At 37.6% G+C, this 125272-nt stretch overlaps 1 protein-coding gene across 1 annotated transcript; it reads right to left on the reverse strand.

Annotated features, from left to right (window-relative positions):
* Nucleotides 1-3465: 3465 nt before the first annotated feature.
* Nucleotides 3466-64746, reverse strand: CLOCK (clock circadian regulator). Its single transcript, XM_052642012.1, has 21 exons — nt 64672-64746; nt 61124-61213; nt 58577-58636; nt 54936-55084; nt 51842-51933; nt 44927-45016; nt 35619-35739; nt 31701-31814; nt 31446-31564; nt 29605-29687; nt 29287-29393; nt 26359-26506; nt 25663-25738; nt 18639-18780; nt 16798-16898; nt 16168-16257; nt 12295-12447; nt 11244-11453; nt 10318-10523; nt 6299-6548; nt 3466-3669 (listed from the first exon to the last, which is right to left on the reverse strand). The coding sequence occupies exons 2-21, from the start codon at nt 61168-61170 to the stop codon at nt 3490-3492; spliced, it is 2538 nt and encodes an 845-aa protein (XP_052497972.1). The 5' UTR covers nt 61171-61213; nt 64672-64746; the 3' UTR covers nt 3466-3489.
* Between the last annotated feature and the right edge of the window lie 60526 nt (nt 64747-125272).

Raw genomic sequence — 125272 nt, forward strand, 5'->3', positions numbered from 1 at the left:
ATCTCCCTTCAACACACAGTGCCCTTAACTAACTGCAAGCAGAATGCTTTAAGGCAATGACCATCAACCCAAGCACTTTTGAAAAATTCCAGTAACATTTTCACTAATCTGCATTGAGTACTCTGTAACAAACTATTCAATGTTACTGGCATCCCTTTATTACTAGTACATTCTTACACCAGATTTAAGTGATAGAGCACAGGACTCAAATTCCCCCTTCAACTTGGGACAGAGTTGGGAGACGGAACTATAGTTATTTACTTAACATGTTATCCCCGTCCCCCGCATATGCTTTTCCACCAATATTTTCACTCAAATAATAAAGTACTTTTAAGTGTCTTGATTCTGCTTTGACACCACTCTCAGTAGCAACTTTATTAATCCTTATAATCCTCACTGGTAGTTTAAAAACAATAGTGACTCACCCAGGGCCACAGCAGTTCAAAGCAGCTAACACCTGACAATTTCCACCCAGAAAAAAAGTGTTTTTTTAAGAAAAATGGAATATCAATGAGAGTAAAGAAGAGGGAAGATAAGATTTTTAAGTAGCAGAAAAGTGTTCCTATTTGGTATTTTTTCATGACTGAGATTTGGATTTCAATTAACAGCTTTGGCTACAGAAATGAAAGAATTACAGGCAACTGCTGAATCTTCCATCAGGATGCTCAAGTCTCGATTCATGGAGGAGGGGGTGGGAACCACTTTGCGGTCCAAGTTCCAGGGAAGCAGGAGGAAAACAAAGTTAAAGAAGGAGCTGAGAGGCAGTTACTAGCTCTTCGGACACAACACTTCGTTCTGACAGCAAATGAAAAGCAGCCAGCTGCTGCTTTAAATGTAGCAACCATTTCTAAGCAGGAAAAAAGTGAGCTGTGAGAACAATAGGATTTATAAAGCAAAATCTTGTCTAATTTGCTTTCCTAAATATTTGAGGATGGAAAAACACTTGAAGGGATAGGGAGAGGAGAATGTGAATGAACTGTCTACAAATTTACCTTGTGGCTTGTCTCACACTTTGCTTGTGTTAAACTAAGTACACAGTACTCATGGTTCACCATCTTTCTTTTCACATATGGGACTTGGAGGATAAACTATAACAGTTCTTCATACCTTTTGTTTGCTAAATTTGTATCACTATATATTGCCAATAAATAGATGAGGCACAACTCAGAATATATGGAATGGCATGATAAGGTTAGGAAAGGCAAGTTTGTAGGGGAAAAAAAATACTGTTGCCATACTCTACAACATCAACGTTGTCCATTGTGGGCATATGCTTAAGTACACACATATTATGACATCTATTCTTGACATTCATGACAAAGTCAGAAATCTCTTCTGGATGGTCATTTAGCTAGAAGATGAGCTCCTTGATATGTTAATTACTGATTGGCATCTAGTAACACTTCTTTTGTAGAAGGGTAGGTACCAACTTTCTTTGGTTGTTTTCTTTCAACATGAATTTTCTAGTTTAAGTGTGGCCAGGTATGATTTTCTACAGAAAGATAAAGTATATCCCTTAAGGATGATAGCAAAGCTAAGAACAGAAAAGTCTTAAGAACCAACTGAGAGTTCCCCTGACACCTTTATCTAGCAATTCTGTATTATTTTCATTGCCAAAATCTTTTGTTTAACCACCTCAATTCTGTTATACATTTTAAGGTTAATTTTGATTTCTTACAGCTTGCTATCTTCCCTTTCCTCAGTAATAATTTTTGATAGCCAATAAGATATTTTCCCATTAATTTTCCTTTGTTCTCTAGTTATAAATTTAATTATTAGTACCATAGAATCTATAAAATGCTTTTTTTAATGTATGCAATTCTGGTTGGAACTTACTACCTTTAGAATATGGTATCACCAAACGAAATCTTAGTTCATGTTTATATAGCACGTGAGTTACAAGATTCTAGCACTATAGTGAAGGTAAAGCCAATCCCTAACCCTTGTTTTGTCTTTGCAGGATTTTAAGATCACACTGAGAAAATATTTACTGGTAATTCCTAAATGAATACATAAATTTAAGGAAAATGCTGATTTAGAAAAACAACTTTGTGATCACAATAGTAACTCTGATAGTGTCACTAGGATGTTATCTTTTCTTTTGAAATTATTTGTACCTCTAATCCAAGAGAGTCTTCATTAGGAACTTAATGGTGCTGACACCCACATGCTATTAAAAATGTACCAAGATTTCAAAACTGCTACTGAAACTAGACAATGAGTTTAAGATGGTGAGTAATCACCTGAATGAAAATCAAGGCACTATGGGTTGGTTTTTTTTTTTTTCCCCTTAAATAACCCTGAATCATTTCTGACTAAAATAAGCACTGAAACTGTGGAGGATAATAAAAAGATTCCAACAAATCCTAAAAGTTAAAATTCCCACCAGTGAGAACATTAAAAAGTGCCTAAAATATTTTGTGTGCAAATTCACTCCTATAACTGAAACATACTTGAAATAACTGTCAAGCTTGTTAAAAACCGTTTACACAACTATTTCCAACTAGGAACTAGATCAAAATATGTGCTCAAAACTCCCAACCATCTTAAAATAAAGCAGTGCAAATCCTATTCTTAAACATAATTGAAGAATAATGAAATGAAGGATATTTCTGAGTAACTTGAAAATCCTGTTTCAAATAATTTAACCTGGAAAAAAAAAAAAAAAAAAAAAAACTCCATTCCCAGCAGCACATCATACCTCACTGAACAAACTGTGACATCACAGTCAAAGTATGAACCAAAAAAAAAGACTTGTGCCCCGGAAGAGTGAATAGAACACTACCATACTGTAAACAAAAGGGAAAAGAGGATGTATTAGTCTGCACATGGCGTCAGAATCTAAGGAAATGTACTCATACCTAAAGGAAGAGATAATGCTTTCATGCAGCATACAAAATGTTTTGCTTTCTCTCCTTTTATCCAGACATATACATAGTATTATTTTTACAGCATCTGTACATAGAGAATTTGAACCCACACAACATTCTGAAATTAATTACTATTCCATCATTATCTGAAAAGGGAAGGGGGTCTACTGAGTCTACTGGACTGTCTTCATGGCATCATCGTAAGCAAACCCCTGACATGGATGGCAGTGGTGTGTCCTCTGTAACACTTGAAAACAGGCACAGAACCACTCAAAGTTACTAATGTTATTAGTGCCTTTCTGATTCACTGGAGGTCCTTTTTCATAGCTGAGCTTCTTAACATTTGGCAATATACTCTTTTTCCATTAAAAAATATCTGGGCAAGTAAAACACTGTCAGAATTGGCTGTGGCCCTATGATCACCTCCTGCTGGCTGGTATTTAATGTACATCTGCAGTGCTAGGCAGCATTTTCCCTGCTAACTAATTCCAGGAACTAGAACACTCAGTATTGCATCCCATGAAACCGTTGGAACTTTTCATCATATCCTTAGATCATCTGAGCAACTCTTTATGGACCACCCCCATCCTCCCTTGAGGGCAGAGAGGATGCATGTGCGCTACTGTGGTTGAACCTTGGAAGGATCCGTCAAGCTTTCAGTCCTGTGCCGACTCAGTTGCTGCTGTTGCTGCGACTGGTGTTGCTGGTGATGTGACTGAGGGAAAGTGCTCTGCTGTAGAGGAAATGCAGCAGAGAGGATAAGCTGAGTTGAAGGGTTCCCATGGAGCAACCTGGAAGTCTAAAAAGACAAGCGGATTATGCAACACTGCTTCACCCCCATTATACTGTGTACATTAAGACTACTCAAGTTTTCCACTTATCCACAGGGTCAAAACCTGTACATAAGTCTTGTTTTTGTTTTTGTTTTTCTACTTAAAAATAGTATTCTGGAAAATGCTTATGAGCATTTCCCTCTTTTTGAAGTATATCAGAATTTCACTTTTTAGAAGGAAATTGAGCTAGAGATAATATGATACAGAAAGCTATTTATGTCCTGAGACAAACCACACATACTCTTTTACTTTATGTCCTAAAGACCACATTTTTAAACAGATGACACAATTTAAGCATTGCTAAGAGCACACGACATATGAACAATCTGTGGGCAAACAGAAAACACCTTCTGCACCAGCTTTTTGGCTGGTTAGAGCAGCAGTGGCCAGGAGCATGGGCCCCAAGGTACACCGCCTGGGTTCAAACTCTGGCTGCCCAGTTCACCAGATGTGCAACTTGGTCAAGATATTCACATCTCTGGACCTCATTTTCTTCATTTACAAAATAAGGATAGTCAGAGTACCTCCCACACTGGGTTTTTACGAAGATAAAATATTAACATTATTATTTAAAAGTACCATAAAACTGAGGACACAATTACAGACTTATGTCCTTTATGTAACAGTGTGATAAACAAAAAAACAAAACAGAACAAGAGCACAGGATCTGAAAGCAGAAGCAGCCCTGGCTTTGAGCTTTGCTCTCTATTTATTAGGCCTTGGGCAAGTGTCAGCTCCATGAACCTCAGTTTCTTTTGCCTAATTTTCTCCTTCTAGAGATACAAAGGAAACTAGTCAAAAGAAAGTGGAATTTTAAAATTAATATCTTTCTTCACTAAGGACAATATGTCTTAATGCAGGGTTCATAATTTTTAAAAGGAACTGTAGTCAGTGATTTCTGCAAATGTGTATGAAAGACACCTATACAAACACACAGAAGGATAGATCTCTGAAACTTAAAGGCCACTGAGCTTTGCTAAGCACTTGGAGACATTTTCTTTTTCTCACTGTTATTAGGAAAAGCTTTTGTAAGATAAAAGAATTCAGGGTATTTATGAGCCTTATAGGGTTACAACAAAAGTATATTGTGCAACTAGGTGTTACATAATCAGAAAAGACAAATTGTGTATTTCTATCTACATATTAGTGTATTTCTAAAGGATACTGCCTATCTTGCTTCTTAGAAATGTTTTTTTTCCCAGAAGTGGAAGAGAATGTTCATTCTTTTAAGAGCCTTTGTTCTCTGAGAGACTCAGAAAACTGAGTTCCTAGGGCAAGTCTTCTTCCTTTCTAAGCTTCTGCCTAATTCTCACTACATACATTTCCCCTAGAGAATAGTTTCTAACTTATCATAAATTCTTGTCATTAATTCATTTATAACAATTGCTAACCCAGTCATTAATGGCTTAATGTCTAAAGGGCTGTATGACTCTCAAGAGATAATTAAGTAACTAACCTCTTTTTGTTCAAGTTAAGAAATATATCTGCACCAGAACACCAATGATGATGAACTAACAGTGTATTTTTGCGTGAGTATATAATACAATACTGAAATCTTCTAATTATACCATATGTTGTATAACTTTAAAAACTGATGATATTTGCCTGGAATAAGTGGAATGGTATCCAGCACAAATTGTGGCTTAGCCTATATTCAACATTGCTGGCCTCTTGGACCAGTAAGGAAAAAGCTGGGTTTTCAGATATCACAATCTGCTATTGTGATGCCCCAAAGAGGGCACTGAGGCCCAGAAACCTGCCTGCTGCTTTGCTGAGGACCCCAATCTAGGTGGCTCTGTCCTGCATCCTGCAGATAAGCAGGTCTTGTCTGGTGTGCCCATAAGACATCTGTGTCTGCATTTTGGTTAATCTGAGTATCTATTACATTATTCAAGATAGTGGTCATTTATGAAGGCAAGTTATACTTAAAAGGTGTTTAAGTATATACCTTATACCAGCCTCAGTGATTCATTTGCATCTTACTCATGAGATATGAATGACTAGCACCTCCATATCATAGATGAGGAGACTGGATCTGAGCAAGTTAAGTAAACTGCCAAAGTTCACACAGCATGTGGTGCAGCAGTAACTCAATCTCAGAACAGCCTGTGCCTTCACACTATTTTTCTTCCAATATTAATTTATAACAAAAAAGTTATAAAATTTAATTCAATAATTTAACATAATGCCTAAAGTAATTAAAAAAAAAACAAACCCTTTCAATACTTATGATCTGTAGAGAGCACAGCTTGATGGGCCCTAGGGTAACAAGAGAAGAGAGAAAGGTGCCTTTGCTTGAGTTCCAGAAACTCTAGCCAGACAGAGCTTTCTGTAAATTGCCTTGATATGGGTAGGAAGCAGCCACGTATTGTATCCACCAATTTAGATAACTGGGTATCTCCACAGCAGTACTAAAAGTTTCCTAAGAGAAGAAAAAGTAGCCAACTGGGATAAGCTTTCTGTATTTATAGAAATTTAAGTTGTACAATAAGTTTTTGCAGATTTTTCAGCTCATTTACAGAACTTATCATTTAATCCCTAATTTCACTATAAAAAGGTAAACACGTTTGGGACATTCTTCCCAGGGAGAATTACCTGTAAAAACTGCTGCGGTGGTTGAGTCAGCTGAGCCTGAGATGGTTGCTGAACTGAAGGGAGAGGCTGTTCCTGGGAACTCTGCTGCTGCTGCGTGACTGACAGTGTCTGTGACTGCGGTTGTTGTGGAGCAAAGGTAGGGTAGGCAGTCACTACCTGACCCATAAGCATAGCGCTAGGTACCATGACCGCCCCACAGGCTACAGGAGCAGTTACTAATTTGGTCACAAGTTGCTGACCTTGAGAAAATCTGTTAAGAGGAAAGAAAGGGAAGGGGAGTCAAAAGTACAAGTATACACTATGAAAGGCAGTGGGCTGAATATTTCTCTAAGATAATACCCATGATATTACCAATTTAGCTTTTTAAAAGCCATATGTTCCAATTTTGTTTCCCTTCAGGATACCAGTGAAACAAATGTACAGGAGCAAAATGAAGCGATCGCAAACAAAAATACAAACTCTTTTTTTGATATCCCCATGCAAAAGAATGAAATTTGACCTTTACATCAGATAAAAATTATATAAAAATTAAGTCAAAATGGATTAAAGACTTAATAAACATAAATGTCGAAAACTGAAACTCTTAGCATAAAACACAGGGAGAAAGTTTCATGACACTGGACTGGGCAATAATTTCTTAGGTTATGACATTAAAAGCATACACAACAAAAGAAAAAACAGGTAAACTGAAAAACAAATTTAAAATTTTTTATGTAGCAAGGGACACTACCAACATAGTAAAAGGGCACTCTAGAGTGGGAGAAAATATTTACAAATCATGGATCTGGTAAGGGATTAATAACTAGAAAATATAAAACAATACTACAACATAGCAACAAACAATCTGATTAAAAAACCGCCAAGGGTCCTAAATGATATTTCTTCACACTATATACAACTGGTTAAGAAGCACTGAAAAGATGCTCAATATGACTAATCATTAGGGAAATGCAAATCAAAACCACTATGAGATACATCACATTCATTAGGATGGCTACTATCAAACAAAGTAATTGTGTTGACAAGGATGTGGAGAAACTGGAACTTCTGTGCACTGTTGGTGGGAATATAAAGTGTTTATCCATTATGGAAAACAGTATGGTGGTCTTTCATCAAAATTAAAAATGTAACAACCATATGATCCAGCAATTCCATTTCTGTACATATACTCAAAAGAATGGAAAATAGGGACTCAAACAGTTGCACACCAATGTTCACAGCAGCTATTCACAATTTTCAAAAGATGGATATAACCCAAGTGTCCGTCAGTAGACAAATGGGTCAACAAAATGTGGTATATACATTACAACTGAATAACACTTAGCCTTAAAGAGGAAGGAAATTCTGATGCATGCTATAACATGGCTGAACCTTGAAGACATTATGGCAAGTGAAATAAGCCAGGTAGAAAAGACATACATTATATGATTCCATTTACATACAGTATCTAGAGTAGCCAAACTCACAGACTTATGTGCTTAGAAAGTAGAATGGTGGTTTCTAAGAGTTAGGTGGAAGAGGAATGGATATTGTCTGATTAACATAGATTTTTAGTTTGGGAAGAAGAAAAAAATTTCTGGAGATTGATGGTAGTGACTGTCACAATGGTGCCAACCTGCTCGAATGTCAATGAACTGCACATGTGAAAATGGTTAACATAGTGAGTATTTTGTTATGTGTATTTCACCACAATAAAAAAAATGTAATGCACGCATGCAAAAAATTTTTAATCTGTTAAAAATATCAACATTTTTCTTTTTATAAAACTACTAGGTACTTGGGAGTTAGATATATGTGACACATGGTTCATTTTGCTAATCAAACTTAAACCTGTCCTAAAGGAATTATTTTAAAAAAACCTCTAAGTTTATAGATGTTTACATTGTAAGTTGTGTCTTATAAACATAACTGACATTTATGTTTCAAAACTAAATGACATTCTAACAGCACATAAAAATACCCTCAATTTACAAATTTATCAAGAGGCATAGTACCCACTGTACTATGTACTATTACAATTCACTAATATTCCGTCTCACCCACTACCTTCATGCTTCCACAGTTTTTAATAAAAGAACAACAGAAAACAATGCCTTTTCAGGGAAAAATATCATTTCTATCTGCCTTTTCTGTGAGATAAAGTTAGTTTCTAACATTGGTCACTAAGGTGAGGAAATCAAGATAAGACTCTACTGTAGATTTAACATGACCTAACTGCAATTACAACCTGTTTTAAGGTAGATAATTATAACTACACTTAGCATATCTATGCTAACAGTTTAAGTGTTCCACAAGACAAAACAATTCTATTTTGAATCCATGCAAAATCTTAAAAATAAAGCATTGTATATTATGTACTTTAGGATTAAAGTTTTTATTTAATACAAAAACACATATAATGAAAAATTTACAAACAAATAACATTACAGAGTGGCTTAATCACAGAAGTGCTAAGCACTAATTTCTCTGTAATCTTAAAAGAATTTAGTATCTGAATTGCCCAACTGCCCACTGCTAAGTATGAGAATATCTCATTCCTCTCTGGCACCAAAAGACATTCTGCAATTTACTTTGGCTTTAACTTCTTTCTTTGTATACCCTGCTCCCTCTGCCTAGAATACCCTCCTGTGACTCCCTGCTACACACATATCTAAAGCAATGTGCTTAAGACACAGGCCAAGTATCTCCTCCCTGAAATTTTCCCTGACCACATTCCTCTCTTCACCTGCTTGCCTCAACCCATAAAACTGCTCATTTCCTCCTTTTCAAAGATCTACTATGTATTTATCACATCAAATAATATTGATTTATTCACCTTTCTACAGCTTTGACTATTCTGATCTTTTCTAGGATAAAGAATGTGCCATACTCATAAAGCAGGCACTCAAATATTTGCTGAAGTTGTTTTTCCCCCTTCAAATACAGCTGTCTACAAATAATTGCTAAACCGTGTCCTCTAAAATGCATGTCAACATTCTATGTTAATAGATTTTCCCTTGGGCTTTAAATCTAGCCCTTTATAATATTTTTATGGAGTATATTCATAACACTTCCTTTGAAAGCTGGACTTTTTAACTTGAAGGAACTGAGTCCCAAAAAAGCAGCAGTGACTTTCTCTCTGATCTTATTGCTTCTGCAGTCTAGCAGCTTCCTCACACTCTGGAAAGTATTAATAGAGTTTCAATAAAATCTACTACAAAGTCTAATACAACAGCAAGATTTTATTATAAAAGCAGCAGTTTACTTATATTGCACTAAAATTAAAAAAATGCATTTAAAATGTAATTTTTAAGACTATAGAAATCCTATAGTTTTGAAAGATATCTTTCTTCCTAATATTTGAAAAGGTTATCTTTAAAAAAGTATCTATTTCTAGGTCAGCTACTTGGAAGACTGAAATTAGCCACAGATAGTGATTTTTTTCTAGAACTGCCCATAAAACTTTAGTGTAGTGTATGTTTCAGTACTTGAGCTCTGAAATCAGACACCCAGTTTTGAATTCAGATCCTCTTCTTCACTCCCTTCACAGCTTCAGACCTTTGACCGAATTTTTTATTCTTTCCTGGGAAATAAAGACCCTCACACATTTTTTTAAAGTAAGAATTAAATGAGATAATATACTTTGAGCATTTAGTACAGTACTTAACAAAACTCAAGAAAGGTGAGCTAAACTTACTCCATAACATATAAACTGTGGTAGCATACACCTTAACCATTGCTACTACATTGACAACACAACAGCAGCTGTATTGAAAAGATAAAAGTTTTACAGTGATACAGACAAAACCTATCATAAAACTTGTGTAGAATTTGGATTCTACCATATGTTAGCACATTTTTGAACATGAAATAAAATGAAATAAAATTTGCTATTACTCTTTTATTATAAAGTACTTCAACAAGGATACATTGTTTTTATTTCAAATTCTAGAGTAAGCAATAAATTAAAATCTCATTAAAAAAACCCAAATATTGTTTTATAATCAAACAACTGACATCTTTGGAAACATGACAACTACCTGATCTGTCTGTCCTGAGTGAATGTAGTTACTGCAGCACTCTGGGAACTGTTTTGTGGCATACTAGATGGAATCTGGACCATGCTTCCGGCCGTCGGCTGAGAAATCACCATAGTGTTATACAGTGGGGCTGCAAGAGTGCTCTGTGTCTGACTGGGAAGAGATGTTTGTTGACTGTGCCCACTCAGTACATTCTGTTGACTCTGCTAGAAAACAGAAGATTTTACAGATAGAAAAAAATTTATTCACGAAGTATGCTTCTACTACTAATCATTCTAACAATAGTTGACATGACAGAAAAAGAAGTGGCAGAACATACTACTCTGGGAGAAACTCAACCATCAAGGAATAACTTGCAATATCTGAGAATGAATTAATCTTCAATATCTTGCTGGAAGGTAAGCTATGATTTTTGAAAAGGAGCATGGTCTTAACAAGGATGACATAAAATATACATGAAGAACTACTAAACACCCAAAGTAACTGACATTTGACATTTTTATGTATTTCATTCGAAGTCTTGAGATTTACAATCACAGATGCATGTCAATTACCAAAATTTCCTAGAATGTTAAGCCATCACTGCCCTAACAAAATACATTCTTCACATATGGTAACATATATCCTGGTCAGAATCCTGCAACTTTCTTTTTTTTTTTCCACACACAGAAGTAGTTTGTATATTCATTTCAAGCGAACTGCAAAAAATTTCTGAATGTTGAAATACAGGAAGCATTCAACATTCAACAATTTAAGAACAATTTTGCACAAAATACTTCATCACTCTCAATACTATAGTTTCTAATTATTACTATTAAAGTTTTACATATGATATTGTTCAAAATGAAGCTTTTGTTTTTGTTTTAGCGACACCACACATTTCAATCACTGAACATTCCCTAGCCCACTGTACTCAATAACGTTACCTGACTTGATGTACTTTGTAAAGTCTGCTGTTGTATCATATGCTGAGTTGTGCCAATGTGTCCAGTATTCATTCCACTTTGAATCTGGTTAGTTTGAACAACCTGGCTTTGCATATTTATAGGTGCAAGCTGCTGGATATTAGATGAATTTCCAGAAGAAAGTTGAACAGAACCAAAATTCAATCCAGGGGTTGACTGTTGTAAAAACATCTTTAAAAATAAAGATTACGTTTAAATGATCTTTTTAAATTAAAAAGAATGAGAGCATTTTTAGCAAAAATGGCTAAAAATTAAGTTTTAAAAGCAAGTAACAAGAAGACTAAGCATTCTGAATGAATAATGAGCAACAAATAATTACTGAATAAAATGTGATACTCATTTTCATTCTTTCAATCATCCTAACCCCTAATCATGTTTCTAATTGTCAGAAAAAGTGTTATAAATTTCAAAACCTCTACTTGCTTGACACTTTACATGTTGAGGATTATTATACACGCTAATGTTACCCAAACTCAGCTACTCAAAGGTCTGTGGACTGGAAGCTCTGCATCACTCATCATTTATAATTCATGGCATTAGAGAGAAGTGGTTTTCACTTGAAGTTTTTACCAAAGTCCTAGTTGCATCGGATAGATATAACTTTGGCCCTGTTGGTTGACCAAATAAGACTATAATTTGAATCATACATACCAGTAAGCTATCCAAAAAATTACTGATGATTAATTTTAAATTCTGTACCTACATATACCTAAAAGTCTATGTAAAGTATTATTTTGATATTATGGGAATTTAAGCTTACTAATAATCAGACTGCTAGAACAGATGACTCTAATCTGGAGAAACAAAAATGCTGATGGAAACACTCTTAGGAATCAATTATCTTTAGCGACTGTAAATGCAATCATAATGAGTAGATAACCAATGAGTATTTACTGAACTAAATGGATGAAACATATCTTTTGCATCTCACTTTTTATTAAGAAGAGTCAATTTCCTAAGAAGCCAAAATACAAACGGCATGCTTTGTTTGTAATCAAATGTAGTAACTTACCTGCAGTCCTTGACCATGGACCATTTGAAGCTGTTCTTGAATTTTTCTTAGTTCTTCTTGTTGCCGATGAATATTTGCCTCTATCATTCGAGTCCGTTGCTCCAATTGGTCTTTGAGATGCTGCATGGCTCCTAACTGAGCTGAGAACTGAAACTTAAGTATTGTGGATGGAAAAAGTGTAACATATTTTACAATCACTTCTCATAATTGTAAAATGTGAAATGCAAGCAGTATATCATGAATTAAGACTGTCATGCCAGTTACTAATTTATTGCTTCTCAATGCCTAATTCACCTATCCTTGCTCAGCTTTGTGGTGCTAGAGCTGGACCCCATAAATGTTTCTCCTTAATCAGCAGGCACCAGCAGTCATGTCAGTGATGATGTGGAGGGATACTGTAAAGGGAGAATGGGTTACCCCTCTGGTTCTAGTGCTTTTCCTTCGTGCTCTTATGCCAGTGGGTAGCATCCTAGTGAGTGTCATCAGCATCCAGCAGCTGGCTTTCCAGCAAGTCTCACTGGCTTGCTAGTGGGCAGCTTCCCAGCAAATTTTACTGGTATCCCAGCAACTGGCTGCTTGCTCCCCAGCCCAAGTCTGTGGCACTTCAGTGAATGTGTGTACCATTCAGTGGCTATAGCCACAGCATCTCCAATGGGACCTGAGTCTCAGCTTGGCCTGGAGGAGCAGTTCAGGAGGGTCGAAGGAGTCTTCTGAGCTGTTCCCCCTTGGCAACTCTCCCTTTCATTTACCTTTAGTGGCTGCTCTCTACACCGGTTTTCCCTGTATCCTTCTGAATTCTCTTAACTGCTCTCAGTAGTTAATCTCTGTTACCATTTAATAATTTTTTATATAATCTCTGTTCAAATTTCTCATCCAGCTCCTGACTAGAGCTTGACTGATTACAAATGACTTCATAACACTGGCTTTTAAAGACCTAAGTTCCTACTATGGTGCTACTACTTGATAGAACAAGTTACTGAGCTTCATTCCTGATCTTTTAACAAATGAAAAAGTGGTCTGCACCTAGAGTTATTCACATAAAATTCTGTCATCCCGAGAATGTCCTCTTTGTGTAGGTCATTACAAATCTGACAGACTAACCAACCATAAAATTTTCAACAAATTGTTCTCAAACACAAAAACCTAGGCTTTTAAAGACTAAGCAATTATAAGTGAATGCACCATAGGCGAACAAAAGCACAGTTATTCCACTTACAGAGTAAGGTTTTCAATCTCACTTATATCTGCTTCACCTGAGTTATAGACAGCTTCTATTTACTACTGCTTGAAACTAAGCACATTTAGTGATTCACCACGTAAGTTTAAATAGGCTCATTTACTTATTTCCAGGAATATTCAGCACAGGATGCAGTATAAAAGCAGAAAGAATCTCACTTCATTGGAAATCTGTCTTACCTTAAGAGTCTCCTACAATGCATGTAAAAGCAAATGACACCCCAAAAGCTTTTTTACCCTATCTTCAAAAGTTTGTTTTGAGAATATTGAACATTACTTTTCAAAGTATACAACTATGACTTCTGAAGTTGACAATAACCAGATCAAACATCAGATTACACTAGGTATGAAAAAATATTACAAATTTAATATCGTCATGCCTTAATTTTTTATTTGAAATTTTATATTTATATTTATATCATATAAATATATTGTATCCTAAAGTTATTTATACATTTAGGTAAACATTATACTGTCACCACTTGAAGAATTTCTATTAAATACAAATAAGAAAATAAAACAGCAAAATAATGGGAAATAATATCAAAGAACTAAGAGGAAAAGTGTTTGGCTTTATCACTGAATGAAATGAGATTTGAATACTTATTTGAGGATTCAGTGCTGATAAAAACTACTCCAGATACTATTTAATAATATAGTGCTGCTATAAATACCTTCCACAATTATGTGTTGCTAAAAGTCAAGATTATGACAATTAGATTATTTAGATTATGACAGTTTACAGCAATGTCAATATATTTGTACAAGTATCATAATATATAATAGCTATAATTATATATGTCTGGTGGCTCAGATGGTAAAGAATCTGCCTGCAATGCAGGAGACCTGGGTTCAGTCCCTGGGTTGGGAAGATCCCCTGAAGGAGGGCATGGCAACCCACTCCAGTATTCTTGCCTGAACAACCACATGGACAGAGGAGTCTGGTGGGCTACAGTCCTCGGGGTCACAAAGAGTCGGACATGATTGAGCAACTAAGCACAACTGAAGTAACACCATATAAGATAAAGGTATTTTTAGATACCTAGTGCTAATATTAGAGAAGGCAATGGTAACCCACTCCAGTACTCTTGCCTGGCAAATCCCATGGACAGAAGAGCCTGGTAGGCTGCAGTTGATGGGGTCGCTAGGAGTCAGACAAGACTGAGCAACTTGACTTTCACTTTTCACTTTCATGCATTGGAGAAGGAAATGGCAACCCACTCCAGTGTTCTTGCCTGGAGAATCCCAGGGACGGGGGAGCCTGGTGGGCTGCCGTCTATGGGGTCGCACAGAGTCAGACACGACTGAAGCGACTTAGCAGCAGCAGCAGCAGCAGTGTTAATATTATTTGAAATTAAGACAATGTGGAGATAGCTTCAGCATCAAACAAAACAGAAAATTTTGGATTATTTCTAGCACAACTTAGTACTTTTCATTTGTCTGAGGCACTGAGTGAGTGCAGTGATAAATTAAAAGTTGCGAAGTTATCATCAAAAGTGTCACTTTTATAATACCTCTCCTTTGTCTTGCTAGCTTTTATATTTAAGCCTCCTTTGGGACTCAGCCTAAGTAACAATTCTTCCAGAAAATTCTTTCACTTCCTCAGCAATTAAGAGTCCATCTAATGCGCTCACGTGTCAAGCTTTAGACCTTGAGCATAGATATTTGTAGTTATCTATCATTCCCTCTAGATGTAATAAAGTTTCTTAGTATAGATATATTTGCACTGCCGCACCTACAATATCTGATAAGGAGCTTAATAAATGGCTTATATATAAACAAATGAATATATGAATAAAATTACTCAATTCTTCCAATATCCATGGGAAGAACAAAATGGACAACTACATTTCATCTTTAATATTTTTCTATGAAAAGTGAAAGTGTTAGTCACTCAGTCACGTCCAACTCTGTGACCTCATGGACTATAGACCTCTAGGCCTCTCTGTCCACGGAATTCTCCAGGCAAGAATACTGGAGTGGGTAGCCACTCCTTTCACCAGGGAATCTTCCTGACCTAGGGATCGAACCCAGGTCTTCTGTACTGCAGGCAGATTCTTTACCATCTGAGCCACCACAGTATTTCTCAACAGGGATTAATCGGGATAGCGTTTTGTTGTGCCAAAACTGTCATGAATCCTAAAAGACAACTAAAGTACCAGAGGCACCCCAATATCACTGACAATCAAAAAATCCCCAGGTATTCTAAACGTCCACAATTGAGATTTACTCCATCTATATTTTTAAAAATCACTAGTAGCTTGAAAGTGAAAGTCACTCAGTTGTGTCTGACTCTTTGCAACCCCATGGACTATACAGTCCATGAAATTCTCCAGGCCAGAATACTGGAGTGGGTAGCCTTTCCCTTCTCCAGGGGATCTTCCCAACCCACGGATCGAACTCAGGTCTCCCACATTGCAGGCGGATTCTTTACCAGCTGAGTCACAAGGGAAGCCCAAGAATACTGGAGTGGGTAGCCTATGCCTTCTCCAACAGATCTTCCCGACCCAGGAATCGAACTGGGGTCTCCTGCATTGCAGGCAGATTCTTTACTGACTGAGCTATGAGGGAAGCCCCACTAGTAGCTTAAAGACTATTTATAATTAAAAAATATTTAACAGAAACAAATACAAATACCTGGGACATGCCTTGCGGAACTGGTAAATTTGCAGATTGAGACATCACAGGCTGTGTTAATGACTGACCAACAGTCTGGGAATTTATAGACTAGAAGCAAAATAAAAAATAAAACTGGGTGACAATCATTTCTATACATGAATACTCCCACCAGAAATACCACCATGGCATCTTTATAACTGAATTACAGCTTTCAGATGAGCCTCCTACATTTTCAGATGAGCACAGGCCTGTCTCTCCCTCTAAGCTGGAAATGCTTGGTCCCTATCTATCTTTCTATCTTTCAAGGCATCTGGCACATTATCTCACATGGGCTCTCAATAAGAGTTGCCTGGACTTTACTGAAAGTGACTGGTATTTGAAATTAGATATAAAAAGGCTCTAAATTATCAGCTTTCCATAATTAAAAAAAAATCTAACATTTTATCTGAAAAATAATCAAAAGGACTTGTATGTTTGACTACTACTTCATAAAAAAATGAAGACCTTGAGTAACTGTTGTCTATCAACAACTATTTTGAATTTCATAGCAAGGGATAATGAATAAATGAATTTATGAATATTTAGATGATTCCCCCCCACCCCTTTTAATAAATCTTTATTCAGAAACATACTACATGAAGAGTTTACCTGACTACTAAATGATGACCTCCTTTGTGCCATCTTTTCATGAGCTGGTAAATGTTGTCTAGGAGGAGTGCTAGTATCTGTTGGGATCTTTGTTGGTGTAGCTAAGGTTGGTCAACAGAAACAGAATAGCATTAGTACTTGAAAAATACAATTTTCAAAGATCAATCTCAAAATGCTTTCCAGTGAATAAAAGTGGTCTGTAAAAGAGTTGTTTTTCTAAATGATACAATAAAAGTGAAGTCTGTGACAACAAGATGATTTATTTTAATTACCTCTTTTTTAAGGATAAAGAAAACATCTGAAATAGGAAAATTTCAAATATAAAATGGTTACTACCCCTACAATTCTGTAATAGAAAAAACCAATAACTTAATTTAAAAATGGCCTAAGGACTTGAATAGACATTTACTCAAACAAGACACAGAGATGGCCAGTGTATGTGAAATAATACTCAATATTCCAGTAAATATCAGGGAAATGCAAATCAAAACCACAATGAGACATCACCTCTACCTCTAAAGAATGGTTACTATCAAAAAATCACATTGTAAATCAACAACAACAAAAAAACCTTATCAACTGTTCAAAAAAAAAATCTAAAGACAAGTGTTGGTGAGAACGTTTGTGAAGGTCTGGAAACTTTGCACACTGTTGATGGGGATGAGAAATGATACAGATACTGTGGAAACAGTATGGCCATTTTTCAAAAGAATTAAGATTAGGACTACCATATATGAACTAGAAATCCCACTTCTGAGTATTTATGAAGAAAAATTGAAGTCAGCATCTTAAAGAGATAATAGCATTCCAATGTGCACTGCAGTACCATTCACAATAGCCAAGGTATGGAGACAATCTAAATGTCTGTTGACAGGTGAAAGGACTAATAAAATGTGATATATACATACAATGAAATACTACTATTCATCCTGAAAAAGGAAGGACATTCTACAATATGTTACATGAATGAAACTTTAGGCCATTATGCTAAATGAAATAGGCAATGACAGAAAAAACAAGTATCTCATAATGATATGAGGTTACTTAAAACAGTCAAACTCATTGAAACAAAGCACAATGGTAACTGCCAAGGGTGGGGGGCGGGGAATAGGGAGTTATTAATTAGTGGGCATAAAGTTTCAGATAAGCACAATGAATAAACTCTGGTGATCTGCAGTAAAATATTATACCTATAGTCAACAATAATGTATCATACACTTAAAGGATTTCATTTTAAGTCTTCTTACAACAGTAAAATAAATTTTTTTTCTTTAAAAAGAAATAGCTATAATAAGGACATTTTTTCCCCTAAAATCTCAGATATTCTATGTTTAACCACTTTGATGTTCCACCCATCATGTAGATGTCAAGTAGTTCAAACAAGTCCCTTTTTCATTATATTCAGTTTTAGTATCTGAGAAATAAAAGTGCTAAATTCTTTTTAAAAAATTTGAAAGTGTATTAATTTAATGACAGTTATGCATGTTTTCATAAAGACAAAATACACATTAAACACTTTCAAAAAAGCAAACCAAGAACACTTACAGGTGCTATCAATAAAAAAGGAATTACTGTAATAGTTTTGCTTTCTTTCTGAGGGATGATTAAAAATACCAATACCAACATTACTACCTACATGTTTTATAGGTTACTTTATAAATTAATTCTTTGCCAAATGTGAACAATGTGCCTCTTGCTCACTGAAAAAGTTACTGTATTTCAGAAATGTGAACACTTATCATTTGAAAGTGGCAGCTGATGAAAAACGCTGGTAACAATAATGCAAACAATTTAGAAGGGCATCTTTAAAGGGAAGTCTGCTTTCAAGCTAGGGTACTCACAGGAAGGGTCCGAGACCGCTGTGTGAGATGATTTTCTTGAACTCCGGGAGGAAGCAGAAGGAGTTGGGCTGTGATCAAACCTTTCCAACGCTTCCTTGAGACTGACTGTATTTATACGATTATCAGACCCAGAATCTTGGCTCTAAGGAGACAAGAGTAAAGTAAATGTCTTCTGTGGTTCAGTTCAGAGGTCCCAAATTAGTATATCGCTTGCTAATTTCCCCTCCCCAAAATCAGTTTTCAACCATAACAAGGCAAGTCTACCTGTGTAATAACTAGGTAAAGCAGTGAAAATTTATTTTTTATAGCCAGAAAGTTTTGGTTCCTTCTCTACTGAAAGAAACAACAGATGCAAAGGAATAAAGTTGGACTACTACCTTATACCATATATAAACGTTAACTCAAAATGGATCAAAGATCTAAACATTAGAACTAAAACTATAAAACTTTCAGGGAAAAAAGGAGGGAGGCTTTATAACACTGCACTGGGCAATGATTTCTTGGATATGACACTAAAGCACAGGCAACAGTAATGCACTATAAACAAAGTGGAAATGTACCAAGGAATGGGAGAAAACGTTTGTAAGTCATTTAGTTGATAAAGAATTAACACTCAGAATATATAAAGAGCTCCTACCACTCAACAGCAAAAAAAAAAACCAACCCAAAAAATTCAATTAAAAAATAGGCAAAAGTCTTGCATAGAGATTTCTTCCAAGAAGATATATAAATGGCCAATAAACACATGAAAAGATACCTAGTATCATTAATCATTAGGGAAATGCAAATCAAAACCAAGAAATACACTTTACATCTATCAAGATGGCTATTACCAAAAAAACTAGAAAATAACGAGTGTTGGTGAGGATATGAAGAAACTAGCACCCTTGTGCCGTGCCAGTGGGGGTGGGGGTGTTCAGCTGCTTAGTCACGTCCAACTCTTTGCGACCCTACGAACTGCAGCCCACCAGGCTCCTCTGTCCATGGGATTCTCCAGGCAAGAATACTGGAGTGGGTTGCCATTTCCTCCTCCAGGGGATCTTCCCGAGCCAAGGACTGAACTCACATCTCCTGTGTCTTCTGCAATGGCAGGTGGATTCTCTACCACTGAGCCACCTGGGAAGCGTGATAAGAATGCATAAAACATTTCCATAGCGATTGAAGTGACTTAGCAGCAGCAGCAGCAGAGCTACTATGGAAAAGTGTAACAGCTCCTCAAAAAATTAAATATAGAATTACTATATGATCCAACAATTTCATTTCTGGGTATATGCCCAAGAATTAAAAGCAGGGAGTCAAATGTGTATTTGTAAGCCATGTTCCTAGCAGCATTAACCACAACAGTCAAAAAGATGGATGCAACTCATGTCCATCGATGGATGAATGAATAAACAAAACATGGTATATATACACACAATGGAATACTGTTAATCTTTCAAAAGGAAACTCTGACACATTACAATATAGATGAACCTTGAGAACATTATGCTGAGTGAAATAAGTCAATCATATACAGACAAATACTGTATGATTCCACTTACATGAGGTACCTATAGGAATCAAAGTCATAGTCAGAAGGTGGCTGCCCAGGGTTGGAGAGGAGGGAATGGGGAGTTGCTGTTGAGTGGGTATGGAATTTCAGTTTGGAAAGATGAAAAAGTTTTGGTGATGGATGGTGGTAATGCTTACACAACACTGTGAATGTACTTAACACCACTGAACTTAAAACTGGTTGAGACGGTAAATTTTGTTACATATATTTCAAATCAGATTAAAAAAAAAAAAAACCAACCAATAGACACTTTAGTTTATAAAGGCACTGTAAGTATCTTTGGAACTCAGCATTTGACTGCTCAAAATCATCTTCTTCACACCAACTCTGACCTTCTCCAGAATTCAATATCTATATGGATGATTCATGCAATATCCTGTCCTGGCCTCTCAGCTTTCTAGGAACTCCTCATTGCTAATAACTTCTTCCTCTATTCTACCTGATTCAGTCTCTACTCTTCATTACCAGATTACTCTAAATCTGGTAATCTGTGTGCCTCTAAAAACACAAATTAAAATCCAACTTTAAACCACACTTCCCTGTCTGAGCTTTCCAGTTCACTTGTTCCTTTGGAGACAATTACAGTCAACTTAAAATGATACATAACACTAAGCAGAAACATTACGTTTTCCAGCGGGCTCACTTTCCTACTCTCCACAGTTATTCCATACTTTCCAGAAGTTCTTAAACCTCTTTCTCCCTCTCTCTCCACAGAGAGCTCTGTTTTATATAGATGAAAATACTTGGCCACCACCATATATGTAACTCTACGTATTAACATGCTGTGCTATGCTTAGTCACTCAGTCACGTCCAACTCTGTGACCCCATGGACTGTAGCCTGCCAGTCTCCTCTGTCCACAGGATTTCCCAGGCAACAATACTGGAGTAGGTAGCCATTTCCTTCTCCAGGGGATCCTCCCAACTCAGGAATCAAACTGGGGTCTCCTGCATTGCAGGCGGAGTCTTTACCAGCTGAGCCCACCTATTAACATACCAGGTATATAAATAGACCCATCTTCTGTTTGCTCATTATAGTGGAGCAAAGTGTCAGAGAGGGTCCGTCAAAGAACCTCCATATGCAACAGTGAATTAAGCAACAATAAATACTGTTCCCTATTGCAGGGAAGCTACATAGAAGGCAATGTGTGTGTATACACAGATATAAATAAATATGATTTCAAAATTACTACTATCACAAAAGGAAAAAATGAGTTATGTGACACAATGCCCACTGTCCTGCACTCTAATTGCTCTTCACATCCTGTTTTGTCTCCATCTCCCACCCTCTCCCAGCTCCTGAAACCCTTCTGCCTGCCTTCAGTTTCCCTAAGCAGCAAAAGCTGTATTCTCAACCTCACTGATGAAAATTCCTTCATTGGCGTCCTCTGACTAAAACCCAGAACCCCCCACCCACTACCCGCAAAGGATACCACTTTCCTTGTAGGTCTCTTAGGCAGCTGGAGTTTCCTTTCCCTCAATCTTCAGACCTCTGCTCCAGAGGTAGAACAGAAGTCTTCCTACTGCTCTGGCCTGAACATTCTCCCTTCCACCTTTCCCAAAACTCACAGCTGTGAACGCCACATTATCACACCAAGTAACTCACTATCCTTGCTGTAGTCATTTACTCACCTTGTGCTTACTCCTCACTAAGTAGCTGAATTAAAGTTTCTCTACTCCTGGCTCAGTACTGTCCTTACTGATTTTTTTTTTAAATTAGAGTATAGATGATTTACAACATTGCATTACTTTCTGATGTAGAGCAAGGTGATTTTTGTATATATATCTATCCTTTTTCGAATTCTTTTCCCATAGGTTATCACAGAGTATTGGGTAGAGTTTTCTGTGCTATACAGTAGGTCCTTGTTGATTGTCTGTTTTATATATAATACTGTGCATATATGTTAATCCCAACATCCAAATTTATCCCTTCCACCTACCTTTCCCCTTCAGTAACCATAAGTCTATTCTCTAAGTCTGTGAGACTATTTCTGTTTTGTAAATAAGTTGATCTGTATCATTTTTTAGATTTCACATATAAGCAACATGATTCTTTCTCTGACTGACTTCACTTGGTATGATAATCTCTAGGTCCATCCATGTTGCTGCCTTCTTTTTTATGGCTAAGTAATATCCCACTGTATACATGTGCCACAACTTCTTTATCCATTCATCTACTGATGGACACTTAGGGTGCTACCATATCCTGAATATTGTAAATAGTGTTGCAACTGAACGCTGGGGTGCATGTATCCTTTCAAATTATGGATTCTGCAGATATATGCCCAGGAGGGGGACTGCTGGATCATCTGGGAGCTCTCTTTCTGTTTGTTGAGGAACCTCCCATACTGTTCTCCATAGTGGTTGTGCCTATTTACATTCCCACTAAAAGTGTAGGACGGCTCCCTCTTCTCCACATCCTCTTCAGCTGTTATTGATGGTCACTTTTTGATAATGGTCACTTTTTGATAATGGTCATTCTGCCCAGTGTGAGGTGATACCCTCATTGTAGTTTTTATCTGTAATTCTCTAATGATGAGCGATGCTGAACAATCTTCTCATGTGCCTACTGGCCATCTGTATGTCTTCTTTAGAGAAATGTCTATTCAGATCTTCTGCCCATCTTTTGGTTGAGTCATTTGTTTTTTGATAATGAGCTTCATGAGCTATCTGCATATTTTGGAGATTAATCCCTTGTCAGTTACTTTGTTTGCCAGTGTTTTCTCCCATTCTTCCCATGTCTTTCCATTATGTTTATGGTTTCCTTTGCTGTACAAAAGCTTTTAAGTTTAATTACGTCCCATTTATTTTTGTTTCAATTCCAAAAGACTGTAACAACTTTGTATGGGGACTAGACACACATTCATTTTGTAATATATTTAAATGCTGAATCACTATGTTGTATACCTAAAACTAATAAATTTTGCATCTTCTATATTTCAATTTAAAAATTGCCTTCCATGGCTCAAGATGCTGAGAATATAGCAGCAAATAACACAGACAAGTTCTCTGCTCTCATGGGTCCCACATGAAAGAATTTTTCCAAAAAGACTATGACGGCTTAGAGGAAAAAGATCCATTATGTTTTAATAAAAGATATTTTCTGAGGAAAGCACTTATAATTTTTCTTATGCTGTGGCATATTTTACAACTGAAAGTTTACACCTCTTAACCCCCTTCACCTATTTTGCCCCATCTCACACCCCAATGCCTCACTCTGGCAATCAGCAGTTTGTTCTCTATGAGTCTGGTTTGCTTGCTTGTTTGTTTTTTAAATTCTACATATAAGTGAGATAATTTGTCTTTCTTTGACTTATTTCCCTTAGTATCGCGGCCCCAAGATCGATTCATACTGTCACAAAAAGCAATATTTCATTTTTTATGATTGAGTCTACTATATGTATGTACCACATCTTTACTTGTTTCTGTATCTTCAGTTCAGTTCAGTTGCTCAGTCGTGTCTGACTCTTTGCGACCCCATGAATCCCAGCACGCCAGGCCTCCCTGTCCATCACCAACTCCCAGAGTTCACTCAGACTCACATCCATTGAGTCCGTGATGCCAGCCAGCCATCTCATCCTCGGTCGTCCCCTTCTCCTCCTGCCCCCAATCCCTCCCAGCATCAGAGTCTTTTCCAATGAGTCAACTCTTCGCATGAGGTGGCCAAAGTACTGGAGTTTCACCTTTAGCATCATTCCTTCCAAAGAAATCCCAGGGCTGATCTCCTTCAGAATGGACTGGTTGGATCTCCTTGCAGTCCAAGGGACTCTCAAGAGTTTTCTCCAACACCACAGTTCAAAAGCATCTACTCTTCGGCACTCAGCCTTCTTCACAGTCCAACTCTCACATCCATACATGACCACAGGAAAAACCATAGCCTTGACTAGACGGACCTTAGTCGGCAAAGTAATGTCTCTGCTTTTGAATATACTATCTAGGTTGGTCATAACTTTCCTTCCAAGGAGTAAGCGTCTTTTAATTTCATGGCTGCAGTCACCATCTGTAGTGATTTTGGAGCCCAGAAAAATAAAGTCTGACACTGTTTCCACTGTTTCCCCATCTATTTCCCATGAAGTGATGGGACCAGATGCCATGATCTTTGTTTTCTGAATGTTGAGCTTTAGGCCAACTTTTTCACTCTCATCAAAAGGCTTTTTAGTTCCTTTTCACTTTCTGCCATAAGGGTGGTATCATCTGCATATCTGATATTATTGATATTTCTCCCGGCAATCTTGATTCCAGCTTGTGTTTCTTCCAGCCCAGCATTTCTCATGATGTCCTCTGCATATAAGTTAAATAAGCAGAGTGACAATATACAGCCTTGACATACTCCTTTTCCTATTTGGAACCAGTCTGTTGTTCCATGTCCAGTTCTAACTGTTGTTTCCTGACCTATATACAGATTTCTCAAAAGGCAGGTCAGGTGGTTTGGTATTCTGTATCTTAGTTATTGTAAATAATCCTGCAATGAACATAGGGATATATAAATCTTTACAATTGTTTTTTCTTCAGGTAAATACTAAGAAGTGAAACTGCTCTATCATACTATTTTTATATTTTTTATTTTTTTATCATACTATTTTTAATTTCTTGAGGAACTTCCATACTATTTTCTGTAATGACTGCACCAACTTACAATCCCACCAACAGTTCATGAGGGTTCCCTTTTCTCCATATCCTTGCCAATACTTGCTATTTATTGCCTTTCTGATAACAGCCATTCTTACAGGTATGAAGTGATATCCTGTTGTGGTGTTCATATGCATTTCAACCACTAAGTGAGCCTGGAAAGAGAACCTGGAGATGACTGTGGCTCCACTGACACCTTGATTACAGGCTTGTGAGGGACCCTGGACTGAAACCTTGAGTACAGAGCCATGACCAATTCTGAAGCAGAGTGTCCAACTAAACTGTGTCTGGATTCTTGACTCACAGAAACTACTGAGATAATATATGTATGTTATTTTATATCATTAAGGTTTGTTACATAGCAATAGGTAGCTAGCACACTATATTTCTACCTGATATAATAAAAAAAGAAACCAGTGTTCAAAATCTGACTATAACTTTCCAGTCATGAGTCTTTAAGCTCAGTTTTAATATTTTCAAAGTGGGGATATATTCACTTTGAGTCTTTAAGCTCAGTTTTAATATTTTCAAAGTGGGGATACAAGGATGTCTGAATAAACGACATTTCATGTTTCATATAAAAACCAGAGCCTAGCAGATTGTAATAAATGTTAGTTTAATTCTGAGATCATACATGTTTCATATAATGATCTCTAAATAGCAGGCCCATCAAATCTTTTTTAAAAACACATGAGGTTTTAAAATATTAAATTTAATATAAAAATAAATACTATAGTTATAATTACAAGTAAATGAAATATTTGAAAAACAATTTTTCTATAAATTATTGAGTCTTGTTATTCATTGAGAAGAAATAATTTTTTAAAAACATGTAAGATACATACTTTGTCAGCAGCTGTCTCTGGAAGAGACTCTTCAATGCCAAGTTCTCGTCGTCTTTCAGCCCTAACTTCTGCATAACTACAAGTGGAAAAAAATGGAATTTCAGTGTTTGATCATTCATTTAAAACACTGCAGAGGTGCAACAATTCAATGTTCATTATGTATCTTATTTGTTCATCACAAATTCCAGACTATTTTCTATGTACCAAAAAACCCCTAAAACATATACATATATAGCACTATATATATATACACAGAGTGTATCTTAATTCAAATTTCTTTTTTTTACATATCTAAAAAGCTTAATGTACTACTATAAATGGTCTGTAACCACACAGGACCTAAATCAAGAGGAATTAAATAAAGGAACAGTATGCTTCATCTACTCCAGCTCTCCTTTTGCATGACTGACTGTGGTATACAAAAGACAGTTACAGCATCTGCTCTAAACCATGAAACTTATGTCAGAAATTATGTTATCTGTATTTCTATCTAATGCCTATAAGTAAATTTAATAATAAATTGAAAATATGAATATTTTCAATAATATAGAAAATAATACTGAATATTGAAAAAAATACTGAGAAATAAAAGAGAAAAAAATCACTCTGTACTCCGTAATAAGTCATACATAAAACTACATTCCAGAATCATTATGAATGTTTCCATATTCAGAAATTCTATAAAAGAAGTATTACCTTACTACGGTATGAGTACAAACAATAAACTCTGGCCTTGAATTCCACTGATGGTAAGTGATATAATAATGAGTTTGAAGCCAAATCCACTGCTGTCCTTTGGTCAGGAACCTATAGTAACAAGATTTGCCTTTTCCGTATTGCATTACTAAGAAGAAAAAAATATTTTTTGATTTGTATTACTAGATTTTTACTCAAAGGTATCATTCATATTCATATCTATCTATCTATCTATCTATCTATCTATCTATCTATCATTCTTCTGGCTTTTCAATAACATATAGTAAATCTTCCACAGCACCCAACTTTTAGCCTGTTATTGCTGATCGTAGGTATTTTTCATACACAATAAATGTCCAAATACTTGAGAATAAATTATTCACATACTGGCTCTCTCCTGCTAAGATATTAAGGATAACAGCAATAAGTAATCACACCTGAGCTGTACTCCCCATACCCTACCCCTCACCCTCTGCAAACAGCATCTTTTATTTTTTGGCTGCACTGGGTCTTCGTTGCTACATCCAAGCTTTCTCTAGTTTCGGGCGAGCTGAGGCTCTGCTCCAGCTGCGGTGTGCGGGCTTCTCACTAAAATGGTCTCTCTTATTGCAGAGCACAGGCTCCAGGGCGTGGGCTTCAACAGTTGTGGTACACAGGCTTAGTTTCCCTGCAGCCTGTGGGACCTTCCCAGACCAGGAACTTGAACCCATGTCCTCTGCAGTGGCAGGTGGATTTTTAACCACTGGACCACCAGGAAGTCCAAGTATAGCATTTTAGAGGCATTTACTTCTAAACCTTAACTTACCAAAATCAGAAAAACTTAATTATTTCAAGTAGCTGATTTCCCAAAACAGTATTTCAAGCAGTATTTCCCAAAACATTCTTTGCAGATTATAAGTTCAAAAGTCTTTTAGCAGATATTAAGCATAAAATGGGTTCTGTGTTAAATTAACTTGGGAAAATTTGTTCTTCTCAAAGCCTTGAGTATGCTAATCTGTCAAGATTCTGGTGTTGGGGAGATTATGAACTCTTACCTAATTTTCTTTGACCATAAAATTCATTTTTAATAGACTGGTATTCAGTGGACAAAACCTTAACACAGGCTGGACCGGAATCGTGTTCGCTCTCTCTCCTCCAACCCGTCACTATTCATGAGGAAATCAAAGTCTACATACTTAAAATTGCTTGTCGAAAATTATCCAGCTAGTTAATAGAGGTGTCAGGTTTTTTTTAATACATCACGGAGCCTAGTGCCCATATCACTCGAAGTGAAAAATATTTCTTTCGTGATATTTTATAACATGCTTTATTTTCATAGAGAGAGGTTTATAAACCAGCCTAAGACATGAAGCTACATTAAATATCTAATTAAGCTTTAGAGGACACTCAAGACGAAAGATTTGGGAAGGAGGATCAGAGAGGCAAATGAAACCTATTTATTAAACAAACTTCTGAAACAAAGAATGAACAAACAGCATGTGGTAAAGGAGGAGGTCCAGACTCTAATCCTATCTCTGCCACCAAGGTTGTTTGTTTTTTTAATTGGAGGCTAATTACTTTACAATATTGTGGTGGTTTCTGCCACACATCGGAATGAATCAGCCACGTCTACCTGTATCCCCCCATCCTGAACCCCCTCCCACCTCGCTCCCCATCCCATCCCTCTGGGTTGTACCAGTGCACCAGTTTTGAGTGCCCTATTTCATGCATTGAACTTGGACTGGTCATCTATTTCACATATGGTAATATACATGTTTCAATGCTATTCTCTCAAATCATCCCACCCTCACCTTCTCCCACAGAAAAGTCTGTTCTTTACATCTGTGTCTCTTTTGCTGTCTTACATATAGGATCATCGTTACCATTTTTCTAAATTCCATATATATGTGTTAATATACTGTATTGGTGTTTTTCTTTCTGACTTACTTCACTCTGTATAATAGGTTAGAGTTTCATCTACCTCATTAGAACTGACTCAAATGCATTCTTTTCAATAGCTGAGTAGTATTCCATTGTGTGTAAGTACAACTTTCTTATCCATTCATCTGCTGATGGACATCTAGGTTGCTTCCATGTCCTGGCTATTATAAACAGTGCTGCAATGAACACTGGGGTACACGTGTCTCTTTCAGTTCTGGTTTCCTCAGTGTGTATGTACGACTGCTGGGTCGTACAGCAGTTCTATTTCCAGTTTTTTAAGGAATCTCCATGCTGTTCTCCATAGCGACTATACTAGTTTGCATTCCCTCCAACAGTGTAACAGGGTTCCCTTTTCTCCACACCCTCTCCAGCATTTATTGTTTGTAGACTTTTTGACGTCTGCCACCAATGTTATGGGACTGTAAATAAATTAGTTAGCCTTTCTGTGTCTCAGTTTACTCGTGGAGATAATAACAGTACCTACTTTCTATTATACAACTGTGACTATGAATAATGAAAATAATACATGTAAGTTGTTCAGAACAGGGCAAAATGAGATAAGAATGTTCCTTCCGTTAATATAACAATGGATGGTAACGTTAATGAAGCGCTCACTGAGTTTTCTGTAAGAGATTCTTTAAATGTGGCATTACCTCCCTGTGCAGACTCACATGCCTAGAAATAAAAATTCATGAAATAGTGTTCTAATATAATTTTCAAAGGAATCGACTTCTCTTACTCTAAATATAGAACTTCTATACTTCAAAACAAGGTTTATTAGATGCCATATTATAAAACTGTATTACTACTATAGATTGAAATATATAAAATGGAGGAAGTTTAATTCAGACTCTATCTAGGATTCCTATTAGAAGTAGTTATGCATACAAAATAAATTTTTCCAATACATTTCAAAAATACAAAAATGGTCTGTTTTACCACTATTAATAAGATAGTTATTTACAGATTAAAAAAGTATTACCACCCGAAGTATTAAAATCTACTTACAGTGCTCATGACATTTTGCCAAATTTTCTAGGTCATCCACATGATAGTAATCATAGCCTGATGTTCCCAGAACTTCAAATGGCAAATATCCTATTATGGGTGGTGCCCTAAATTACATATAAAACAATCAATATTATGACTTTTTCCATTAATAAGAAGTACTCAACTACAAACCAATTTTGGGAGGAAACTTTATTTCTTAAAAATAATGGATAATGAGTTTGAGCATCCTGACTAGAAAAAGTTTGTCTTTGAAATCCAATAATTTCAAGAATTATAATGATTAATCTTTTTATAGAATTTAAAAATGGGAGTTACCTGTGATCTAGAAATAGAAACTTCCACTCTAAACTATGTCTAGATGTAAACTCTTCATTGGGTTCTTCAACAGTGCACATTTCCTACAAATAAATAATAAAAATTGAGAAATACTTTTCTGTATACTCAGCAAATTCCTAAATATTGCTATCTGTATAAGTCATTTTTAGCTAATTTTTCCTTAAACATTTTTTTAAAAAAACATTTTTATTTTCTAGTACTAAGGAATGTGGCAATAAACACATGCAGGCTTCTGGGGGAGTACTTCTCACTCCACACATTTCTCTATTCACTCACATGCCTATAAAGTCTCATTCTAATCTCTCTCCTGAATTATAGTTCTATATTTCTGTCTGGATGTTTCCACGTACCACAAGCTCAACATGTCCTAAAATGAACCAACTATTTTAATCCTCATATCCAGTTACATAATGTTCCATCCCATTAATGGAGGGATACCTGTACTGTGCCATTAAGTCTAAAATCTAATAATCACAATACACTCATTTTCACCTTTCACCATCTAAATGGCCACTACTAAATCCTTTTGGTTTCACCTTCTAAGTTTTTTTTTTTTTAATCTATTCAATCCCATCCATCTTCAGGGTCTTAGTTTAGACTCTAGTTGCCACCATTGACTCACATTATTGCAAAATATTCCAAACAAGTTTCCCTGTCCTTCAACTCATCTTCTATTCTGGCCACAATGACCTTATAAATACTCAAACACGATTGTATAATTTCCCTGACAGAAAAATCTTAATAGCTGATCATTCCATTAGGACAAAATCTAAACAAGCAGAAACAAACAACAAAGAAAGAAACATATATCACTGCCAGCATCTGCTTACTTTTCTAACCTCATCTCTCAACATCCCTACCCTCCCTCCATTCACAGTAACCCTAGACTCTAGTCATACTCAACAATGTATTCCAACCTGCCCGTCTTCTTGAATGACCTTCTGAAGCACAATGTAGTGATTAAGAGTTTGGGTTTAGAAAGAAAAGGAATTAGAATCAATCTCAGTTCTACTACTTAATAGCTATGACTCTGGGTAAGTACCTTAACTCCCCTAAGCCACAGTTTCCTTATATATAAAATGGTGATCATACCACCATTTATAAGTATTAAATGAGATAATGCACGTAAACAGCATGTGGTAAGCATGCAAAAAGCATGCTACCACTGCCATTATTTTCTACGATCAAAACAAGTAGAGTCAGAGTGGTTTAAGATCCTCTAACTGCTAATTCAGTACTGTGTCCTGTGTATTTCCCTAAATTTAAAATCTTAGCCTGGCTTATTTTCAGCTACTTTGCAGTGACTGAAGTCTTTCATTTTCTGACTTTCCTACTAATCGCCTACTTCCTGGACCCAGGATATGAAAATAAAATTATTTAATTGACTTTTTAAATTGAAAAGGTAAATTAAATGTAATAAGAAGGTCACCTGTGTATTTCAAAAGAAAATTTCAAAAGCAATCTTTGGCCTTTCCCCTTTAATGTATTTGTGAACTATACAACAAAAGCACCTTAAAATTTTGCACAAAAGCAGGACAATGGTGATATATAACCACTGGTTAACAGCCAAAAATTTCACAAACCCAAATGAAATTTTTGGCCAACCCAACACAAGGTATATTATCAAAAAATTAGTTCTATAACTTGATGAGTGCCTTGATAACTCACGATTTGCTTCAAAAATATTATGATCATACATGTTTAATGACTCATGGCCATTACTACTTTAATGTTTACAGGAAGTATCTGGAAACAATAAAAAAAACAACAGATAGGACCCATAATATGAAGTGAAACCCCTCTGGGAAACAGAAACATACCTTGATGAACTGAGGTGTAGCTAATCTGACAGTAGCTACAAAACAAACTCTATCTTCATAAGAAGGCCTATGTGTGCGTTGTATTGTTCCTTCAAAACCATTGTGTGCTGAAGTGGATACTAAAGCAATAAGGAAATAAATATCATCAGTTACTCCAGTAAAAATCTAGTTTTTACTAATACTTGAACATTTGTCTTTATGAGCTTAAAAGAATAACAAGTGAAAATACATTGTAAGAGAAGCATTTTAACTTACCACTGTTTAAAGATTTGAAATTTCCTATAAATTTCACATATTCATAAGTAGATGGTTCCTTTGGGTCTATTGTTCCTCGAAGCATATGACAACAAAATTCTAACTGATTTTTTGCTGAAATAAGAGAAAAAATATAACATATTTTGTGATTTATCATAAATAAGCCACACAAAGTGAGATTCTAACAGTTGTGTAAGTTTACAATTACTATTTTCTCATACAGAGGTCCCCAATGACATTGTGTTTAGTCCATAAAAGCAGAGTCTCTTCAGGAGATGATCTCACGTTGTCCTTAATAAAGACAGATCTTCTGATACAAGTAACTCCATGTTCCTCCATGTTTATTTGTCCTGCCGTGTCATTCATCACTCTAATCTCAAAGAAAGGTCTTGCTTCCTATTCCAATTCGTCTATCTCTACTTTAAACAGTCTTTCCCATTTTCCTTCTCTAGGACACCAGAACCATTCATTTCTTTAGCATTCACACATGATCTTCTTTGGGTCCTTACTGTCTACTTCTAATTTACTCAGGACTTTTTTCATGCTATTCTTTTTAGTAACACAGATCTCCTTCCTTCTCATTATGTGCTCTAGTTCCCATATGTTCACCCTCCTTAACTTCATGTATTGTGGCTTTTGCCCTCACACTTCTACAGAAATGGCTCTTCATTGTTTCTGCCTCTTCTTAAAACTCACATGTTTTCATTCCCATAGCATGAAACTTACCTTCCTACCTTATTGACTATTTCTCTCCCTTCTATTAATCAGTCAACAAACTATAGACATTCACGAAAGTTCTTTTGATTGTAATCTATTATGCTTTACAAACTTACCAGCACTGACAAACTTATTTACTCCTAAATCTCTCTCATCAATTTTAACATTTTATCTAAGACCAAGTCTCATATCTGGAGAAGGCAATGGCACCCCACTCCAGTACTCTTGCCTGGAAAATCCCATGGAGGGAGGAGCCTGGTAGGCTACAGTCCATGGGGTCGCAAAGAGTCGGACACAACTGAGCGACTTCACTTTCACTTCACTAAGTCTCATATCACTATTTTTCAGAACATTTGTACCTGACTGTTCCATCAGTAACTTAAATTCAAAATACTTGAAAGTGAATTTTTCCTTCTATCTTCCTAAGGCAGCTGTCATTCCCCTCTGTCCTATCTCCTTAGTTAGAAATCATATCAATTTGTTTTTTCTTTGTATCACCAGGTCAAAAACTAAATCTGTAACCAGGATCTGCTGTTTATTATACCAAGAATGCTCTGGTGAGTCATTTTTTCCCATGAGCAGCCAGAACCACCATTTTGGTACTGATGTAAATGACCTTGCATCTAGGTAACTGCAAAAATGTATTCTCTATGCCTCCACACTCCTGCCACTCAGACTCACCCTTGCCTACTACTCTTAGATTAGTATTACTTTCATCATTATTATTACAGTACTCAAGGACTAATAACACCTCTCTTCACTTACAGTATCCAACTCATACTCTTCTGTTATCATCATCAATGGCTTTATCATTAAACTCAGCCAGTTCAAACTCTTACCTTCTTCCTAAAACCTTCCCTACTGACGATCTCTAGCTGTTTGACACCAGTGCCTAACACCAAGTCCTACTGCTGCTGCTAAGTCACTTCAGTCGTGTCTGACTCTGTGTGACCCCATAGACAGCAGCCCACCAGGCTCCCCCGTCCCTGAGATTCTCCAGGCAAGAACACTGGAGTGGGTTGCCATTTCCTTCTCCAATGCATGAAAGTGAAAAGTGAAAGTGAAGTCGCTCAGTCGTGTCCGACCCTCAGTGACCCTGTGGACTGCAGCCTACAAGGCTCCTCCGTCCATGGGATTTTCCAGGCAGGAGTACTGGAGCGGGGTGCCACTGCCTTCTCCACAAGTCCTACTGAGTTCACCTCAACACTCACAGGCATGCTTTCCTCCCCATCCTTACTTCTACTGCTGTCCTTTTCATCTCAAGTCTAGTCATTTTTCCAAAATTTTCCACCTGAGAGATTTTCTTTTTGAACCACAAAACCACCCAAATCCCCTTTCTGCTGGCTTCTCATGAAGTAAAAAATAAAAACCAAACTGTTAAGGATGAAATATCAGGCTTTATTTCCTTCTCTAGACACAAACACATCACTTGTACTACCTTACCTTCATTATGATACAAATGACCTATTTGTAGAACCCTGAATTTTCCTAGCAATTTCCCCTCTGTTTTAAATCACGTTCATTCCTTTGTCATGAAACATCCTTTTCATCTGTGGAAATAACTTTATTTTGTATATCAGTCTATTGGGTCGCAAAGAGTGGGATGCGACTAAACTGAACTGACTTCAAATACTGTTGTTTACAGGTGTATAACTGGCCTCTGCATCATTATATCCAACCCAAATCTTTCTCCTAAATGAAAGACTAGAGTAGCCGCTTAGTCGTGTCATAAGAATTTGGTTTTTTAACAAGTATAAATAAGCTTCAAATGTATTCTCCTGGTCTCTTAACTCCTCTCAACTTCTGAAAGGCTATTCTTATAAAAAACATACATTCACACATACTTACATGTGTGTGTATGTGTATCTCAACTGTTGAACAGTTAGTGTTTTACATAATCGAAGGTTCAAAATATGAAAACCTTTAAAATGATTAATGTCAGCTTCCCTTGTAGCTCAGTTGGTAAAGGATCTGCCTGCAATGCAGGGGACCTGGGTTAATCCCTGGGTCAGGAAGATCCCCTGGAGAAGGGAATGACAACCCACTCCAGTATTCTTGCCTGGAGAATCCCATGGACAGAGGAGCCTGGTGGGCTATGGTCCATGGGGTTGCAAGAGTCGGACACGACTTAGCAACTAAACCATCACCATTATAAGAAAAGCCAAAATTTAAAAGCCATGAAAAAAGCAGTTAAAGAAGACATCTAATAGCTAATGGCCAAATGTAGAGCTGTCATGATTTCAGACTTTACACAGGATAATTTATTCAAGAAAACGAGGGTGGGAGGGAAGATCCAGAGGGAGGGGCCATATACATATTTATGGCTGATTCACACTGCTGTGTGGCAGAAACACAACATCATAAAACAATTATCTTCCAGTTTAAAAAGAAAAAAAAAACAACTAACAGAAAAGGTATTCTGGTCAATGAATCCAGGAGAAAAGTCAGATTATACGATAATATTTTATACTTATTAAAGGCAGGACTATACTTCCCTATTCTCGGCATTTCTATTATATAGCACAAGTGTCTGCTACACTGCTGCTTTGTTGTTTACTCGCCAAGTCACATCCGACTCTTTTGCGACCGCATGGACTGTACCACGCCAGGCTCCTATGTCCATGGGATTTCCCAGGCAAGAACACTGGAGTGGGTTGGAGTGGGTTGTCATTTCCTTCTCCACGGGGTCTTCCCAACCTAGAAATCACACCTGCATCTCTGCATTGGCAGGGGGATTCCCATCTGGCACATTAGACATATCCAATAAATTATTGTTTAATTCTGCTTAATAGAGCACAAAATTTCTTTGATTAAGTAATTTTATAAAAAACATGTTTTGTCTCATAGTTTCAGTGTTCAATTGGTTAGTGATGGTGAAAATAAAAGCCCTTAATTTTCTCTTACTACAGTAAGATTTTTGTATAAAAATTAGTAAGAATATATTGCTGAGTTCCATTTTCATATAAAATAGTTTTATGGCATATTATAACAGATGAGATTTCACTGTATTCTGGAACAGAGTTCAGACTTTTCACATGGTCATAATTCCATTATATTTTAATATTTAAAAAGGATCTAATAGGGGATTTGGGATGATGCTATGTGTTAATTTGGTTAAACATATCTCTGTCAGGAAATTACAAAAGTAAAGGATAATGCAACCAAATCTGTGTAACTTTTCGCTTAAGAGGTACTACTTACATTTTAAATATTCAGGGGTTAATGAATCACTTTCCAGCAGATGGGTAGAGAGTATTTTATAAACTTCTGAATGTTCCCCCTCTGGGATAAAATTAAATATACTTTGATCCACAAGATCTGACTGGAAAAAAAAATTTTTTTTATTAAATAATTACAGTGATTCAAGAGAAATTTATTTTAAAAATATATAATCACTCTTAAACATCAGACAAGCATATGGTTGACGTTTCATTGTCTGTAAACAGTGACAAATATCAAGTTTCAAGTACAACTCAAAAGACAAGATTGAGAAGGTGAAAAAAGTTTCCATAATCTCACTGTCTCTGATACTAGCATCATCAGATTCGTGATCAATACGACCTTTGAAAGTTTTGTAAATTGTAAGTTTCACCGCATGTGAACATGTAAAATATAACAGGACTAAGAAAGCTTATTAGAAGAATCTCTGGCTACCAGATGTAGCCTTACATATCAATTTCTGGTGAGTGGGATATACACTACAAATAAAGGACCACAGGACGAGCCATAGGCTACATGAAGAGAAGACCTGACTTTGCTGTCAGTTCAGTTGCCCAATGTGTCCTTTCTTTATTTCATCTTTTCCAGTCATCTAACCTGTATCCCACTGTCAAAAAGTCATGCTTTAAGATAAATACCTCTTCCCAAAAAAGATGACTTACATGCTGAGCATTATTATCTATGCTAAGATATGGCTTTAATCAACAGTAATCTGACCAGCAAGAGGTTGCCTACAATGTGACATGGCTGTGGAATCCAAAGCGAATAGGACAGCATCGGTCCATAAGAACCATGGACAATAAAATTTTAGTGAAATCATGTATGTGTCTGTGGTAAGCTGCTTCAGTCATGTCTGACTCTGTGCAACCCCATGCACTGTAGCCTTGTCAGACCCCTCTGTCCATGAGATTCTCTAGGCAAGAATACAGGAGTGGGTTGCCATGCCCTTCTCTAGGGGATCTTCCCGACCCAGGGATCCAACCCACATCTCATGTCTCCTGAACTGGCAGGTGAGTTCTTTACCACTACTTATCCTGCCAAATCCCATCCAGGCTACTTGGTTTCTCTGCATTTCAAACTGCTCTGTGAAATCCTGGGGATAATGAAGTGATAGCTCCAAGACTATGGGAGGCAAGGGAGGTGAAGACAGGGCTAAGGGTTCCACTAAGTAGTTTCACTTTTATTTCCTATTTCAAATATTTTTAAGATTGTTCAAAACAAAAAACCTCAAACAGTAACAAAAAACAGAGAGCCACTGAGGATGGTAAGAAGCAGGATAGGGGTGTTAACCACTCTCATACAAGCCATATACACTTTCTTCAGTCCTTTCCCTAGCCTTCAAGGTACACCTCATGAAGTGAATCTTTCCTCTCTCACCACATTTGTACTCTTCTGTCTTTCACAGACCAGCTGAAATTACTTCCTCCGAAAATATGTCTTTTAACTGCATTGCTGTTGTTTATTGTCCAGTTGTTAACTCATGTCCAACTCTTTGTGACCCCATGGACTGCAGCATGCCAGGCTCCTCACTCCTCCACTAACTCCTAGAGTTTGTTCAAATTCATGCCCATTGAGTTGGTGATGCTATCTAACCACCTCATCCTCTGTTACCCCCATCTCCATTTGCCTTCAATCTTTCCCAGCATCAGGGTTTTTTCAAATGAGTCAGCTCTGCACACCAGGTGATAAAAGTACTGGAGCTTCAGCTTTAGCATCAGTCCTTCCAATGAATATTCAGGCAGGATTGATTTCCTTTAGGACTGACTGGTTTGATCTCCTTGCTGTCCAAGGGACTCTCAAGAGTCTTCTCAAGCACCTCCATTCAAAAGCATCAATTCTTTGGTGCTGAGCCTCCTCTATGGTTCAACTCTCACATCTATATAACTACTAGGAAAACCATAGCTTTGACTATTAATATATGGACCTTTGTCATCGAAGTGATGTTTCTGCTTTCTAATATGCTGTCTAGATTTGTCATAGCTTTTCCAAAGAGCAAATGTTTTATTTCATGGCTACAGTCATTGTCCGCAGTGATTTTGGAACCCCCCAAAATAAAACTAGCCCTGCTTCCACTTTTTCCCCTTCTATTTGCCCAGAAGTGATGGGATCAGCTGCCATAATCTTAATTTTTTAATGCTGAGTTTCAAGTCAGCTTTTTCACTCTCTTCTTTCACTCTCATCAAGAGGTTCTTTACTTCCTCTTCATTTTCTGCCATTAGATTGGTATCCTGTACATATCTGAGGATGTAGATATTTCTCCTGGTAATCTTGATTCTAGCTTGTGATTCATGCAGCTCTGCATTTTATATGATGTACCCTGCACAGAAGTTAAATAAGCAGAATGACAGAATACAGCTTTGTCACACTCCTTCCCCAATTCTGAACCAGTCCCTTGCTCCATGTCTGGATCTAACTGTTGCTTCTTGACCAGCATACAGTTTTCTCGGGAAAGAGAAAGGTGATCTGGTACTCCCATCTCTTGAAGAATTTTTCAGTTTGTTGTGATCCACAGGGTCAAAGGCTTTAGCATAGTCAATAAAGCTGAATTAGATGTTTTTCTGGAATTCCCTTGCTTTATTCATGACCCAACAAACGTTGGCAATTTGATCTCTGGTTCCTCTGACTCTTCTAAACCCAACTTGGAAGTTCTTGGTTCACATAAGTGTTGAAGCCTAACTTGAAGGATTTTGAGCATAGCCTTGCTAGCATGTGAAATGAGCACAACTGTACAGTAGTTTAAACATTCTTTGACACTGGAATGAAAACTGACTTTTTTCCAGTCCAGTGGCCACTGCTGAGTTTTTCAAATTTGTTGTAACACTGAGTGCAGCACTTTAAAGCACCATCTTTCAGGGTTTTAAATAGCTGAGCTGGAATCCCATCACCTCCACTAGCTTTATTCATAGTAATGTTTCCTAAGGCCCACTTGACTTCTCACTTCAGGATGTCCAGGTTTAGGTGAATGACTACACCATCATGGTTATCTGGGTCATGAAGATCTGTTTTGAAGAGTTCTTCTGTGTATTCTTCACATCTCTTAATCTCATCTGCTTCTGTTAGGTCCATAACATTTCTGTCCTTTACTGCGCCCATCCTTGCATGAAATGTTATCTTCATATCTCCAGTTTTATAGAAGAGGTCGCTAGTCTTTTCCTTTCTATTGTCTTCCTCTATTTCTTTTCATTGTTCATTAAAGAAGCCCTTTTTATCTTTCCTTGCTCTTCTGTGGAACTCTCTGCATTCAGTTGCACATACCTTTCCCTTTCTCCTTTGCCTTTCGCTTCTCTTCTTTCCTAAGCTATTTGTAATGCTTCCTCAGACAACCACCTTGCCTTCTTGCATTTCTTCTTCTTGGGGATGGTTTTGGTCACTGCCTCCTGTACCATGTTAGGAACCTCTGTCCATAGTTCTTCAGGCACTTTGTCTACCAGATTTAATCCCTTGAATATATTCATCACCTCCACTGTATCATCAAAAGGGATTTGATTTAGGTTATATCTGAATGGCCTAGTGGTTATCCGTACATTCCTCAACTCTTGAGAGTCTCTTGGACAAAAAAGAGATGAAACCAGTCAGTCCTAAAATAAATCAACCCTCAATATTCACTGGAAAGATTGACGCTGAAGCTGAAGCTGAAGCTTCTATACTTTGGCCACCTGAAGCCAAGAGCCAACTCACTGGAAAAGACCCTGATGCTGGAAAAGACTGAGGGCAGGAGGAAAAGGGGGTATGAGATGATTGGATGGCATCATCAACATAATTCACATGAGTTTGAGCAAACTGGGAGATAGTGAAGGACAGGGAAGCCTGGCTTGCTGCAGTTCACGGGGTTGCAAAGAGTTGCACACAACTTAGCAACTGAACAACCACAGAGAATGAAGTGGGTCAAAGTGGTAAAGATGTTCAGTTGAGCATGTGTCTAGTGGTGAAAGTAAAGTCCAAAGCTGTAAATAACAGTACTGCTGTTATTAATAATAGGAACTTGGAATGTTAGGTCCAGGAATCAAGGTAAATTGGAAGTGATCAAGCAGGAGATGGCAAGAGTGAACAACGACATCTCAGCAATCAGTGAACTAAAATGGATGGAAATGGGTGACTTTAATTCAAATGACCATTATATCTACTACTGTGGGCAAGAATCCCTTAGAAGAAATGGAGTAGCCCTTATAGTCAACAAAAGGGTCAAAAATGCAGAACTTGGGTACAACCTCAAAATCGACAGAATGATCTCGGTTCATTTCCAAGGCAAACCATTCAACATCACAGTAATATGCTCCAATCACTGATGCCAAAGAAGCTGAAGTTAACCAGTTCTATGAAGACCTACAACACCTTCCAGAACTAACACCAGAAAAAGATGTCCTTTTCATCATAGGGGATTGGAATGCAAAAGTAGAAAGTCAAGAGATACCTGGAGTAACAGGGAAATTTGGCCTTTGGAGTACAAAATGAAGCAGGGCAAAGGCTAACAGAGTTTTGTCAAGAGAATGTGCTAGTCACAGCAAACAACCTTTTCCAACAACTCTACACATGGACATCACCAATGGTCAATACCAAAATCACACTGATTATGTTCTTTGCAGCCAAGATGGAGAAGTTCTATACAGTCAGCAAAAACAAGACCTGGAGCTAACTGTGGCACAGATCATAAGCTCCTTTTTGCAAAATTCAGGCTTAAATTGAAGAAGGTAGGACATTCAGATATGACCTAAATCAAATCCCTTATGATTATGCCATGGAAGAGATGAACAGATTCAAGGGTAAGAGTGCCTGAAGAGCTACGGACAGAGCATAAGGGGCAAAGATTCTGGCCCTTTTGATAGGCTTTATTTACTTCCTTCAAATATTTGTTTTCTTATTAAAAATACTTATTTGCAAATAGAGAAGTCCAAATAATCATATAACTACTTTAAAAATTCTAGATTTTTACTTCTGCTTACTGTATTTACACCAAACATTGTACTGACTTTCTTAAGACACACTTGTGTTTATATTTCAAAATTTTCAAGTTAAGAAAAATAGATAATGAAAGGCTCATACAATATCTTAATAGCAGTGTTATTCCTGGACTCTGTCAAAAGTGAAGCGAAGTGAAGTGAAGTCGCTCAGTTGTGTCTGACTCTTTGCGACCCCATGGACTGTAGTCCACCAGGCTCCTCAGTCCACGGGATTCTCCAGGCAAGAATACTGGAGTGGGTTGCCATTTCCTTCTCTAGGGGATCTTCCCAACCCAGATCTCCCGCATTGCAGGCAGACGCTTTAACCTCTGAGCCACCAGGGAAAAGGACTCTGTCAGGCTATGTAAAATGGTTAATCTTCCTCCCTGTATTACGTGGTAACAAATTTAATATACTCTCTTCTCAGGAACACATTTAAGCAAGTGGGAGGAAAGCAATTTTGAATTGTAAAAGTTTACAAATTTTAAGTTCCCAGTAGAGAGACTTTATGTCTTGGTATTCCCACTAAATTACTGAACAATTCTCTGGGGTTCATATACGTTTTTAAAGGGGGCTGGGCGAAAAATGTCTAAAATCTCTTCTGCCCTGGAGGTGGTATGATCCTATCATTTTGTTGTAGAAAACCACTTCAGGAATGAAAAAAAAAATCCATAAATTTCCTTTCCTGATTAGTAGCCACAAATAGGTTAAAATTTACCTAAATTAGCTTCATAAGTACAACATGACAAAATTAAGAAAAAATATTTTCCAAGACCTATAGAATCAGACATGCAATTTTATAGCTAGATTTAAAATTTAAATTAAAAACTGTTAAGTCATCCTGACCACTGATTAAGATGGCAAATTTTAATTCCTCAACAGAACTGAATTATAAACACTAAAGCTTTATATTTAGAGATTTTCTAATGTTTCTTCCCCTCCGGACAAGAGTCAAGAATGTATTTTAGATAAAAAGGTATGTATGTTAAAACAGAAAGAAAGGGACACCACTGTTTTACATCTTTTGCTTAACATCTGTAACAGTTTAATTATTAATGGCAGGCCAAAAGAGAAAAATCACTTTTTTTTTCCTTATTGGGTTTGATCCTAAACAAGTTTTATTTCATTTTATCAAAACATCCTTCTGGGGACTTCCTTGGTGGTCCAGTGGCTAGGAATCTATGCTCCCAATGCAGGGGGCCTGGGTTCGATCCCTGGTCAGGGAACTAGATCCCACATGCCACAACTAAAAAAAATCCTGCATACCACAAGAAAGATCCTAGGTGCTACAACTAAGACCCAGCTCAGCCAAATAAACAATACAGCAATGTAAGTGGTGTGAGGGAAAGTATCCATTGTAACTGGAGAGCAGTTAAAAGAAAAAAAGAACCAAAAAAACCTGTTTTACTAAAGGATACTATTAACTCAGTATGCAATGAAATGGGTCTGCTGTTATCAGCAGCAATCTCTTCTGCCCAGAAACTCACCTGCCGGTCTCTACATGCTTTGGGTGACACCAACGGTTAAAAACACCCAGAAGATGTTACTAACAGAGGAAACTGGGTAGGCATATATGGGAACTCTGTACTATCTTCGTAATTTTTCTATAAATGTAAAAATAACTCCAAAATTAATTTTTTTTTAATCCAGAAGTCAATGAGAAGGTCATGAAGCTTTTCATTGAGGGGAGTATGTTAATTATCAAACAGCTGGGTCCTAACTAGGTCTGTTGCACACATGTTTGTTATTTCAATATGCCATGAAATATTCCCTCACTGAAGATCCAGTATGGCATTAGGAAACAATCTTTAAAACATCTATTTCAAATAATCTACTCACTTTCTTATACTCAATCAATAATTACTAAACGCCTCACTAAGAAACTAGCCAGCCTATGTGGATACAGACATAAAGTCCCTGCACTTAGAAAGCGTACCATTATTATCCAAATAAACAGAAAATTACAATTCACTGTAAGTGTCATGGTGGCAGTAGGTATAAGGTAACATGAAAACAGAGAAAAGGCATCTAATTCTCAGTGAAGTCCAGGAAAAGTGCCCAAGAAGCAGGCATTTTAAAAGTCTGACCACACTGCAAATTACACCCTGATTATGACTAAAGATTATATAGTTTGTAAAAATACATAACTGAAAGAAAATCCAATAAAATTGTTTATAGGTTTAAAAGCCTATAATTATACGTTTATTCAAATTACTCAACCTCATTTTATTACAGTTGATTTATAGTATTATTAGTTTTAGGTGTACAACATTAATGAATCAATTGTTTTAACAGATTACACTCCACTTAAAGTTATTGCAAAATAATGGCTATATTTCCCTGTGCTAGACAATATATTCTTGTTTCTCGGCTTTTATACCTTGCACCGGTAATCCCCTCCCCCATCACACCCTTCTCCCATCCCCTTCCACACTGATAACTGCTAGTTTTTCTTTATCTGTGAGTCTGCTTCTGTTTTGTTATATTCATTCGTTTTATTTATTATTCAATCTTAACTTAGCCATATCATAATCCTACAAAGGATTTCTTTCCCTGACTTTTCTTACTATGCAAATTTTTTCTTAAGGAAACAGTTATCCAGAAAAATTCAGTTATCAGTCTGTCCTTTGGTCTGCCCCCAGAGAAGCAGTAAAGCCAAGTCATTTTCTGTGTGACACAGAAATCAGCAAATTATTTACTGCCTGACTTTCAGAAATAAAGTTCCCTTATAGAATCTGGCCTTGTAAGTATAGAGTAAATTCTCTTCATAAAGTACAAAACAGCAGCGTAATCAGAGAGAAGGAGATACTGCTTTTCAACATCTCTTTAAAGAAATCTTTATAGAACAGATGACTTTGTACTGTTACACATTTTCAAGAGATGGCATTTTAAGAGTAATTTATAAGTAACTTCAAAATATTTACATCCAAACCCTATTTTAAGCCAATAAGTTAGAGGGTTGCCAGAGAAAGAGAACCAGAAATAGCTTTCTTGACATAAGAAGCCATTTTGTAATCTAAGCCTGGCCACAATGCTTGCCCCTGAACGAATATTAGTAATGAATGATCTTACGGGAACAAAGGAACACAGGAACAGAGAAAGAGCAGGCAAACAACAGTGCAGTGAGAGCAGAGTTCCAGTTCCTCCTCAAAGGATATTTATAAAATATGCCCGAGTTCTACAGGAAACCAAGGGCCTCTGCTAAGTGGAGAATATGATGATGATGTTGACCCTTTCTCACTTCAATCAAGTAAAGCTTAGATGCTGTTGACCTTTGCCCTACTTTTATACTGAATTCTCCTCTGCTCAAGTCCCTTCATGAATATACATGTATTCTTAGCTTAAAAATTCCCTAATTTTGCTGTTCAGAGAGATACTGCTTTGGGAAAGATACTTCCCAAAGTATCTTTGGTGTTCTTACTTGCTCCAAGTAATAATAAATCCTTCCTTCTCCTAATCTTTGGCTTGGTTGTGTCTAATGGCTTGACATCCACCAAGAGGCAAACCCATTTTTGTGTAACATCACCTTAGATGAGAATATTACATATTCAACAAAAACTTCAAATTCATAAAAACTGTCAACTGGAGCACAGCACCTAGCATAGTATCTGGTAGCACAGATGTTCAATAAATATATCTTAAGTAAAACAGCAAACACTAATTCAGGTACTCACCATTCTAATCAAAATTTACATATATCTTTTCTGATTATCTACCCTTTGGGTCATATTAAGAACAAATGGAATATGGGAATTAAAATATTATCAACTCAAGTCACAGAGCACAAAAGTTCTGTATCTATTATTTTCAGCATGTTCTTGTAAGTTATTCTTTTGAGAAAATTATTATTGAGCTGCAACAAATATCTCAGTAGAAATTTAGTTATTCCCAAGATATTTTCAATGAGTAAGTGACATCACCACCACACTGATTAAAGTTAATAGTGAAAACTCAGCATTAGAATAAAGAAGACAGGAAGAATAGAGGTTAAAGTAGGAGTTGAATATTTAGTTACTACAAAGGAGAGTCATGACTGACCTGAAAAAATACAGCCATACTAAAACTAAGACATACTTAGAGGTCTCATCCCCACTCTGATCATTGTTCAACAGTGCTCTGGGGCCTTCACTTCTTAAGGTTTTAGAACATTTAAAAATAGGCATTGAGAAAGACAGGGTGGGAGGTAGGAGGGAGGTTCAAGAGGGAGGGGACATATGTATACCTATGGTTGATTCATGTTGATGTATAGCAGAAACCATCACAATACTGTAAATCAATTATCCTCCAAAAATAAACATATTAATAAAATAATTTTTTTAAGTGAGAAAGAGATCATAGGATTTTTATACTTACCGGTAAATGTTCAAGCAATGAAGTTACACTCTCAGACACATATATTATGCTTCCATCTGTCATGATTGCTAAAAAAAAACCATCAAGAGCCTGAAATTAAACACAATGGTCAGTTAAATGAAAAGAAAAAAGTATTTCACAGGACAGACATAAAAATCTAAGATAAATCACAAAGAACTGGAAATTTCTAGAGCACTGCCAAAATACTAGCTTTTCCCCTTTATAATACCTTAGTATCTATCTTTGTGCATTTTAAGATGCTTCTGGAAGAAAAATATCACTCTATGACCATTACTGAATGGCAAGTTTCTAAAAGATAGAGACTTAATGTTCTACCTTTATCATATGTTATTATACAATGATGGTCTTATTTGAAGATATTAATATTTCCAAAGCACAGATGCCATCAACAATATGTCTTTGGCCAACAAAAGAACACATTATCACCGTAACATATAATCTTAACAGAAGTGTATGACTGAAGCACAGGGAATAAACTTTGAAAGGGAATAAGCTGAAAAAATAGAGTGAGCTCAGATCATGCAAGGCTTTGAATATCAGGGCAAGACAGATGAACTTAGCTTAAGAGTGGTCTGGAAGCAATGTGTAAAATGGATTTTGAGGGAAAAGTGAATTAACAGGAAAATTTCAGTGGCCTTTGGAATAATCAGAGACGTTAAGGAGAATCCGAATGAAATTAATAGCAGTAAAAACAGAGAAGAAAGGACGTAGGCAAGCATTAGGAAATGTGATGTTAAGAGTTCCGGAGAGGAGTCAGCAAAGGGGAACAATACTTAACAAAAAGCAACACTTTATTCATGTCTCACAAAGTTTTTCATCTGAGAATCCTAGGCACCAAAGTGGAAGCTAAAGAAATGAGATCTGCAAAAATGAAAAGGATGCCAAAGACAAAGGTTTGGGGTAATATCTACATACAGAGATGAGAAGGAGCGAAAGTGCCAGAGAAAATGACAAAGACAGGACAGAAGACACGCTGTTGATGAAGTCAATGGAAGAAAGAATGACAAAGTAAGTGAGGAGGAAAATGGATGGTTCAGTAAAAAATGGGATCAAACAAGACAAGGAATAAAAAAATGGACTGAATTTTGCTGACTTTCAAGAGTTATGTCAACAGGAAGGAGATTCATACTACAGTGTGTTTAGACATGGGTGGATCATCAGAAGGCTATATTATAAAACACTTTGTTCAAGTTCATGAAAGGACACATTTTGAGAGGACAAAGTATCAAGGGAAGTTATTTTTTTAGAAAAAGAAACTGAAATATATTTTCAGGCTGAGGAAAAGAAGAGCCAATGGAAAAAATGTTGAAGACTTCCCTGGTGGTCCAGTGGCTAAGAATTCACCTGCCAAGGCAGAGGACATGGGTTTGATCCCTGGATGGGTGAGATCCCACATGCCATGAGGTAACTAAGCCCATGTGTTACAACTACTGAGCCTGCATGCTGCAACTACCGAAGCCCGCACGCCTACAGCCCACACTCCACAACGAGAGAAGCCATGGCAATGAGAAGCCCATGCACTGCAACTAGAACATAGCCCCCACTTGCTGCAACTAGAGCAAGCCAGCACGCAGCAACCAAGACCCACAGCAGTCATAAACAAACAAGTAACTTAAAACAAAAAACAAAAGATACTAAAGATATACAGCAGATAAAGTATATCATCAGAAGAGTTCCTCTTCTATCAAATAGTTATCACACTTAATCTGAATTTCTTGTGTAAGTACAGGGCTCTCTCAAAGGATGCAATTCTGGTAAGAACTATATTGTATCTACAACACTGCATATCTGCAGCACCTGGCATATGTGTGGCACACAGCAAATAAAAAATACTTGTATGTTACTCATGTATTTGAAAGTTGGAGCAACCTCCCTCTAATTCTAAGTAATTGTTTAGGTATATGGTGAATGGGATTATATATATATATATGTAATTTGTTTTTCTCTCTTAGCATAAAGGGAACATCTTTCCTATTCAATAGAGACCTACCTAAAATCATCCTTTTTAATGACTGCAAAGTGTTCCCTTTTATCTAATTATTCCTCTTGCTGAAACGTATTATTTCTAGATCGTTGTTACTGTAATTAACATTACTAGAAGGCAATGGCAACCTACTCCAGTACTCTTGCCTGGAAACGCCCATGGATGGAGGAGCCTGGTAGGCTGTAGTCCATGGGGTCACAAAGAGTTGGACACAACTGAGCGACTTCACTTTCATTTTTCACTTTCATGCATTGGAGAAGGAAATGGCAACCCACTCCAGTGTTCTTGTCTGGAGAATCCCAGGGACGGGGGAGCCGGTGGGCTGCCGTCTATGGGGTCACACAGAGTCGGACATGACTGAAGCAACTTAGGAGCAGCATGGTGAATGTATGGAAAAAGGAATCCCCCATCTCCCCTTTATTGAGGGAAGACGTTTGGGTATCAGAAAGTAATTAATTTGAGCAGATGTCTGCCTTCCAGAATGGCTCAGACAAACTCATTCTTGGCTAATGTAAGGTGAAGGGATGAAACCTTATAATTTAAGCAAATGCATGAAATTTTCACAAAAACTCTTTAGTACAATTATGCCAGTATTGTTTCCTAAGGAAAAGGGTCAAAATGATGTTCAGTTCAGTTCAGTTGCTCAGTCGTGTCCGACTCTTTGCAACCCCATGAGTCACAGCACGCCAGGCCTCCCTGTCCATCACCAATTCCTGGGGTTCAGTCAAACTCATGTCCATCGAGTCAGTGATGCCATCCAGCCATCACATCCTCTGTCGTTCCCTTCTCCTGCCCCCAATCCCTCCCAGCATCAGGGTCTTTTCCAATGAGTCAACTCTTCGCATGAGGTGGCCAAAATATTGGAGTTTCAGCTTCAGCATTAGTCCCTCCAATGAACACCCAGGACTGATCTCCTTTAGAATGGACTGGGTGGATCTCCTTGCAGTCCAAGGGACTCTCAAGAGTCTTCTCCAACACCACAGTTCAAAAGCATCAATTCTTCGGTGCTCAGCTTTCTTCACAGTCCAACTCTCACATCCATAGACGACCACTGCAAAAACCATAGCCTTGACTAGACAGACCTTTGTTGGCAAAGCAATACCTCTGCTTTTGAATATGCTATCTAGGTTGGTCGTAACTTTCCTTCCAAGGAGTAAGGGTCTTTTAATTTCATGGCTGCAATCACTATCTGCAGTGATTTTGAGAACATGCTTTTCTCACATGAAGCTAGACTGTGTCATCTTTGAAAGCAAATTACTGTGATGATCTCTACTCTACTTATTCCTAGGAGATCTACTAGGAATTAGGATGCAGCTCTCTTCTGTGAAGTGAATAAACTAAAATCAGAACTCTTAATGACCTGACCCCACTCCCAGAAGCAGAGCCTACCCCTTTCTCTTCTGAAGCAGGTAAAGATTCAGCAGAGAAAGGCCTGCATCAGCATCTCACCAAGTCTTAACACAAGAAACGATCCAGAGTTCAAATTTCTTTTGAATGGAAGGATGTAATTTTCCAAGAAAGTAGGTACGTACACCAAAACGGGAAGGGCTTTGAGGAGGAAGACTTGAGAGATGTGGAACAAGACAGAAGGACGTCCTTATCCCAAGACTGAAGACTGCGAAGGTTATCCCTTGTCCACATTGTGTGATAGGAGGGAAAGGGCTCATTAGTTAAAACTCATCTTCCTATTTGACATCTACTTTAGATCAACTTTGCACATATCAAGAGGCCAGTATACATCTTGGGTGTTTACTTAGTGACTACTTAATCTGGCAAGACTGGATGGAAGTCCCAAGGAAGGGGACAGAACCTCCTTGAGATGAGGCAGGCAGGGCCCTGGCCCTTCCCTTGTAGAGTACTGAGGAGAGCTGCCAGCTGTCAAGAGGAAAGAACTCTGTACCAGGATATACATACATAGATAACTTGGCACAGAGGTCTAGTAAGGCTAAATTGCCCTTATTTCCTTAGTTAATCTCAACATCCCCAACAAGGGTAGCAAGGAATATTCCTTAAGCATCAGAAATAAGAGGGAGAGGGATGGGTGGCAATGGAAGAATGAAGAGAGACAGCCAACACACAAGGAATAAATGAATTTTAAGATCTCAGTCTCAGTTCTTTGATTAACTGACTGGACAAGCTACAATCTCTCCAGGCATCAGCCATAAAACGAAGAGTTTGAGCTGAATGACCCCAGCTCTTCTGCTAGCAGCTCTAACATTCCTAGACAAAAACTACATCTGAAATTCTGCTGAAAAGGGCATCCAGACTGCCTAACTGTAACCTGATCAACATGATAAGCCAACAATAACACAACTAGGTTAGCTGAACCCAGGTTACAATACACACAATTATACATAGCCTTCAATCCTGGCATATGAACATTAAAATGCCTACTTAGCAGTTGCAAATATTCACTAAAAATAAAAAATATGCTTGACATATTAAAAGTTAGTCAACGTAATATTTTTCAGGAATATAATTTTAAAAGCTGTGAGGATAATCGTGAGAAAACTAATTTATAGTTTCAAAATTAACATGTTTAAATATTCTCTTATATAGAAGATTATAATCTCTAGACTCTCTGATTTCGTTATTTTTAATACTACATATGTACTACATGTCTTTGCAATTAAGTTAAAATCTGTTCACTGTAAAGAAAAATTTGAAGATAATTCTTTTCGATTTAGCTTATTATTGAATAGGTAATTTACCTTTCTAAGTTTCTTAAATACAGATATTACATTAATTTATGAATTTATAAGAAAATTTGGGGGGACTTCCTGGCAGTCGAGCAGTTAGGATTCTGCACTTCCACTGCAGGGGGTGTGGGTTCGATCCCTGGTTAGAGAAATAAGATCCTGCATGCCGCTCAGTGTGGCAAAAAAAGTCAAAAATATAAATGAAGAAAAATTATTAAAAAAAGAAAATTTTCACATCAATAAAGCAGGGTAAGTAAAGAGTTTATGACTGGGACTTCCCTGGTGTCGAGTCGTTAAAAATCCGCCTTGCAGTGCAGGGGACACAGGTTCAATCCCTAGTCAGGGAAGTAAGATCCCACGTGCCTGGTTGCAACTAAGCTTGCTAGCCACAACCTGAGCCCTTGCACCCCAGAGCCTGCATGTCACAGCTAGAGAGTCCATGCACCACAAAGAGGATCCCACATGCCGCAACTAAGACCCAACACAACCAAATGAAGAAAAAGGTTTTAAAAAGGATTTATGATAACACAGATGGTATTGAATCATGGCACTGAGAAATTAAAAAAAAATTTAAAGAACAATTAAATGAGTTGATTTCTTCTTGGGGTTACAAACATTAGCTTGTTTGCACCCTTTCATAAATGTATTACTTAATCTAAAGAGAGAATTTTGGACAATGTCAAACTTCTTTTTAGAGAAGAGAAAATTAATTGGAACTATTATTTGGTTTGTAACTTGTGTCCATTAATTTAAAGAACTAATTGCTGGTTACCAAGCTAAAAGTTCTGTGCCACAGCTAACTTTCACTGAGAAGAAGTGCCATGAGCGGCAGTGGGCACACAGGGTCTAGGGCCACAGGGCTCAGAGGCTAGTTTTCCTGCAGTGAATCCTGGCTCAGGATTAGTTTTATTTTGAGCAAATTTCATAATCCCTTTGCCCAATTTCCTCATGTGAAAGTAAGAAAGAGATGCTAATAGTGTATCTTCATAAGATTACTGTGAGGATTCACTGAGGTAATGGTATGTAAGATGTGCTCAGTTATTCTTTCAGATGTTAAGCATGGCTTTAAATATATATACAATGTATTTACACTCAAATAAATTTTTATATGGTGACATTTCTGCTGAATATATAAAGACTTAATCCAGCAATTAACTGTTATACCTAGTAAAAACAGAAAAATAATTCAATAATTTGTAAAACACTGTTGCCTTGGACTTTAGTCAACATGCAAAGACACTTGAGACATGGTTCTTACATAAACATACACAACAGAGATATACGCTTAAAGTCTAAAATAACAAACCTGAACAAACAGAATAAGAAATGTAAATTATTTAACAATCTCTACTTCAATTGTTTTCTTCTACTCCTTCTATCTCTAGCTTCTTTTGCTTATCTACTTCTCTTGTCCTTAACTGTTAACACCCAAGTATAATACCACCTTTATTTATTATTTTTTGGGGGGGGAAAAAAAAAGCTTTCATAGAAATCTGATACTGAACTCTGTACTTTGTGTACATGAAGATATCCTTATTAATCTAAATTGGAAATGTTTAAAAAGTAAAACTGATAGGTATGAGTGACTCAAACTTTTTGTGGATTTTATAACTGATTGTGTGACATATTAAGTTTTGCAATTCTAAGCAAGTATGATCTGAACTGTATTCAAAAATAATTCTGTCATAGAAGAATATCTACTTTTAGAAGGAAAACCTTTTAGAAGTTTCTATTTAAAATGAGAAGAGTTGCCTTTCAATGTTTATTTCATTATTTTAATATTTTCAAAATACTTCATTTAGTATCATTTTATGCTGTGTTTAAGTGGATTTTAATTTGTTGAAAAAAACCCTACTGTCCAGTTAAATACATTTCATAATATTTACTATGTGATGAATAATATATTTTATTTTTCATTTAAATGTTAGTGTTGTCCAGGTAGAGAACTTGGTAGTTACAGGTTTCTAACTTATTAAGCCTCTCAAAAATTCAGATGATATTGAAAGCACAAAGATTTGGCATTATTTTACCACATATAGTACTATTTTATTACAATACTTACATCAGTTAATTTTAAATGAATAGTTGGTTGACTTACACTGAATTAAGATTTTTCAGTATTAAACTAATATTGTTAAATCTATACTAGAATTGGTAACCCCTGTGATTTCTTAAGAAAATAAAACTTTTCAAAAATTAATCTGGACATACCTCTAGCATTAATTGTGTAAACTCTTCATTACTAAGGAATGTAGGTTTCCAGTCCTGTCGAATTTCACTAGCGTCTGACTGTGCAGTGATTTCTGTAAACAGATTGACACATTAGTGGCACTAATTAAAGAGAAGAGCCATAGTCAATAACACTTATTGGTCTAGGTAGGTATCAGGAGGTCCAAATTTTGGTATGATGAAATATTGAGCTAATGTAGCAGGTCATCTGCTTGAATAATTTGGATAACTTTAAGACTAGTCTCTTAAAAATGCCAGTCTCTGAATTTTCTCTGGGGAGCTTTGAGAACCTTTGTTCCTGACTGGCCTGAGATTGCTTCCTGCTTTGCACAACGATCAAATAAGAATCAAAATAAGCAGACTACATCAAGCATTAGAAATACATTCTTTCCCCTTTCTTTGCCTTTCAAACCGTAGTACCTAGAACAGACCTAAGGACATAAACCTGGAGGAAAGGAGCCAAGGAGATCAGTCAGTATGCTTTTAAAAAAGAATTATTTTAGGCCTGCCTATTGCCAGGCAGAGATTCTTCTCAGTCTAAGGTGTTCTATTCTTAATTAATCAAAGAGACTAAATTAAAATTCTAGGCAAAAACTTTATAGTAATAAACCCAGAGTGATTCTGCTCTGTGTCCTCTGGCATGTTTTCTTAGTGGTAGGAAGCTGGTCAAAATTTGGAGATTCCCTAGCTTTCGGCACATATTTTAACACAATTAGTATAGTTAATTTTGCAACATACTTCTAATGGATTGTTATAAAAAGCTATTCATAAATGATGAAATCTGTACTTAGGCAATATTTTTTCCATATTTAAATGCAGACATATTAAAACAACCAAGTAAAATTAAAATACATATCATAGATTTTACTCTACAAAATATACTCTATCTTGCAGTGGAAAATATGGACTAAGTTGTTTCGATGTCTCTATTACCAGATATATAAATACAGCATAAAAAATTGGCACCCCAAACTTGGCATATTGGAAATGTCTGTATTAGATATGAACAATTATAGCTACTAATTCTGTGGAATATAATCATGCTTTTCAAATTCACATCAATTATACACATTCAGAAAAAAGGACTTAAATCCATAAACAAATTCCATCAAATTTAGCTAAACCCAGGTTTATTTTTAGAGTAGTAAGTATGTAAGAATTACCTTTCAATTTCAGATAAATTTTAATTTTGTGAGAACCATAAGCTCAACTTTAAAAAAAATCTAAATGCCAAAATTAATCCTCTATTGTCAGGGGGAAATAATTATGCATGCATATCATTTCATTTCATTCAACAATCATTTACTGAACTGCTACAATGTCTGAGGAATGAGTGCACTAACAAGGGACAAAGAAATTAGTGAGAATACCATTTGTAGAGATAAAATGTAATGATAATGTAGGCAGTAAATTTCATAAACCAGCAATTTTGACACATTACCAGAAGAATCAATAAAATTTGGCAACTGTGATACTGTACACTAAAGAAGATGAAAAAATGCAAAACTCTTCTCAGGTTTCAGTCCCAGGGGAGTGAAAGGATTGTGGTGTGAAAATGGAAAACTGAAAGAAAGAGATGACTTGACAAAATGAAAATGAATTCAGTTTTAGACGTGTTGAGTCTGAGAACATTTAAAACCAAAGATTCAGAAGTTATCTGGAAATGAAAAACTAAGAAGTCTGCATCTAAAAATACAGACTTAGCAGTTTAACAGAGAGGCAAAACCAAGGGTAAGAACATGGAGAAAGCATGAACACAAGATAAGACCTACAGAAATGTCATGTTCAGAGGGCAGAAAGAGAAAAGAAGTTAGCTCGGTTGGGAGAGGGAGGTGAATGAAGAAGTCCAGCGTATCTCAGAACAAGGAAAAAGAAAGCCAGAGGAGGGCAGGTAAAAATTCCCAGTGCTTCAGAGATGCAGAAGAGGATGAGGTACAAGAAAGAGCTACTGCCTTATCGGCAGCAGAGAGGGTGGGGGTCATGGTATTAAGAAAAATAATTTTAAACAGTGGTGGAGCATAAACCAGGCTAGTAATATATTACAGAGTGAGCTATCGAGAAATAAAAGCACTAGTTACAAATTCTCTTTTGAGAAGTTCTGTAGTTTATTTGCATCTGAAAAAGGAAATGTCCTTCTACAAGTTTTTCACCTATTTTCTATTAAGTAGCATCTGTTAAGTACCAAGATACTTACTATTCTCTAAGATTTCCTTTCCATGACATATTTTCTCAAAGTGATTTTCTTTAACAAATAATCACTTTAAAACGATGTTTATTTCTTAGTCATTGAAGTAATCTGTTTAAATTACATATCTCATGATCTGACTCGATTCTCTTCCAAATACACTCCTAATTTTCCAACTCAATTCTATGCTCCAGTTAAACTGACCTCTCCTCGCTTCTCTGGTTTTACAAATGCTCCTCCTTCCATGTGAAATGCTGTTTTCCTTAAGATAAAAGAAAGACTCAGCTGAAAAATGAACTGGTTTTAGGACTTCTCTGACACATTCTTTCCTCTGTATTCTCACATAAATATTCTTTACAAGCATCACTCACAATAATTACTTGCATTGTAATTAGATATTTATATATTATTTGTCTCCCTTGGTTTGAGTTACTTGAGGGTCAGAACTATTATCCTGCACCACAAGAATCTAAGCTACGTGTGTTAGTTGCTCAGTCATGTCCCACTCTTTGTGACCTCATGGACTGTAGTCCACTAGGCTCCTCTGTCCACGGGGATTTTCCAGGCAAGAATACTGGAGCGGGTCACCATGCCCTCCTCCAGGGGATCTTCCCAACTCAGGAACTGAACCCACATCTCCCACATTGTGGGGAGATTCTTTACCATCTGAGCCATCAGGGAAGCCAAGGATATAGTAGGCACTAAATAAATGTTTGTTGAATGAAAGAAAGAACATACCAGGGAATCATTAAAAGGCAATTGTTTCTTTCTCTTGAAAAAAGGTTAGGAAGCATGCAGTCTCAAGCATTACTGCCAAGATTCTATCACATTATGCTTTAAGAGAGAGTGTTATTTAAAAAAAAAATCCATTTTACAAAGTTAAAAATGTACCTTTATGTTTTCGTAAAAAATCGATGCTCTTCTGTAGAACAGTAGATTTGTCCATCTTTCTAGCATTACCAGGAAGCATGGATCCCAGTTCTTTAATGAGAACATTAAACTGATCTCTACGTTTCTTTTCAGATTTGTTTCTAGATACTCTGATGGAATAAAAAATTACAGAAGCAGCTTTCAAACAATCCATTTAACTACACAAATAGTTTAATACAATGCTCAATATGGACATGACCACAGAGCACGTACTTCTGTGACTACAAATGGTAATGAATGTTCATATTCTAGGTTACCAACAGTATAGTTAATTAGGACAGTAATTTTTCTTCTTGGCTTAACCACTAAAGAAACTTTTACATATTAAGCATTTGGCATATCTGTTTTTAAGACAAATTACGTTCAAATCTCAAGTTTTACTAAATCTAATATTTATCAAGAATTTGTGTTTCCCTTACAAGGCTATTATTATTACTTGAGATAGTTTGTGGAAGTACATGTAAAATATAAATACAAATTATTATAAATTACTGAATAGGAGAAAGTTATCCATCTCCTGTAAGCTTTAAATTATAAACAGAAATCTAAAGATGAAAATCTCTCTACCCTCAGGCTCACCCACACATTCTTCCTCTTTACTCCTCTATCCCAGCCTCCAATACAGAGCTGTAACCACTTGCTTGCATATCTATCTCTTCACTGGGCTGTGGGCTTCTTAATAGCAGAGCCCAAATTTTTTCATCTAAGCACTTAAGCATAATACCTAACAAACAGTAAGTGATCAAAATATATGTGCTAAATGAATAATTCCCACTTTTCTATGTGAAGCAGTAACCAGGAGCAAATTGTTAGCTGCACTGAGAACTTGTAAAATAAATATAATTATTTGCAGAGCAACTAATCATTCTGTAACACTTCTAACTATATGCTTTTGTGAAGTCAGACTTTAGAATTCAGTTTTTGTTTAAACAAAGTATACTACTTTGCCAAAAGGTCAGAGGATAATTCTATTAATTTTTTTCAGTAAAGAAGTAGCATTTATTCCATATTAGTACTGAGAAGAAATACAAAAAAAATCTCTTAAGAAATGTAATAGAAATTAACTGACCCCCTCACCAAACACTAAACTCTTTGTTACAGTGATACAGACTGTGCTAACAATGGCTAGGAATACTGGACAAAGATAACCCCTTTCAAGAAATTTACCTAAATCCTATGGAAACTCCTAAGTGTGCTAAATCGAATCATGAAGGCTGAGTGAGAAAGAGGGGGTAGTGATGTGTGAGAAGACCATTCCAGACACAGGCAACTTGTACAAAGATGAAAACCCATCACAATTAGCTCAGCATGGCTAATGTGGCTAGTACAGGCTTTCTGTGCCCAAGTATGCTGGAGTCGGGGGTGTAAGTGGTGGGCAGTTCAGAATAAGTACTCAGAAAAAAAATCATTAAGTTTTTATGCTACACAAAAGGATTTTAGTTTTAGTGAAAGTCATTAAATAGTGAAAGGTACTGAAAGGTTTTAAGCAAAGAAATGCCATGAACAGAACTGACTGATAGTAAGACCATTCCAGCAACTGAGTAATGAAAGAATCAATGCTTGGTAAAACAATTCATTTAACAAAAGCTACTGAAAACTTACTGTATGTCAAACAAGACTGGAGGCCAGATGACCATTTAGGAGGCAACTGCAATATCCTAGGCTAAAAACCACAGCAGTGGCAGTGTTAACACAGCAGTGTAGGTCTGAGGATTAATAGGCAGAACTAGCAATTCTAGGTAAATCAGATTTGGAGTGAGGAAGCAAAAGAAAAATCAAAAGGAATTTCCAAGTAATATAACATGAGATATTAGTTTGGGTGGAGAGATGGTTTGGGGAGAATTTAAAGATGGTGAAATTGCTTGTCTGACATTTTAAAGGACATACACTAGAGGAAGTGAGACAGATCTAATTCCACTCCTCTAGAAAGGAGTAAGCAGGAAATAAGCACCAGAGAATTACTATCTATGAAATATCTGCACATGTGTAGAAGGTAAAATTTAGAACCATTACTGTATATTTATATGCTAGGCATTATTGGAAACATTTATGAAATTTCATTTAATTCCTATGAAGTAGATCTTATTATTTTTCATTTTATAGGTGTGACAACTCAGGCATAAAAGAGAATATGCCCAGGATCATACAGTTATCATGAAGTAATCATTTAAAACTGGCATTTTAACTCAAGTGTAAGAAATACATGGAAATCAAATATCGTTGCTAATTCTACCACTGGATCACACTCATTAAAGCAACTTTACTTCATGTTACACTCAGGTTGGAAGTACTCAGCCCTTGTGATGACCTCAATAATAACAGCTCATAGATGTCAGAGCCCAGTGCGGTCTGGGTAATCCTGACAGCATTATTATGAGGTCTTCTTTCTCCAAGGTTTCCCACAACCATAGTATTTTTGGTTCCCTAAAAACATGATCAAACCTTCAAAGTCTCTGCAAACAGAAAACCCTTAGCTCACCTTATCCATCTATAAATTTGGCCTTTAAATCTGTCCAAGTTAATTCCTCAAAGTTCTGTCTCTTCATTCAGGCAAGACTGATTATTCCCACCTTAACAGTGACTTTACCTCGACCCTAAAATATTTTATAGAAACTTTCTCCCACTAGACTGAAAGGAAAGGAGTTATCCTATATATGTTTAGCTTCAAGTACAGGTCTTTTTATTTACCTGAATAAAGTTATATAGCTTTCCTCAATATTTTCCTTACCCCAGTACCTTTTATTGTGCTAAAACAGACATTTAGGAACTATTACTTATTACATGTCTATTTTTTGTTTCTGAATGTAATGCTACAACACCCTCTACCCTCATCTAAGCACCCACATAGTTCAATGTGACTGGGAAAAAAACAGAAAAGTACTGCTCACTCTCAATGACTACAAACTTGGCTGTAATGCTGTCTGGACCCTCCCTCCTGCTACTTTAATTACCATCAAGGCCCATATTTAAGGTTAAATACCTCACCATCACCACCATGGCTCTAGACGCCATCCACTCACTTACTTGATGACACCTCTCCATCAATTCTCCCTGTCCTCCCTCATCATCTATTTTGCCTTCTACTGGAGAATGGAGGCATGTCAAAAGACACAGAGAAGCCAACTCTGAAAGACCTCCAAATGCCAAAGCTGGAGCAAACCAAGCAACTGAAGAAATAACATAGCACTGGAGTATAAGATCCCCCCATGGGAGGTGAAGCTTAATTCTCCCATCTCTGCTCTGAAGGTGTGCTATACTAGATAAATTGCTCCCAAAGAATAGGGTAGGTTAAGGGAAAATAGCAACTACAATGATGACTCTAGGCAAACCCTCTCTTGGCAAGTGACTGAAGGCTTACGTCCCCAGTGCTGTCATGTAAATACTATGTGCCATAATGTGATGTGGTGAGAAAGGCACTTTTAGAGGAAGATTTTACTTAATTTATAAACTACACACTGATATCCCCAGCTCTTCTCCTTTCTAACATATCTAACTTCTTAAGGCAGACAGCTTTTGGAAATCACTGATTTACTATTTTTTACCATTACATTTACTTGTTACTTATTTTTTTTTTTACTATATTCCATCATAAGTTTAACTACCTTTTTGCTTTGTCCTTGTCATCTTCTTCCACCAACCCATCAAAAATACTACCATCATCTCTAAAAGAAACAGAAAGATACAGACTATCATCTTCAGCAATACTGAAACAAAACGTAAATCAATCAGTTATAGCCTAGGATCTCTGTAGAGTTACAGACTGTACAAATTCAAATCCAATAACTATTAACCTGTTTTCTAATACAAACAGACAAAGTTCAACTATGTTCTACATTTTAAAAAGTTTATTAGAATAAACAAGAATTTAACCAAAAGTTAAATATTTTATTTCAAACTTTTAGTAACTAGTGAAAACCTAGAGAAAATCAGTGTATTTGCCATTATAAAAATGATTCACTTAAAATCATATTTAATTATAGTCACATTTTAAAAATAGACATTTACTTTATAAAACACAAATCACTCAGAAATATCACAATATCTAGCATGTTAACTTATATTGATATAATTTCATTCATTACTGATTCATTTGACAAACTTTTTTTTTTGTTAGCACTCTCGTGCCACGCTCTGTTCTAGACATGGCTACCAAGCAGTTAGCTAGACAAATAGGCCCCTCCTCCCCTACAGCTTACTTTCTAGTAGAAAAAAACAAATCAACATGAAAATGTATGAGCTGTTCTTTATTTTTAAAGAAGTGATGTGTTTATTACTGGGTGGTTATTTTAATCTGTGTGGTTAGGGAAGGACTTCAAGTGGGAACATTTGAGCTGAGATCTAAAAGACAAGAAGGGGTTGGTTACTGGAAGACCGAGAGGAAGAGCATTCTAATAAAAGTCTCTCTGAAATCTAGAGACCTGGTGGCTAACTCCTTAACCTAAGGGGCAATATTAAATAGTTTCAAGTGACTTATGATCTTTTACATGAACTCACTATTGATTCCTTTAAGCACATCTCTCTGTGGCCTATAAAGTGCCTATGAGTCTCACAATTGAGATCATCTACAAATCTTCTATCATAGCAAACTTTTGGGGTTCCATGTAAACACTAACATTTATTTAAAAATTCTACATGTAAATACACATCATTGAGGAGAGAGTCCATTAACTTTCATGACATTCAGAGAGAAAATGAATTCATATTAAGAACCACTGCTTTATGTCTGAGCACTCTGTCATCCCTAGATGTCATATTAGCTAGAATGGGAACTGGAAATCAATCAAAAGCACAACACTGAAATCATATTTAATGCCTAAGGAGTAGTGAAGAAACATTTTTTCTGAGAAGACTACACATAGATTCCACTTGAAACTACTGCACAGTCCAAATCTATGGCAGGGCTCCCTGAGGATACTCCTTGCACTTCAGGTCTTAAGCTCTGGCAAAGTATGGACCTTCACTATTTACCTCACAGAAAAGGGAAGGAAGCTGCCTCTAGATGTCAAAAGTCACTTCTGTGCACAAGTCTAGCTATAAAATTCTTAAAGAATCCCCTACGGAAAAATCACACAGTATACTAAAATAAAAACACAGGAACTTTAGAGTCAGAGAGATCAACACAGGTCATAACTCCAGCTTATTATTTACTATGTGACCTTAAAACAAGCTATTTAACCTCTCTGACCTACAGATCCCTCATCTGTAAAATCTCATGGAATTATTGTGAAGTTAAATGAAGTTAAAACACAGAAAGTGCTCTGCATGTTAGCTGTCAGGGTAGGTATTTTTAAAAAGCTGTCACTGCATTTCATCAAATTTAAGATATCACTGATGATAAGACTTATTATGTCCACTAAAAGTGAAAGTGAAGTTGCTCAGTTGTGTCCGACTCTTTGCAACCCTACGGACTGTAGCCTACCAGGCAGGCTCCTCCATCCATGGGATTTTACAGGCAAGAATACTGGAGTGGGTTGCCATTTCCTTCTCCAGGAGATCTTCCCGATCCAGGGATTGAACCCGGGTCTCCTGCATTGCAGGCAGACGCTTTACTGTCTGAGCCACCAGGGAAGTCCATTATCATGTCCACTAAGAAATTTAAAAATACTACCAATTAAACTCTGATAGGCCTACTCGAAGATAAATTCTAGTGTCAAACATGTTAAAAGGTAAAAAAAAAAAGTCAAAGAAGTCTTAAAATCAAAGAAACAAGGAGGCCTATCCTTTACCAAGAGTAAGATTTAAAGATTATAATTTCAACTAACAAAATCCTATTAATAATTACAGTTACCTCTTATGCTAAGATGTTTAACAGGCTGAAGTTAGGACCAATAGATAAGGAGATAGATGATTCCAGAAAGTGCCAAGGAAACCCCTGAAACTGTCATAATTCCTTTCAGAACAGTTCTGACCAAATCACTCAAAATTACAGCTCAAGATCCATTCAGAACACAAGCCACATGCTGTTGACTTTGGCTCTAGATAATACATTTTACTATTACATGACATTTGCTCAATACAGAAGGTAATTATAATAGTATTAATGATTAAGCATAACACTTCCTTTATCAGTGATATAGACCATTACTCTAACAGTGAATTTTTAAAATAGCTTTACATAATTCAGAATAAATGAGTCTCTAAAAACATACCTGTCAACAAGTGAGCTCATTTTACTACAGCTTACGGTAAACAACATAACATGTTACGTTTTCGTCTTGTGGTAGACATTTGTACTTCTCCTTGAGTGGAACGAAAGGTAAATGGTCATTAGTTTTCTAAAAAAACTTATTTCTACAAACAGAGTATTAAATAATTTGAGAAACACTATATGTTTATCATACATATTTCAAAATGTTTTTGTTTCTACAAAGGGTTAGAACATTATTTTCAAGAAAATAATCCTTTAGCTGAGGCACACTTGAGGTTTTGTTTTTTCTTCTTCTATATAAAGAGCTACAGAGGGGAAAAAAAAATTGAAGACCATAATTCATTTCCTTCCTATAATAAAGTAATAAAAAAGCCACTATATTCAGTATAGATTATAACTATATAACTATGTACATAGGCTACATCTGTCAGTCTAGGTAAGTAAGCTTTAAGAACACCAGCTAATGCGTGATAAGCATTTGCTAAAAGCCTATTTTCTATTAAACAGTACAGTTAGCTTTGGAAATACAAGGATGAGAGATACAATCATTATAGGCAAAAATCTGCAATTAAATAGGGAGGCAGATAACTAAATAATTACAGAAACAGGGATAATGAAGGTATATGGGGAGAGTCAGGAAATATTCTTGATGACAGTCATATTGTCAGGCAGCAGAGATTCTTGTTATTGAAAACGTGGTCCTGAGACTGACATCATCATCAGAGAGCTTGTTAAAATACAGAATCTTGAGACCAGCTCTAGTCCTAGTAAAGCAGAATCCACATTTTTAACAAGGTCCCTATGTGATTTGTATGACCATTTAAGTTTCAGACATAACAAGCTAAAGGACAAGAGGTAATAGCTGACAGGATTCTAGGCCACAAGAATAGCAATATGCAAAGGCCCGGGACTTTATGAGATGAGAGGGCATCATATTTGAGGACTTTTCTCTTTAGAGAAAAATGTAGGTATATTACAACTGAAAGTTTTAATTACCAGAGTATAAAGTGAGAGATAACAGGAGTAGTAAGGGGGTGAAGGCAAGTAAACTGAAGAACAGCCTTATTTTGAAGTTTCATATTCACACCAAAAGAATTAAAATTTACTGCTTTAAAACTCAATCATAAGCCTAAAATTTCTCTCTATATTCTATACAGTTTTTCTAAAGTAGAAGGCAGGTTTTACCCATAAAAGATACAGTCATGAGTTAAATATTGAATTAACACCTTAATTCTAATATCCTTACAGTTTTGGGCCAAAAGAAACTTTATTTAAAATTTAGAAAATAGTGTAAATTGATCTGTCACTCTGAACCAGAGAATATTAAAGAACATGAGATTCTAAAATACTCAATCATTGTTTTCAAATGTATATTCATGAGAGGAAGACAATAACTCTTGATAAATGATGCTGGGTTGCCTATGTGGTTGTGGCTGAAGAAGTGGAACTGTGCAGGGCTAAGAGTTCTTAAAAGATAGTGGGGGAGGATAATGGGGTAGGGGGAGGGGGACAGTGGTTAAGAAAAATAAAAAGAACTAACTTCAGGATAAAATAGTGATTTTAAGTGTCTGGGTCAACATCAGCAAATACAAGACAAAATTACAGAATTTCAGAGTTAGAAGAGACTTTAAAGATCACCTAAGTACAGCCCTCTGGTCCAACAGACATACTTATCATCATGATAATAACAGAGGCTGGTTCTATCACCAGAACAGAAAGAACAGTCCAAAGGTAACAGAGCCAACCTGGGTGAATTAAAAAAGAACAGTTTCAGTTTAAAGTTAAAAGACCAGATTTGAGCCTTATATGAAACCAAGTATCCACCTGTTTAATTATGAGAAGGCAGAATAGGGCAAACTAGAGGGAAAAAAAGACCCAAAGAATAAGGACTTAAAGACTATACAGGAGGGACCATGCTGACTCTAAGGGAGGTGAATCCAAAATCTTTAGAAGACAGACTAATGCTTTCTTAAGCTATTTTATTATTGTTGGTTAAATTTTTCCAAACACTTTTGCTGTCTAACTAATTGAGCAACATAAAATTACATCTCTGACAGCTTAGTCCAAGATCTTTTCTCTACTTGTCCAGCCAAATGATAGGCATGCTATATTTAAGGGAAAGATAAGAGGAAAAAGTGAAGTAGGCCCAACTAAGTAAAGTAACTTTTAGAAGATTCCCCTTAATTAACAAAACAAAGTGGTAATGTGGGAGTAGCCACAGGTCTTGTGTCGGGACTATTCCAGGACCCACGTTTTCAGACTAAAAGACTAGGTATAGTTTACACATGCTCATGCTATGAATTCTAAGGACTCATTTTTAGAAGACATGTGAAGTTCCTACTCATAGCAAGGAATTTCTAATACAGATTAAATATTATTGTTAAAACTCTTGTCTCTTAAATATTGACTGTAATAATAGACCAGTATGGTATGCAATAAAATGTCTTTAAAAGGAGCAGTTACAGTTGTTGGAACAAATTAAATTATATAAAGGATCAAGTTACAGCTAGGAATCGAATGTTCCTTTACATAAGCAACTTGAGCTCAAAGTCATTCAGTGATATGAATTCCCAACTGAGTAAGCACCACATTACTATTTTATCACAACAGAGGGCAGGATGGTATAAGTTTTTTATAAACAACATCTTAAAAACAACTTTTTGAAAAATTTATCAAATGGGGAGCTATTAATAACTAATAAACTGTATAAGCAATTCAAAGTTTGCCAATATGGAAGCAGGTATGTTTTAAATTCAGCACACAACATTACAGGTAACTAACAGAAAATCTCAGTACCTGGCAGTCCATCTTTGGAAAAGAATTCATATATACAATGTAACACATTCCACATTAAAAATAAATTATGCAGTATCTAATGATATGATACTACTTCTTCTCTGAATCCCATCTGCTCTCTTTCTCAAAGCTTTCCATTTCTACATCACTGATTTCTCCCTCCAAAACTGATCAAAATCTTAGTGTATTACCTTAAAGAAAAAACAAAACACAAAACTTCCTTGACCCACCAGTCTCCTTCAGGTACCATCCTCCTTTTCAGCTCCCTTTCACAGAAAAACATCTTGTGAATTGTGTACAGTTGGTATTTCAAGATCTTTCATTAATTCCCCTCTCTCATTTTAAAACTTAGTGTTGATTTTCACAAATGTATAACCGTTCAAAGTTTAAAGTGTCCAAAAAGTTTTACAAGAGTTATTAAAAAACCAAAGTTCTCTGATCTCCATATTCTACCTTCAACCCCTTTTATCTCGTTAACTCCTTCCTTTGGTAGTTAACTGCACATCTCTAATACCTCTTACAACTTCTTGATTCTTTCTGTTTTAGGTGGGGTGACTTACACAGTCCCAATTTATTCGAGTAGTTCCAATGTAATTATTAAAAGCACTTGCTTCTGCTCCAAAAAGTATCTTTAGTCCATCATCTACTGAATTCCACTATGAAATATAATAATTTAGCACTGACTCTCCCCAACTCATTTTCCTAGGGAAGTGTCATTTCAAAGTACATTTCAAGATACAATCATTTCATTACCTTTTGTATTTCTGAGATCTTTGAACTGATTCTTCAGAAAACTGTAAGTTCAATATATTCTTCTGTATGGCTGACCATCAGTCTCAGAATTCTGTTAAAATAAGAAAAAATTTTGTTAGATTTATTCAACTTATATAGACATTTATCATAAAAGAGGTTTTAAAATAATTTTGAAACATAAAATTTAGAATTTTGTCACAAAATATATAAGAAACACTAAACACTAATAATTGTTTCAAAAAGAACTTTAAAAAACTACAATCACTTTTACAGAAGTTAAAAGACAAAAGTACAAAAATAAGTATAACTATAAAGTATGTTAATGAACATACATATGTATGTGCTAACAAACACTCATATATGATGAATATAAACAGATGTAATTTGTAACAGAGATCAAGTGTGGTACAGGGGAGAGAAGTAAAAACAGTAGAGGTTTTCAAGTTATCAGCTTAAAATATACTATTAACATTATGGTAAGCACAAAGAAAACACCTATAGAGGATACCTAAAAAGGAAATGAGAAAAGAATCAAAGCAGAATCAAAAAATCAACCCCCATAATTTTTTTTTTTTAATCAATGAAACACAAAGGAAGACCAGAGGAAAAAAAGTGGAAAAGGCTACAAGATGGACAAAAAATGAACAAAATAGTAACAGTCTTTCCCTATCAGTAATTATTTTAATTGCAAATAAACTGAAGTTGCCAATCAAAAGAGAAAGCAGGTAAATGGATAAAAATACAAGATCCAACTATATGCTATCTATGAGAGACACTTTAGATTTAAGGATACACAAAGACAGAAAGTAAAAGACTGAAAAAAGGTATTCCACACATACAGTAACCAAGAAAGCAAGAAGAGTTGTACTTGTATCAGACAAAACAGACTTTAAGTAAATAACTTCCACAAGAGATTAAAAAGACATTATATAAAAATAAAAGCATCAAATTTATCAGGAAGATAAAACAAATACAGGTACAATTACACTCATTTCACATGCTAGCAAGGTAATGCTCAAAATCCTTCAAGCTAGGCTTCAACAGTACATGAACTGAGAATTTCCAGATGTACAAGCTGGATTTACAGAGGAACCAGAGATCAAAATTGCCAACATCCACTGGATCATATAAAAAAGTAAGAGAATTTCAGAAAAACACCTATATCTGCTTAACTGACTATACTTAAAACCTTCGACTGTGTGGATCACAACAAACAGTGCAAAATTCTTAAAGAGATGGCAGTACCAGACCACCTTAATTGCCTCCAGAGAAATCTGTATGCAGGTCCAGAAGCAACAGATAAACTGGACATGGAACAATGGACTGGTTCCAAATTGGGAAAGGAGTTATGTCAAGGCTGTATATTGTCACCCCGATTATTTATATAACTTCTATGCCGAGTACCTCATGTGAAATGCTAGGCTGGATGAAGCACAAGCTGGAATCAAGATTGCCAGGAGACATATCAACAACCTCAGATATGCAGATGATACCATCCTAATGGCAGAAAGTGAAGAGGAACCAAAGAGCCTCTTGATGAAAGTGAAAGAGGAGAGTGAAAAAACTGGCTTAAAACTCAATATTCAAAAAACTAAGGTCATGGCATCCGGTGCCATCACTTCATGGCAAATAGATGGGGAAACAATGGAAACAGTGGCAGATTTTATTTTGGGGGGGGCTCCAAAAATCACTGTAGATTGTGACTGCAGCCATGAAATTAAAAGATACTTGCTCCTTGGAAGAAAAGCAATGAGCAACCCTAGACAGCATATTAAAAAGGAGACACATCATTTTGCCAACAAAGGTCCATATAGCCAAAGCTATGGTTTTTCCAGTAGTCATATACAGATACGAGTGCTGGATCATAAAGAACACTGAGCACCGAAGGATTGATGCTTTCAAACTGTGGTGCTGGAGAAGACTCTTGGGAGTCCCTTGGACTGCAAGGAGATCAAACCAGTCACTTTTAAAGGAAATCAACCCTGAATATTCATTACTGATACTGAAGCTGAAGCTCCAATAGTTTGGCTACCTGATGCAAAGAGCCAACTCACTGGAAAAAACCCTGATGCTGTGAAAGACTGAAGGCAGGAGAAGGGGACAACAGAGGATGAGACGGTTGAGTAGCATCACTGACTCAATGGACAGGAGTTTGAGCAAACTCCAGAAAATAGTGAAAGACTGGGAAGCCTGGCATGCTGCGGTCCATGGGGTCACAAAGAGTTGGACACAACTTAGCAACTTTACAACAACAAAAACTCAATAATCACTGTGAATAATTGAATTAACCAAGACCAACCCAACTGTGCCAAAGTTAATGCAAAACTTTACAGTTATAGCTTGCATCTGACCTATGCAATGTCCATTTTACATAATTTTTTAAAAACCAAGAATATGCTATATGTGTAATATGACAGCAAAACATAGGGAAATTTATGACAGCAGAAAAAGGGGGTATTTTTGAGCACAAAAAGAGACTTTTTATGGCAACAACTAAAGACAGATATCCCTGGAGACTCAAATAACTATAAAAGGTCTGAATCAAAAACACCAGAGCAATAGAACTGAATTCCTAAAATGTGCATGAAGCAAATTCAGAAGCCAGTTCCTAGTGTCCTATTTGATTTTAAGCATTTTGGGATAGAGTCAGTCATAATTAAAGCACCTAATAAACCCAGCATACTGGAGGAGTGAAAGTAGACATTACGACCATGAGTTTAGAGTCAGAGAGGCGTGGATGAACATCTTTGGCACAATTAACTTAATTATCCTAAGCCTCAGAATTCTTACCTAAGGCAGCTGTTGTGAAGTCTAAAGGATATGTAGGGATACCAATTATTAACAAAATAAACACAAACAGAAACTCTCCCTTTAAAAGCAAAATGAAAGGCTTAAACATCTGCAGCATGACAAATAGTATTTTTTACCATATTAAGTATCCCTAAAAGTTATTCAAAAGAGTTTAAAACATAACAAAACTAACAACAACAAAAAGTAAGACTAAATAAGAAGCCATGAAGAAAACAAACAGCTAATAAATGTAAAAATTATTCCTGGCAAGGAGCTTTCTCTGGTAGCTCAGCTGGTAAAGAATCTGCCTGCAGTGCAGGAGACCTCAGTTCGATCCCTGGCTTGGGAAGATCCCGTGGAAAACAGAACAGCTACTCACTCCAGTATTCTGGCCTGGAGAATTCCACAGACTGTATAGTCCACAGGGTCGGGAAAAAGTTGACCAACTGAGCAACTTTCACTTTCTTTCAAGAGAAATCAAAGAAGCAAAGTAAAAACATATTATAGTTAAATATTAGTGATTCCTTAAAAATTCAACTTCATACAATTATCATTCAGCAAATATTTACTGAGTGCTAACACAAGTGTCCAGTAGTACACTGACTGTAGTTTTGAAATGGTGAAATAGACACAGCCACTGCATTTGAGGTGCTTCCCAGAGAAGGCACAAAATGCTCTCTGAACACTCTGGGAGTGACACAGAAGTTAAGGTAGTCTTCTAAAGAACTGACACATAAACTGAGATCTTAAGAATAAAATAAGACTTCACTAAGCAAAGAGAGATGGAGAAGGAAATGGCAACCCACTCCAGTATTCTTGCCTAGAGAATCCCAGGGATGGGGGAGCCTGGTGGGCTGCCGTCTATGGGGTCGCACAGGATCGGACACGACTGAAGCGACTTAGCAGCAGCAAGCAAAAAGAGAAATTTCATAAATGTCAAGAGAAAACTGACACAAAGGTCTGGAGACATGAGAAGGAACTGTGATTTTAGAGTACTACCAAGTACCTTAGTGTTGACTGGAGCAAAAACCCAGGACCAGGGGTAACAGAGGTGGCAGTAAGAGATGATAATGATGATCCACGTGGATCATGAAGGTAACTCCTGACCCCACTCTCCCCAATTAAGACACTGAAAAGTTTTAAGCAGGAAACTGACATTAATAGACACTTGTTCTTTTGAGCCATCATCTGGTTACAACACAGAAAACAGAATATAAGAAGCCAGGACTAGAAGTAGAATGGTAGAAGTATAGTATTGTAACAGTTCAGGTAAAACAATATAGAAGCAGCAGCTGCTGCTGCTGCTGCTGCTGCTGCTAAGTCGCTTCAGTTGTGTCCGACTCCTAGTGACCCCATGGACTGCAGCCTACCAGGCTCCTCCGTCCATGGGATTTGCCAAGCAAGAGTACTGGAGTGGGTTGCCATTGCCTTCTCCATATAGAAGCAGAGTTCATTTTAAAAATGAGAATTTTAATAGATATTGAGATGACTAGACAGAATTTGGTGACTGATTAAGAGAAGCTGGGGGCAGGGAGAAATCAGAGTACCACTCAAATTTTGGCTTGGACACATCTGTGGGGTGGATAGGTAATACTGGAGGAGTAAATTGGAGAAAAGAGGGAGGGAATGATGTTGAAAACACTGGCTAACATTTATTGAACATTTACTATGTGCCAGGCATTCTTCAAAGTTTTCTCTCATTTAAGACTCAACGATCACATGAAGTAGGCTCTATTATTATCTCCATTTTACAGATGCGGAAACTGACACACAAAGAGAATATGCAAGCTAGCTGGCCAAGATGAGCAGTAAGGCTAAGATATAAAACCCAATCATTTAGCTTGAACTGTGCTCTTAATCAGGCTTCCCTGGTAGCTCAGCTGGTAAAGAATCCACCTGCAATCCAGGAGACCCTGGTTCAATTCCTGGTCAGGAAGATCCCCTGCAGAAGGGATAGGCTATCCACTGCAGTATTCTTGGGCTTCCCTGGTAGCTCAGATGGTAAAGAATCCACCTGCAATGCGTAAGACCTGGGTTCAGTTCCTGGGTTGGGAAGATCCCCTAGAGGAGGGCATGCCAACCCGCCAGTATTCCTGCCTGGAGAATTGCCATGGACGAAGAAGCCTGGCAAGGTTACAGTCCATGAGGTCACAAAGAACCAGACACGACTGAGTGATTACGCACAGCACACAGCAGCACGCTCTTAATCACTGTGAAACAAACACCTCACAAATACTTCTGATGATGGATACAGTTTGAGACATGTTATGCTTAAGATATCTATGGGACATGTAAGAGGAAAAATGTCGAGCTGCTGCTGCTGCTAAGTTGCTTCAGTCGTGTCTGACTCTGTGTGACCTCATAGACGGCAGCCCACCAGGCTGCTCCGTCCCCAGGCTTCTCCAGGCAAGAACACTGGAGTAGGTTGCCATTTCCTTCTCCAATGCATGCATGCATGCTAAGTTGCTTCAGTCATGCAGGCAGCTGGAAACATGGGTGTGGCTTTCAGGAAAGAACTGGGTGAAGATGTAAAGTGAGAGCCATCAAAGTAAATATGCACATTAAAGATAATGATTAAATGGATTTCTCTAGGGGAAAAAAAAACAAACCACATACAAAAGGAGAAAAAAGGCTAAGGCTCAAATCTGATGAAAAAAGTAACATTTTGGAGACAAGCAGAAGAGCTGCCAATAAAATGGGGAGAAGGCAGAGCAAAAAAATGTAAAGAAATGGGCTTCGGAAACAGTTCCTGAATGTGAATTATGGCTCATGGAGATAACAGAAGTATCTAGCCCATAAAATTGTTCTGAGGATCAGCTATGTTACATGTTTGAAAAAGTATGTAGAAAACCCAACAAATGAGTGATAAATTTTAAGTATAATTAGTGTTAATAATACCATCAACTAGATGGAAAAAGACCAATCAAAGATAAAGAAGAAAGCCATGAAGGACTATTTGTCACTAAAATTAGAAGAAAAGAGTACTTGAAGAAGTTGACAATGTCAACACTGCACCGAGGACAAGAAAATGACTCTCAAGTGTCTATTACATTTAATAACAGTCTGAGAAGTTTGTGACAGAGAAATGAAATAGACACTGAACAATGCTTTAAGAGAGTAAATGAGGACTGCCTTTCTTAAAAAAGTTTGGTGAGAAGTGTCAATAACTTGAAATGCCTAAGTCCTTTGACCTAGTAATCTCATTTTTTGGGGAAAAAAAAGGAAATAATCAGAGATGTATCCAAAGTTTGACAGTGAATGCATTATTATTTAAAACAGTAAAGCTAGAAAGATTTAAACATCCAACAGCAGTAACAGTGACATTAAAATATACTGAACATAAATTGAAAATACGTCAAAGTATCAACTATTGTTATTTGAGTAATTAGCTTATGGATTTTTTCCATTTTTACTTTTTCTTTAGCACTTTCTAAAATTTTTCTAAGAACATGTATTATTTTATAACAAGGAAACCTTAACTGCTGCCTTTTTCTTGTTTCCTTTTAACTGTCCAACATTAGAGACTGGGCTGAGGGAAAAAAAAACATGAGTAACAAAGTAACATGCTACTATTATCAAACAAGTAAAAGAGACTATCTTCCTATGTACTTGTTCCTGTAACTTAAAGAAGGAGCATTTTATTTCATCTAATTATTAATATTAAATTACTAATTTAAAAGGTTTAACTCAAGAACCTCGGTTTAAAAAATGGAAACTACAGTAAATCCTTTTCTAACCTAATAACCTATTGACCTACTGACCTACTTTGGAATTTAGGTTAGTTAAATCTGATATCACAGACCTTTCTGGGACTGAGGGATCTATTGATATAAACATTAATTAAAAGTAGTGCTGAAATTTAATTGATATAATACAAAACCCAACATCCTTAACTATGCTTATCATCATTTATGAAAAAGTCAAACTTGCTTCTGCAGATTATTGTTTGTATTATAGTTAAAAAGATAATTATTTCTAAGAGAACAATTTTAACTTGTAAAGAAAGGATGAAATACTGTTTAAATTATTTAATGAATGAGTAAAGATGAAATTTAAGTTCTCAATGAAATAAAGTTCTCAATTTATTCAGTACTGAGTGGGAACATTAGTTCACTTCCACAATGGATATGAAACATTAGCATGATAAAAAATTCTTGATTCTACAGTAGCTTGTAACACCAATTTAAATCTAAAATAGACAGCAAAAACAAGAAACACATCCTAAATCAAAGTCTCACAATCCAGACCTCTTAGAACCAAAGAATATTCTGGTTCAAGACAAACATCAAATGCTAAAAAAATTCTACCCTGTCAATATCTAGATGTGAAGCATTTTTGAGGCCTTATTAAGTAAACAAAAACTGAAAGATTAATACAGCTCTCTTGGTAGCACACAAGACAACTGCAATTATTCAACAAATTTATTTCTTCAAATAATGTCTGAGTTCCCTTCTGGCTCCGTCGGTAAAAAATCTGCCTGCAATGTGGGAGACCTGGGTTCAATCCCTGGGTTGGGAAGATCCCCCGGAGAAGGGAAAGGCTACCCACTCCAGTATTCTGGCCTGGAGAATCCCACAGACAATATGGAAAGTCCAAGGGGTTGCAAAGAGTCAGACACAACTGAGCGACTTTCACTTTCCCTTTCCCTCTTCATGTGATGGACTGATCTGGTCCACAGAATACATGAGCACCTTAACGCTTTTTTGACATGAGAGTGAGTTCTGAGACTGTCCTCAGCCTCAAATGAGCCTCACAGAAGATCTGAAGTGCAGCAAAAGTTCAAGCCCAAGACTCAGCATCAACTACCTACTGAACCAGGTACCACACCCTAAACCTGGATACCATCCTGCACCGAGCCCTACATTAGTATTCACAGGAAGAAAGAGGGGACCTTGTGGTAGGCAGAATGAGGCCCCACTAAAAGGACCACGCCCTAATTCCTGAAATCAGGACTATGTAGATGCAATAAGGTTAAAGATTTTGAGATGAGTAGTTAGTTTATGCCAGATTATCTGGGTGATCCAACGTAATCACACAAGTCTTTAAAAGCAGAGGACCTTTCCTGTTCATGGTCAGAGCAATATGAGACAAAAGAGAAGCAGGCAATGTGGCTGGTTTTGAAGGTGAAAGAAGACAGCCACAAGTCAAGGAATATAGGCAGCTTCTGGAAGCTTGAACATACAAGGAAACATTCTCTCTCCTCTGAGGCTCCCAGAAAGAATGCAGCCCTACTGACACCTCTTGCCTTTAGCCCAGTGAGACCCTTATGAAACTTCTGAGCTGCAGGACTGTAAGATAGTAATAATAAATTTGTTCTGTTTTAAACCATTAAGTTTGCAGTACTTTCTAAGTTTGTCATTCTATGGCAGTAATAGAAACTTAATACAGGTCTAAAATCTCTGGCTGCTCTTGAGAAATCTGCCTTTCCCAAACCCTTTCTCCCTCCATAGTCACAATAATCTACCTAGGAAACCACAGGGACTAATCCCATTATGCCCTACTTTCCTTCATATCAGTCACCAAGAGAGGATCAAGACTCAGGTCACCCCACACCACCCAGACTTTTGTTCCTACACACACTGTATATACCCACATTGATACCGTCCCCCTTTCCCAATTTTCAAAATCCTTTGATTGCGTCCTATAGACACATTATCATTAGCAAAACATCCTATTTCCTCAATATTGTTTTTGCACACTCTCTTCCCATTTCCTGCCCCAACAGATCTCTCTTCGCCAGGAGTTCTGCTCTCGCTCCAGGCCTTACCATTTACCACTGGGCGGAACTCAAGGAGTCAGCTGGGCTGCATTTCTTTCTGGAAATCTGAACAAGAAAACCTGTTTCCTAGTCTTTACAAGCTTCTAAAGGCGGCCTGCAATCTTTGGCTCAGGGATCCCCTCCTCAATGATCAAAGCCAGGAGCAGGTCACATCCTTCTCAGGTTGTCATCTCTTTTGCTTCCCTCTTACCTTATCAAGACACTTGTAATTACACTGGGCCCACCCAGGTAATCCAAGATAATGATCCCATTATAAGGTCAGCTGATTAGCAACCTTTACTCCTCTTTGTCATCAAACCTAACAGTCAGTTTCTGGGAACTTAGGACATGGACATCATCGAAGGACCATTATTCTGCCTACCACATACTATGACCCAAGAAAACTCTCTGGTGAACACAAAATATCTTCTGGGGATAAACATTAAATAATCTGATCCATGAATAGATAAGACTGTATCACCATTCAGAACTTTGTAGCTAGTGAACTCTTTTCCTTTTGTCTTTCTTGCAGGGAACTGAAAAATACTATAGATGAGAATGCCAGTTGCATGAGTTGAAATGCAACAGAATGTCTAACTTTATTGCTACATGCAACAGGCTCAAGGCATGCTTTTCTCAATGGCCAAAGTCTTAGTTTAATACCCAAGTGAATATGACAGCAGATTTCCCTTTTGGACAACTATTTAATGGGCTACACCATATAAAATGGTATAATCTGTAAGTGCCAGGAAGCATTTAACAGGAGGCTTCCTGTGTGCTGTTTTAGACCTGTCAGGAATTCTCTGCTCCTTATTAATTCCTGAATACTCGGGAATTAAGAGGAGAGGCAAGCCTCTCCCAGGGGCTGAAGAATCCAGGTATTTCCTTCATTAGTTTTTCTATACAGTGATAAGTACCCTCTTCCTTCTTGTGAACCATACGGTAAAAGTGACTGTTTACAACTCTCTCTCTCTTTAATATGGATCGCCTATGTTATCTAAGTCTGGAACTTAAATCTTTATCTTTGCTGAGAATAACTACCTTGTGAGACAGTATATATGCCCACACCATGTTGATTAAAACACCTTTGCTCCATCAGAGCTCTGGTCCCCGTGTCCTTCTTTCTCTTTCTCTCTCTCAGGCTATTTCTTTGGAGTGCAGAGGCTCTCTGAGTTCACTTTCCTGCCTGGGCTTCTAAGACCCTCTTGAGAAGGCGCTCTGTGCCTTCACCCCATCTAGAGGGCACCTGAGGCCTCCGTGAACAGAGCAAGCCTCGTGTCAGGGGCTTTACTGGCTTTCTGCGTAAACCAAGGAATATCAGCCTTTTTCTCTCCTTTACCTTCTTATCGTCGACTCCGGACCACCAGGTTACGGTCCATTAAAGGACCTCAACATGTAAGTATCAAACAGATGTCTAACAGGATTGATAGATCCCAGCCTTTCTGGAATGTTTTATTTTTAAGAGGCACTTTATGTAAATTTCTGAGATGGGTCTCCAGAAAAAGAGTAAATTATATCAACTCAAAAGAAGTACAGAATTTTATCAGTGCTATAAAACTACAGGGACCCGTCAAGAAATTTGATTAAGTAATACTGTGAAAATAATAGGTTTAGGGTCAGCTCATGAGATGTTTAATAACTTACAACTAATACATATAAATCTTATAACAACGTTATGACATACACTTCATCAATGAGGCCACCAGATGCACATAAATACTACCAAAACTTACATTGTCAAGGCCACAAATATTCCTCTTTTTGCAGTGCAATCATTGTTTTGATCTATTAAAATTTCGGTAAACTACCAAGTTGCTTTTGTGCAGCCAAGTAGGTCAGGCAAGTTCACAATCACCTGAAAACCAGCTCAAATAAGTTTTGATGCATTCTGAACCACATATTATTCAGAAAACTGTCATTATCAATGTATTTTTTTCTTCACTAAAATTATTATATCTAGATTTATTTTCAAGATAAAATTCCTTTCCTTTAAATCATAAGATTTTACAGTGCATGATTTATGTATATGTTGTCCATTTCCACTTTTCTATACATATTTACTTTTAAAGCTCTCAAATAAGCAAAACTACATGGATATATTAAGGACCTTAGCTGACTGTTATTTTTTCAATCCACTGACTGACTGCTTGAACCCCACCTGAAATGATAAGGTCTGGGAAAATCACAGGCCAAGACCCTATCTGAATCTATTCCCTTGATACTCCAAGTATCAAGTTCCTTTGATACTCCAAGGGAGTTGGAACTCCCTTGATACAGACACATTTGCAGTATTCAAGTAAGAGTTGTTGTTTATTCCCTAAGTCATGTCCGACTTTTCTGCAACCCCACGGACTGTAGCCCACCAGACTCCTCTCTTTGTCCGTGGGGTATTCCAGGCAAGAATACTGGGTTGCCATTTTCTTCTTCAGGGGATCTTCCTGACCCAGGGATGGAACCTATATCTTCTGCATGGCAGGCAAGATTCTTTACTGCTGAGCCACGAGGGAAGCCCTTCATGTAAGAATAATCAAGGATAAAAGAGGATATGTAAATGGCATGCTAACTCAGCTAGAAGACCTATGACCAGGCTTCACAGGATGCAACCCAGACATAACAAACAAGCATTATAAAAGAGAGACATACCCCTGATACAGAAGAAACATGATTTGAGATTTCCACTGATGATTATCTTCAAGTCTCCTATGGAGTCCATGTAGTAAATTTGTGTTTCATATATTTTCAGCTCTGAAATTACCACTTGTTTCTTTTATATGGTTCTGTATCAGAGGAGAACTATCATTCTATTCATTTCAAAAATGTTCACTTTTGCCTCACTGCCCAGGGATATAACATAGCAGTTACTTTAAAATCTTTTTCTGATAATTCCATCATCTGAATCATCTCAGGGCTAGCATCTATTTATTGTCTTTTCTTGTAAAAAATAGTCAGATTTTCCTGTTTCATTGTATGTAAAATAATTCTGTATTATATCCTAGACATTCTGAATATTAGTTTATGAAATTAGATTCTGTTAACATCTTCTGGAGAATCTGACTTTTTTTTTGCCTAAGTTCATATTACAAGTTATATATTGCCTTCTAAGGGTGGTAGTACTACTGTCAGCTCAGTTTGCAAAGTCTTTACTATGTTACTTGGGTTCATCCTCTGCATGCATCACTCCAGCAAGTCTAGGATTTGACAGTGGTTTACATCATAGGTCAGTTCTCTGTCTTTTCTGTGTTTCTTTGGGTCTGTCTGTGCATGTGTAGCTCGTGAGTAAGGTGGGACCTTTCTGAGTCTCCCTTCACATTAGCCCTCTTCCCTGTGAGATTTCTCCAGCATGCATCAATTCCACAGGCCTTTTCCCCAAATCCTCTGACAAGAAAAATGGTTTTCTCTCAGTTTTAGTGTTTGTGCCACCATGGCAATGCAACTTTATAGGCAGAGATGGTCTCAGGGCAGGCTTGGGAGAGAAAAAGAAAAAAAAGGGGAGGTGATTTCCTTTTCCTTGCCTTCTGGTAAGAAATAAGGGTCTTCTCTTGGGGTTTTTGCAAACTTCCATACCCACTGTGCAGTTCCCTAGTTCAGCCCACTATATGGTCAAAGCTGGGTCATGGAAAGAGAGAAAAGGGATATTCACCACTATACAGGCTATTTTTCAAATTATGACTTCTCAATTTGCCCATTATTAATTTTCAGAGTCCTTACATAGCTAGCTGCTTTTGGTATTCTGTTGAGTATTTCGTTCTTATCAGTCAGACAGAGGCTTCCTCCATTTTGGCCTATGCATTGTATTATATCTACTTCCCAACAGACTTTCACCTGATGGCTTTAGTAGTTAAAGGTGGCTCAGCAGTAAAGAATTCACCTGCCAATGCAGGAGATGCAGGTTCAACGCCCAGGTCAGGAAGATTCCATCCTCTAGAGGAGGAAATGGCAACCCACTCCAGTATTCTTGCCTGGAGAATGCCACGGACAGAAGAGCCTGGTGGGATACAGTCTATAGAGTGGCAAAGAGTCAGACACGACTGATCAACTGAGCATGCATGCACACAACTGGTCATTACCTAGATCATAGTTCTATTAGAAATTGCACTGTGGTGAGCTTCTAATCCTCAATCATAGGCAGTAGCATTTCTTAATACCTATGATTCTTCTGTAACAGTCAACTTTCCCTCTGAACTATTTGGTTATCCTGGAATAAAGCCTGTGCAGAAAATAAAAAATAAATGATCTTTCACTTACCAATGATTCCAGAGTAATGAAATGAGAGTTATTTTTAAAGAATTATTATAAACTTTTGAATTCTTATATATTTGGGTTTCAATCTTTAGTTAATACGTATTTTTAAACCTACTGTTATGGAAAATTTCAAATACACACAAAAGTAAAAAAGAATAATGATTAACTCATGTATCCATCACCTATTTTCAATAATTATCAAATCATGGTCAATATTGTTTCACCTATTCTGTCCCTTCCCCATTCTTTCCTATCTTTCTCTGTATTATTTGAATCAAATCCCCCAAACTATATTATTTCATCTATAAATACTCTAATATGAATTTATAAACTGTAAGGACTTTAAAAAAAACATAATCACAATAAAACTAACTTTAAAAGTTAAAAGATGTGGAAGACCTCTACACACAAAACGAAACATTTCTGACAGTAATTTTAAAAGATCTAAATATATGGGAGATAGTAAACTATGGTTAATGTATTGAAAGTCTCAATATGGAAAGATATTTAATATATCCAATCCATCTATAGATTCAACATTAAACTAGACAATAATAAGAAATAAAAAATACTTAACATGCTTAATATTAAGTAGGGATTTATTATTTATTTACTTCTTTAGGAAACTGACAGGCTGAGTATAAAATCTTAATTGAAATTCAGAAGGGCAAGAACAACCAAAGCAATGTTGAATAACAAAGGCTGGAGAATTTAAAGCTACAATAATTAAGAGTATGGCACTGGCACAACAACAAAGAGACCAATGGAACAGAAACAGAGTCCAAAAATAGACCCACAAATAAACAGTCACCTTAACTACTGAATTCCGTAGGAAAGTATAGTCCTTTCAATAAATAATGCTGAACCAAATGAATTTCCAAGTAGAAAACAAAATAAAACATGAATCCTACCAAACACCATGCAAAAACCTACACACTCAAGTTATAGAGGGAAACATAGCAGAATTATCTTCTTGGCTTTGAGACAAAGAATCCTTAAAACATGCAAAGCACTAACCATAAAAGAAGAATTTGATAAAACAGACTTTATTAAAATTAACAAATTATATTAGTATACAATATTAAAACAGTAAAGAAGTAGGATAGAGGTCTTCAATACTTAATCTATCAAGAAACTTATCCTAGAAATAAAGAACTGCAAATCTGTAAGACAGACAATCCAGTAGAAAAATAGGCAAATAACATGAACAGGCATTTCTCAAAAGAGGATAAAACAAAGAATCAATAAGCATATATAAATATGTGCTAACCTTTTAAGTTATCAGGGAATAACAAACTAAAACTACAAAAAATTTCACTAGATTTACAGCAGTTCAGTTCAGTTACTCAGTAGTGTCCGACTCTTTGTGACCCCATGAATCGTAGCACGCCAGGACTCCCTGTCCATCACCAACTCCCACAGTTCACTCAAACTCACGTCCATCGAGTCAGTGATGCCATCCAGCCATCTCATCCTCTGTCGTCCCCTTCTCCTCCTGCCCCCAATCCCTCCCAACATCAGAGTCTTTTCCAATGAGTCAACTCTTTACATGAGATGGCCAAAGTACTGGAGTTTCAGCTTTAGCATCATTCCTTCCAAAGAAATCCCAGGGCTGATCTCCTTTAGGATGGACTGGTTGGATCTCCTTGCAGTCCAAGGGACTCTCAAGAATCTTCTCCAACACCACAGTTCAAAAGCATCAATTCTTCAGCGCTCAGCTTTCTTCCCAGCCCAACTCTCACATCCATGCATCACTACTGGAAAAATCATAGCCTTGACTAGACGGACCTTTGTTGGCAAAGTAATGTCTCTGCTTTTGAATATGCTGTCTAGGTTGGTCATAACTTTCCTTCCCAAAGAATAAGCATTTTTTAATTTCATGGCTGCAATCACCATCTGCAGTGATTTTGGAGCCCCAAAAAATAAAGTCTGACACTGTTTCCACTGTTTCCCCATCTATTTCCCAGATTTACCGAAGAGTTATTAATTTGAAACACTAATAATTTCAAGTGTTATTGAGGATGAAGAGAAACAAGAACTTGTGTACAATGCGGGTGTAAGTGTAAATTGATTCAACAACTTTGGAAAACTAAACTAGGAAGCATCTACAAAAGCTAAACATCCAAATACCCTGAGACTCAGCATGCTCCTCCTTGGTTATTTATCCAACAGAAAGGCATACCTATGTGCCAAAAGACATGCTCAAGAATGTTCACAGCAGAACTGTTTATAGTAGTCAAAAACTGACAATAAACCAATTGCTCATCAACTGTACAATGGATGAATAAATTGCGGTATATACAAATAATGAAGTATTACAAAGCAATGAAAAAAGATGAGCTACTGCCATATGAATCAATATGAATGACTCCTGCCAACAAGATGTTAATCATAAAAAAAATGAAGTTCAAAAATAGACAATACCAATGAGGACTGAATCAAGCCAGAATAATAGTTACCTTTGGGAGAGCATGATGACTGTCAGGGGGCATGAAGGAGGCTCCAGGATTGACGAAAATGTTCTATATCTTGACCTTGGTATTAGTATTGATTAAACAAGTGCTCACTTCATAAAATTTCATCAAAATGACACTCGGTATTTATGCACTGTATGATATGCATGTTTTAATTCAATAAAAAGCATTTAAAAGTTAGCAATACTACATCAGTCCCTTGATCTTTCTATTTTTAATTTTTTGGTTATTTTACTTGGTGAAACTGAAGTCTAGTAGAACTAGGTTTCTATTATCAGTCTGCCTCCTACTTGGGTACTAAAAGTGATATTTACTTTCTTTTTCTGGACAATTACTGAAGAATAGTCTTATGTGTGGATCCTTCCCACATTATGAGGGCAACAAAAGTCTACCCTGAAGTTAGACTTTTATGTACAAACTAGATAATTCTAAGATAGTATTTTTTCTCAAAATATATATAATCAATTTTCTATATTGAGCTCCAAATCACCAGTTCCCACAGTCTGTATCTGGAAAAAAGGAGGTAAGAAAACACAAAGCTTCTGAGGCTTAGCATCTAAGCTCTGGTCTAGCTAAATTTGAAAAGTTAGTCACTAGGTCATCTCTGACTCTTTGCGACCCCACAGACTATACATTAAATTCACCAGGCCAGAATACTGGAGTGGGTAGCCTTTCCCTTCTTCAGGGGATCTTCCCAAACCAGGGATCAAACCCAGGTCCCCTGCGCTGCAGGTGGATTCTTTACCAGCTGAGCCACAAGGGAAGCCAAACTTGAAAAAAGCATATCAAAACAAGGTGTAAGCATAATGCTGCTCTGAAATAAAATGAATTATTAAATGTAATGTACTTTAAAAATAATGCATATCACAATGTAAATGCTCACCAAAAGTCTGTGATTCTTTACACCCAGTTTGAAAAACATTATAACAGATCCTTACTCTTGAATTTCCTTCAATATTTAAGATAATAAAAAATAGATCTACTTTTTTAAAAAAAAAACATATTCATGGAACTAAGGGAAAACCTAAATATATTTTTATTAAAACAAGCTGAAGTGAACATTAAAGAAAAGTACACGATAAATGAAAGTTTAATAAACTATACCTAAGATTTTTTTTTAAGTTCTAAATTATATTACTATTTAACTATGATGTTAGAACTCCTATATATACTTTATCCAGTCGGCCAAATTTCAACATCTACATCGTCATCTTCACATACAGATGAACATATTTTCTGAAACATCTGAGAGTAAGGTGCATATACCATGCCCTTTTACTCCCAAATACTTAAACATGTACCTCCTAAGAACAACGATATCCTTTTATAATCTAGTGTCTATTTTTTAAAAGGAGTAAATAAAGTCCTTTAGGGCATTCGTCTTCCTCCAGTTTAGGATTCAGTTTAGTCATGTATTAGATTTAGCCATTCTATCTCCTGAGCAGAAGATATTAAAGAGGTGCCAAGAAAAAGCGTCTGCCTCCAATGTGGGAGACCCGGGTTCGATCCCTGGGTCGGGAAGATCCCCTGGAGAAGGAAATGGCAATCCACTCCAGTATTCTTGCCTGGAGAATTCCATGGACGGAGAAGCCTAGTAGGTTACAGTCCACAGGGTCGCAAAGAGTCGTACACGACTGAGCGACTTCACCTTCACCTTCACCTTCAAGAATACACAGGGGCTTCCAGGTGCCCTTTCCCAATAAAATCTCTTGCTTTGTCAACACAAGTGTCTCCTCGGACAATTCATTACCAAGTGTTAGACAAGAGCCCAGTTTCGGGTCCTGGAAGGAGTCCCTCTTCCTGCAACAAATCGCGGCTCTGGCGGGACTCTTCTTCGCTGAGACTGACATCCTGACCACTCAGGGTACTCAGGGGCCAGCTTGCCTGCCAATGGACCAGACCCAGCAGCCACAACTGGGACCCTTTGGTCCCTGGTCTCCTCCTGACGTGGACAACTGGCCAGAGTGCCCCGACCAGTAAGGAACAAGAGACTTTATTGACCTCTCTCCCCTTCCCTCTCTCTTTCCTCTCCTTAATCCTTCCTATCCTTCCCTGTTTTTCTAGTCCCCTGGTCCTGGATGCAGGAATCTGGTCGAAGGGCCCTCAGCCTGAGCTGAGGATTGGAGACTGATCACCTCCTCTCGGCAGAGAACTCGAATTCTGGTTCTGGTCTGGTCTGATTTCTGGTAGGGCCAAGTTCCAGTCCTCCCTTCTCTGGAGGCCCAGGGAAAAGTCCCATAATGCTGGCTATCTGTAGGTGGCAGGAGACGTCTCTAAGTCTTTTGCCCCCGCCTCCTGCCTCCTCCCCCTTCTTCTTTCAACCTGGCTTCCTTTCCTCCCTCGAAATCTTTGATGTTAGTACTTAGATCTGAAGTTCTGTGTCTCTATAGGAGGTTTTCTAAGAGACTGTATTCTTGTACTTAAGGGCTTCCCTGGTGGAATGTGAAGTCAAGTGGGCCTTAGAAAGCATCACTACGAACAAAGCTAGTAGAGGTGATGGAATTCCAGTGGAGCTGTTTCAAATCCTGAAAGATGATGCTGTGAAAGTGCTGCACTCGATATGCCAGCAAATTTGGAAAACTCAGCCGTGGCCACAGGACTGGAAAAGGTCAGTTTTCATTCCAATCCCAAAGAAAGGCAATGACAAAGAATGCTCAAATTACCGCACAATTGCACTCATCTCACATGCTAGTAAAGTAATGCTCAAAATACTCCAAGCCAGGCTTCAGCAATATGTGAACCGTGAACTTCCTGATGTTCAAGCTGGTTTTAGAAAAGTCAGAGGAACCAGAGATCAAATTGCCAACATCAGCTGGATCATGGAAAAAGCAAGAGAGTTCCAGAAAAACATCTATTTCTGCTTTATTGACTATGCCAAAGCCTTTGACTGTATGGATCACAATAAACTGTGGAAAATTCTGAAAGAGATGGGAATACCAGACCACCTGACCTGCCTCTTGAGAAACCTGAATGCACGTCAGGAAGCAACAGTTAGAACTAGACTGGAACAACAGACTGGTTTCAGATAGGAAAAGGAGTACGTCAAGGCTGTATATTGTCACCCTGCTTATTTAACTTCTATGCAGAGTACATCATGAGAAACGCTGGGCTGGATGAAGCACAAGCTGGAATCAAGATTGCTGGGAGAAATATCAATCACCTCAGATATGCAGATGACACCACCCTTATGGCAGAAAGTGAAGAAGCACTAAAGAGCCTCTTGATGAAAGTGAAAGAGGAGAGTGAAAAACTTGGCTTAAAGCTCAACATTCAGAAAATTAAGTTCACAGCAACCGGTCCCATCACTTCATGGCAAACAGATGAGGAAACAGTGGAAACAGTGGCTGACTTTATTTTGGGGGGCTCCAAAATCACTGCAGATTGTGATTACAGCCATGAAATTAAAAGATGCTCACTCCTTGGAAGGAAAGTTATAACCAACCTAGACAGAATATTAAAAAGCAGAGATATTACTTTGTCAACAAAGGTCCATCTAGTCAAGGCTATGGTCTTTCCAGTGGTCATGTATGGATGTGAGAGTTGGACTATAAAGAAAGCTGAGGGCCGAAGAATTGATGCTTTTGAACTGTGGTGTTGGAGAAGACTCTTGAGAGTCCCTTGGACTGCAAGGAGATCCAACCAGTCCATCCTAAAGGAGATCAGTCCTGGGTGTTCATTGGAAGGAATGATGTTGAAGTTGAAACTCCAATATTTTGGCCACTTGATGTGAAGAGCTGACTCACTGGAAAAGACCCTGATGTTGGGAAAGAGTTATGGCAGGAGGAGAAGGGGACGACAGAGGATGAGATGGTTAGATGGCATCACCAACTCATGGACATGAGTTTGGATAAACTCCAGGAGTTGGTGATGGACAGCGAGGCCTGGCGTGCCGTGGTTCATGGGGTCGCAAAGAGTCAGACACGACCGATCGACTGAACTGAAACACCTTTTAAATTGTCTGGGTCTCTATAAGGTATTCTGCAAGACACGATTTTAAAACATAGGTTTTTGAGTAAATCAAACAGGGAAGTTTCATTAAAAAAGAGATTAAATTGAAGAGTTGGGAAAAGTTTTAGAAGACTCAGATGAGAATATATAAAACTTCCTACTCAAGAGTGGCTTTAGTATATACATATTTTTAAAGTTTTATCAAAAGGTTTCTAGATTTGATATTGTTAAATCTTATCCCTCAAGATGTCAAAAAATTATTATAACTTAGACAAATTACTGTTTTCATCAAAATTCTCTCCTACAGTAACAAAATGACACCTAATCCCAGTAAATAAATCTTTAAATGAACTGGAATTACTGTGATCATGCACAGAAATAACAACTATTTGAGATATAAGATATCATGTACTTTTACTCAACAAACATTGACTGTGTGCCAACTATGTGCCAGATTTATGATAGTTATAAAGAGATCAATAATTTTTTAAAAATTAGGCACGGTACTCACCCTTAAGAAACTTATAATTTAGCAAACCTAAGATTCCTGCTTTCAGACAGGAAAGGTATTATTTTTCTCTATTCTGAAAACAAAGCAACTAGGATGCAGAGTGGGAAACGTGTCAAACTGCACAGAGCTGTGAATTGTTCTAGAGACGTACGAAGTTAGTAATAGTTGCTCAGTCATGTCCGATTCTTTGCAAACCCATGGACAGTAGCCTGCCAGGCTCCTCTGTCCATGGAATTCTCCAGGGAAGAATACTGGAGTGGGTTGCCATTTCCTTGTCCAGGGGATCTTCTCAACCCAGGGAAAGAACCTGGGTCTCCCACATCGCAGGCGGATTCTTTACCATCTGAGTCACTAGGGAAGCCACAGAAAAGAGCACAAGAAAGGTAGATCCTAAAATTGTGGTCTTAAATCTCCTAATAGAGGACTTACTTTGCCTCTGTCAGGCTGCAGAAGACTCCTTAAAAATATCCTCCAATCTTTCCACTGACTCCAAAAGGGACCATGTTCCTTAATTCCCAATGTACATACTAGCCTTGTTCCACTGAGTCAGCCATCAATCACTTTCCAAATAATATATTAGTACTTTTACATAAAAATATGGTAACAGATATATCTCCTTACATAGAAACAGATAATGTCCTTTACAGATAAACTCCTTACATAGAAAAAAACAGAAACTGCACAAAAGGTATATACTACCAGATACTTTTAGAATGGATGTTATAATAAATATGCAAATCGAAGACAGGCTGGTCATAGTGGTTCTTTAATAATTTAACTGTGTTGGTGATAGGCTATAGTAGGCCATATGAGTCAGTGAAGTTTGGTTCTTTTCAAAGTTGTATGCAACCTAATATCTTTTCATTCAATTAGTGTGAGGAATGCCACGGCTAGAAGAAACAGGATGAAGAGTGTTAGAATGTTAATTTTAAACATTCTGTTTAGGAGGAGAGTTAAATCTCTAATAATAACGATTTTTTAATACAATTACTAGGCTCTGCAGTCTAACCTGTGTTCTCGGGCAGGGTGTTTTCATGAATTAAGATTATATCATTAATTAGTTTTAAAGTGCTTTTGAAAAGTAGGCCTTATTTCTATCTTTTTGTACTGGGAGAAATATATAATAGAAACTGACTTGGATTACTCTGGTGTAAACTCATATTACATAAAACCTTAACTATTGAATAAATGAATATTTAATATTGGTTATACCATTGGGATGTCCTGACCCAACATCAAGATTCTAAACCCTACTGTCGATATGAACTCTAGAGTAGGACTATGCTGTTATCTGTAGTGTAACTTGCTCCATTGATCAGTTTTTTGGATCAGTAAGGGATCAAACATTTTGACTATTTGGTCTAAATTTTAATCATTCAGAGACTTTTTTGTTCTCTGAGATCACCCCAAACAAAACCGCTAACCCATATAAAAGTGTTATTATCCCATGATGATTTAGTTCATTTGGGAGCGGGGCATTAATTAAATAAAGCTCCATCAGTCTTCTGGTCTTATTTTGTTATTCCCACCTCTTCACAGGAAGGTCAATTTCACTGATTAAGAAACAGGAAAACCCTTGTGTGGCCACTCACACAAGTCTTTATTCAGAAAACAAGCGATTATGCTACCTTTGCATGGTCAGGATAATAGATGTCACTGGGCAAGCAGTGCTTCTAATATTAGTCAGGCTAGAGGTGACACTCTAGGTAAATAGGCAAGGTTTGTATTTGTTGAGTTCCTTTGACTTTTTAAAAATCTTTTAGTAGGTGCATACCTCTGTCAGATTAAGAGTAATTTTAATAAATAATTCAACATTGACTTAGATTTGTTATCTACCAATGATTCCATTACTTATATAAGCTTATGCAAGAAGAAACATTTCCTGTTCGTCATATTAACATTATTGTTTCTTTTAATTAATAGATTAGTCCAGTATTAAACTAGGATTTGATTTATTGTTGGTATTAAGGTCAATATGTTGCCAAGCTTGAACGATTAATCGATGGCTGTTTTTTAAGGCAACTATGGTGCTATGTGGAAAATACTGTAAGGGCATGATTTTTAAAAAAAGCATTGAAAGTAATAACAAACGTTTCCCCTTTTACTTTTTATATAATGATTTAACTAGGAAATTTTTTTACAAAGAGAACTTAAATCCCCAGAAGCCAGATGAGTTCCTTACGAACAGTTTATTAGAACAAACTCATCTATATAGCAAAATTCTGAGAAGATTTATAAGTAGAGGTGACAAGCCTAACAAGCCTGATGAGAGCTGGTTGTCCAAAAAAAATAATCTTAGATCTTAGTTCAACTTTACAAACTATTAAAAAGTCAGAAAGTTTAATGTATTTTTAAATGTTAATCTAAAAAGTTTCAACTCCTTAGAAACAGGGTACAACCTTATCTGGAGAGTAAAAATAACACCATAGTTGCCTTAAAAAACAACAAAAAAAGTGGTTTTATTTACACTAGCCTTTGATTTATCCAAGCACACTTTCTAGTATGCTTCCCTCTAGTATGATTTTATCTCCTCACACGTGTTTGGTACTTGCTAAGAGGTTATAAAGGTTATTAATAATTGAGGAGGGTGATGGGTGAAGTGTGTATGCTTGATGGCCTGATTCAACTAGGCACTCTATTCTTAATTTATTACCATAGCCTCCTTTGGTTTTTAGTTTCATAAAAACTTTCATATAGTAAGAAATATGTTCTTGAAATAGAAAATATAGTCCATTTCCTCCCATCCCACAGGTTACATTTTGACCTAATATTTTTATGTGTAATAATTATACTTTCTATTATTCCTTTTTAGAGTTTCCTGAAGACAGCAGTATACAGACTGAATTAGCAAATGCTGGTGAGCTTTATCAGGGTTTATCAATTATAGAGCAGGCTCCTCTAGAGGGGTATGAAGCACCATCAAGTCTCTTGAGTTTTAAGCTATTGCTAATAGAACTCTGGCAAATAATTTTGTTACTGTAATTATCTGAGTTTAGGGCTAAGCATATGGGTTATCTAATCCTGGTTTGAGTCTTAGCTGTCGTGTGATCAAGAACTGTTAAAGTCACTTTCGTAGTTTATTTTTATTTTAGCTATAGCTTTTTACGGTTTAGCTAGAACTTTTTTATTTTTCTTTAACACAACTTACACTGGTTTTCTGTTAATTTGAGTTAATCATATGACCGCAGTGGCTAGCACAAAATTTACCAACCCTAAACAACATAAGTCCAATTTTCATTCATGGCTTAATTTTTATCACTGCTGTTTCCCATGAGGGTGTGGCTTAAGCAAGGCAATATGACCTACTATTTTTGTGTGCTTGATTATCTGCTTCTTTTAATCATGATTTAGAGGACAGTCTGTTGCAGCAGGATTCCCAGCTGGTACTAGTGGTAAAGAACCTGCCTGCCAATTCAGGAGACATAAGAGACATGGGTTTGATCCATGGGTTGGGAAGATCCCCTGGAGGAGGGCATGGCAACCCATTCCAGTATTCTTGCCTGGAGAATCCCATGGACAGAGGAACCAGGCGGGCTACAGTCCACCGGGTTGCAAAGCTGGAAACAACTGAAGCGACTTGCACGCACGCACTGCTTAAGACATTATGGTAACACTAAAACCTGGTAAAAAACTGAGAGTACTATTTTAATTTTCTTCCTTATATGCCCATTTACATTCACTTTAGAAGAAAAGTAATACCAGAATCAACTTATTGCCCGCTTGAAAACAGCAACACAGGTCTAATGAGAATATGGATTCCACTTTCCAGGATAGAAAAAGAGTGTAAGTTCACTCACTGAGAATTGCTTATTAATTCTTGTCTCCCTCTAATTTTCCCCAACTCATTTCTTACCTCAGCACTCAATCTATAAATACTTTTCCAACTAGGTAGAGCAGAGGTCAGCTAACTTACTCTATGCTGCTGCTGCTGCTAAGTCGCTTCAGTCGTGTCTGACTCTGTGTGACCCTATAGATGGCAGCCCACTAGGCTCCTCCGTCCCTGGGATTCTCCAGGCAAGAACACTGGAGTGGGTTGCCATTTCCTTCTCCAATTTACTCTATAAAAGGTCATAAAGTAAATATTTTTGGCTTTCTGGGCCCTAAGGTCTCTGATGCAACTCCCTAACTCTGCCTCTATAGCCTGAAAACAGCATACACAATGTGTGAAAAAATAAGATCGGCTGTATTTCAATAAAGCTTTATTCATAAACAGTAAACCTGAGTTTCATATAATTTTAACATATTGCAAAGTAGTATTCTTCTTCCAGGATTTTTTTCCACCAACCATTTAAAAATGTAAAGACTATTTTTAGTTCACAGGTCATACAAAACAGGCAGTAGGCTGGATTTGGTAGTGTGTCCCTGGATGGACAGACCTGCTTATAAGCTGGAGTTTAGCAGGTGACTGGCCTGTCTTTACCTCAGTCAACTGATCTCTAAACCTAAAACCTGACACAAAATAATTCTTAGTCTACTTTTCATTCATTTGCAAATCACCTTTCTCTCAAAAAAGAAAAGACAAGTTGTAGTTCTTACTTTCAGATGGTAACTTTGAAGAATTTCAAGAACTGCTGAAATACATCTGGATATCATTATCTTTCAATAAATAATTTTTCACTTCTCTTGAGAATAAAAATTCTAAAGATAAATAAAAGCTATCAAAGCAGTTAGCAGGCTATGCTCTAAATGTTTTTATAATAATCTGTCCTATGCTCCTTGCAAGGAGATTGCAAACTTCACTGTACCCAATATTTATGTCAAAAAAAAAAGAGAAGAGAAGGCATACTTCTGAGCTCAAAATGAAGACTGAAGATATCTAGTGAAACTCACCAAGTTGTAAAGATTCATCTAAAAGGAATGCAGAATTTTCCAAAGTCATCTTACACTGTGACAAAATCAGCTTCTAAGTTTCAGCAGCTTTACAGGGAAAAAAAAAAAAAATCCATGAAACAAGGGCAGCTATGGAAATAATGTTAACCAAATTCTAAGTAACAACACTGCCAGTATATATTTTTTTCCATCCACGTATACCACATTAATTGAGGTTTCCTATGTGCCAGGAACTGGGGACGCAGCAATGAACATGTCAGATTCTATCAACCCCTCTGGAGCTCAGTCTGTAGGGTCACTTCAAATGGGATGAAAGGTTTTAAAACCATGATGGTGTGAAATGGTAGCACGGCAGAGACACAAATTAGTCTGGTGGGAATTTGTTAGAAAATGTCTCCTAAAAAAGAGGCAATTAATGCAAGCATGAGTAGGATCTGACCAAATAAAGCAACTGGGGAGGAGAAAAAGAATATGTTACATTAAAGGGAACAGCATGTTCAAAGGGGCAGATGTAGGAGAGGATATGGCATTGTGTGAGAGTAGAAGAAGTTGAGTGCGGCTGCTCAGAGTAAGAAAAGAGATGAGAAGGTATATGGGCAAAGGAAGAAAGTAAGGAGTTAAAACAATTTGCCCTGCATCACTCAGTCACACAGAGCTAACAGGCAGAGTTCATTTTAAGCCCTCACCACTTGACTGCAATATAATAACCATTCTGCAGCTTTTCTCAGTCCTCTATCATCAAGGGTCTTAGAAGAGGACCCCTGAAAAGAAGGTTGATGGAAAGTCTTAAGGAGGATGATCCTTTCATGGAGCTTTTGCAAGGGCCTGAGAGAAAAGTGCCAACCTCACTATGAATGGAAGAACTGATCAACCAACCATCAGGAGCCCTCCTGCAAAATGAAGGGAAAGAAGAGCCCCAGCACCATCCTCAATTACTAATGAATAGTTGTTAAGCATTTTATTATGTGTGAAGTCTAGCTGTAAGTGCTTTACATGTATTAACTAATTTAATCCTCACAACATCCCTATGAGATAGGTGCTTTTTATTACTCTCTATTTCCAGTATGGTTTTATCAACAGTCCAATGATCATCATTAATTTTTATTAACAATTGGAAATGAAAATTATTAGAAATGTTATTTCTTTCCACCATATTAAAAGAATTTTAATTACCCTTCAATAGGAAAAGTACAATTTTAAAGACTGATTAACAAAAACAAAAGATTTTACAACATTAATTGGGTTATTTCTCTTTTAACCAGCAGTTCCGTTAGACAAGGAGTTGGAAATTGTGTTCCTTGCTCATTCATTCACTTACTATGATAGGTTCTACATATCCAATGATAAGGGGAAAAAAACACCAAATTCCTGCCCTCATGGAGTTTTACTCACTGAAATGAATATTGATACCCCCTAGCAAATATGTTTTTATAACATATCCTACTTATAAAATGTTCTTATGTAAAGAGTCAAACTCTTTGCTTTTTCCAGTTTTTCTATGGTGTTTCCAGTAGTCATGTACAAATGTGAGAACTGGACCATAATAAAGTTGAGTGCCAAAGAACTGACGCTTTCGAATTGTGGTGCTGGAGAAGACTCTTGAGGGTCTCTTGGACTGCAAGGAGATCCAACCAGTCAATCCTGAAGGATATCAACACTGAATATTCATTGGAAGGACTGATGCTGAAGCTGAAGCTCAAGCTCCAATACTTTGGTCACCTGATGTTAAGAGCCAATTCACTGGAAAAGACCCTGATGCTGGGCAAGACTGAGGGCAGGTGGAGAAGGGGGCAACAGAGGATGAGATCACTGGACGGCATCACCAACTCAATGAACGTGAGTTGAGCAAACTGCAGGAGATAGTGAAGGACAAGGAAGCCTGGCATGCTGCACTCCATGGGGTCACAAAGAATCAGACACACCTTAGCGACTAAACAACAAGAGTCAAACTACAGAATCAAATCTTTATATTGTCTATTCTTAATAGTTGCAGTGTCACATCCAGGGGCGAAAAAAATCTTCAATAGAAATTAAAACGGTTTCTTGCCTTCCAAAGCACAATGCTCTACTCTTGGGTCTCATGGAACAGACCACAAAGGGGAAAAAAGTGTCTAAAAAGGGCCTTTAAAGGAATAATAATGAAAAAAAAAGCTTGAGAAACACTGCTTTAGATCAAACTTTCAATTTAAATCAATACAGAAAAGGAGTGAGTAAAATGACATCAAGAAGAAGCAACCAGATAAATTCAGAATGAGAAATATTCTATAGAACTGACCTAGTTTCTTATATATATATATATATATATATACTTAGAAATATTTGCAGATGAATTAGATGTGGAATATGCTTCAAACAGATTCAGGAGAAGGTACATAGCTGAAGGTATATATGAAACAAGACAGGTCCTGAGTTGATAGATATTAAAGCTGAGAGTTCATCATTCTGTTCTGTACTACTGTTCTATATGTATTCCATTAAAACAAAAGCGTGTCTCATTTGAAGAAGATTTTGAATTCTTAACAAACTGGAACAGAACTATGTAATACATAGCTGGTACAAACATTGTCTATCAAAGGTGATCTACAAACCAATATCACTCTTCTCCCAAATAAACTGTACTCATAAGAAAAAAAGGACTCAATAAACATAACTAACTGCTAATATCCCATATGAATTCTGATTCAAATAATATAAAAAGGAATTTTTCAAACAAGTGGAAAAGATCTGAATAAGAACTAGGTAATATATAATATTAACAAACTATGGTTAATTTGGTTAGATATTATAGAGTTTATGTAAGAAAATATCTTTACTTTTTAAAAAACATATACAAGTATTTTACCCTCCCTGGTGGCTGAGGCGGTAAAGAATCCGCCCACAATGCGAGAGACCCGGGTCTGATCCTGGGTCAAGAAGATCCCCTGGAGAAGAAACTCACTACCCACTCCAGTATTCTTGCCTGGGAAATCACAAGGACAGAGGAGCTGCTGGGCTAGTCTGTGGGATCACAAAGACTTCAGTTCAGTTCAGCTCAGTTCAGCACAGTCGCTCAGTCGTGTCCGATTCTTTGCGATCCCATGAATCGCAGCACACCAGGCCTCTCTGTCGATCACCATCTCCCAGAGTTCACTCAAACTCATGTCCATCGAGTCGGTGATGCCATCCAGCCATCTCATTCTCTGTCGTCCCCTTTTCCTCCTGCCCCCAATCCCTCCCAGCATCAGAGTCTTTGCCAACGAGTCAACTCTTCGCATGAGGTGGCCAAAGTACTGGAGTTTCAGCTTTAGCATCATTCCTTCCAAAGAAATCCCAGGGCTGATCTCCTTCAGAATGGACTGGTTGGATCTCCTGGCAGTCCAAGGGACTCTCAAGAGTCTTCTCCAACACCACAGAATCAAAAGCACAATTCTTCGCTGCTCAGCTCTCTTCAGAGTCCAACTCTCACATCCACACATGACGACTAAAATACCACAGCCTTGACTAGACAGACCTTTGTTGGCAAAGTAATGTCTCTGCTTTTCAATAAGCTATCTAGGTTGGTCATAATTTTTCTTCCAAGGAGTAAGCGTCTTTTAATTTCATGGCTGAAGTCACCACCTGCAGTGATTTTGGAGCCCCCAAAATTAAGTCTGACACTGTTTCCACTGTTTCTCCATCTATTTGCCACGAAGTGATGGGACCAGATGCCATGATCTTCGTTTTCTGAATGCTGAGCTTTAAGCCAACTTTTTCACTCTCCTCATTCACTTTCATCAAGAGGCTTTAGAGTTCCTCTTCACTTTCTGCCATAAGGGTGGTGTCATCTGCATACCTGAGGTTATTGATATTTCTCCCGGCAATCTTGATTCCAGCTTGTGTTTCATCCAGCCCAGCATTTCTCATGATGTACTCTGAATATAAGTTAAATAAGCAGGGTGACAATATACAGCCTTGACGTACTCCTTTTCCTATTTGGAACCAGTCTGTTGTTCCATGTCCAATTCTAACTGTTGCTTCCTGACCTGCATATAGGTTTCTCAAGAGGCAGGTCAGGTGGTCTGGTATTCCCATCTCTTTCAGAATTTTCCACAGTTTATTGTGATCCACACAGTCAAAGGCTTTGGCATAGTCAAGAAAGCAGAAATAGATGTTTTTCTGGAACTCTCTTGCTTTTTCCATGATCCAGCTGATGTTGGCAATTTGATCTCTGGTTCCTCTGACTTTTCTAAAACCAGCTTGAACATCAGGAAGTTCACGGTTCACATATTGCTGAAGCCTGGCTTGGAGAATTTTGAGCATTACTTTACTAGCATGTGAGATGAATGCAATTGTGTGGTAATTTGAGCATTCTTTGTCATTGCCTTTCTTTGGGATTGGAATGAAAATTGACCTTTTCCAGTCCTGTGGCCACGGCTGAGTTTTCCAAATTTGCTGGCATATTGAGTGCAGCACTTTCACAGCATCGTCTTTCAGGATTTGAAACAGCTCCACTGTAATTCCATCACCTGCACTAGCTTTGTTCATAGTGATGCTTTCTAAGGCCCACTTGACTTCACATTCCAAGATGTCTGGCTCTAGATTAGTGATCACACCATTGTGATTATCTTGGTCATGAAGATCTTTTTTGTAGAGTTCTTCTGTGTATTCTTGCCTCCTCTTCTTAATATCTTCTGTTTCTGTTAGGTCCAGACCATTTCTGTCCTTTATCGAGCCCATCTTTGCATGAAATGTGCCCTTGATATCTCTAATTTTCTTGAAGAGCTCTCTAGTCTTTCCCATTCTGTTGTTTCCTCTATTTCTTTGCATTGATCGCTGAGAAAGGCTTTCTTATTTCTTCTTGCTATTATTTGGAACTCTGCATTCAGATGCTTATATCTTTCCTTTTCTCCTTTGCTTTTTGCTTCTCTTCTTTTCACAGCTATTTGTAAGGCCTCCTTAGCCATTTTTCTTTTCTGCATTTCTTTTCCTTGGGGATGGTCTTGATCACTGTCTCCTGTACAATATCAGCCACCTCAGTCCATAGTTCATCAGGTACTCTATCTGTCAGATCTAGTCCCTTAAATCTATTTCTCAGTTCCACTGTATAATCATAAGGGATTTGATTTAGGTCATACCTGAATGGTCTAGTTGTTTTCCCTACTTTCTTCAATTTAAGTCTGAATTTGGCAATAAGGAGCTCATGATCTGAGCCCCAAGTCCAAGGAGCGGTGGCTGCGCGGGCGCAGGAGGGCCTAGAGGAGCTACTCCACGTTCAAGGTCAGGAGGGGCGGCGGTGAGGAGATACTCCTTGTCCAAGGTAAGGAGCAGGGGCTGCACTTTGCTGGAGCAGCCGTGAAAAGATACCCCACACCCAAGGTAAGAGAAACCCAAGTAAGATGGTAGGTGTTGTGAGAGGGCTTCAGAGGGCGGACACACTGAAACCATAATCACAGAAAACTAGTCAATCTAATCACACTAGGACCACAGCCTTGTCCAACTCAATGAAACTAAGCCATGCCCTGTGGGGCTGACCAAGATGGGCAGGTCACGGTGGAGAGGTCTGACAGAATGTGGTCCACTGGAGAAGGGAATGCCAAACCACTTCAGTATTCTTGCCTTGAGAACCCCATGAACAGTATGAAAAGGCAAAATGATAGGATACTGAAAGAGGAACTCCCCAGGTTGGTAAATGCCCAATATGCTACTGGAGATCAGTGGAGAAATAACTCCAGAAAGAATGATGGGATGGAGCCAAAGCAAAAACAATACCCAGTTGTGGATGTGACTGGTGATAAAAGCAAGGTCCAATGCTGTAAAGAGCAATATTGCATAGGAACCTGGAATGTCAGGACCATGAATCAAGGCAAATTGGAAGTGGTCAAACAGGAGATAGCAAGAGTCAACGTGGACATTCTAGCAATCAGCAAACTAAAATGGACTGGAATGGGTGAATTTAACTCAGATGACCATTATATCTACTACTGCAGGCAGGAATCCCTCTGAAGAAATGGAGTAGCCATCATGGTCAACAAAAGAGTCTGAAATGCAGTACTTGGATGCAATCTCAAACACGACAGAATAATCCCTGTTCGTTTCCAAGGCAAACCATTCAACATCACGGTAATCCAAGTCTATGAAATTGAATGGTTCTATGAAGACCTACAAGACCTTTTAAAACTAACACCCAAAAAAGATGTCCTTTTCATTATAGGGGACTGGAATGCAAAAGTAGAAAGTCAAGAAACACCTGGAGTAACAGGCAAATTTGGCTTTGGAATACAGAATGAAGCAGGGCAAAGGCTAATAGAGTTTTGCCAAAAGAACGCACTGGTCATAGCAAACACCCTCTTCCAACAACACAAGAGAAGACTCTACACATGGACATGACCAGATGGTCAACAACAAAATTAGATTGATTATATTCTTTGCAGCCCAAGATGGAGAAGCTCTATACAGTCAGCAAAAACAAGACCGGGAGCTAACACCTAGAGGTATTAAAAAATATCTCTTTACATTGTTTGAATCAGAACTTTTTAACTACAGAAATATTTAGAAGTGAAGCGACAATTCCTTTCATTCTTTTTTTTTCCTTAAAAAAAGAAAACCTGGAGAATGAAAGATAATGATGACAGTTTTGTCTTACTTTCCCCTTTGGAATGCCTACTGGTAAGACAGCACAGAAGTACAAAAAGTTTAAGATCTAGAAAACATAAAAAAGAATGAAGTAGGAAGTTACAAAGAGATGAAATGACACAGTAAATTTCTAGAGAATAGAAAGAAGATCCAAAGTGTGTTAACAGGTTAAGCAAAACTAGGGAAAGCACAGTGCAAAATTCACACATAGAGGGACTACCATGGAGGCCTGAGTCAATCGTCCTGAGACTCTAGACTCAAGTTAGCAGATAGAGGCTGAATACTGGTGACCTAGGAAAAAGTTACCTGTCTCCTTTCTCTGCACCCATTCCTTGGCTAGGCAAGGCCCAATGGCACCCCTAAGCCAACAACTGTGCCACTCTTTTCTGAAGAAATCTAGTAGAAATCTGGCAACCTGTTCATAATGAAACCAGAGGAATGTTACCGTCCAGCAAGTCTGTTGTCAATACGACAAACAGAAAGCTCCTGAGAATCACAATAGGTTTCCTGCTCTTCTGCTCTAAACCTAAACTTTCCAGCAGACAAGACACTCCATCTATGTACTAACCAGAATTACCAACCAGTCTTTTCAAACAGAGAAAGCAATTAGGAAAAAAACCCACCTACCCAACAAGAAAAAAACACCCCACTGTAGCTACAGAAAGTAATCAAGACATTCCTGTAGCAATATACGTGAGTCAACTATGTAATTTCATATGAGGAAAAACCACAGCTAGAAAAAGACAAAGGTAAATAATAAATTAACCCCAGAAGACTCACAAAGTATTCAGGTACAGAAGAAAAGGATTAAACAATCAAAATATCCTTAAGAGACTCCTAAAGAAACTGCATTCAATAAAACAAAAACAGAATGCTACAATGATACAGATTTTACAACACCAAGAATTGTTGTAAATACTTTACAAATATGAACTCCTTTGCCCACAAAGTAGTTATCCTCATTTCATAGTTCAGAAACAGAGCACAGAAAGGTTAAATAATTTACCTAAGGTCATATGGTTATTAAGTAGTGGAGCTGGGATCTTAACAGACACAGTCTGGCAGTCTAGTTCTATTGTATATGCTTTTAACAACTATACCATGTTGCCTCTTGAAATACTACAAACAGAAAATAAGCAAAGATACTGCAATACTTACAATCTGCTTACAGACATTCACAGAAAAGTAGGAACATCTAGCTAAAGAAATAAAATAAGGAATAAAAAGGCAATGACAGAAAACATGAGAGATAGGACATAAGGATCAAACCAGAAAGCCAATATTCTGCTGATGAGCATTCCAAAGTGAAAGAACATAGGAAACCAAGAAATATTACCAAAAAACAGTGAGAACATTGCCCATACCTTAATGAAAACACCTGCATTTCAACGGAAAAGGTCTATCAACTCCAGAGAGTTCAGACAGAATAACAACAACTCATACCAAGAAGAGATAAGAAAGCCTTCTTCAGCGATCAATGCAAAGAAATAGAGGAAAACGACAGATTGGGAGACTAGAGATCTCTTCAAGAAAATTAGAGATACCAAGGGAACATTTCATGCAAAGATGGGCTTGATAAAGGACAGAAATGGTCTGGACCTAACAGAAGCAGAAGATATTAAGAAGAGGTGGCAAGAATACACAGAAGAACTGCACAAAAAAGATCTTCACGATCCAGATAGTCATGATGATGTGATCACTAATCTAGAGCCAGACATCTTGGAATGTGAAGTCAAGTGGGCCTTAGAAAGCATCACTATGAACAAAGCTAGTGCAGGTGATAGAATTCCAGTTGAGCTGTTTCAAATCCTGAAAGATGATGCTGTGAAAGTGCTGCACTCAATATGCCAGCAAATTTGGAAAACTCAGCAGTGGCCACAGGACTGGAAAAGGTCAGCCTTCATTCCAATCCCAAAGAAAGGCAATGCCAAAGAATGTTCAAACTACCACACAATTGCACTCATCTCACATGCTAGTAAAGTAATGCTCAAAATTCTCCAAGCCAGGCTTCAGCAATACTTGAACCGTGAACTCCCTGATGTTCAAGCTGGTTTTAGAAAAGTCAGAGGAACCAGAGATCAAATTGCCAACATCAGCTGGATCATGGAAAAAGCAAGAGAGTTCCAGAAAAACATCTATTTCTGCTTTCTTGACTATGCCAAAGCCTTTGACTGTGTGGATCACAATAAACTGTGGAAAATTCTGAAAGAGATGGGAATACCAGACCACCTGACCTGCCTCTTGAGAAACCTATATGCAGGTCAGGAAGCAACAGTTAGAACTGGACATGGAACAACAGACTGGTTCCAAATAGGAAAAGGAGTACGTCAAGGCTGTATATTGTCACCCTGCTTATTTAACTTAAATGCAGAGTACATCATGAGAAACGCTGGACTGGATGAAACACAAGCTGGAATCAAGATTGCCAGGAGAAATATCAATAACCTCAGATATGCAGATGACACACCACCCTTATGGCAGAAAGTGAAGAGGAACTCAAAAGCCTCTTGATGAAAGTGAATGAGGAGAGTGAAAAAGTTGGCTTAAAGCTCAACATTCAGAAAACGAAGATCATGGCATCTGGTCCCATCACTTCATGGGAAATAGATGGGGAAACAGTAGAAACAGTGTCAGACTTAATTTTGGGGGCTCCAAAATCACTGCAGGTGGTGACTTCAGCCATGAAATTAAAAGACGCTTACTCCTTGGAAGAAAAGTTATGACCAATCTAGATAGCATATTCAAAAGCAGAGACATTACTTTGCCGAGTAAGGTCCGTCTAGTCAAGGCTATGGTTTTTCCAGTGGTCATGTATGGATGTGAGAGTTGGACTGTGAAGAAGGCTGAGCACCAAAGAATTGATGCTTTTGAACTGTGGTGTGGAGAAGACTCTTGAGAGTCCCTTGGACTGCAAGGAGTTCCAACCACTCCATTCTGAAGGAGATCAACCCTGGGATTTCTTTGGAAGGAATGATGCTAAAACTAAAATTCCAGTACTTTGGCCACCTCATGAGAAGAGTTGACTCGTTGGAAAAAACTCTGATGCTGGGAGGGATTGAGGGCAGGAGGAGAAGGGGACGACCAATGATGAGATGGCTGGATGGCATCACGGACTCGATGGACATGAGTCTGAGTGAACTCTGGGAGATGGTGATGGACAGGGAGGCCTGGCTGCGATTCATGGGGTCGCAAAGAGTCAGACACGACTGAGCGACTGAACTGAACTGAACTGAACATACCTAGACACAGGGCTTCACTGAGGGCACAATGGTAAAGAATCTGCCTGCCAATGTAGCAGACACAGGCAGTGTGGGTTCGATCCCTGGGTTGGGAAGATCCCGTGCAGGAAGAAATGGCAACCACTCTAGTATTCCTGCCTAGAAAATTCCATGGATAGAGGAGCCTGGCAGGCTACAGCCCATGGGGGTCACAAAAAGAGTCAGACACAAGTGACCTACTGGGCATATACCTAGATATGTAACTATAAAAATCCAGAACTACAAAGACACAGTAAGATACCAAAGTTTTCAAAGAGAGAGAGGGAAAGGGTTATTAAAATATAACAAGACTCAGAGTAGCATCAGATTTCCTACCATCTTGATCTAAACAAAACAAAGAAAAGCTCCTAAGTTCAAAAGAAAATTCACTCTGGATCTAAATTTCTACACTCAAACTATCAAGCAACTATGAACCAGGTGAAAGCCATGTTTAGGCATTCAAGAATGTTTACATCTTAAGTATCCTGTATATTGAAGTTAATCTGGAAAATATTCCAGCAAAAAGGAGGAGAATGCCATGAAACAGGAAGATGTGACATCTAAGGAACAGTAAATCTAACCCAGAAATGCAGTGAAAGAATATCTCAGAATGTCAGACACTCAGCAGGCTTCCTTCTTACAAAGACTGACGGAAGAAGTAGGAAAACTCTAAAAGGGATGTCTCTAGGAAAACCAGGGATTTCTTGCAACAAATAAGATACTGTGATTCAAGCGGGAAACATTTCTACCAAGGGAAAAAAGGTAATTACAGACTGCAGGAGGGGAAGATGAACAAGATTAAACAAACAACTCAGAATATAAGGCAAACTAGTGGCATGATTGTGAAAAAATTTGCCCTAAGATAACCAAACTTACCTTGATATCCTATTTTTTTTTTGACTTCCATTATAACTTTGTACTCATGAAAAACAAACAGCTTAATGAGTAACTGTAATTTATTGTGTTCAGCTTTTAGAATCAACCTACTGAAAAGCCTAAATGTTTTTGTTTTGTCTTGGCCATACCATGCAGCACGCAGGGTCTCAGTTCCCCTACCAGGGATCAAACCTGTGCCCTCTGCATTGTGAGCATGGAGTCTTAACCACTGCAATGTCTTAAATCTCCTTATACAACAGAATAAAAATGTTATGTGATCAACCGGGTCAAACACAAAAGAAAAGGTAGAAATGAAAGTGAAGGAGAAGAAAAGACAAGATAGAGAAATGGATAAAGGCCCTACTATCCTTATCTTACATAGTAGGGACTTAAAATATAACGTCTAAGAAGCATTTTATTTACAACTGCACAGGTACCAAATGAAAGAACTAATTATACTGTTTCAAACTTTGGGATGAAGAGAGATGAGTGATTAAGGACAGCAAAAGTAAGCTAAATCCTCATCGCTCTCAGCAAAATCAACAGAATAATTTAAAGTGAATTAATCAAGAAATAAACCTTACCTGCCTCCTGAGAAACCTGTATGCAGGTCAAGAATCAACAGTTAGAACTGGACATGGAACGATGGACCAGTTCAAAATTGGGAAAGGAATACATCAAGGCTATAAATTGTCACCCTGCTTATTTAACTTCTATGCAGAGTACATCATGAGAAATGCTGGACTGGATGAAGCACAAGCTGGAATCAAGATTGCTGGAGAAACATCAATAACCTCAGATATGCAGATAACACCACCCTTATGGCAGAAAGTGAAGAGGGACTAAAGGGCCTCTTGATGAAAGTGAAAGAGGAGAGTGAAAAAGCTGGCTTAAAACTCAACCATTCAAAAAACTAACGTAATGGCACCTGGTCCCATAACTTCATGGCAAATAGATGGGGAAAAAATGGAAACAGACTTTATTTCTTGGGCTCCAAAATCACTGCAGATGGTGACTGCAGCCATGAAATTAAAAGACACTTGCTCCTTGAAAGAAAGGCTATGACACACCTAGACAGCATATTGAAAAGCAGAGACATTACTCTGCAGACAAAGGTCCGCATAGTCAAAGTTTTTCCAGTGGTCATGTATGGATGTGAGAGTTGGACCGTGAAGAAAGCTGAGCCCTGAAGAATTGATGCTTTTGAACTGTGGTGCTGGAGAAGACTCTTGAGAGTAATCTTGGACAGCAAGGAGATCAAACCAATCAATCCTAAAGGAAATCAATCCTAAATATTCTTTGGAAGGACTGATGCTAAAGCTGAAGCTTCAATACCACCTAATGTGAAGAGCTGACTCGTTAGAAAAGACCGTGATGCTGGGAAAGATTGAAGGCAGGAGGAGAAGGGGATGACAGAGGATGAGATGGTTGGATGGCATCACTGACTCAATGGACATGAGTTTGAGCAAGCTCCAGGAGATGGTGAAGGACAGGGAAGCCTGGCATGCTGCAGTCCATGGAGTCACAAAGCATTGGACAATGACAACAACTCAAGAAATAAAGGCAGATCTCAATACAGGAAAGCCTAGGACCAGGTGGCTTCACAGGAAAAAATTCTCCAAAACATTTAAAAAAGAGTATACCAATCCTCCTCAAACGTTTCCAAATAATTAAACAGGAAGGAACGTTTCCAACTCATTTCATGATGCCAGCACTACCCTGATACCAAAAGCAGAAAAAGACACAACAACAACAAAAAAATACAGACCAATATTCCTGAGGAATACTGATGCAAAAATCCTCAAAGTGAAATTCAATAGCACATTAAATGGATTATATACCATGATCACGTGGTATTTATACCCAGAATGCAAGGATGATTTGAACCATGAAAATCAACCACTGTCATATACCACATCAACCAAATGAAGATGGTGGGGAAGATGACTTCAAGTAATGAAGGCATTTGACAACATCAAACATTCTTTCACAATAAAAACGCTAAACAAACTGGAAACAGAAGCAAACCACCTCAACATAACAACAGCCATAAATGAAATAGTCATAGCTAATATCATATTCAATAATAAAAAATGAAAGCTTCTGGACTGAAAGAAAACTGAAAAATTATGGACAAAGCAAGGATGCCTATTCGCATCACTTGTATCCAACATAGAGCTGGAAATCCTAGCTAAAGCAATTAGGCAAGAAGAGAAACAAGTCATTCAAACATGGAAGGACAAAGCAAAAAATTACCTCTGTTCACAGATCGTATGATCATATATGCAGAAAACCCTAAAGACTTCACACGTAAAAAGATGGTTAAAACAAACGATTTTAGCAAAGTTGCCCAATACAAACTCAACATTCAAAAATCAATTCTGTTGCTAAAAATTAATAATGAACAATCCAAAATGGAAATTTAAGTAGACAACTACATTTACAATAGCACCCCCCCAAAAAAAATGTAGGAATAAAGTTAACCAGAGAGGTGAAAACGTGTACAATGAAAACTATAAAATATAGCTAAAACAAATCCAAAGACAATCTATGTTTGTGGACTGGAAGACATGTGGAAAATTCTTAAAGAGATGGGAATACCAGACCACCTGACCTGCCTCCTAAGAAATGTGTATGCAGGTCAAGAAGCAACAGTTAGAACTGGACATGGAACAACAGACTGGTTCCAAATAGGAAAAGGAGTACATCAAGGCTGTATACTGTCACCCTGTTTATTTAACTTACATGCAGAAAACATCATGAGAAATGCTGGGCTGGAAGAAGCACAAGCTGGAATCAAGATTGCTGGGAGAAATATCAATAACCTCAGATATGCAGATGACATCACCCTTATGGCAGAAAGTGAAGAAGAACTAAAGAGCCTCTTGATGAAAGTGTAAAAGGAGAGTGAAAAAGTTGGCTTAAAACTCAACATTCAGAAAACTAAGATCATGGCATCTTGTCCCATCACTTCATGCTAAATAGATGGAGAAACAATGGAAACAGTGACAGACTTTATTTTGGGGAGCTCCAAAATCACTGCAGATGGTGATTGTAGCCATGAAATTAAAAGACATTTGCTCCTTGGAAGGAAAGTTATGACCAACCGAGACAGCATATTAAAAAGCAGACACATGACTTTGCCAACAAAGGTCCATCTGGTCAAAGACGTGGTTTTTCCAGTGGTCATGTATGGATATGAGAGTTGGACTATAAAGAAAGCTGAGTGCCAAAGAATTGATGCTTTTGAACTGTGGTGTGGAGAAGACTCTTGAGAGTCCCTTGGACTGCAAGGAGATCCAACCAGTCCATCCTAAAGGAAATTAGTCCTGAATAGCCCTTGGAAGGACTGATGCTGTAACTGAAACTCCAATACTTTGGCCACCTGATGGTAAGAACTGACTCACTGGAAAAGACCCTGATGCTGGGAAAGATTGAAGGCGGGAGGAGAAGGAAACAGCAGAAGATGAGATGGTTGGATGGCATCACCGACTCAAAGAGTTTGAGTAAGCTCTGGGAGTTGATGGGCAGGGAAGTTTGGCATGCTGCAGTCCATGGGGTCATAAAGAGTTGGACACAACCGAGCGATGGAACTGAACTGAAATGTTCATACTATACAAAGTGCTCTACAGATTCAACATAATCTCTATTAAAATTTCACTAGCATTTTTTGCAGGAATGAAAAAACAACCACTCATATGATTCATATGGAGTCTCAAAGTTTTCCAAAATAATACCAAATAGCCCAAAAGGTATGTTGAAAAAAATAATAATACTGGAAGATTCACCCTTCCAAATTTCAAAACATACTACAAAGCAATAGGGATCAAGACAGTGTGGTGTTGGTATAATGACAGATATGTAACACCGCTGAAACAAAATACAGAGCCCAGAAACAAATTGTTGCACATATGACCAAATGATCTTCAACAAGGGTACCAAGACTACACAAGGGAAAAAGGACAGTCTCCTCAACAAATGGTGATGGAAAAACTGGATATTCACACAAAAATTAACTCAAGATGGATTAAAGATTTAAACATAAGATATAAAACTATAAAAGCCCTAGAAGAAAACATAGAGGAAAACTCCGGACATTGAACTTGGCAATGCTTTCCAGGATATAACATTTTACTAAATGTTTTCTACACGTTCTGTAGTTCCCTCGCTTCTTTTCTTCATCTTTTGTTGTCTTTCTTTGTGAATTGATGTCTGACCAACTAAAGTTATCAGAGCATTAATTTTAAGTGGCTAATGAGTAGGCTAGTATGAGTGAAAACTCTCAACTGGCACAATAAGACAATCTGCATTTGGGCAACTAAGTTATAATGTGAAGTGATACTCAAATTTACAGTTTAGTATTTAAGGATAAATTAGTAATAGCATATTCCCTAAATACGTAGTTTCTGCATTTACTTATGTTAAAAAAATTACTGGGTATATATTATGGCCGGGCATTTTAGTCTACAGCTATATGATTGAACAAGACAAAGTCTCTACCGTTAAAAAACTGTGGCTTATGTTAGCAACACAATATTTTCATTTTCATTCTTATAAAATCTACAGAAAGCATTCACTAGCAACATCTGTACAGAATTTTAAAATATCAAGGCTTTCCAAAAGCCCTGTAGTGAGAGATAGAGTGAGCCTAGCTTAAGGATGAAAAGACACTCTCCTCCAAACATATACAGGCACATGGCTTGATGGCAGCTGAAAGAACAGAATAAGCACTTGTTTCAGGCTGGGTACTGTTTCAGTGATGCCATTAGACTTTTGCTGCATACTGTAAACCAAGTAATCACAGTAGTACAGTCTATAAACACATTTATAGAACATTTCATTACTGATTTTTATAAACACGCACTTTTTTTTAACACAAAGACAAATAAGAAAATATCAAAGACATATTGAAAAGCAAGGTTTCAGATTGTGTCTTAAAGTCAGGAGAGAAGTCCCCAATCTCCTACACCTTCAGCAAGCACTTTGTAATTGGTTTAAGTATAATCATAAACAGCTTTAGTCATTAAAATGATTTAAACTACACTCCAAGGCAGAAAAAAACCCCTAACATTATGTCTAAAATATTGAATTTTTAAATGCTGGAAAAGCTTTTGGAGAACAAGACTTTTAGATTATAATAAAGACAAATTAGTAATGGCATATTCTCTAAATCTTTCACTACAATGCGAATCTATTTTCACTATTCATCTATTTTGATGATTTGCTACATAATACTGTTCCTCTAAGTGTTTAGATTTAATTCCTATGTTTAATTTTCTTATTTATGTGAAAGGTTACGTGAATTATGAAACTACAATCTATTGACAGTATCAGAGTGTCAAGTTATAAAAACTGTCTATTTGGCTAGTCTATTTGGAAAATTGGAGAACAAACATTATACACATTCAACAAATGACACTGTGAACTAGTCTGCCTAATATATGCTTTCAAGTAACATTAAATCACAAAGCAAAACTTTTTCTCTTTTCCCCTAACCCTTATCTACAGTCCCTCTCCCATAGTGAATCTGCAAAAAGATGTAGTAATCTGAAAATAGATAATAATTATGGCAATATGTTGTGAGTAAATAATACAATTTAACTGGCATCTTAAATAATAGCAAATACCTTCACTACATAAGCAGTAAAATTTTTGTATAATTATTTGTCATAAATCCTTGTTACAGATGTCATTCTTCACTTACATTTAAGATACTTCCTAGAAATTACAGAGAAATTACCTTTGAAATTTATCATCAGTGCTCACGGGCTGTGAATATAGGCTTTGATTTTTATTTCTTGACCCATGTAAGTCTCCTTTTGTTGTCTGAAAGATGTTTATTTAGATTAAAATCTTGAAGTACTCCAAATATTTTGTATGAAGCTTTTGTTGTTGTCGTCCAGTCACCCAGTCCTGTCTGACTCTTTGTGACACCATGGACTGCAGCACACCAGGCCCCCCTGTCCCTCACCATCTCCTGGAGTTTGCCCAAGTTCATGTCCATTGCATCAGTGATGCCATCCAGACATCTCATCCTCTGGAGCCCTCTTCTCCTTCTGCCCTCAATCTTTCCCAGCATCAGAGACTTTTCCAATGAGTTGTCTGTTCGCATCAGATGACCAAAAATACTGGAGCTTCAGCTTCAGCATCAGCCCTTCCAGTGAATATTCAGGGTTGATCTCCTTCAAGATTGACTAGTTCGATCTCCTTGCCATCCAAAGGACGTTCAGGAGTCTTCTCCAGCACCACAGTTCGAAGGCATCAATTCTTTGGCGTTCTGCCTTCTTTACAATCCAGGTCTCACAACCGTACATGACCCCTGGGAAGACCACAGACTTGACTATACAGACCTTTGTTAGCAGAGTAATGTCTCTGCTTTTCAACACACTGTCTAGGTCCGTCATCACTTTACTGCCAAGAAGCAATCGTCTTCTGATTTCATGGCTGCAGTCACTGTCCGCAGTGATTTAGAAGCCCAACAAGAGGAAATCTGTCACTACTTCCACCTCTTCCCCTTCTATTTGCCATGCAGCAACAGGCTGGATGCCATGATCTTAGTTTTTCCAACATTTAGTCTTAAGCCAGCTCTTTCACTCTCTTCCATCACCCTCATCAAGAGGACCTTTCATTTCTCTTCACTTTCTGTGAGTACAGGCTTTGATTTTTATTTCTTGACCTAAGTAGTGACCTTTTGTTGTCCGAAAGATGTTTATTTAGATTAAAATCTTAAAGTACTCCAAATATTGTATATGAATCTTTTACTAACTACTGAAATCAAATTAACTATTTTTATCAATTAAAGATAAGTAGTATACACCCAAAGTCACACACTTTGGCTTACCATCCACATTCGTAAATGGAAGAGAAGACTGGCAACTGGTGTCTGAAAAAAATTACTATGTTCAGTACAAATTAACTGTCATCAAATTTTAAAAAAAGGACGCTTTTTGCTTTATGCAAAGGAATAAAGTTGCACTTAACATTTATTGAATAAGAAGCTATTCTGCAGAGAGTCTACAAGCTGCTTTTATTCTGTATGTGTATCCTATTAGTCTCTTACAACTTGCATATTAAAACAAATAGTAAAAAACTGTAGTCCTGTTCCCTATAAGCAACCACTTTCACTTATGTGTTATAGTTTTTAAATTTATCTCAATAATTATAGATAACATGTCTGTCTTTATTCCTTGATTAACTTCAAATTTTGTCTACTGACTCCTTGCTATAGAAGAGAAGGATTTAGCTCACGTGTACTATCTTCAGTCTGCTTTCTTCTCTCCTCATTCCAAGAGCAATCAATCCTATTTGAGCATTTGAGATGTAATTAGTAAGACTGAGAAACTGAATTTTAAATTTTACTCAATTTTAATGAATTTAAATTGCTAGATGTGGCTAGTGGCTATCATACTAGATAAGTAGTTCTAAATTATTCCTATCTTTAGGAATGTACCAAAGCTTTCTTTATGATCTAGCACTCAATCAATTTTTGTATACTTTCTGTAAGTGCTTGAAAAGAAGGTATAGTCTCTATTTTGACAGTAGGATTCAGTTTATCCATCAAATTTTGCTTATTAATTAGGACATTTAGCTGTTCCATAGCCTTAATTTTTTGTTCACTTGATAACTTCAGTCTAAGAGTCATTATAAAGTCTGCCAGCAAAGTTGATCTGAATAACTTTCTAGGATCACTTTTACTTTTTGAATATTAACACTATACTATTTTTGCACATATATTTGGTATTTCTTCATTGTAAATTATAAACTCCACAATCAAAATACCCATCTTTGTTTTATTTAATTCCATCTTCTCTTTATATTTACACTTTACCGATTGCTGCCATTTAGAGCTAAGTCATGTCCAACTCTTTGTGACCCCATGGACCACAGCCCACCAGGCTCCTCTGTCCATGGGACTTCCCAGGCAACACTGGAGTAGGTTGTCAGTCCCTTCTCCAGGGCATCTTCCCCTCCCAGGGATCAAACCCACACCTCTTGCACTGGCACCACACCTCTTGCATTGGCAGGCAGATTCTTTATCACTCAGCCAGCAAGGAAGCTACTCTTTACCAACAGTTGTTATTTTAATGAGGTTTTTACTAAATTGCTTTAATAATCATATCCACATGTAATGAAGTTAGTCTTCTAATTCACGTTATCTGTTAGCTCTCTACCATAAGTTATGTTAATAAGTTAAGATAAACTTTCTCATCACCAGATTTCAACCAAAAACATGATTTTTTTACTGTCTACCTTTCTGCTGTCAGGTACACTTCTATTACTACACCTGTTGATTTTAAATGCTTTGGCCTCCTAGGAGGCAACTAGCATACTCAGCACACATTCAAGCTCCTACCTTCTTTCCCTCTTTCTTTCTGAAACTGTTCATTGGTTATGAACATGATATAAAAAGCAGGCTGAAGTCTGCTCAAATATCAATTTCTCACTGAAGAAATTTCTCTATCCACACACCTTAAAATTACACATCCCTCCCTCCCCATGCCCATACTGCGACCTCCTACACCCTGATTTGTTTTCCTCCATAGTACTAATCACCATCTAACATAAATTTCTCATCTGGTTTACCCCAGTTGTAATATAAGCTCCCCAAGGGGAGGCCTTTTTGCATTCTTTGTTCTCTGTTGCAATAACCAGCAACACAACAGAGCCCAGCACACAGCAGATGCTCACCAGGTATCTGCTGAACAAACAGGGTAAGTCCACTACTAAAAGTATATTCAAAAATTAAAGGCCTAAGTAAATGCAGAATTATACTGTGCTTATGGTACTGAAGAACTTCCATTACCAGGTTTAAAGCTACAGTAATCAAGACTTTAAGATGCTGATGTTAGGATAGACATATGGTCATTACATAAAATAGTTTTAAAAAAGACCCACACACATGTGACTGATTTTTGACAAAAGTAACAAATAATTCAGTAGAGAAAATAGTCTCTCAATTAATGGCGCAGAAAAACTGTATATTATGTGGGGAAAAAAATTTTTGTAAGAATCTCTACCATAGGGCTTCCCCCACTGGCAGCTTCGTGGTAAACAATCTGTCTGCCAATTCAGAGGACACAATTCAGCAGTTCGATCCCTGGGCTGGGAAGATCCCACATGCTGCAAAGTAACTAAGCCCGTGCACCACAACTACTGAGCCTGTGCTCTAGAGCCTAGCGCTACAACTCCTGAGCCTACGTGCCACAACTACAGAAGCATGAGCACCCTAGAGCCCTTGTTCCACCACAGGAGTAACTGCAATGAGAAGCCCTTGCACTGCAACCAGAGAGCAGCCCCTACTCACCCAACTACAGACAAACCCACAGAGCAACGGAGATCCAGCACAGCCAAAACCAGATAAATAGATAATCTTCAACTAAATTTAGAAAACTGGAAAAAGAACCTCACAACACTTTCCTCATTTCATATGCAAAAATCAACTGAAATGAATCATGAACTTAAACATAAAAGCTAAACTATAAAATGCCTACAAGAAAACATGAGATAAAATCTTTGAGATAGACATATTTCTTAGATAGGACCCAAAAATATGAAGCATTAAAGAATTAATAAATCAGATTTCATCAAAATTTAAAATTTTATTCTTCAGATACCACTAAGAAGATATAAAGGGCAGCCATGATGATCTCTCACAATTCTAATATCTGATAAAAGTCTCGTATCAGAATACAAAAAACAAAAACAAAAAAACTCAGTCATGAACAAGCAACCCAGTTTTTTAAATGGGCAAAAGATGTGGGGTGACACTTCACAAAGGAAAATATATGAATGACCAACAAGCACATGTAAATGTATTTAATATGTTAATCACTAGGAAAACGTAAATTAAAATGACAATGAGATATAACATTACACATCCACTAGAACTGCAAAAATTTAAAAATGCTGACAATACCAAGTGTTAGCAAGAATGTAGAGAAAACTGAAAATCTCACATTGCTGAAGGGAAAGTAAAACAGTACGACCACTTTAGAAAACAGATCCTCAGTGCCTTACAAAGTTAAACATATAATTATCACATAACCCAGCAATTCTATTCCTACATTCGCTGAAGTGAAATAAGAATACGTGTCCAAAATGCTTAGCAGTTTTGTTTATGATAGCCAAAAACCGGAAGCAATCTAAAAGCTCAACAACTAATAGTTATAAACAAATTATGCCATATCTCATACAATGTAAAAGTATTCAGGAAAAAAAAAGAGAAACTACTGACACAGGAGAGTGTCAAAAGCATTATACTAAGTGCAAGCTAGACCCAGAAGGCCATACATTGTATTAATCTCAATTATACTACATTGTGTGAAAGGAAAAACTGTATTAAGAAACAACAGATTGGTGGTTCCCAGGGAGAGAGGTGGTTGCTGGGAAAGACTGAGGAAAAGAGAAGGGGGTGACAGGGGATGAGATAGTTGGATGGCATCACTGATCCAATAGACATGAGTTTGAGCAAACTCCAGGAGATAGTGAAGGACATGGAAGCCTGGCATGCTGCAGCTCATGGGGTCACAAAGAGTCAGACACAACTTAGCAACGGAACAACAAGGGAGAGAGAACTTTTCAGGTTGACAGGAACTTTCTGTATCTTGATTGTAGTAGTGGTTACAAAAACGCATACATCTATGAAAATTCAACATGTATACTTACATTGAGTGAATTTTAACATAAAAATTATATCCCAATAAATCTGCTTTTTTTCTTAAAATAAATTTGGCTTTTTTTGCTAGGTCTGAAACTAAAACCCCACTACCTAAAGCCTAGAAGAAGAATGTTTAATACAAAATCACTCATGAAAATTGAGTTCTTCTGTGAAGCTTTAAAAATCAATAGGGAAAGAGTTTCCTGGTGGCTTAGTGTTGGGATTTGGCACTACTGCTGCCATGGCCTCAGTCTGACCTCTGTCATGGAACTGAGACCCCACAAGCCACAACCAAAATATTAAAACAACAACAACAAAGAGTTGTCTACATCTGAGTAGGATGCAACAGTCTGCAGCAGGCCAATATCCTTCTTGAGAACAACTAGAAAAGCTAAATAAATTATAAAAATCATATTTTTAAAGGCAGTACAGAGATGTCCTTAAAGCATGGGAGACAAGAAGGTCTGCAACTCCAAAGAAGGGGAAATTTTTTCAAGGTGTTTAGATGATCTGCTGTTGTCTTTTCCCAGGGGGTATTTCCAGATTATAGGATGGGGTGAAGGCTGAAAAACTTGAGATTTGGCCTGTATGAAATGCTGCTACTAAGGAACCAAGAAGTCAGGAAAGCTTTTGGTGTTCACATAAGGCTGGAGTAACAAAAATGGGAAACTGCAGGGACCTCAAATTCAAGGATATTTGCTTAAACAATGCAGGGTTAAAAAGCTAAATAATAACTGAAAAACTTGAGAAGTAAAGTGAAATTTCCCACCTTTGGCACTATCAAGGGGATAAAGACTACCAGGCTTTGAAATGAAAGTCTTAGAAAACCACACCCTACAAATAACATAAAGAAGAGTATCACCAAACTACTCAAATAGCAACCCAGCCTTCACATAAATTAAAGTGACTGACTCCCTATTCTATCTGCCTGAAAGAAAATGTGAACACCCTCTGGCAGAACATACTTGGTAATGCTTGCTTTATTTTGTTTTTTAATTCACAATGTCTGGCATTCAATCAAAAATCACAAGACATAAACAAAAATAATCAACCAACTTGACCTAAGTGACATTTATAGAACACTCCACCCAACAACAGAATACAAATTCTTTTCAAGCACACATGGAGCATTTACTAATGCTAGCATTTACTAATCCAGATGATATTCTGGGCCAGAAAACAAATCTCAACAAATTTAAAAAGATCCAAGTCATAAAAGTATATTCTTTCATCACAATGGAGTTAACTTAAAAATAACAGATCTCTGGAAAACCCTCAAATTTTTGGAGACTAAATAATATAAAGAATCTATAGGCCAAAGAAGACATCAAAAAGTAAAATAAAAAATATTCTGAACTGAATGAAAATTGAAAAATATATAAATATTAAACCTGGTAAGCAATATTTAAGGGAAATTTATACCACACATATATTAGGGGGGAAAGATCACAAATTAATGACCTCAGCTTCTATCTTAAGAAACTAGAAAAAGAAAACAAACTAAGCTCAAAGCAAGTTAAAGAAAGGAATTAAGATCAGAGAAGAAACAAGGAAACAAAAAACAGGAGAACTAGAGGAAATCAGTTAAACCAAAAGCTGGTTCTTCAAGAATCTTAATCAAAGTTAATAAATCTCAAGCCAGACTGATCAGGGAAAAAAGAGAGAAGACACAAATTATCTACATCAGAAATGATACCAAATCTCTGTAGATTATACTGATATTACACTCACAATACATTCTGCTGCTGCTGCTGCTAAGTCGCTTCAGTCATGTCCGACTCTGTGCGACCCCACAGACGGCAGCTCACCAAGCTCTGCCGTCCCTGGGATTCTCCAGGCAAGAACACTGGAGTGGGTTGCCATTTCCTTCTCCAATGCATGAAAGTGAAAGTGAAGTCGCTCAGTCGTGTCCAACTCTTAGCGACCCCATGGACTGCAGCCTACCATGCTCCTCCGTCCATGGGATTTTCCAGGCAAGAGTACTGGAGTGGGGTGCCATCGCCTTCTCCCTATTTAAAGGACAACCCACTCCAGTACTCTTGCCTGGAAAATCCCATGGATGGGAGAACATGGCAGGCTACAGTCCATGGGTTCGCAAAGAGTCGGACACGACTGAGTGACTTCAGTTACTTCACTTACTTAAGATATAAACAACTTTACTAATTCAACAACTTAGACGAAATGGGCAAGTTCTTTGAAAAACCTGTCAACATACAGAGAGAAAGAACCCCACAGCTATATGAAAAACAATCATCAGAAAAACAATGTATGTAGATGAATGGATGACGCAGATACTGAAATTATTTAATAGACAAGTATGTACACAATTATAATCAATATGTTCAAGAGAACTGATGTTTATTAAAAATCTATAAAATAGGACCAAACGGATGTTTTAGAACTCAAAGTTATAATGTAAAATTAACACAACATTTTCACTTGGAGAAAAATAAGGTAGTTTTTGGTGTACTGTAAGACAGTTCATTATAAGATACCCAACTGACGTTTGGAGAGAAAAAAATTTTTAAGAGACATTTGAAACATGAAGATAGGGTATAATAAATATTTAAATTAGAATCCACAAAGGATGAGACAGGCAGAAGCAATAATTGAAGATGTAATGACAGAGAACTTTCCAAAACTAAAAGGCACCAAGCTACATATTCAAAAAAGCTCTAAGAACCTTAAGCAAAATGCAAAGAAAACCACACCTCAACACTGTCAAATTGCTAAAAAATAAGAGAAGAAAAAGCATTCTGAGAAGTCCTTTGAGAAAAATAGAAGACATTATTATTAGCAAGACATACACTGATACATTACCTTCAATAAGACTTTAAGAGAAAGAAGACAATAAAATAACTATCAATGTAGAGTTCTATACCCTGTGAAAATATTATTTTAAAAAGGTGAAATTAAGATGTTTTCAGACAGACAAAAAAGGAAAAATTCACTGTCAGTAGGTAGACCAGTATTAAAACACATATTACTAAAGGAAGCTATTCAGACAGAAGGAAAAACTACCCAGACAGAAACACAGAAAATGCAGGAAAGGAGAACCCTGGAAAGAGTAAATATCAACAAAAATTAACTGTCCAAAACCATACTGTTTAAAATAAGTATAAATAAAATGCAGAATGGTAATAATGCAAAAAGATTGGCATATGAGTTAATGTGTAAGAAACAGTCATTATTGGAGAATGGTAAAAGTAATAATTTGAACTATCTGTATTATAAATAATTTGCATTGTAAGTCAAGTATGCTTATTGTATGCAACCTCAAGAATAACCTTTAATGGTATAATGAAAGAATATATAACTAACGAATTAATAGGAAAAATGGGGAAAAATTAGATTAACACACAAAAAAGCAAAACAGGAGTGATAAAAAGGAATGTAAAACAGACGACTCAAAGAGAAGTCAAACTCAGCTATTATTAGCAAAAATGTAACTATAATAGACCCCTGAGTAACACAGGCTTAAACTCCCTAGGTTCACCTGGGCCCAGATTTTTTCCGAATAGTAAATAAATACTTGAGTAACACATGAACTGTGATTGCTTGAATCAAAGAATGGGGAACACTGGATACTGAGGAACCACAAAAGGGGCCAACTATAAGTTATAAGTGGATTTTTTACTTTTCCAATCATGCAGAGAGTTAGTGCCCCTAACTGCCACGTTGCTCAAAGGTGAACTGAAAACAAAGTAAAAGACTAAAACTAAATTAAAAAAAAAAAAAAAAAAGGCCTTCTCAGGCGGCTCAGTGGTAAAAGAATCTGCCTGCAATGCAGGAGACTTTGGGTTTGATCCCTAGATCAGGAAGATCTCTTGGAGATAGAACTATATAAGTTATAAAATAAAATCTGAGTTCTAACATTTTGCATTTTAATTTGTGGGGTTTTTCCAAAGTAACCTCTAATATTATTTCAACTAAAATTTAAGTTTCAACATAGGAAAAACAAATCACCAGTCTTTCAAAACTCTACTTGGCAAAGGGATTTCAAAGAAATATGCAATACCAAGCATCTTGGCAACATTTTCTAATAACATTTTCATTGTTCTAAGTTACATAAAAAGGTCAAGTACTCTCAAATTCTGGAGAAGGAAATGGCAACCCACTCTGGTATTCTTGCCTGGAGAATCCCATGAACAGAGGAGTCTGGCAGGCTACAGTCCACGGGGTCGCAGGGAGTCGGATACAACTGAAGTGATTTAACACACACACTCTCTCAAATTCTCTACATAGAAACAAAATTTTAAGCAACTTACGGAAATTAGGATTCCCCTCTCAAAAAGTAAGAGCCATGTTTGGTATACACTATGAAAGTAACAAAACAACAGAAATAACAACAGCTAACATTTTTTATTGAACACTTAACTATATGATACTCATTGTTCTACATAATTTGCATGTACTGTTTAATCCTCACATAATATTATGAACTAGCATTATTGTCATTTCATAGATGAGAAATTGAGGTAACATTTGTTCAATCACTAGTAATAAAGCCAGGATGTGAACGCCAAGCAGGCTAGCTGTAGAGCCCTGCACTCTTAATCACTACACCAAACTACAAACATAAGTAATTAAGATCTTGTTAAAATAGTTTGCTGTTATTGAATTTCAGGCAATAAGTAATAATAATCTTTATTCAACATAAAACCAGATATTTTAATGATCTGATTATGTCACTGAAAATAAATGAACAAAAGAAATAAACACCTAAAAACTTCCTATTTTTGTGACAAAAAAGTAAAAGGTAGTTGCTATCAAAATAGTCACAGAAACGTGAGCAAACATGTAACTTCCAAAAAAATGATGACAGAAGACACATTAAAACTACTGCACTGAGCTTTAATATCATATCTATTTTCTATTGGAAATAGGTTAAGCAGTTCTTCTCCCTGACTTAATCTAGAGGATACAGATACCTAAGAGGTGTATAAAATGTCACAGAAATCCTACAGAAAGATAATGTCAGTTCTGTGGGTGAAAGTATTCTTTCTTAGTATTAAGATTTTCCTCTTAAGGAAGTTTTGAAGCAATCAAACAAACTCTCTGTAAAAAATATTATAGCTTAAATTTTAATGGAGAATGTTCAGCCTGCTTCATAGATACCTACTATGTTTTTCAGAAATATTTCTGAAAAATAAAAGGTAAATCACATTCTAAACAGTATCTTATAAAGGTTAAAAATAATACATAAAAATTTATTTTTTAAAAGTGATTTTTCTATAAACTTCTAACACTTAAAATAGTAAGTAGAATTACATCTTTGTGAAATACCTAAAACAACTAATAACTCAAAGATGACATATACTTACAAGGATGAGCTTAGGTAATCTAATATTCATATAATCAAAAACATAGAGAAAAACAGGAATCTCTTACCCACCTAATTCACAGAAGTTACACCCAACAGAGCTATAAAAATGACTAACAGATGGTTGTAAAGTAACCTATAAATATAAATGACATTTTAACAATTACAGTCCATTAGTAAGATTAAATTGTTCTGACACTAAAAAGTTTTCTATAATTTATTCAATTCCACCTAGAATTTTAGACTCAGAAAAGGATAAAATGTAAAGTACAATCCTGGGACAATGCCTACAAGAAACTATGAGAGTTTCTCTCTCTTTTTTTTTTTTTTAACTTTATGCATCTGCAAGGAACTGGAAAGAAATACAAACAATAGAAGGTAATTTTGCTGTAATGAGGAACTTTGACAGATTTTTCACCATAATGCTGTTTGCTTTCATAGTTTAAAATATTTCAGAATATAAGTATTTTATTTGACACAGCACAAGAAGTAAAAAATATGGGGGAGCAGGTACATTAAATATGTGCTTTAAAGGAAAAAAATGATAGGAAAAAACAATTTACTTTTAATACTAACACTGCCTGAAACATTAGATGGCAGACAACAGTTAACCGGCAGAATTAAATCTCCTATTCTCCAAATCCTGCAATCTAAGAGAGGCTGTATTATAATTATCAAGTAAAACATCAAATGGTTCTTTCTAGTGGGAGAGAGTGAAAAAACAAAAATAAGCTATCAATTAGTGCCTGCTATGAGGACACAACTCCTTACTTTCTTCCCTCTTAAGAGCTAAGACAAGCTAAATTTGCTCTATCCTTTCCTATTTTAAATGTCACAAAATATCTCTACTCTCCATTCAAACTCCATGTCCACAAAAATAAAAAGTTGGAAACAGTCTCACTCTTACAAACCTTAGGTACGTTTTTCTTCTGGAATCTATCATTTCCTAACTTGTGTTACAATCATTACACACATGCTCTTTTAAGGGTGTGTGAGCACTCAGTCATGTCCAACTCTTCAGGCAAGGGTCAACTATACTGCATCCTTCTATGTATCTCACAGGTTAGTAAAGAGTCTTCACTAATAGCCAACTCTCTATCACCTAAAAAGAATGAAGTCTTAGTAATTATTCTCAGCTCGGTTTAAAAACAAAATGAAACAGAACAACAACCAAAAAACACCTCTGGAACTATTAGAAAGGTAATGTTCTGAGAAGAAGTATGTATACAACTTGTCTGCTGTCACTAAAGCAAAAACCAGACCAAAAAGCTTCTTCTCCTGTTCCCCCTGCTGGATTCCTTCCAAGTAAATCAATGTCTCTTAGTTAAAGACAAAGCATGCTTAGGTTCACATCAGAGGACCAGGAGAGGCTCAGTTGCTTAACTTTCTGACATATCCAATCCAGGTCATTTCCCTGTCCTGTGAGTAGTAACAGAGCTCACAGTAGAGACAAACTAACAAAGCAGACAATCAAGACAACTTAATTTTTGAGATTAAAAGTTTATGTAAATACACAGAAAAAGAACTCAAAGGTTATAAAACAATGTAACAGTAGTTATCTCTGGGGAGAGATGTGAGATAGAAGTGAAGTATGTAAAAAGCATTTTCACCTATTATAAATACATTGCATTGTTTACATTTTTCCTGAACATTGACTTACTTCTCTGTTTTTCAAAAAGAATGAACAGGCATACATGGAATTCAAATGAAAATTAAATGCCATTTGCAGAAATTTGACTACCAGAGACCAACAGGTCAAAGAGAAATAACAAAATTTTCCTATCCTCCAAAATAAAAAGGAATGCTACGCAACAAAAATGCCCATAGCAACTGTCATCCACTACTCAACATTCACGACTCTGATTATACGATATTAGCCACCAGAGGAATTTTGAGTACCCTCCCCCCTGAAACTACATACTGTTTTCAGCAACCCATTAAGTCATAAAAAAATTTTAGCGTTTGCACGAACAGAACATTGACTCTGTAATTCTCTGTAAGTACTATATCTATATACAGGATCTCTCTCTAAACACACACACATACAAATTTACATGCAGTTCATATCTGACCGCCTTGAGAAAGTATTTCCCCATCTGAAAAACAAACTATCTAGACAACCAATTCCACTGTCATTTTAATGGAGAGTTCATATTCTCCAACTATTTGTCATCACAACTTTGGGGTTAAAAAAAGTAAAAGTAAAATTTATACAACTAGGATTTCTGGGGGAAAAAAAGCAGCAAGAAAAACTATGCTCTGAACACAGCATAAGCCAAAATGTCAAATGTAAATAATGTCATATATTTTAGCAAAACAAAATATGACTAAACATTTTTAAAAGTTAAATTTGTAGCATCAGCATCTTAAAAACTGGAGCCTAGATAGCCATACTTAAAACTTTCTGTCAAGTTTAGGTCGTTTCCCCTTTAAAAAAAAAAAAAACCACTAAGAGAAACCATATTAAAAATGGCCAAAATTACTACAAATTAGGAAAGAAAGAAATTATTTTGAGCAAATTATTTTGGAGAGAAGGATTTTTGTTTAATCTAGTTTACGAACTCATAATATAGTCACAAATACTTTAAAATATAAAGGCATACAGTGTACGTGTCATTTCCCACCATCCCCTCATCAGGTTACTCCTCCCTCTACCCAACTATTATCAATTCTCCGCTATTCTCCCCCGCCAGTTTCTTTATACTTATAAAGACAAACCCAAGTTTATATTCCTATTCCATGGGTGCCTCGTTATCACACAAAGTAGCACGTTATTCACGCTGTCCTATATCTTGTTTTTTTCACTTTATAACATACTTTGGAGATCTTTCCATGTCATTACACACAAAGCTTCCTCATTGTTTTTCACAGCTGATTATGACTACCACAACTTTCATCTTTCTTCAGGCTAAACTTTAATGACATTCTATACAGTTAACTAACACCTGAGTTAAGTTTCTCCCCCCAAGATCTAAAAACAGACAAAGCAACTCATTATTTAAATTACATCCTTTTTAGAACGTTTATTTTCCAACCAGGTAGACGGAAAAAGTCGCACTATTTTATCACTTAAAATAAAGGTACAAATTAGAATGTAGACCTCAAGTGAAATTACCTTTTTTTGATTGGGGCATCAGCGTAACAGCCAAATCAACAATGACTAAAAGTTCCTTCTAGTGCTTTCCTTTCACTGTAAAAGAAAACATTATTGTTGCTTTTCTAAGGTTAGAAAGCCTTCAAGTCGTATAGCGTGGCATTCTAATAGCAAGCAACCGCCACCTGATTCGATCTTTCATTCCCCAAGTCAGAGGCCGAGGTTTTTACCTTTCAGGATTCTGCTATTAGCAACAGGACGACTTGCACACCAGCGAAAACGCACTCAAGAATGTAAGCTCTGCGGCGCTACACATCGGAAATTACACTCCCGGGGCCAGCACGCCAGGACAAGCTAGAGTCCAGCTTCGCAGGCGAAAAGGTTTCCATAAGAATCAGCCGCCGCGGTGACCCGGGACGGGCGGGCGGGCGCGGGTGGACTCAAGAAGGAAGACCGGCCGCCGCCCCGGGAGCGTTCGAACCCGCGCAGCGGCTCGAGTCGGACGCGAGGAGTAGCGCGTTCCCCGGGGACCCAGCCCCGGAACCGCGACCACTAACGGAACCAGCCCACGGGCGGCGGCGGCCACCGCTCGGACTGCGGGCCGCGGCGCGCGGGCCGGGTGCCGGGAGGGCGGGGGTTCCCCGGAGGAGCTGGCCGTCCCGGCGCCCCATTGGGCGCCGCTCCAAACGTGCCCGAGTTGTGACAGGAATAAAGTGGGTCACAAGGCCTAGCGGGTCCCCAGCGAAAGCCCTCTCCGCACCGGCTCTTCGGCTCTCCCCGCCCCTCTGCCGCTCGAATCGGCCTCAACCCAAGGGCGCGCTCCGGCCACCCGACCCCGCCGCGCACCCCAATCCCACCCCTGCCCCGCAGGTAACCCCAGCTGTCCCGAAAGGCCCTTCAGACGGGGCGGGCCTCCACCCCAACTCCCGAGAAAAGACACTCTCGAGCGATAAGCAAAACTTGGGCTTCAGCGCCAGCCCGCCCCTCCCCTGGCCGCCGCCCCCCGGCCCCACACACACCGCCCTCCTGCTCCCCCCACTTCCCGGCGCCCTCACCGTGTGGCTTGCGGCGGCTCCGGCTTCTTCCCTCCCCCACCCTGGAGTCCAGCTGCGGCGACTCGGAACCACTAGCCTTGCAGCGTCCTGAAGGCGCTGCGGCTCCCAGCTCTAGCAGCACCTGAGGCTGAGTGGCGCCCCCAACCCACCCCCCAAAAACTCACCGCTACAGCCGCCCTCAACTCCTCCCCCTCCCTTCCCTTCCCCTCCTCCACCGGCACCGGGACCACGCATGCGCCGCTCAGGCAAGCCTGCCGGCGGACGTCAGGCCCCAGGCCCACCCGGCGGGGCGCCACTCACCGGGAGCGCGCACGCGTCGGCGGCCAGATTTCCTTCGCGCTCTCGGTCTCGGGGGTTTCCTTTTTTAAGCCGGTAGCCGCAAGACGAGTCTGTGATTGCGCTCCCTCCCGGCGCATGCGTAGTCAGTGACCCCTGCGGGCTCCGACTGCCGGCGCTTTTCGTTCGTCCCTCCCCTCACTCTCTCTTTCCCCCGGTGCGTCTCGGTGCGCATGCGATGTGCCCCGTTAGGCAGCTCGGAGCTGCGATGGGGATCCCTGGCGCCGGAGGAGACTCCTGCTCCCTAGGGCTACGCGTCTGCGCGATCCGCGGCTGCCGCCGGGCGTGCAGGAAAGCCAAGATCTCCCCGGCGCCCCGTTCCTCGCACCGGTTACTGGAAAGCAGGGGAGGCGGGGCCTGGTTAGCTGCGGAGGGTGCGGCCGGTCCCGGGAGTTTTAGATCAGGGTGGCTTTGACTTTTACCCTGGATGCAGGAAGCGAGGACAGAGGAGAGTTTCTTGTACGAGGGATCCCGAAGCCAAAAAGGGGGACCTTCTCTTTCTCGAAAACCAAATCACTTTGCCAATGCCAGGGGAAAAAAAAATCGGGCGGGCGAAAAGAATTTTCCCCCTCATCCAGTGGCATCACTTGCGTTCCGTCTCTTGGGACGGGAAGAGGGCGTTTGTGAAGGTGACTGGCACTCCAGACTCCTCCTCTCTCTTCTGGAAGTGCACTGCTTTAGTCGCTTCTTTTTGGAGAGTGGGCCTGGGGATATCGGACGTGAGTCCTTGGCTGGAGGGCCGAGGCCAAAGAAGATAACGGACGTGCTCCTTTGGAGATTTTTATCTAGCCTTAAGGAAGATGGGAGATAAACCAGGATCCTAGCTTGTACCTTCCTTCCCTTGTAGAAAAACGTGTGAATGTTTTCCCCCTTATTTTAGGGGGCAATTACTTTCCTTGATGGTTAAGACAATTGGTCCGCAAGGGAAAGCACCTTTCAGTAGCTAAAAATTATTGGGAAAAAGTCTACACTCCTAATTCCTAGTAGTTTTCATATTTTAATGATTGTTCTTTGAATTTGAAATAGAAGCCATTTTTTCTTCTTTCAAAAAAACTGTTGTGACTATAAAATCCTCCTTCAAAGGTAACATTCATCTCAGTGAACACTTCAGATTCTTGCTGTGTACTCAAGAGAAAAAGAACATCGATTGAAATTGAGAAACTATTCAGATCCCTTATCATTCACCAGAGGATTCTATCCGGAATGGGAGAGCGTGATAGAGTCATCATATAGCAGACAAGATTTTAGTAGACATTTTTTCCTGCTTAGCATTCATTCCCTATTCTGATCATTTCCTTTGGAGAACTATCCTTTCTTCACTTTCAGACCATTTGGCTGGAGCAGGACTCCAGAGGAAAACACATTTGAGTTAATCCTCTACCTTAGTTTGGATTTAACTAAGAAGGTTGATCTCTTTTCCAATGGAGTTAAGTCTGCAAAAATGAAAGCCTGAACACATCTTCCTACTCACAGGTTCTGAGAAAGAAGGCAACGTGGAATAAAGCAGGTTCAAAAAAGAAGATTTGGCCTGTAGACACATTGGATGCATGGAATCCATTGTGGACTAGATAACTGTGGAAATTTCAGTTAAGTTCAACTTCACTTTCACTTTTCACTTTCATGCATTGGAGAAGGAAATGGCAACCCACTCCAGTGTTCTTGCCTGGAGAATCCCAGGGACGGGGGAGCCTGGTGGGCTGCCGTCTATGGGGTCACACATCAGACACGACTGAAGCGACTTAGCAGTCAATAAATGTATTCATTGCTTAAACCAGTGAGAGTTTATCTGTCACTTGCCATCATGAATTCTCACAGTGGTAGCAAGAGAGGAAGCAAGATTAATAATACTGATTAGGAAGATTTCAGTTAGACAAGAGGCTTTGAATGCTTTTCCTAGGATTGGATTTTCTAGAGAAAGTGATCTCTCTTCATATTCTGCATCGTATCTTCAAAAATACCTTTGCCCCTTTTAATGGTTCCATGGTCCTCTTAGTCACTAGAAACACATCATGTTCATCTTTGATTCCTTCCTCTCTCATTTTCTTTATTTAATCATTTACCAACACCTGTTGATAGTCCCGTTTTCTGCTCATTCTTCTGCCACTACTCAAACATTTCCCATGATTCGGTTCACAACTTATCTTTCTCCCCATACTCTCCAAGAAGAAAACTGTACCACATATTTTTAATCACATTTCCAACTTCCAGATTCCACTTTTCCCTAAAAGAAAAACCCTGCCTCATAGTTTGTCTCCTAGCCTAAATCCTCTCCTTGAACACAATTTATCTAACTCAAATATTCCGCTCATTTCTTCTTGTCTGCCTAGCTATAATTTAGAAGGAACATTTCCAACTCCATTCCTAACTGGTTTCCACAGTTGATGTCTTGATGGAAGCAACTTAGCATAGTGGCTAAAATACAGAATTGGAAACTTACTGCCAAGATTTATCCCGGCCCCACTACTTAACATCTGCATGACTTTGAGTCTGTTCTTCAGTTTCCTCATCTGTCAAATGACGGTAGTAACAATCATGTCTCAGGATAATTGAGAGAAGATAGAACAGGTAGATGGAATGTGTGTGTGTGATAGTACCTGGTACATAAAAAATCCCATATTAGTAGTGGCTATTAATGATGTTGCTTTTTGTGTAGTTCTTACATCTCTTGCTCAATTTCTTCCCCTAGTTCTCTGGGACCCTATGTCCTTTCTGTTTTTTCATAATACCATTCTTATCCACCCTTTCCTTGACGTTCCTACTTTTACTACTACAGTTTCAGGTAAATAGGAACATGGGAAGCTTGGTATGCATAATAGGGAATATATTGTTAGGGTTTTGTTTTGTTTTGTTTTTTTAAGAATTCTTCATGTTTTGGTGAATTACTCTTATCCTTGCTAGATCCTTTAAAACAGAAGTAAGTCAATAGTATGATGTGATATTGAAGACTTTGTAATCAAAGGTCCAGGCTTCAATCCTGACTAATACTAAGACACACTGAGCAAGTTAAATAATTTATTTGAGCATCAGGGTATTTATCTGTCAAGTGAGAAAAAAGGCATCTCAGAATTGTGATGATCAAATGTAAATTATAAACTACTACAGAAAGGTTAGCCGAAATTGATGATGGCTTTAGATTTTTATGCTTTGTTGTTGGAACTCTAGGAATGGTTGAAATGACTCACAAATTTGTAACTACAGCCTACACCTAACCTTTGGGTTCCAAACACACATGTCCAATTGTCTCCCCAATGTCTTCTCTTGAATATCTCAAATACTTTGGATGCTCCCTTCAATCTGTTCTCCACAAAGCAGCAAGAATATTCTTTTGAAAATATAAATGAAACTGCATGTTCCTACTTAAAATCCTTATTATTTCCCACTATACCTAAATTCCTAGTTGTGGCCATAATACCTCTTTGATCTAGCCCCCTCTATTTCTCCAGCTTCATGTCCTACCATTTTTCTCTCTTCCCATAACACTTCCACCCAGAACCTTCCTCAAGTTTCGTGCTAATCTCTGTATTCTCAAGCTCTGATACAGGCACTAACCTGGACGACCCTCCTACCTTTTCTCCTGGCTGGTTCCTCTTCAGTCTTCATGTCTCAAAGATCTAACTACCCTATTTAAGATGTTTCCCTCCTACCTCTCACCTGCCATCCACCAACATAGTACCTACAATTATTCTCTATTACTGTGGTTTTTTTTTAAATATTTCTTTTCGTATCTATTAACTATCTTCCCCCCCACCAACCCCACCCCATTGCCACCACATGGTAAATTCCAAGAGTCGAGAACTATGTGTTTTCTTCATCACTGTACATGCAGCATTCATTTCAATGCTTGAGTTAAATGAAAGAATGAATGAAATGAAAGGCAAAACATGCCAGAAGATTTTGGGGATCACTCATATTCCAAGTTGTAACTGTAAGCAGATTGTAGTCTTGTCAGGAGGTAAACTCAGCAATGTGTTTTAAAGTACAAAGGAGAGATAAACTGAAAATAGTGAAACACTAGTATGAGACTGCTGAGTGAGGTCCACAATGGGGAACAAGAACATGCAGCACTCACCCTCTAAACTACTGCCCACATTTGAAGCAGATTTTCCTTCAGCCCGGTTTCCCTGGTGGCTCAGACAGTAAAGAATCTGCCTGCAATGCAGGAGATGCAAGAGATATAGTTTCAGTCCCTGGGTGGGGAAGATCTCCTGGAGAAGGAAATGGCAACCCACTCCAGTATTCTTGCCTGGGAAATCCCATGGACAGAGGAGCCTGGCAGGCTACAGTCCATGGGGTTGCAAAGAGTCGGACTCAAATGACACACACGCACATTCCTTCAGTCAGGACCAAAAGCTGGACAAAACTGGACTTAACATGGTCAAAACCTCCAACCCCTACTTTCAGGCCATATAAGTAAGACACAAGGGAAGAGGAGGATGAGAGAATCATTGGAGCCATAACTTAAAAGAGTACTGTCACTTTTCCTTTCCTTTTTATTCCCCCACCCCACTCCAAGTTGGGCTTCCTTGGTGGCTCAGATGGTAAAGAATCCGCTTACAATGAGAGAGACCTGGGTTCGATCCCTGGAGGAAGGCACGGCAACCCACTCCAACATTCTTGCCTGGAGAATTCCATGGAGGAGCCTGGCGTTCATGGGGTCACAGAGAGTCGGGCACAACTGAGCAACTAAGCACAGCTCACTCCAAGTTAAGTGAACAAGGCTCCAACAGAATCGGCTAGAGAAGCTGGAATGACTAAGGAGAGACTGGTATCTCTTCTCTTTCAGATTTGTTGATCTGCCCTGCATCTACCTGTGTGAACAGGAAGATAGAGACTTGGGGAGAAACAATTAGAGGAAGTGG

Source organism: Budorcas taxicolor, chromosome 6 (genome assembly GCF_023091745.1).
Source record: "Budorcas taxicolor isolate Tak-1 chromosome 6, Takin1.1, whole genome shotgun sequence".
Classification (NCBI taxonomy): domain Eukaryota; kingdom Metazoa; phylum Chordata; class Mammalia; order Artiodactyla; family Bovidae; genus Budorcas; species Budorcas taxicolor.

Coding starts and splice junctions, on each gene's coding strand:
- CLOCK (XM_052642012.1), bottom strand. CDS start 61,170: ATGTTGTTTACCGTAAGCTGTAGTAAAATGAGCTCACTTGTTGACAG. Junction 29,394..29,604: donor TTTCTATTTCTAGATCACAG/GTAACTCCCATT, acceptor TATGTAATTTAG/GGCACCACCCATAATAGGAT. Junction 16,899..18,638: donor AGCGGTCTCGGACCCTTCCT/GTGAGTACCCTA, acceptor GACCAACCTTAG/CTACACCAACAAAGATCCCA.